This window comes from Ochotona princeps, chromosome 4, assembly GCF_030435755.1.
Source record: "Ochotona princeps isolate mOchPri1 chromosome 4, mOchPri1.hap1, whole genome shotgun sequence".
Lineage (NCBI taxonomy): Eukaryota > Metazoa > Chordata > Mammalia > Lagomorpha > Ochotonidae > Ochotona > Ochotona princeps.
Window position 1 is genome coordinate 24,837,300 of NC_080835.1, and position 140,139 is coordinate 24,977,438.

Below are 140,139 nucleotides of genomic sequence, written 5' to 3' on the forward strand. Positions count from 1 at the left end.
CTAGACAACTGTCATCAGTTCCTAACTTCCAGGTCCTCAAGTACCCTGTGGTCCTGCCTACCTCGGGGCCTGGACCATCCCCTTACTCAGATCACTTCCTACCTTCCACATGTCACCCCTTCTCAGCTGGTGCTTGTTATTTGGGAGGCTTCAATGGCATCTCTCAGAGAGGGTTTCTCTTTCTACTCTGCCCCAAATAGGTCTCCCTTTCTTTGTCCTACCTCATTGCCCTTGTTTGCTTCCTGCACTACATGAACTATACCTCTTCAATACAGTTTTCATCAATTCTCCTGTTTGTATGCACGTCTTTCACTGGAATGTAAGCATGCTGGGGACTGGCTCATCATCGCATCCTCCTGGATCCAAACTCAATGCACTCAACAAGCATTCACTGTTGGTTGCATTCTTGTTCACAAGCACTAGGGGAAGGAGCAATGGCTTCCCAACAGAGTTGACCTTTGGCTTGGCCTCTTTTAGGGAGTCTTCTTTTTCACATTTTGTTCAAGCCTTTGTTGTGACACTTCGTTACAGTAAAGTGTGCTAAATGCTGTCTTTTCTGTCTGCTCACTATCCTGGCAACTCTGTGGATCAGCACTACATTAATTTCTTTGTGCACCCACTTTTTATCAGTATCAACATGAATAGTAGTGTAATTGCACTGCCTGCCTAGGGACAGAGACAGGTAAGGGTAGAGAGAAGGACAGAGGGAACAAGTTTAGGGGATAACAGAACCATGATTGAGAGCACATGACCTTTGGCTTGTTGGGACATGGTCATCTTTGCAAGATTCTGGTGGGCAGTTGAACATCCCTGCTCACCAGTCTCTAGCCTTCATGTTAATAGGGTTCAGGTGGATTGCAAGAATCATTAGCTTAGCCAAGAATGTATTTTCACTAGTCAACAGTGCCCTTGCCATAATATTATGAACTCCTGTATCTACAGCTCTCTTAAATGACAACCAAGTTTCCTTAGATGAATGACTTTGAGCCCATTCTCCATCTTTCCCTAAGACTGCCTGCCTTTCTTACTGTCATGTATGTCTGTACCTTTTCTCTGCTTACTGTAAAGAAGAACCAGCAGAAGTTATGAGGAAGTCAATTGTCAGATACAAAGTAGGGACTTCTCACACCAAAAATCACTTTAAAGTTGCAGGAGTGACCAAACTATGGGGCTTGACAACTCAACTCCTAAAAACTGACTTGGAGAAACAAAGTAGCTAGAAGCTGAAACCATTGCTGCTAAATTATGCTTCTAACTAAGTAACACTTAACTTTTTCCTGTAGTTTCCCCATCTCTGGTTTCCTGTGGATCTAGAAGTAATGTCTTACAGCCTGTGTGTGTGTGTGTGTGTGTGTGTGTGAGAGAGAGAGAGAGAGAGAGAGAGAGAGAGAAAGAGAGAAAGTGTGATTGTGTGTGTTTCTGTAAATAAAATAAAAATGTTAGCTATTGTGTATTTACTGGACTAGAATGTTTTTTTTTCTGGAGTTTTGTACATGCAGAAAAGGATGTAGTATTTGCTGGGACTTGCTAGGATGTGAGAACAGAAACGTAAACCCGACATCTTTGCTGACTCCTTCACAGTGCGAATTCTGTGACTGGATGAATGGCCAGTAGGGGAGACTCGCTTGTTGAGCCTTATGGGAAACTCTTTAGCTGATGCCACCCTCATCATCCTCATAGTGAAGGCTAAGTTCCTCCTTCATTCAGCGCCAGGGTACTCAAATACCGTGCTTGAAGTGGAAGGAGAATAAAAGGGTAGATGCTACATTTTCTATTCTAGTTGCTGAAATGAAGCAGACACAGAATTTGTTGCTCCTGTACTTTCTCCCTGTCCCCCTCCATCCTTCTCTCCTTCTTCCTCCCCTCCCTCTCCCTTCCCTCCTCCTCCTCCCCTTCCCCTCCCTCTTCTTCTTCCATCTCTTCTCTCCTCTCTGTCTCCTTCAAGACTCTCAGCGGTTTTCAAGCCAGGTCAGCAACAGATCTCAACACAATATTCACAATGACTGTTCCAACCGCAGAAAGAACTCAGCAGTTTGTCCAGCAGGGGGTGCAGTGGAGCCACACGTGGCCAGAGGCTGGGCCTTGGGGATTTTCCTGCTGATCTCAAGCAAAAGTCAGAGGGCAGCCCGCCTTTCGCAGGCCGGCACGGGCTGTTGCCAGGTTTTAACCCGGAGAGCCCTACCACTTAGATTATTTACAAAGTGACCCGCGGTTGTTAAATCAGGCAGGGACTAGAGTTCTCAGAAAGCCACTGCTATCCCAGGACACCCGGGCTGAAGTAGGGAGAGAGTTGACAGAGGTCGCTATTTACTGCCCTGGCCCTGACGCCTCTTCCTCCTCCTCCTGGTCTCTCCTTGGGTGTCATCAGCGGGGTTCGGACAAGGTTCGCTGGTGCTGGAGCTCGGGTATGTCCAACCTGGTGTGGTCTGGGTTCTTTTCAAATTTTTCTCAGGTGCAGGTGGGAGGGAAGGGTAACCAGGGGATACAAATGTGGCTTTTTAAAAAGAATGAGAAAGGAACAGGAGGGATTGAAAAGAGCGTGTTGAAAAAGTTGGAAAGGTCCCAGAATAAACAGCACAAGAATAGAACGTGGAAACAGAGAGATTCCTCTTCTCAAATATATGTAACAGACACCCCAGTGGTCTAGCTTATGTTTCAACCCTACTGGTTGCACAATTTAAAGAGGCATGAAAACCCCACGTTGTTAAAAGACACAGCGCCTTAGACGTGGAGTAGAGGAGTCGGGACTGAGCCATGTGTCCATATGTCTACCCAAAGAGAACTTTCCTCTGAGCCTTCAAGCCCAGCTGCTGAGTGAGCCAGTGGGAGGAAGAGATCCTTCTCTTTCTTTGAACACAAGGAGAGAACAGTGCTGCCCATTTGTACTGCAGTTCCAGTTAGGGAGCATTTTAAGTGCAACTCAGATCACAGATCACAGGGTGTGTTTTAGCATTAAGATTATCTTATAAGCACAAGAAGACAGGGAAGCAAGGCTGGCTCCATAGGCATGGGACTTGCCATCGCCATCTCGAGCTTAAAGATGTATTATTTATTTTGAGACAATTAGAGAGAGAGTGAGAGAGAGAGAGAGAGAGAGAGAGAGAGAGAGAGAACTCTTCCATCTGCTGCTTCACTCCCCGGCTGGCCACAATGGCTAGCATTGGGCCAGCCAAAGTCAGAAGCTTCTTCTGGTTCTCCCCCATGGCAGGGAGACCCAGATACTTAGATACTGCATTGCGGGAACCTGGGTGCTTGCTTTCTTAGGCCATGAATGAGGAGCCACATTGAAAGTGGAGCAGCTGCAACATGAACTAGTACCCATATGGGATGACAGTGTTGCCGATAGTAGCTTAACCGGCTATGCCACAATGCTGGTTCCTGTCACCATTTTCCAGTTCTCACTGGGACCTACACATCGTGTGGCCTATCCTCCAAGGAAGCCAAATATGTGTATGAAATGGTGACCATAAACATGACAAAAATGATTGGTGACTTTGAGAATATCTTCCCTCTTACAATGTGCTTAATTTTGCCCATAATAAGATACTGAGAGCTGGTGCTGCACAGTAGTTAGAAGGATATGTGTTTTTCCAAAGGTTTATTTATTTTATTTTATTTATATAGATGTATTTATTTTATTAGGGAGACAGAGAAAGAGAGAGAGAGAGAGAGTTCTTCCATCTGCTGGTTCACTCTCCAAATGGCTACAATGACTAGAGCTGGGCTGGTCCAAATCTGGGAGCTGAGAACTCCTTCCAAGTGTCTTATATGGGTTCAGGGGCCCAAAGCTTTCGACCCTCTTCCGTTGCTTTCCTAGGCACATTAGCAGTGAGCTGGATTGGACGTGGAGCAGCTGAGACTTGAATTAGCATCCATATGGAATGCCAGCACCACAGGTAGAGGTTTAACTCACTACTCCATAGCACTAGCCCCTTAGAAAGATGTGTTTTTGCTAGGAGACACCCAAGCATAAATTTCTGTCCATCACTCACTAGTAGAAATTAAAAAGTCTGTCAGAGACTCAGTTTTCTTATCTGTTGAATAGGGACAACATCACCCTCCTGACTGTTTTGGAAAGGATTAAGGGAACCAGTTCAAGTGCCCGGTATGGTGCCTGGTACCTAGAACATGCTCTCAAATGGCAGCCGCCATTCCTAAGTGCCAGTGCTGGGTTACTGTAAGACTGCTGAGCTTACATGGATTATCCATCAGTCCTCTGTTGCAAATCAGGTGCTAACACGCAGTGCACATCCGCAGGCATGTTTGCTAATTCTTCCTACCAGAGCTGCAGATGCTGAGATAGGAGGCCCTCCTTCCTTTGATCATGTGAGTAGTCTATTTGTACTCCGAAGGTTTGTTTGAAGATTTTCCTCTTATGTGTGCCTAACCCTTGAACTGTTTTGACTCACAAAACTTCCGATACTAAATGGCTTCTGTGTCTTCCAGCACCAGCTGGTATCCTGCAGATCAGCTCAACTCTGATGCCATCTACCTGGAGTTAGCTTTCAGTCCCACAAAAGGACTGACCCCTACAAGTGCTTCAGATACTTGTTGTTTCGGCTACTTCTGACTGGCAGGTTATTGATTTAAGAAGTCCCCATAACTCCCTCCTCATGTTGAGTGTTCATCCAAACACTGATCAGAACAGCTCTCAGAACTCAAGGAAGCACCTTTTTTTTTTTTTTAAGATTTATTTATCTTTGTGGGAAAGTCAGATATGCATAGATGAGGAGAGACAGAGAGGAAGATCTTCCGTCCCATGATTTACTACTCCCCAAGTAGAGCCCGGAGCTTCTTCCGGTCTCCCATGCAGGTGCAGGATCCCATGGCCTTGGGCCGTCCTTGACTGCTTTCCCAGCCTGCAAGCAGGGAGCTGGATGGGAAGCGGGGCCGCCGGGACTGGAACCTGAGCCCATGTGGGATCCTGGTGATTTAGCCCTCTAACCATGGCTTGGTTTTTCTGATGACCAGCCCCCCAATTTGAAAGCAATCTGGGGTGCCCCAACTACTGGCCATCTCATTAACATGCAAAAGACTCTTATGTTCAGTGTAGTGATGTTCTTGTTACTGCAATGGGGAGCCAAGGATTTTAGGAGCCACGTGCCAGCAAGAGTGTGAGACAGATACCAGTTATTTAGTGATAGTTTATGTGTTTAACTTATTTGAAATAAAGGAGGGAGTAGGGAAGAGAGCGGGGAGTTGGGGTGATATCTCCCATGTTCGGATTCATTCTTTAAATGCTCACAGAGTTGGGAGCTGGGGAGTGAGTCTGGGTTTCCTGTGTGGGTGGCAGCGACTCCACCACTTGAGCCATCACCAGCTTGCTTCCCAGGGTATGTGTGCTAGAAGGATTCCTGGATTCCAGAACAGAGCCAGCACTCAAACCCAGACACTGTAGTGTGGGATGTCCCAAGTGCTATCTTAATCACTACATCAAATATTTGTCCTTCCAATATGTATTTTTTCTATTAAATTACAATCTTATAATATCAGGTTCTTCCCAAGAAAGGTGTTCCCTGTACCCACTCATTCATTGATTTATTCACCTTTCACTCAGAAATGGTCTGCAGAAGACATGTTCAGATCAAGGTCACGCAACATCAGCAACAGCACAGCCTGGAGAGCTGGAGGGGGAAGGGCTGGATTTCTGTTATTTCCCTTAACGCTGAGGGCTTAGTTTCCTCTTTGTGAAGAGACTCCATCAACCCCAACCACTAGTGGTCAGGATTTCCAGAACTTTTGCCCATCTTCAAGTGATATTTAATTAATGATATTATTGCATATGGCCAAGATGAGTTTGCGCACCTGAGAAACATGTGACAGAATATTGCAGCTACAACGTGAGTGTGAATGTGGATCAAATCGAGCCTGAGAATGGTGTGAAAAAAAAAATGTTTGTCTCACCTAAACATGGGATAAGGAATACTGTGCAGCTAGGTACCAAGCAGTGTGTATAAGCTCACTTTTCTGGGGTATAGAGCAGTCAGAGACTCCAGTTTTGTTGTCATGGGTGTGTTAATATTAACTCTGTTACGTTTTTATGGGACTCCTGAGTTTTCATGGATGCATCTATGTGGTATGTGGTGGAGGAAGCTACATTAAGTCACCATTCTCTAACAGTGGATAGTTCATTCATAGCCAGCTTACTTTATATACAAGCCATGCTAATGGGATACAAACCACATTTTTAAAAAAGTTGAAACACTTGTTATTTCACTGCAGAGTCATAAATATCTTTGTTGTTGGCATATTGCATTACAGATGCATATGTGCATATCAACACATTAAAAAAATAAAAGTGGGAGCATAACCCACAGATTGTCCTGTACCCTACTTTCTTCACTTGGGAATGTGAGTGCACAACCCAAAATCAGCCAAGTGGTAAAAACAGATAGGGCCAGGGAAGGCGAACAAGGGAGGTTCATGGCCTCTCTGGATCTGCTCCCCTGCCCCCAGTACCTTAATTCTTTTTTTAGTTTTTTTTTTCTTTAAAGTTTATTTATTGAATAATAAAAAAATCTTTAAAGTTTATTTATTGTTATTGGAAAGACAGATATACAGAGAGGAGAGACAGAGAGAAAGACCTTCCACCCACTGGTTCACTCCCCAAGTGGCACAATGGTCGGAGCTGAGCCGATCGAAGCCAGGAGCCCAGAGCTTCTTCCAGTCTCCCTCGTGGGTGCAGAGTCCTAAGGCTTTGGCTCATCCTCTCCTGGCTTTCCCAGGCCACAAGCAGGGAGCTGGAAGGGAAGTGGAGGAGCCAGGACATGAATCTTTACCCATATGGGATCCCGGCTTGTGCAAGGTGAGGACTTTAGCTACTAGATTACTGCGCTGGGCCCAGTACCTTAATTGTTTCACTAACCTGGATCTCCTCAAATTCTATCTTTTAGAGATTTCTGTGGCAATTTTATCATAAGCGTATATCAATAAGTGACTCTCTAAACTTGTTTCCAGTATGTGGGCATACTGTGGGTTTTAAAGCCAATATGCTATTGGACATTGATCTTGTCTCTAGTTTTTTAATAATGTAAACATCTTGTGTGTACACCATTGCCACACTATCTCATCATCTCCTCTGCGTATATTAGAAGTGAAATCACCACATCAAATGATGCATGCACCTGCCATTTGAACACACTGCCCAATCAGTATCAAAGGTCAGGAGAACCCTGTACAGTGTTACTCTTTTAAGTCCACTTTTCAGGAGCGTTGATTAACCACAGCTGTGGTCTAGGATGGCCCAGGGGTTACTCTTGAATTCCTTGTTATATGACAAACATCTGAGTCAAACTTTGGCTAGGTAATATCTTTCTTTGTGTGTGCTGTTATTCAAGTATGTTTATTATTTACCATGATACATTTTTGTAGGTGCAGCACTTCTTCTGTGCTTGTCAAATTTTGCTTTATGGTTATGTTTTCTGCTTCTCACAGGATCTCTGGGATTCCACATCAGTGTACTGAAATGGTCACATGCTTTGGTCCTGTGGCTTATACACAAATGCTAGCGCATGTATAGAGCGTGCTTTGATTTCTCTATCTGTAATTGCACAGGCTTCACATACACACAGATGCTCCCTCCCTGCAGGGGATATGTTCTAAGACTGCGTCTCCCACCCAGTGGAGGACTGGCACTGCAGATCATACCAAACCCTGTACATGCACACGTTTTCTGTTCACGTCTTCCACCTACAAGTTCAATGCATTTTTGAGGGTCGCTGAGCCCTTGCCATGCAATGTGGTTGTAACTTATATACTTTGAGGTGGATAACAAAATTAGCGCAAAATCCTTTCTTCTAGTTCACAGTCTCTTGGATAGGAAGGCTCATTCTTATCATGTAACAACCTCAGCAGGTAGCTTTTAGGTATTTTTTTCTTCTGATTGAGAACTCTAACATTTTCACTCAAAGCAAATCCTTTCTAGTCTGTTTGTTAGCCTATTCAAGTTGTTAGCATCTCTACTTTTGGGCTGCTGAGCCTATTCCAAAGTAATAAAAGGAGTTATTGAATGCAAATAGTATGATGCCAGGACAGTTTATCTGGCGACTGAGATGGCTGCTCAGTGCCTCCTGGGCAAGAGGTGTGTGAAGCATGGTACTCCTGCTAAGAGGAATGTTCATGTCCCGGGGAGGAGGGAGCTGAATGGTATGAGATTTTATCATACTCTTCAGCAAAGTGCACATCTTAAAACTTATGAATTACTTTTGAATTTTTTCTTTTAATAGTTTTGGATCATGGTTTCTATAATGGTGACCCAGAAAATACAGATTTTTCAATAAGGGATGACTTCTGTATTGCTATGGATTTGTTTGACAACTGCAGTGTTCTGTAAGAAGGTGCCTTGTTGACTTTGTTCAGGGTCAATTTCTTCCTTTTTGCCCCACCTTTTAAAATTATTATTATTGGAAAGTCAGATATACAGAGAGGAGGAGAGACAGAGAGAAAGATCTTCCATCCGCTGATTCACTCCCCAAGCGGCTGCGACTGCCAAAGCTGAGCTAGTCTGAAGCCAGGAGCCTGGAGCTTTTTCCAGGGTTCCAAGGTTTTACGCTGTTCTCTCCTGCTTTCCGAGGCTACAAGCAGGGAGCTGGATGGGAAGCAGGGCTGCCAGGATTAGAACTGGTGTCTATATGGGATCCCGGTGCGTGTAAGGCAAGGACTTTCGCCATCACACCAAGGCCCTGCCTTTTTGTTGCAGATGGGAAGAGCTAAATATTTCTTCTGCTTAGAATCAGGATGGATTACCTGGTAGCTTATGCACACCTGGAAATGCCCCTCTGCAGTGCAGACTCTTTATCTGCCGGGTTTGCTTCTTTCTTGATCACCATTTGATTTCAAGTCCTTCTCCCCAGACACCTGTCTCCCTTTTTTTACGGTCATCTAGATTTTATACCTAAGTGGTGGTGACATCTGCATGACCGTGGGATAGAGAGCACTGGGGAGATCTAGAGAAATCAGACAGAGGTAAGCATCCTGTTTAGCTTGACTGTGTGGGTTAGTGAAAGGAAAGGTGTCTGGAGCACACAATTAAAAGCACTTGTTTTGGTTTCCCACGTGGCTCAGGAGGTGGTTGCATGGGGCACAGTGTCTTTTAAGGACCAACTCATGGGTTTAGGGATAAATGGGGATTAAACTGGAAGAGCAGCAACACAAAGGAACAGAGAGAGGAAAGAGGAGCTGTAGGCACACAAGGGAGGGCCTGTGCCTCCAGGCTGCAACAGACTTTAAGCCAGACATTCTGCTCATGGAAGAAACTTGGAGGCTGATGCAACTGAAATGCCTCAAAGGACGGGATTGCAGGCAGGTGACACAGGGTGTGGTCTTTTCTTCCCATTCGGGAGGCTGCTGAATAGATGCTGCTGAAATTCACAGTGCCCGTGGACTAAGTAAGTGTAGAGGCTAATCCTTCAGCTGCTTAGAGTAAGTCTTTGCCTTTATTTAGCACCCTTAAGATTAGCTAACTCACATCACCTCTGGCACAGTTGGCCGGTGACACTAGTTTCTATTACTGGATCAATGGTGAGCATCAAATCTGTTTGGTTAGACTTTTCTTAACTCAGTGCAGGATTAATTGCTGTAGACTTGATATCCCTCAAAATGGATGCTTCCTGTGGGTAGCACCTCAAGTCTGGGCTCCATTTCTCTGGCTAAACTCAGAGCACATGTTTGTTCCATCCCTTTGCAAAGTGAGAATGGCCAGTGTGTGTGAAATTCACAAATTCAAGTTTTAACAAGCATAAATTTTACGATTATTTGGCTGTCTGTGCTCAGGACACTGAGGCAGTAAAAGGAATCTAGGCTCTTCAAAACCACATTGTGGGGGATGCGGATGCTGTGGACCCCTTTCAGTGGCCAGAGACTCCTGTATTAGCTGTGGTGAGAGCGGAGAACAGGCTGAAGTGGATTTTCCATGTGGTAGCTTAGGCATCCGAGGAATCTCTTCAAATAGTACTTGAATCAGCTCAAGCTGTAGTAAAACGTGGTACCACTCATTCATTTCATGAAGTCTCACAGGGTGGCCAGGCCCTGGAGACATTAGAGACAGAGCTCTGGGAGCTCTTCTGCTACCTTCCAGCCTGGCCTCACATCCTCACTGCAGCAAGAAGAAACAGGGAGATGTTTGCATGTGGAATCAGCTACTTCCTGGACAGGTGACTTGTCCTTTCAGGCTTCGGGTTCTTCATCTCTTCCTACTATAACATACGGGTAATAACAGGTGCTTTGGAGGATGGGAATGGTGGTCTTCTGTCATTTGTCGAGTACTAGAATGAGTCAGGGCTCGAAAAATGGGGCAACTTATTTACTAATTTGAGAGGGAGGGAGGAAGAATAGATGATAGCTAGCTAGCTAGATAATACATAGATAGATGATAGATAGATAGATGCCTATAATGGGTAATACTGGGCCAACCCAAAGCCAGGATCTGGGAATTCAATCCATGTATACCACATAGGTGGCAGGAACCATTTGAGTTCCTCGGTCCATTGCCACTGCCTCTTTTGTCTACCTAAGCTGAAAGCTGGAGTCAGGAACAAGATCTTGGAATTTAACTGATGCGCTGTGGTGTGGGACATGGCCATTTTACCCACTAGGCAAGCTTGCTACCTGATCCCAGTTGGCTGTTTTAAAAGATACTACCGCATGAGCACAATGTGCTAATGTCCTTCTGGAATACCTAAAGTTGCACTTTTCAGAAGTAGAGATTTTCAAAATACATCAGTGCTACATTTATCCACCCTCTCTAACCCTATACCGCCATCACTTCCTCCCACCAAGCACACACATGCACTTAACTGTTGCTGAGTCATCCAGAAAGGGAAGTCCTGAGGCTGCCCAGCCTGAAGAGATGCTGAGAGGGATCCTTCCTTCTGGCTTATATAAGGTGCTCCCCTTATTGGGCTGAAGGTAGGACATCTGAGCTGTCTTTAGACAGCCAAAGGGTGGGGCTTGGGAACCCCAGATCTCTCAGGTGTTTGGTCTGGAAGGAAGAAGTGTGAATGTTGACAAGGATCGGATTGCTGCCGGTGCATGCTGGGATTCCCGGGTCCGCATGGGGTTCCCAGCGGGGGGCCTCTTCCCTGAAACAACAAAGCGGCTTCCTCCACCTGTTCCTGTGATCTGCACAGCGCTGGACACAGGGGGGCGCTGCAGCTCCACTTTAGGCCAGAGATGGCTTGATGTGCTCCCAGAGACCCAAAGATCACTATTTTCTTTAAAAAAACAAAAACAAAAAACCTTTTCCATGATACAGTTTTGTAGGTATAGAAATTCCCCCTTTGCTTGCCCTGTGTTCTTCCCTTTTCCCCTCCTACCAATTCTCCCATATTATTGCAGTACTTTAGTAATAGTTACAAGTTTAACATTCTGCTATTTAAGTGTGTTGTGGCTTTGTAGGTATAGATAAAGGTAGAAAATCAAGTATCATATTGTCAAGGTGTATTTAATTTTTTCATGGGGAGCACTTCTTTTATTTGAGAGGTTTTTGTTTTGTCCTTGCAAAAGTTCATGTGCTCTGGCTTCCCGTGTGGGAATCAGAGGAAGGTGGGCATTTTACTTCACGAACAAAACAAAACAAAACAAAACAAAACAACACAAAACAATAGCCATGCAAAAATGTGTATGTCTTCTTTAGCCAGGAAACAGAAAATTAGGCAAATGGTATTTTTTTTATTTTACAAATTTTTAAAATTAGATACAAATGAAAAAAATCTGTACACCCCATGTGATATTATCTCTCTCTCTCTCTCTCTCTCTCTCTCTCTCACACACACACACACACACACACACAGACACACACACACAGGCCTGGATGCTTGTGAGTGGTTTTTATTTACCAAGTTAACATATCACTCTGAAAACCATTTTGCTATTTGTTTTTCCATTTAACAATAGCCCGGGTCAATTTTTTTTTCTCTTTCCTTCATCTATTTTTCTTCAAAGTGACTGTGTATTTGCACTGTTGAATAGAGATTTGTTTCTCTCTCTTTGTATAATATTTTTAGTTCATTTTTATTTGTTTGAATGATAGAATGGTTGAGACAAACAGAAATATTCTGTCTGCTGTTTCACTCCCTGAAGGCCCATGACAGCCTGGGTTGAGCCAGGCTGAAGCTGAAGCTGGGAACTAAATCCAGTCCTCCCACGTCAGTGGTGGGAAAGCAACGACTGTTGTGAACTACAGTAATTCATATTATATTGCAAAGGCAGTCACAGAGAACGTGGAAATGAGTGGACATTGCTGTGTTCCAGTCGAGTTTTTGCATTGTCTATATCTACAATGTCCTGATACACTTACAAAGCAGAATGTTGGAATTGTGACTGTAGCCGAAGGCCTTGATTATTGTAACAATATGGGGGAAAATGGTGAGGGGACAATGGGAAGGGAGAAAAGAGGGAAAGGGGAAAATTTCGGTACCTACAAAACTGTATCATGAAAAAATAAGTTAAAATAAAAAGATAAAAATACTCCTTATTTATAAAAACAGATGGCAGGCTAGACATCACCCATGAGCTGTGGTTGGCTGACTTTCTTCAAGATTAATGCTAACAGAAACAGAATGGGGACCATCTATATAGTGTTATGCTTGTACCAAGAAGGGAAAGAAAAACAAGAGGGAGTTTTAAGAATGTATTTTATTTACCTGCATATGTCCAAACGATTACTGCTTCAACATGTCATCAGTATGGAAAGTCAACTAATGAGGCATATGACTTTGCTACACTTTGGTAGGATTTTCACAATCTGCTGTGCATTTTGAAATTCATGACACACCCCATTAGGCTTGACTGCCAGGCTTGACTGCCTGGGCCAGCACTTCTATAGCAAGTGTTTCTAAAACCACAAGCCATAATCATTTAGTGGAAGGAGAAACAGGTTTAGAATAAGATAATCAAGCTTCAAAAATGAAACGCAGGAGAACAATGCATAGAGAAAGGAGACGGGCTTTTTCCTGCAGTTGTATATGTCCACATGTGTTTGCCTGTATGTTTATGTGGTTGTATACACATGTCCTTGTATGTGCTCTGCACATACGTGTGCTGGCAGGTGTGTGTGTGTACTGGGTCCCGATGAAAAACAGAAGGTAAGTAGTTCTTTCTGTAAACTGCAGCTAAGCAAGTTGAAAATCCACTGCTTTACATGCTAAAGTCAAGCAGAGCTTTGCTTTTCCCTGAAAGTCTAAAACCAGTCGAACCAGTCTCAAAATGTCATACTGCCCATGTGAAAACGCTAGCCCAAATTCCCGCCTATAATCCCCATTATCTCCGTACTTCATTTTACTGGCTCTTAGTTTATAGGCAGCACACTGAGGCCTGGAGGGGTGAAATGTTCTGTGGCAGTATGGTGTGGGGGGACACTGAGGGGCTGCCTGGGGCCCCACTGCTGCACAGCTCCTGTCCTCCCTTGCTTGGGCCCCTGTGTGAGCAATTCAGTCTGTTCACCCAAAGTTTTATATGTCACAGTTATTTTTGCTTTGAGTATATAAGTTACAGACTTATAAGGGATTGCTTTAATGCATTTCACATTTGAGAGAGAGAGAGAGAGAGAGAGCACTCATCCACTGATTGACCTCCCTCATCCCCGCAATGACTAGGGCAGGGACAGGCTGAAGCCAGGAGCTGATCACTTAATTCAGGTCTCCCACCTGGTGCCTGGGCTCAACCACTGAAGCCGTCATGTGCTGCCGCCTGGGTGTGTGTCAGCAGGAGGCTGACATTGGAATCCAGGAACTCTGATGTGGGACGTGAGCAGCCCGAGTGTTATCTTAACCTCTACCCCAGTGAAAGTTATTTAAGGGCTGTTAAATTCTGGATAGATCCAGCAGCTAACTCAATTCTGTTCCCTTCCTTTCCCACAAGGTTAGTACGTAGAAAGAACACAGTTTTTGGATTGAGGCAAACTTGAGTACTGATCTTACTTCGACTTTAAGATGTTGAGGCTTAGTCCATGTTCACTAAGACTCAACTTTCCTCATCTGTAAAGTGGGCTGATAATGCTTACCTCCCAAGGTTGTCTAGTTGCAAGAAGAAAGTGTGTGAAAAATACTGTCAAATGTGAACAGGTTTTATAGCATCACTGAGTCTGGAAATGATGTATTTCTCTCCACTTCCTCTTCCTTCCAGAAGGGTGCAGCATGAGGCCAGCACAGGCGCTTTGGCTCTGTGGTTGGTGTGGACTGGCGATGAAGGGCGTTCAGGCTGGTTTTCAGACACCTTTTCTCTACTCTGTCTTATCTCTCACTCACCCAAGAGTGGTTTCTCTCAGGACATTCATAAAGAAACATCAGGCACTTTTTAAAAGAAAAAAAGAGTAGGCATGTCAGGTTGTTACCATGGCAACCAAACACTCCCCTGTCCTTTATCCAGAAGTGAATTATTGATGAACTGTGTCCAAGACCAGTCCACAGATACGGCAGATATTTTCAAGCGGAGAGGGATGTGGCTTTTACAGCAAACAGGGTCACCATGTGGAGAGAGTTGGGGGTGCTCTTGCCACCTCAGCCAGGGTGGGGAAGATCTGAAAAAGGCAACCATTCACGCAAGCTCCTTTTCCCTGACCAAAGACCCTGTTTCCTTAGGCTTTGGGGGATGCACAGAAGACTGGGAGCCCCTCTGAGTCACTTTTGCAGAAGGAAGATGCTGAAACTGGCATTTTCATCCCCCCTCCAGACCCATTCCTGGTTAGCTAATGCTGTTGCACAGACCAAGGCATCTGGCTCCAGCAACTGCTTGACCAGGCACAAGTTCAAATGCCATCACCACCGGAAAACATGGAAGGTCACTGGAAGACAGGACAGTCGGAAACTGCACCTTTGCAGCTTACTGACTTGTATGTTCTTGCCCATCAGTTTTATTTAAAAATGGGAAGCATGGCAGGTTCATGGAGAAGTTTCTCAGATAAGGTCAGCTGCAAGCGATTTGCTTAACCTTTGAAGTCCCAGTTTCCACAAATGTAAAATAGGGTTAATGCTAGTTCTTGGTTTGTTGAGGATAAATGCATAAGAAACATAAGCTGACTGATTGGCACATGCTGTTAGCTTTGTGATATTAACATCACCAATCCCTAAACCATGGAGGAGGGGTCTTCAAAATGTTTATGAAAAATGGAATTAAAAGTTAAGCTATTTTAGTGTGAAAAGGTTTTGAAATTCAGATACTTGAAGGGACCTTCTTAAGAAATTTATGGGAAAACGCATATTCTGAATAATCTATGAGTAAGTTTTCAATTTTCTCTACCAGAGTTATTTAATTCTATTTCCACGAAATTTTGAATTTTGTCTTATCTGTACTTCCTTTCATTGAATCTTTTGAGCCTGATACAGTCTTTAAAATACAATGATTAAGAGCTAATGCTTTCTGCTCATTTTCAAAAGTACAATGGGTTTTCTTTGGCTTTGTTCTACAAGAAGTTACTGGACATTGTTGTCTGAGTCACAGTATTGACATCTTCTCTTCACTCTTATTCTTCAGTGTGGAGTTTTGGTCTACAGTATCATCCCTGAGTTTTGTTGTAATAGTATCTAAACGTATCTACCTCTGAAGGTGTTTGGAAAATAACTGTGTGTTAAAAGGTACTGTTTTTTTTGTTGGGCACAAAGAGTGGAAGCTCAAGATGAGTCTAAAAACTTAGGTACTCCTTTGAATCTACAACCCTTGTGATGGGAAAGAAATACAGCATGGAAATAATTAGAGTGCTGCAAAATCAAATCAATTAAATTCACTCATTAAATTAGTCTTTAATTTTTATTGAAGTCTGGTTTTCCTCCTTGCTTCCTGTTCTCTGTTTAAATTGTTTAAATTCTGATAAGACAAATAGTACACAGAACTCCCACAAGGTATATGGTAGGAATAAAATAAAAAAATCATGTATAACCTTGATTCAAAGATGCTAAGTGTAATTCTGGAATCAGAGAAAGAAATCTAAGCTCTGTGTGTCTTTGAAGGAACGCTTACCTTGGGAAATTTGCCGGTGGGAGGACAGATGGCTGATGTGCTCATTGTGGGCCTGGTGTTCTGATCAGTGAGTTGGGAAGATGTTCTTGGGGTGTACTTTACTGATGCCCATGTCCCTCTGCAGGGCCTTCTGCCTGGGGAGAATGGGAGGCGAGGACTGCAAAGTAAGTGGGCTTTAGAACAAGACAAATGACCTGTGTGGCCTTGATGAAACTGCCTGTCCTCATTGAGCTTCTGTTTGCTCTTTGGGAAAAAGGGAGATACTGTTTTCCTTCAGGGTTATGAGGAGGATGAACTGAGAAACTGTCTGGATGTGCTTGTCGTAGATTCTCAACTGTTATCTCCTCTATGTTACTGATAGGTGTCTGTTGCCCTAGTGAATCAACAAGAATTGAGGTCAGGGGTGGCTTGAACTGAGAGATTTTTATTTTAATGAATTTCTAAGTTGTGACATAGAAGTGAGGAGAAAACTTTTCGATTTTGGACATGCTCACCTCTCTCATTGGTTTAATCTGAGACCTCAAGAAATTGTGTTTTCCAGATATAACCTTGAGGTTCATCATGTGATTGTATTTTTATCAACATGCTTGGTTAGTTTTATAAGTCACATGTTGCTGGGAAACTTGAACAAGTGTCTCTTTGTCAGTGAGACAAAACAGATGGTTCCTCACTGTGGACACAGTTGGGAAGGGAACATAATGCCACATGGGAACTCTGCAATTGTTGGCTTCTTGGCCTTGGCACGTCAACATAAACTCTTCAGGTTTTAGAGGGGCTGATGATTAGGTTTTTACAATCATTAAACCTTTCAGAATCTATGGTTCAAAGCCTCTGTGCAAATGTCCGGTAGAATAAACAGTTAAACGGCCAAAGCTCTGTGATGATGCTGCTTTCTCCTATAGAAGGTGGACTGTGATGAATGTGCCACACTGACAAGCAGTAGGGTAACTTGGCAAGAGAATAAACCCTAACGATGGTCAGTGCTTTTTTTAAAAGATGTATTCATTTGCTTGAAGGACAGAATTACAGAGAGTGAGAGAGAGAGAGAGAGAGAGAGAGAGAGAGAGAAAATCTTCCTGGCTGGCTCACTTTCCCAAAAGGCCACAAACGCCAGGCTTAAGAATGGAGCCAGGAGCTGCTTATGTGCCTCCCATGTGGATACAGGAGCCTAAGTACTTGGGCTGTTTTCTCTCTTTCCCAGGAGTGTTACTAGGGAACTGGATCAGAATTGGAGCAGCCAGTATTTGAACTGGTACCCATATGGGATTCCAGCATTGCTCATGGTGGCTTAACCCACTAAGCTGCAGAGATGGCCCTTGAATCAGTATTCTTCCATCCACAAGGCTTACAACTTGAAGTGTCTGAGACTCCTTTAGGATTCTTGGATCCAATGTGTACCTGTCATATTGAATTATGGCCATGTGCTGTGCAGATGGCCTCTAAATGAGTCTTCTTTTTGCAAGGAGGAAGGTCTTACTCACTTATCTGTACATTACTTTTCTAGAATCATGGGATTTGAAAGATGAGATCAGAGCCCAAATGACCTGAGAACAAGCCGCAAGGATGGAAATAGTCATCTTTGATTTTGCACGTGTGATATGAGGTCATCCAAAGTTTGCCAAGTGAATGTTCTTATGCATTTTCAGTTAAAATATTTGTGGCACCATAGTAACATTTAAAAGCAATCATTTCCAGTGCTAACCATCTTAGTTGATTAATCACCCAGCTACAGGTCCTAATTTTCTCATACTTGGATTCCACGAGATAGCTGAACTTAGTAATGTCATACACTCCTCAGTTATTTGCACTAGTGGACAATATTTGCCTTTTACGCAACCAGAAGTGTCCCAACTAAACCAGAGGAGGAGATCGGACCCTCACCATGCTTTGTTGTATTGTAGCAATATGGTTTCTCAACTATCCCTTTCATCCTGGTAATCACAGAGCTTCAAACACACTGGCAGAACACCTGCCAACCCCTCAGAACTAGAAGTCACAGGGACCATGTTTGGAGGGAGAACTTATACCACACAGGTGCTGAGTCAGACAGTGTCATGTGGCCTCTCCAGTGATCAGCATTGTCTTCCACAGTGCACTGGGTTCCAGTTAGCATTGATCAGCATCTATTGCAAGTCAGAGCCATTGATGATTTTTGAAAATACAGAAGGCAGGGTGCCTACTCCTGAGTGGTCTATGTCATATTTTTAGCAACAATTTATACAGAATTGGTTCCTTATTTTTTAAAAAAATATTTATTTGAAAAGCAAAGTTGATGGAGAGAGAGAGAATGAATGAATGAATGAATGAATGAATCTTGCATCAACAGTTTCATTCCCAGATGACTTCAATAGCTAGGGCTGTGCCAGATTAAAACCTGGAGCCTGGAGACTCATCCAGGTCTCTCACAAGGGTATGGAGTCCCAGGCACTTGGGCCATCATTCAGTGCTATCCCAGACGCATTGGCAGGGAGCAATATCAGAAGTGGAATAATCGGTACATGAATCAGCACCGATATGAGTTGGTGATGCTCTAGGCAGTGGCTTAATTCTCTGTGTCACTGTGCTAGCCTTGGAACTTATTCTGTATCAGGCACTGTTTTAAATACTTCATGTATGCTTGCCCATGTGATCTTCATGAGATAGATGCTAATATCATGGTCCCCTTTATCTGAGTGGGGTATATTCCAAGATCCCCACAGTGAATGCATGAAACCATGGGTAGTAATGAGCCTTCTATACAAATATATTTTTTAGTATGTATTTTTGGTAAAAGTTAATTGCGAATAGAAACACACTAATAGATGTACAAAATGTAAGAGTATAGGAACATGACAATACACCAAAATAAAATAAATAAATAGCTGCTTTTGTGTCTTGGAACCTTTAGTAAGTCAAGTCAGGGCTTACTTACACTGTATCACCAGAACAGTTATGCTGTTAACCTAAAGGACTAATGGCCATGTAGTTGATACAGTGGCTGCTCCCCAAATTCTCAGCATTCATGGGGGCGGCAGTCTTGGAATATCTCTCCTGTAGATTGAGAGGTACATCTGTCCTAGCACCCACATCATGAGGTTAGGAAGGTCACACAAGCTGACATGCATGGAGCATTTGAAACAATGCTAGTCAGAGGGATGATTCATGGCCTGATGTGATAACGAGAAATTTCATTACACTCCTATGAGCTGTCTATTTCTGGAAGTTACCATTGGATATTTTTGGACTGTGGTTGACCATGAATAACTCTAAAACTTCAGGAAGTAAAAGCAAAGGGAAGGGGTGAACTACTGTGCAATAGTCCCTGCTTTTTAGACAGTGAGACTGGAACCTGGAGCAGCTGGTAACAGCCCAGTTGTATGACAAATGGGCAGCAGGGCAGGCTGCCCTCCCAAGCAGTGGGTTCCAGAGTTGGGGTGCCCTCCCTGACATAATCACTTCCTGTTTCCCCTTTCCTTTCCAAACTCTGTAACATCTTTATCTCCTCAAACCTCATGGCATTTTCTTAGGCTTCTTTGTTTCATAACAACCATTCTAAAAAGACTGCACCTCAAAGTAAAATACACAATGACAGCAGCACAGCTTTCAACCAAATAAGACACAAAGTGACAAAACCACAACAAAACATCCACAATATCACTACTGTTGTCAATTTATTTATACCTTTTTAATCTGTGTGCATGCTGCTTGTGTCAAATTACAAATAGTGTTTGGAAGACTTACTTTTGCACTTGGGATTATGTCAGATTTTTTCCCAGTAAATTTTCCCATGACATAGCTAAAATTTTAAAAATTCCTTTTAATTTTAATCGCTTAAAAGGCAGGGAAGAAGGCAGGGAAGGAGGGAGAGAGTGAGAAAGCAAGAGAGAAAGAGAAAGAAAAAGAGAGAGAGAAACTCTTCCATCCACTGCTTCACTTCCAAAATGGCTGCAATAGATAGGGCTGGACCAAGTAGGATTCCTGAACCTCTATCTGGGTTTCCCATGTAGGTGGCAGAAGCCCAAGCACTTTAGTCATTATTTATTACTTCCCAGGATGCATTATCAGAAAGATGAATGTGAAATAGAGTAGGCAGGACTCAAATGATATTCCATTATGGAATGCAGGCATCCCAAGTAGTAGCTTGCCTCACTCTGCTACAATGCCTACCCCTTGACGTTATTTATAATGATTCAAATTGTTTGTTTGCCCCTAAAAGTTTCACTCAATTTGTGTGGTTTTAGGTCTTAGCAATACCATACATTGTCCTGTGAAGACCTTATGATTGGATATTCAGGTTACTTTTAACATGCAACTGTTAGAAGCAATACTGTCACGAACTTCATATACAGACTTTTCGCTCTATGTCTGGTCATTTTCTTGGGTGCTGTAGGCTTTTAGCTTTTGTGGTGTCCAGGTGGAGAAAGCAGATCGTTTAAGTCTCCTTCACTCTAGGAGAGCCTTAAGTGTCCAAAGAATGATGTAACTTATTCATCCTCAGCATTTAGGGGGAGTGATAAAACTTATTTATTTATTTGAAAAAGAAACAAACTGTGAGAAAGAGGCAGACAGAGAAAATGAGAAATCTCTCATCCCCTAGTTGATTCAACAGATGCCCAAACAGCCAGGATTAGGCCAGTCTAAACCCAGCTTTCCCTGGTCCTGGGTAAAACAGGGATCCAGTACTTGAGTCATCTCCTGATGCTTCTCATGTGCACATCCGCAAAGAGCTAGAGTCAATAATTGAACTGTGAAGCTGGTTCCAAGGCTCAGTAGGCTAATCCTCCACCTGTGGCATCCCCTATGAGTGTTGGTTCACATCCTGGCTACTTCGCTTCCTATCCAGTTCCATGCTTACGGCCTGGGTGAGCGGCAGATGATTGCTCAGATCCTTGAGCCCTTGCATCCACTCGGGAGACCTGGGAGAAGCTTCTGGCTCCCATCTTGGGATCAGCCCATCTCTGGACATTACAGCCATTTGAGGATGAAGCAGTAGATAAAAGATCTACTCCTTCTCTCTCTGTAACTCTGCCTTTCCAATAAAATGAAAGTATTTTTTTTTAAAGAAATAGTGGAGCTGCAGTTCTAACTCACACAGTTTCATATGGGATGCAAGCATCTCAAGAGACATCTTGACTGCTATGCCCAACACCCACACCAGACAAAACTCATGATTTGACCTTTTGGAAATATTGGCTTAAATTTTCTATCAAAAAATGGAGGCCAGACCTAGCTGAAGAAAGATTTGAGTTTTCTGGCTGGCCTTCTGTTCCATATTAAAGAGTCATCCTATGGGATGATGGAGAATCAAAAGCAAGAGGCAGGAAGACACAAAATAGGTTGAACAAGGATTTCATGGCGGTGGAAATGTTGAGAAGTTAACAAAGGCAAGAGGGAAAGTACAGTGTGAGGTAATGACCAGGGTGATTCCACTGGGCAGTGGGCGAGCCCCTGGGGAGAACGTTGCCCAATGACTTTAACACAGTTTGCAGGCAGGAGGGGCTGAGTCTGACTCTCTTCCTAGTTGCCATGTCTCTTGCACAAGGTGTTCAATCTTTCTGAACTTCAGTATCTCCATCTGTCAAATGGGTATATTATAATACCTGCTTCATAAAGTTGTTAGGAGAATTTAACCAAATCAAGTCAACAGAAATGTTCCTCTTAGTTGTTGTTGCAATTTTATGATCATTTTCTTCATCACTAACTTCACTCAGTGGAACTGTGATACAACATCAGTACTGCGTATTGTTGCAGAAAACGAAAATCATTAGAAAGCTTCGTTTTTTTGAGGGAAGGCATCCAATTAAAAGGTGCAAGGGGTATAATAGTACATTTAATTTTTCTGAAATATAGAGTGGGATCGGCTAGAGTGTCCTGTTCTCTGAGGCCGATGCAGGCTGTTTGGGAGCCTTTGCTAATACAGCTGGTTCCCTCTGACCCAGCAGGGTGGCCCTGTGAGGACCGCCTTATATAAGGCTTGCAATTTTCCTGTCCCTGTGGTCACTTTAAAAATTGACATGTAGAGATAGCTATGTACCAGGATTTTGAGGGGTATTCTTAGTGGAACTCCAACCCAAGGCAGCAACAGTGGGGCTTTGTTGGCTGTGATAACTGGAATGGCTGAACTTGTGCAGGCTTCCCATACAGTGGGAGCCAAGGCTAAAATGCATTCATTAACGTCGTTTATCACCCATCTCTTGCCTGGGCTTTCCTCTGGGTTATTTTAATTTTGAATGACGAGGGCATCTGGCAGCACAAGCCTTGCAGCACTCCTATGGACAAAGGTTCCTACAATGACAAGTGAGCCTTTTCTGCTGATTTCAGAAAGCAGCTCAAGGAAGAACTTCATTGGCTGAGCTCTAGCTCTGCCCCACTCCTGTTCTGGCTTCTATAGGGAACAGATGTTCTGATTGGCCAGGTCTGGATCATTGTGTCTACTTATGCATAGCAGATGGAGAAGGGTGACTCCTCCCACTGCCCATCCTCCTTTCCATAAAGATTCTAGTACAACAAAGAGCAGTGCAAAGAAGGCAGGCTGGAAAGAAGAGAGCAGGGGTGGTTGCCATAAGCTCAGCATAACTAGATAATTCACACCTGCACTCTGTAATCCTTCAGCCCAGCTTAGTTTCTTCGGGTGTTTTTCCTTCTGTTTTGTCTGCCCACAGCTCCAGGCAGGCAAAATTTTTTTTTAAGTCCAAGTATTGTTTTCTCACACCTGACTCTTCAGCGGTTGCACTGAATTCTGCCTCTTTAAGTTCAGTGTGTCATTAGCAGCATAACAGCTACTTGGTGCCACTTAACTGCTCCCTATAGATACCTAGGTATCTAAAAATACCTGGAGGCACTCTGCACAAGGAGGGAGGCAGTGTGCAGGCAGGGACCAGCACATCCTCCTCAGACCTGCCCTACCTGGTTACTGTAGAGAGAGCCATCGGTGCAGTCAGCTCCCTGAAGCCTCAGTGGAGGAAGAAAAGAAATGGGCTATTGATGGAACAGAACTGACTAGGAAAAAGACAGAGAAACAAATGGCCAACTCATGAGCTCTGTGTTGTTGCTCGCCATAGAACTGATCAAATTGTATCAAGAGATCAGACCAGTCCAGGCAGCAGCACAGATTATCTGGGATTTAAAATAAAACTGCTTAACAGGTCACCCAGGATAACTGTCATGCATGTGCCCATGAAGAGGCCCAAGGACCACATTCAGGGAAGGTTAGAACTCACAGGGCCAGGTCACAGCCCCTCCTGTTTTGCAAGGCAAAGCAAAACCGAAGGCCATCTCACGAAGTCTTAGGTGGAGTTCAACCATGAGGGAAGGGAACTGCGGTCATTGATTTCAGAGAAGTGTCCAATTTTTTTTTGTGGGACTGAGGAATTGAGGGTATTGGTCCCACGTGCTTTGGGTGCACAGTGTGGGCACCTGCCCAATGTTGGTTGTCTGATCCAACCAGCGAGTTTCTGAATTTTCTAAAGTCTGGCCAAGGGATTAAATGTTCCAATCAGATGGGTTATGAAAATATGTGAGTCATAGCAGATCTGACCTTTCAAAGGTTGCCTGGAAGAATCAGATCTTCTTCATGAGATAATTAACCTGACCAGTGTAAGCAGGCAAGGAAGGTCTTCTGGTGTTGAAGGTTAAAAGGAATTTGTTTGATGTTGCCAGTTTTGATCATGGAAAGGACAAGAGAGGCCATGGCTTACTACAGTGTATGTCTGGACTTTGTGGAACATTCATTTGAGCTGTTGGAAATTGCCATGTGATTAATAGATTACCCAGAAGACATTCTCACAGCAACGTTTCAATCAGCTGCTTTATGGCTGGATCCTGGGATTTAAATTAAAAAGTTAAGTCTTGAATAATGAACTGGAGTGACAGCTGGCCAGACTATGGCAGGATCCTGGGACTTAAAATAAAAAGTTAAGTTTTAAAGAAATAGGAGTTAAATGTACTTAGTAGTGTTTCCACTCATATGGGGGGTAGGGAGTGGGGAAGCATGTGTACCCTGGACAAAAGTTTCCCGTTGGAAAATTCCTTCAAGTGTTTGTCTCCCCTCGTGAACAAAGGCACTGGCATCATCTCAAGCTTCAAATAAAGGCTTCGATGCATTGCAACTGCTAGGCGGTCACTCTTATAAAATGTCAGAGATAGCCTTGCATTGTGTGGGTAGGATTTTGTGTTGGTCTCAAAAGAAAAGTTCCCTAGCCAGTTTACTTTATTTTATTTTTTTGTTTAGATTGTGATTTTTTTATTATTGATTACATTGCATTATGTGACACAGTTTTATAGGCACTGGGATTCCCTCCCCACCCCTCCCCTAATCACCCCCCATGGTGGATTCCTCCACCTTGTTGCATTACTACAGTTCAAATTCCCTTGCCAGTTTAAATTGCACTGCCTAAATGTTCAAAGAACTGGGTCTAACTTTGTGAATTAGGGAAGCCTAATACCAGTGATATTAGTAGTAGCAGCAGCAACAATATCCGGCGTTCACAGCACATCCTACATGCTACTGTTCTGTGGGTCACGAATTTTAATGCCTTTAACATACAAACCAAAGGTTAACAGGTTAAGCCCTTTCCAAGTGGGCCAGATGATTAATAACTTTAACTGTCTCCTTACAGACCTGCCTTCAGTTTAATTAATGAGTTATGGGTTATGTATTTGGAGACAATGTTGTCTGTCACATGGTTATTGACTCATGAATAGTGACTTAGAGGCCTAGTACGATTCATCAGTCCAGTTGAGAGACTTAGTTATTGTTGAAGATCCATTTGTACTCTCTCTTTGTACTTCTGCGTCAGAAAGTTTTTTAAAGTTTTGCTAGATGGCAGCTGGTTTCCATGAATAATAATAAAAAAAAGAAGGCTGTGCACTTTTAAAGTTGTCCATGTAGACACAAATCGCTGACATGGGTGGACAAGGTAAGCTCATCGAGAGATAAATATTTTAACAAATCGGAGTTGTGGCAGCTGTAAGCTGTCTGCTCAGCAGCAGTGAGCTGCTGTGTAACTGCTCTCCTCCCATGAGGCAGGGTCCCTGGCTGTCCTGTGCACCATAAACCAAACAGCATTCCAGAAAAGTCTGTGCTCAATGTCTCCCTTTGCATAAACCTCAGTCTGGTTTTTTTGGATCTGGGAGTTCTGCCTTTTCCTAAATCCATATTTAATTTTTTCCTTTTCAGAATTTGGAATTCTGCTGCAAAGGAGCTTTGGGGATGGGAGGCAGTGGTGTTGCTGATTGTATTTCCAAGTGTAAAACTTAGATTAGATTTATGGGAGCTTGGAGCTTGTCTGGTGCAATGTGACTAAAGGAACTCCCAAATTAATTTACCATGCCTATTCTACTTGCTGTGTGTTTGTATTTTTAGTTAGTAGTGGTTGTGGATTAAATAGACTGTGGATTTTTATTTCTTTCTTTAATAAAAATTTGTTTTTTGTTATTTGATGATACAGTTCCATAGGCTGTGGGATTTCCCTTCTCCTCGAAATCTGTGCGTGCCCCCCCCAACTGATTTCCTCCGTATCACAATAGAACAGTCCTTTACAGTCACATGTGCACCATTTCATCCATTAAAAGTGTATCCTAACATTGTAGGCATGGACAATGGCAGAGGGTTCAGCATCCCATCATCAAGCTACATCTAACTGTTCACTGGGAGTCCATCCCTGACTTGGAGGTAGAGATGTACACTGCATTGTATCTTCACATCGGTATGTGATTGTCTCTACTACAGTTACTATACATCCCTGTAAATGAAAAGTCATAAAGTAAAGTCAATAACAGAGAGAATAGAAAATTTACAACATGAAGTTAAGTAACATGCTACTGAATGATCAATGTGTTGCTGAAGAAATTAGAAAGAAAACCCAAGACCTTCCTGAAGCAAATGATGCTATTGCGTGACCTATAAGTCTGGGAGGAAATTAATAAGAAAAACAAGCATTTTTAAATGAATGAAAGTAAAAACAAAGAATATCAAACCCCCTGAGATTTAGTAAAAGCAGTATTGAAAGGGATATTGAACTTGTATTTGCATGAAGGTTGCCTTGTATCAGAGAGAACATGTGATATTTGTCCTTTCAGTAAGCATAATGTTCTGTAGCTGGGATCATTTGGTTGCAAATGGTAGAATCTCGTTCTTTTGAATGGCTGAGTAGTATTCCATGGAATAGATGTACCACGGTTTCTTTATCCACCCCTGCTTGGATGGACATCTGGGTTGTTTCCATGTCTTTGCTATTGTAGATTGTGCTACTGTAAAGATAGGATTACAAATCCCTTCTTCATATACAAACTTCATTTCCTTTGGATACATTCCCAGAAGTGAGATAGGCTGGGTTATATGGCAGGTCAATTTTCAGTTCTCTTAGCATTCTCCATGCTGGCTTCCACAGTGTACTAGCCTGCACTCTCACCCACAGTAAAGGAGGGTACCTTTCTCCCTACCTCCATAACAGCAGAAATTCCAAATTCCTTTACCATGCCGATTTCACTTGCCATGTGCCTGTATTTTTAGTTAGTAGTGGGTGTGGATTAAATGGACTGTGGTTTTGTATTTCTTAAAAAAAAAAGGAGGCCTACAAGGAAATGAATGAAAGAGGTGTATGTAGTTTTAAAAATAAGTGAAAGGGCCCAGTGCGGTAACCTAGTGACTAAAGTTCTTACCTTGTACACGCCAGGATCCCATATGGGTATCAGTTTGTATCCTGGTGGTCTCACTTCCTATCTAGCTCCCTGCTTGTGGCCTGGGAAAGCATTTGAGGAAGGTATAAAACCTTGGGACCCTGAACCCGCGTGGGAGACCCGGAAGAAGCTCTGGGCTCACGGCTTCGGATTGGCTCAGCTCCAGCCACTGCGGCCGTTTGGGGAGTGAATCAATGGGAGCTCTTCTTCTCTGTCTCTCTTCCTCTGTATATTTGCCTTTCCAATAAAAAAAAGTGAAAACATGTGACTATTGGAAATAGGTGACTTAAGCAAAAACAAAGCAAAAAAAATATTCAGAACAGAAGCAAACGAGAACCTATAAATTATTCTGTTTGTTGTTTGTTTTGCAACTGATTTTGACAAATATGAGAGGCAATATCAGTGGGATAATGGCCTGGTAGCATGGTTATGGCCAGTCGGACCTGTTCATGAGATTGGCTCCTCAGTGGCTCTTGGGGGAGGTTTATCAGCTGAAACCTCCTTAATGTTCTTTTTGAACCTTGTGGGTCCTCCTTCGGAACAAAATGAACAACGAAAGCAGAGATGTTGGCTGACAGCAATATGTGGGCTGGAATTCTGGCACCACTCCCTTATATGTGTGGTGCTGGACAAGTGCTTAGCCATCCTAAGCCTCAGAGGCCTCGGACTCGGTCACTCCCCTTCTGTATGGTCTGATAGAACATGGATGTAGAATGGCTACAATATAGTGTTTGCACTGTGGCCTTCATCTTGTTCACTCTGTATGTCTCTCTTTTATTCTCTCATTTAAGGACAACCCAGGGCATGATTCTGCCAAGAGCCTTCCCATATTGGTTGACACAAGAAAGTTGAAAAAAAAAAAATACCCTTGTCTCTGGAGACATAGAGTTTCCTAGCTGTATCCCAGTTCTACTTGCCAACTTTGGGTAGTTACTTAACCTCTCTGATCATCAATTTCCTAACATGTATAATAGGAATAATAGTAATAGCAATACTAACACCCTTTTCTCCTGAGGCTGTGGTTTTTCATGAACTGGTTGAGGCGGAGTATCCTGCTCTTGTGCTGGCACATAGAAACGGAGCCTAGTGGTGCTGTTTGGCCCACATGCCTCCAGCCCTGGGCACTCTGGCCCTCATGCAGACACTGGGTCTCTATGGCTTGCCCCTTGCCCAGTGTGTGTGCAGTACCTGCTGCATTTGCAGAAGCTCACTGCTATCTACAGTTGCTATCTCAACCTCTGAGGGCTCCTGGACCTTGCCAGCATTAGCCATCCATGTGTAGGATTGAGGATATCTGTTGAAGAGCCATGCTGAAGATCTGAGTCAGAGAGGAAAGCATGAGAACAGTGACACCTCACAGCAGGTGTAACCATTCTACTCCTCTCAAAGTAATCTAGGCTTCTAAACGAAAGCATTGCCAGCTCTTTTTAAAAAGTTGTTATGCATGATTTAAAATAGATTCAGCCTTAAGTCAAGATGAGCAGTTATTCTCATATACAAGAGAATTCATTACAATTTGATTATAATTTCAAAAATGAACAATCGTAAGTTTTAAAACTGATAATTGACAGTAGTCGATCATTTTGTCATTTGTAATTTTTGTTGTTTCTGTGCTTAATTTTTATATTTGGGATAATTTTAGACTTCCAAAATAATCACGAAAGTAATTTGGAGGATTCTCATGTTTTCCTTAACCGGATTCCAGTTACATCTTTGATAACCATAGACCATTGACCAAATACACTACACAGTTAACCTTGCTACTGGTACTGCTAACTTAGAATTTGGATTTCAGTGGTTTTCTGAGATTCTAGGATTGAATCCTAAGTCACATGTTGCATTTGTTTGTCTCGGCTCCATAATCTCTTCCAGTAAGTGAGAATGACTCATTCTTACCATGTCTTCATGGCCTTGACACTGTCCAAAGGACTGATCAGCTATTTTTCACAGTGCCACTCAGTTGGGGATTGTATATTTTCTCCATGTCTAGCTGTTTAGTTGACTGCACTACATACACTTTACTGCTCAAGCCAAGGACTCAATGGCAACTGGACTTCTTAGGCCTGACTGAAAATCACAGATACTGAAGGGTAAAAACATGTGCTGTGCAGTCACATGGCCTGGGTTCCATTCCTTGGTCTGTGGCTTATCTGCTGTGTGACCTTGTAAATGTTTCTTGACCTTGTTGTGTCCCCATCTACTGCATGAGAGTAATAGCTAACCCAAATCCTCAGAGTTGTGGTTAAGATTTACTGACTTCAGGAAGCGTATACCTCACACATAGGGATCACTCGGTGGGTCTCAGCCATTAATTAGCACCACGATGTCCATGTAGTAGCTACCCTTTCCCCAGCGCAGGCCCAGACCAGTCAGATGCTGTGTGTCAGCTCTGTGAGTCTGCTGTGTCTCTGGGTAGAGTGATGGTTTGCTTGCAAAGCATTTGGATATTTGTACCTGGTTCTCTGATGCCTGCCATCTGTGGGTGCTGGCACCTCATGGATATTCCATCTCAAGGGCCTCCTGGCTCTGCCCAGCCTATTAGCTGTAACCTACTCTGCCAGCAGCTTTGAGATCTGTCCAGGGTCCATCTTGAAAATTATTTAAATCTGCCACTTGAAAACTACTTACATCTCTGTGCTTTTATTTAACAGTTAGTTGAACCAAGATGACTGAAACTTGTGAACTAAGATGACTAAAACCTCTCTGTGAGGCACCACTTCAAAAGCTACATCTATTATCTGACTTAATCCTCATTACAACCACATGACATAATTACTAATATGATCCCATCTTACAGATGAGGAAAGTGAGACATAGAGCATTGAAGTAACTTGCCCATGATCACGCAACTTGAGAAATGGGGGAGGCAGTTGGCTCTGGCTTTAAGGGCCCACATTCTAATGTGCTACAAGGATAGGTTAATAAGATAATCTAGTCAGAGCACTCAGCAAAGTGCCTGACCTGGGATTCATACTTTAAACTGTAGCTGCTATTAATCCCTGTGATCTGATTTCTGCTTCCCCTGGCTCCCGGTGTGTTTGGTGTTGGGATGCTGTTTGTCGTGCTTCTCTGTTATTGATCTGGGACTGCATCACAGGCAGTGGCTCCTTGGCCAGTTCTTAGACAAGTTTTCCCCTCTTGTGCCTCATTAGTCCAGCTTCCCACACCCGTCGGGCAGGGTTGCCCATCGTCCCACGCCTTGGCAGCTCTGCCTGTCATTCTCCACTCAGTCAAGCTAAACTCACTCTGGGATCTTCACTCAGTTTCCATTTCATTTCACCTCAACCTATGCTTCTGCCTCTCTGGCTCTTTGTTTTAGCCTCCTTCTCCCAGCCACAGCCTGGCCTGAGCCCCTGAGACTTGTCACGTGGCACAATGAGGCATGCAGCCTTGTGATTGGAGTCCCTTTGGGATTTGCCAAACTCATGTGGGTCAGGGGGTGGGGCACACTGCATGCTGGGCACAGCAACAGTTGGCTGAGGGCCTCGGGGACTGAAAGGAGGGGTTCACAGAAGGGACTTGTAAAAGAGGGTGGGCATGGGCAGCCAAAGTTTCAGACACAACATCTTGCTCCCAGGTCACCAGATGCCCTTTTCTGTGACTGGTGTCCCTCTGGGCTCAGTCAAGTTACTACTTCTGAGAGGAGGCCTTCCTGATGCCCACATATGGCTGAGGTCCTGCTATAATTGTCCCTGGTGCTTCTGAAGTCTGTAGCCTGGATTGTACACAGGCTGCATCTCTGACCGTGCTGTGTAGAGTGGGTTGGGGCCAGATGCAGCAGACAGATGGCCTGGGCCAAACTGTTTTATATCTAACAAGCTTTGGGGAGTTACTAAACTCCTTGTGGCCTTGGTGTGTCCATCTGCATAGTGGAGTGACTTAAGAATATCAGCCTTAGAAGTTGTTTCAAGGATTAAATGAGTTAATACAAGTGAAGCACTTCAAATAGTTCCCAGGACACTGTATATACTCCAAAGGCTATTGCTCATTGTAGCACTTCTCAGAGCCCTGAAACATCTAACTCAAATCTGTGGTGGATCCTGAGCTAGGTCCTCGCAGGTTTCTTTTTTATCTAATTTTATATATGTTTGAAAGGCAGAATCTGAGAAGGAGGGAGGAAGCAAGAGAGAGAGAGAGAGAGTGAGAGAATATCTATCCACTGATTCTCTAAGGGGCTACAATGATCAGGTTCACTCCCCAAATTGCAGCCATGGCCAAGATTGGGCCCGGCTGGAGCCAGGAGCTGGGAACTCCTTCCAGGCTCCCATATGCATGGCAAGAGCAGAATTTGGGCCATCTTCTGTTTCTGTGCCAGGTACATTGACAGGGAGCTGGATTGAAAGAGGAGCAACTGGGACTAGAACCCAAGCTCATATGGATGTCAGCATTCCTTCAGCGGCTTAACCTACTTCACTATGGCACTGTTATCTTTGCCTGGCTTTTGAAAAGTCTACAATAAGCATTCGTGACTTTGAAAAGAACTATGTCAAATAAATTATATGATGCATGTGCTTAGAAGATACTGAAAGAAGGGGAAAAGTTCATCGCAGAGAGTTTTTGTTTAAAGATTTATGTTTTTAAATAGCAGAGTTAGGAAGAGAGAGCAGCATCTTCCACCCCTTAATGGACTCCCCAGATGTCTGCAATGTCCTGAAATCAGTCATGTCAAAGCCAGGAGCCTGAAATTCCATCCAGGTCTCCCACATGGATGGTGGGGGTTAACATACTTGGACTGTCTTTGGCTGCTTTCCCAGGTGCATTTTCAAGAAGCTGGAAGGAAAGGAGAGCATCTGGGACTTGAACTGGTACTCCCATAGGGGATGCTGGTATCACAGAGAGTGACTTAACCTACTGTGTCATGACACAGCTCTTTTCAGAGTTTTAATGTGGACTCCAGAGCCATGGAAGCAGCAGCTGTTGTACTCAGACACTGGATTAAAAATCCCAAGGAAACAGCAGCCTGCAGTTATAATCTAAATGGCATGAGCTATGCAGAATGAGGAGTGTATGTGCATGTGTGTGAGTGCATCTTACTTTGGCCAAAGACTGAGTGGTGCATAAAGAGAAGAGGTTGGTTTCAGCACGATAGTCTAATGGCTAAAGTCCTTGCCTTGAATGTGCCAGGATCCCATATGGGCACTGGATCGTGTCCTGGCAGCCCCTCTTCCCATCCAGCTCCCTGCTTGTGGCCTGGGAAAGCAGGAGAGGATGGCCCAAAGCCTTGGGACCCTGCACCCATGTGGGAGACCCATAGGAGGCTCCTGGCTCCAGGCTCCTGGCCTTAGATTGGTGCAGCTCCAGCTGTTGCAGCTGCTTGGGGCGTGAATCAGCGGATGGAAGATCTTCCTCTCTTTGTCTTTCCTCCTCTCTGTATATCTGACTTTCCAATAAAAATAAACAGATTGAGAGAGAGAGGTTTACATGACTCAGGGTTCTGAAGACTGCGAAGTCCAGGGCCTGGTGCCACATCTGATGGGGATTCTCTGTGGAATTGAGGTGGTGCAGGAGGGACTGAGAGGCCTAGCTCTGGTCCCTCTTCTCCTTCAGAGAGAACATTCTGCCTGGACTAGAAGTGAAAGATGTGACTCATGTTGGAGTCCCAGTGGTGCAAGACCAGGTGAAGTTCCCAAGATGCAGCAGGCAAAGGGACTTAAAGGGTGTAGGGTTGGAATGCAGATGACTGAGTCAGCTCACTCCGTGGAGAGGCCGGGGTTGCTATCCTCTGGGACTATGATACCCTGATATGGCCTGCAAAGTGGAGCTCAGGAGGCGGCCAATGAAAATGCAGAATGAGCACACAACATCCTGTCATGGAAATGTGAGCTCTGTCACAGTGCTGGAAGTGAGTGTACCATGCTCTCAGTGAAGTTGGGGGTCTCCTATGTAGGGCAATGCTTTCACAAGCATCCACAATGTCATTTTCAGAAATAAAAGGACATATGTTTCTACCCGACATATTCCCCTGGTGCTTCCCATGGACACCCACCCTGCAGCCTTGGGTATCTGTAACCATGGTGCTCAACTTGCTGGGCTGCTGGCCAAAACTCCTAAGAGATTCTAGAGAATGCCTATCCAGTCCTTACCTTCAGAATTAAGTGGCAGACCCAGGCCATGCATCATCCTGTGGCTGCTGTCAGACCCCAGGTCTCTCAGTGCAGGCTTAGGACTTGGCCAGAGACCCCCTGGTCATGGCCGTGTTGGGTGCAAAGCACCTCCTTGTTCCCCCTGTTGAGGACACTTGGACATTTCCTTTCTTCCCAAGACCTAACATCTTTTTCTCTCCAGCCTTCAGCATGGGTTTCCTTTTGTCCTCCACTTGGGCTGCTGGGCAGCCTCAAAGCTTCTAAGGGGGCACCTGAGCCTTGGACTGAGGCCAGCCTCACAGTGGAGCCCTACAGACCAGCAGGTTCATGGAGACTTAGAGCTTGGAATTCACATTGCTGAAAGAGCATCTCATCTCCTCTCCCCCATCTTTGAATCCCAGGTCAGAAGATGTCTCCGCCAACCCAAGTTCTGTAACTTAAACCTCGAGACTTGCCAGACTCTGGTAAAGGAGCAGGGAAGAAAACTTCCTTCCAGGTGTGCCATTTCTGCTGCCCACTCACTGCCCACTGTAGAGCACATTGATGTTTGAAGACCAGAGAGGAAGGTGGGCAGGCGGGAAGGCAGTAAACGTGCGTATTTCTCACCCAGACTTGGGCTTTCCTGTCATTTTCAAAGTGTTCTCTCAGGTGGGGATGTGAAGTAGAGCAAAATTAAAAAGGTGAGAAATTTACAAATGAAATTGTGAGCACAAAAAGTGTCAAGAGGATCATTCTGCACATCATGAGCTATGTGGCAGGGCTCTTCATGGAATGATGGGGCCTCAAGGGGTAGTAGGTGGAGCACCTACCCTCATATGCTTGCCTCTCTAAAACATTAAGTTCCAGGGCTGGTGGGCACATGTCGGGGACCAAAGCATGGCAGGCCACAGCATAAGCCTGAATTTGTCAGAGTAATTGCCTGTGGCCATGCCCCAGCATCTTGTGTACTTAATATTCTTTTGAGAGGGAGAGACAGGGAGGAGAGAGAGAGAGATTTTCCATTATAAATGTTGGGCCAGTCCAAAAATGAGAACTAGGAGTTTTCTACAGGTCTCCCACATGGGTGCAGGAGCTCAAGGACTTGAGGCAGCCTCCTATGCTTCCCCAGCTCATAATCAAGGATCTGGATAGGAAGTGCATCAGCTGGGACTTGAACCAGCATCCATATGGGATGCCAGTGCCCAAGGCAGAGGCTTAGTCTGATACACCACTGCCCTGGCACTAGCAATACAAATGCTTCTTACACTAATTTTCATATCCACCTCCTATTTTTGACAAGTGAAACTGGTTTTTCATAGATAGGTGTAATGTAAAATTTCCTCTTAGAATTTCCAGAATCAGTCAGAGGTGGATTTCGCTATGGCAGAAGTAACCGTAGCTGAGTGGGAGTGTGTCCAGCATGAGAAGTGCCATGAAGCAGGTTCTAGCAGTTGCAACACACATGGCTACCCCTACATAAATGTCAAGGACAGAGGAAAGGGAGAGGACAGTTCTCTTCCTGCCTCTGCAGAGTGGAGAAAAGAAACGAGTTGCTTGTGAGCTGGGAGAGGTAGCCTTTCCTTGTGGTGTGGAGTTAGTATGTTCTGGAGGTTCATGGATCAGTCAGGGTGCTGAGAAAATAAAGCTTGTTTTATTGTACATTGAACCTTAGGGGCTGAGTGCAGGGGATGGACTTCAGGTCAAGGCCAGGTCCTATGTAAGAAGTAGAAGGCTCCACATAAGGAGGAGATTTTCTCAAAGTCAACAGACAGGGAGTAATGTGACCAATACTGTAGCCTCTTTCTGGGGCAATTTCCTTGTTTTTGGTCTTTCCCACAATAATCTGTAGGCTTGAAGTAGACCATAGTCAAATCCATACAGCACAAGTCTCAGCCTTCTGGTCTCCAGGTTCAATATTCCCAACCAGTGCCATTAACCACACATTTCAAGGACACTCCACAAAGGAAAGAGTAAGTCATTATCCCTGGACTCAAGGAGCTGACAGGATTGTTAAGGAATCTTGGGTTTAGGACAGTATCATTTGGGAGATAAGGAGCCCAAGTCCTCTAGATAAGAGTTGGTAAGGAGTACCCTAGGAGTGTGAAGTCCCCCTTCTGAGTAGCCTACCCTGCCCTCAGGGTAAGCTGCAGTAACAACCTAACAACCACCTTAGGCTTCAGTGGCTCCCAACAATAGTCTTATCTTGCCTCTGTTGCTTGCTGGTTGCAGAAAGATGGCAGCTCTTCTCCATGTTTCCTTTCCCTGGAACCCAGGCTGAAGAAGCAGCTCCTGTCTGGGTCAGGCCTCTCTTTAGCAGAGGAAAGAAGAAGGAAGAACCATGGGAAGGTTCATAATACTTGCACGAGATAGTGCTATGCGTTGTCTCTGGGCTGGGCTGGATTGGGTCTCAAAGGGCAAATTACAAGACAACATTGGTGGCTGCATAGTGTAGTTGGGCTGTGTGGGAAAGCCCAGTGGGAAAGTGAACCAGTGAGGCATGGCAGGAGAATGGGCTTGCAGAGAGCATGTTATCAAGCTGGTTGCCACCATCAGGCAGCTTCAGTTTATTTTTGATTTTTTAGAAAAGAATTAATGTAAAGATGTATTTATTTATTTGAAAGTTACAGAGAGAAAGGAAGAGACACAGAGGAGAGAGATCTTTCATCGGCTGATTCACTTCTCAAGTTACTGCAATTACAGGGATTGGCACGCTGAAGGCAAGAGCTTGGAGCTTCTGGGTTTCCCTTGTGGCTGTATAGGACCCAAGAACTCTGGCCATCTTCCATTTCTTTCCAAGGCACATTGGCAAGCAGCTGAATTAGAAGTGGAGCAGCTGGGACTAGAACTGGTGGTATTGCAATATATAATCCAAGTGTTCTAAGCAGCAGCTTAACTTGCCTCACCACTGCACCAGTCACAGAATATCATCTCATCTCCTAGTGGGAAATTCTGTAACCTAGGGCAAATTCCTGGCCTCCTCAATAATCACTGGAGTTGCTGTAATCATATAGCTACACCTGCCAGTCCTTGGTTGAGGACCATTCTTTTTTTTTTTTTTTTTTAAAGATTTATTTATTTTGTTACAAAGTCAGATATACAGAGGAGGAGAGACAGAGAGGAAGATCTTCCATCCGTTGATTCACTCCCCAAGTGAGCCACAACGGGCCGGTGCGCGCCAATCCAAAGCTGAGAAGCAGGAACCTCCTCTGGGTCTCCCATGTGGGTGCAGTGTCCCAATGCATTGGGCCATCCTCAACTGCTTTCCCAGGCCACAAGCAGGGAGCTGGATGGGAAGTGGAGCAGCCGGGATTAGAACCGGCACCCAGATGAGATCCCGGGGCTTTCAAGGCGAGGACTTCAGCCGCTAGGCCACGCCGCCGGGCCTGAGGACCATTCTTGAGGGTTTTAATTCCTTAGCACTTCTAGCCTGCCTACAGAGAGCAGCCTTGCAGCTTCTTAGGAAGACCTCAAAGAGCAAATTGAAAGCTGGTGGGAGCACCTTAGAAAGGTCGTGTGGTTGCTTGTGGCTGGGTCACCAAGCACTTTCAGGACATGTCACGGGCTGAGGCAAGTTCCATGGTAAAGTATTTCTTCAGGGACAGGGACTTGTGATCCTCCCACGGAAGTACAGCACGCTTGACAACCAAAACAGTTTGTCCCAGGCCTTGGGCCCTCATGTGTGAAGTGCACACACTCTTTAGCTGACAGTGATGCTTGACCAAGGATTGCCATGTGAACCAGGGTGCCTTGCTGGATAGTGCTTTGCTGTGGAGGCGTTATAAACCTGTGCACTGTAGGATGTTTGGTAGCATCATTACTTCTATACACCAGATACTCACAGTTTCCCTTCTTGTGCCCTACTTGTGACCATGAAGAATACTATGACATTACCAAATGTCTCCTGGGGGACAAAAATGCCCGTGTAATGAACGACTGATATAGACCATGTATGCCTTGCTAATTCTTAAGAAACTTGAATAAATTGTAGGTGGAGTCAATCACAGTCTATTGAAAGATAGATATATGAACTATCTTAGTAAGTGATCTTACACGGCAACACTTTATAATATGTATGTAAGGGAAAGAGAAATAGTGCAGAAGAGGGGGCCTCAGTTTTGCCGACAGGTGGGACTGGTCAGAGAAGGCTGGCAGCTACAGGAGGTTTGGAAAAACGAAGAAGCATTCTTGAGATAAATAGTGCGTATGTGGAAGTTAGTTGTAATCTTTGGTGAATTAAGTTGAAAATGCTGATGCTGATTGTTGAGTGACTATGTAGTTGATCATGTGTAAGGAACAATGCCACAGGCTTTGGAGGCACTTACAGGTGTTGCCCAGATCACATGGAGACAGCCCAGCCCCGGGGGCAGCAAAGATGTTCTTGCCCTATTTGTTCAGACAAAGGAAAAAACCAGGCAGGTTAATCCCTGGCCTCCACAGTATCATTTCCTGAGGATATGGCTGATCCACATTGATGTTTGTCCCATGGTGTTGGACAAAGAAAACAGGATATGGTTTCTTGGTTTAGCATCTCTGTGTTCTCTTGCTTCACCTGTTAGGAATCACAATGCTTTCTCTCTTGCCATCTTTACAGTCTTACTCTAAACAGACAACGTGATTATATGGCATTGGTTGTACGTTCAAATGGACCTAAAATTCTAGCCTTTCTCTGCCACCCACTGGGGGGGGGGGACTTTCTTGACTGCCATGTTCTTTTCTGTAAAGTGGGTATAATAATCACTTCATGAGGTTATGTTGAGATCTGAATCATGAGAAGTCTGCAAGTCCACTCCCTGGACATGTCACCCACAGAGAATATTATGAAATAGTTTAGGGTGCATTAATAAATGGCAGCTTACACTGAGTGCATATGATGTTCAAGGCACCATCGTAAGGGTTCGTGTGTAATAATCCATGACCACAACAAATATTGGGATTATTCCAGTTTACATGTGAGGAAACTGAGGCACACACGTGCCCAATCACTTGAGTGATGTGAACGATAAGTGTCATTCCCAGTCCAGTGGAGTGGTTAAGGTAGCCACTTTGCTGGATTGTTCTGTATTTAGCCTTTGTCCATAACTCTGAAAAACGAATTAGAGATTTATGTTTACGTAATTATTAGAGCCAGTGTAGCTGCTGTTGAGTAAATTAACTTTTCTCTCCGTTGATTCAAGGTCCTTCCTACATTTGTAGAATATTAACAAGTGGATGTGTAAGCAGAGATGCATTTTTAACCACCATTGTGCATCTGCTTGGACTAACAATGAATTACCCAAAACTGACCTCTTTCAGAAGTATGTGTGTGCAACACAAAGAGAAACTTTCAGTTACTTAGCACTTAGCTCTTCCCTCAGTCCCAGCCCTACCCACTCCAGGCTATTGAAATAAAAACTGAGAGCTGTTGGCAGCCCACTCAGCACCACCTCCAGAAGGTGGGCAATGTGTCTCTGCTCCCTTGGTAGTGGGGACACATATGGTATTCTGAGTGTCAGTAAGTCTTCAGTGAATGTTAGCTAGGGTCAGTATCCTGAAGGGAGAAGTGTCACAGAAAAAGGACAACAGATTCTGCAAAGAGAACTTGAATGTAGCCCAGCTGCTGAGATAGAAACCGGAAGATCCACTTTGTTGTGCATTTGAGGTACATCCCCATGGCAACTCTAAAGGGAAAAATTGCTCAAAGTGTATTAAAGGCTCATAAAGGCAAAGGTTATTTTGCCAAAGAAATATTTATGGCGTGATTAAATAAATGGTTATGATAATAATAGTTACCATGTGTTGCATGCACTGTCCCAGGCACATTCACGTGTACTTGCTTTTATTTTTACAATAATCCTACTAGTGTCTATGATTGTTATTATTATTATTACCATCATCTCTTTTATGATGAGGCATTGTTGGTTCAATTGCTAGGTAACTTGTCCAAGGTCATACAGCTCATGAGCAGTAGGAGGAGGATGGAAAGCTCACGTGTGGTTCAAAGGGATGTCTATGGCAACTACAGTGTACCTCATTTTGGCATTTTTATCTGTGGCTGTGATTAGGAGCCAACTATGAGACACATGCATTTTTCTGGAGCAATTTCTCTGTCCTCTGAGAATGGGCAATGGGCCAGATGTTTTCCTGTTCCCTGTCCCCTCTGACATGTATCCCACTTGAGTGGAAATTCACCAGACCTGGGAAAGGAACAGTAGTAATTCTGGTCCAAGCAGAAGAAAGGAACATCAAAGGGCAAAAATGATCCTGAAGAGGTCCTTAACTCCTGTAATTACACAATTTCTAAGCAAACACTTAGTAACCTTGGGCTCCTGAGCCAAATGGCAGCAGTGAATAGGACTGTTTGTGACTTCTTTGACATCAAAACACTAGCTATGTAAACTTTGAAACATCTGATGGGTTTTCATCCCTGGTTTAGGGGGACTGTGATGGAAGGCAGCTCATTCCAATACTGAGTGGCTGGTGTGTTCCTGAAGCCGAGAGAATGGTCAGGTCAGAAATCTTGGGTGGGATAAGGGTGGGTTACAAGGGATGATAAGGATGGAGGAATCATTTTGCATTCCTGGACAACTGAAGCAATGACAAGGAGGAAATGGCTGTATTGGATTATTAGGGGACACTCAGGAGAGCCTATGTTGATGTTTGGCAAAGAAGATGGCTTTTCCCAGGGGCTGAATTAATGTGAGCTACTTCCCTGAACTAGAACTCCCTTAGAAACACAGAGACTCAGAGAAAGAAGGGTTAGATGTTGGGAGGTAAGATCTGTTTCTCAGAAAGAACAATCTGCTTCTGAAGTGTCAGGGTGGTGCACAGAACATGCAGGTGCCCACATCCCAGTGCCTGACATGAGGCAGGTCTGTGATACTTCTCCATGGATAGACATTGAATGAACCATTTTTGTATTTCTCCACATGGAACTTCCCCCTGTAAGTGACTGCTAAATTACTTGTTAACAAGATGTTTGGCAGTGAGTTGGAAGAGCCATATCTTTTTACTAAAATCTTCATCTCTGATTGCATCTTGAAGAACCCATGTTTTCAGGAAGATGATCCAATAATAATAAATCAGGTAGATGAAAAGCTAATAAAAGCAACAGCTAAGGAAACCAAAAGGAATGTCAAAAGGATGGAAAAGCTGGATTTGAGCGAGGACTTTCTATAGCTGCTTGGCATTGCAAATCATACTAAGCTATGGAAAATCTAGTCATTTTCAGCTTTTATAAGTAGAAGTGAGTATTCAGTTGAGATTTGACATGCCTCTTCTTTTTTTTTTAATTTATTTATTTTTATTACAAAGTCAGACATGCAGAGAGGAGGAGAGACAGAGAGGAAGATCTTCCGTCTGATTATTCACTCCCCAAGTGAGCCGCAACGGGCCGGTGCTGTACCGATCCGAAGCCAGGAGCCAGGAGCTTCCTCCAGGTCTCCCATGAGGGTGCAGGGTCCCAAAGGCACTGGGCCATTCTTGACTGCTCTCCCAGGCCACAAGCAGGGAGCTGGATGGGAAGTGGAGCTGCTGGGATTACAACCAGTGCCCATATAGGATCCCGGCGCGTTCAAGGTGAGGACTTCAGCCGCTAGGCCACGCCGCCCGGCCCATGACATGCCTGTTCTTACTGTTTAAAATAAATTCCTCAGAGTTCAGATGTCTATAATTTCATTTTAAAAGTCCATTAATGTGATTGTAAGTGGTCTGAATGCTTGAAAGTAGAGAATTATTAAAATATAGAATATATATTTTTTTACATTTTGTTATTATCATTTTATGATACAATTCCATAGGCTCCTGGCATTTCCCTTATCCCCTCCCCAATTCCCTCCCCTCCAACCTAGTTCCTCTATATCATTACTAACATATAGTTCTTCATACACAGTCATATGTCCATCATTGCAGGCATGGACAATGGCAGAGAGTCCAGCATCCTAAAATATAGAATGTATTAAGGGAGGTCATCTGCAATGCTTCACCAGTGTTTGTCAGTGTTGAAACTTGGCTGGATCTCCCTGTAGTCATGGCAGACAACAATATGTGTTTAAGATCACGTTATGTACCTTCTGTCTTGCAGCCATCTGTTGTGCGGGCTCTTTCACACCCAATGTTAAGGACACAGATGAGTTTGCCTTATGGGCACATGGAGAACAAATTATATCTTTTCTTTAAGATTAATTTTATTTTGATCGGAAAGCCAGATATGCAGAGAGGAGGAGAGACAGAGAAGATCTTCCATCCAATGATTCACTGCCCAAGTGGTCGTAGTAGCTAGAGCTGTGCAAATCCAAAACCAGGAGCAAGGAGTTTCTTCCGGTCTCTCATGCAGATACAGGGTCCCAAGGCTTTGGGCCATCCTCAACTGCTTTCCCAGGCCACAAGCAGGGAGCGGGATGGGAAGTGGGGCCACTGGGAAATGATCCGGCATCCTTATGGGATCCCAGCAAGTTCAAGGTGAAGACTTTAGCTGCTAGGCTACTAGGCAAGGCCCATAAAATTATATCTTTCAATAGCTCTGTTAAACTGTGCTGTTACTGTGGGGGTCACACTGCGAGCATTTTTTCAAAATGCAGTGACTGAATTGGGCTCTTCCAGGTTTATTTTGTAAACAGTGCTACAAATGAGATCTCTGTGCTACATTTTTATTTGTGAGATTTTTCAATACACCAGGCCTATGCCTAGAAACAGATTTATCATACCTGCTCATCACTTCCAGAAAGACTAAATCCAGTTACTACTGCCACCCATTAGGTCAGTTGCACTTAAAGCAACACTTCTCTCTGAAATAAGTAAGGAATGCTGTCTTGTCAGGGATCCAAAATGAAGTTAAATTAGTTTTAAATCTACTTGTAAAAACTCTTACCTCTTTGTAACAAGATATCATTTTTACAGTAATAATTGACAAATTTAGTGAGTGAAAAATTAATTACTGCCTGAGTAAGCAATATTTATAAAATACATATAGAGTGTGCTATTAGAAAACTAGTTTCCACATTTTATGTAGTAAAATTAGCATAGTGATTTTATGTTTGGGAAACATTTTGAAAGGAAAAAAGTGGCTTCAATACTCTCATTTTACTTATTTTTCATCTCCTTTATAAGTTGTTTGAAATTTTGCATCTCTCAATGTCTTTCACCTACTTGTTCTAAATTTTTCAAGTCTGAGCAACAAGAGAAAAATGGTATTCTAGACACTTTAAAATAATTGAATTTGAATGGCTGTGAGGGGTTCTTGACTTTTTGTGGCCCTGGAACCCAGGTCCTTGACCAAAGGTAGCTGCTGTACATTGCATCTCCCGTCTGCCCACAGCCTGACACAATGCATTCTGCTTCGTGTCCTGGGATCTTGAGCATTGACAGTTTTAGCCAGTGTAATAATAGCAGACATAATCTGGGCAGAAAAGCACAAGAACATTAACATATTTTTTCCAGCTACACCATTCTATGACCTAGGGATTCTGTGGGGTGGGAGATGTCAGTGATCTTATATTTTAAATCTGATAGAAATAAGCAGAATGTTTCTATAATGTCTCTCTTAAAAATCAACTAGTGATATTGTATTAGTTGATTATAGGTTGGTAAGGATACATCTGGAAAACAGATCTTGGTATCCCCAATCCAGGTGTGTTTGATGGTGTCCCATTCATTCAGGAACTCTCTAAGTGTCAATAAATTCAAGGCTGTAGAATCTGTAGAATCATTTCGATTGGCTATCTCAGAGCATATTCAGAACAACCAGCCAACTCTTGTGAACCTTTGTCCACACAACTGAATGTCAGTTATTTTATTTAAAGAGGAAAATTCCAGCTCTGTGGTGGGCAGTGTAGTTATCCACTTTCTATTTACTTTACATATGAGAAAAGATAGGCTTTCGATGACCCAGTTTGTACAAGGAGACAGTCAACTAAGAGGTCAAGTGTGGATCTGGAACTGTCCTCAATCATTCCAAGGCCAGTGTATGGTGGACCTGAGGTGATCAGCTGGTCAGCAGGCAGGACCTGTGAATGCTTCTCTCCCAGTGAGTCTCTGTACACCCTCACGTTCTAATCATCTGGAATGATGACCATGTTAATTATATTAATAATGAATGAACACAGAAAAAGAGTCTTAGGGTTGGCTAGAAAACCAGGAGGAAGGTGTTAAGGGTCAGGAGGAAAGAGGAACATTGGGGTCCATGCTGCTTACCTGTGGATCCTAAATCCTCTGACCCTGAGGGTTTTTTTTTCCTCCCTCTTTTGAATGTACAGTCTGTCCTTTAAGCCTTTTTGCCATCAGGCTGAAGAATAACAGCTTGGCCAAACGAGCCTAGTGCAAGGGAGACATTCTTTGGAATCTGATTGTTTTATCCTTGGAAACCACACAAATACGACCTTGTTCTTCATCATTATTTGTTCTCATTTCTATGTAAACCTGTTTTAAACTGCCGGTTTTCTCTCATTTTAATTTGCTGTCAACAATGTTGTTCGCAGAGGAGGGGGAAGGCATTATGGTAAGATATGATCTGTATCAGAAATGTGAAAATATGGGGAAAATGTGAATCTCAGAACTGAGGAAAATCAGTGAAATGACTGCTACTGGGCCCTGAGGACAGGTACGGAGTCAAGCATCCCTTGCTGCTGCCCCTGCTAGCAGTGCTTCCTCCCTTTGTGGCTAACAAACTTGTTGAGATATTACAGAACTGCTTCTAAGTGACAGTGGGTAGGCTGTGACAAGGGAGAAGAAACACCTGTAGGAGTGAGTGACAATCCTGAGACACCAAGTTTTCCTTTTGATTCCAGGATCTCCTCTGTCCCACTCTGGTGAGATCTCCTGTCCAGTGTGCCGCCAATGGAACACCACTGTCATCCAGTAACAGAATGGTGTTTTGTTCCCCTAACTGCAAAGTAGTTGGAGCCAAGGGTTTCTGAAGACCTTTCTATGTGTGACATTGTTCGCAGCTAGAGTTATGGGATTTTAAAGAATATTTATAACAATCAGTAATATCATTCTAATACCTGACATTTGTTTAAAAATCTCTTCAAGTCTGAAACGTACGTGAATTTCACCCTAAATGTTATAGTCACTTGTTTTTGGTATTCACTAAGCATCCTTTCAAGTCATGCTTTGGTTTGTTATTGAAGCAAGAGTAAGGAGGAGTTACTAGGAGAAGGAGATCAAAAGGCACAAAAGATCATAAATACCTAGGCATTGGTTAACATGCAGTAGGTTAGATACCAACCTGGTCCAGTGATGGTGGAGATGATGAGAGCTTCTGTTCTTCTGAAGGTCTAACTCATGTCTCTCTTTGTGTGGGCAACATTTGCCAAGGATTGGTGAGAAGAAATTTGGATCATCTGAGGTACAACTCATTTTCCTCTAGGCTCCATATTAAAGAACCAAATTTATTTTTTAAATGTACTGAAACTCGTAGTGTGTTGAAACACCACTCTTAATGGGTGATTTAGAAGTGAAGAAGGAAGGTCTAATTTTTTTTTTATGGGAGGGAATAAGAAGGAGATGATTCATCATAAAGACCAGTAGGGGAGTTAGACTTGTCCAGTTATTCTGGAAAGCTTCTTTGAGGAGGTGTGCTTGAGTCAAAGTAGGCAGGATGAGCGGGGGTCTGTTGGTGAAAAGCCAAAGGGATGCCATCGCTCCTGGACATGTGCCTGAAGGGCTGGGATGGGACAAGGGAAGAAGGAAGCCAGCATAGCCCTGCCTTCCCCTGTTACAACCATCTTCAGCAGTTGAAGTTCCTCCTGGATTCAGCCCAGACACAGCCCAGACAGCACAGCCTGTCCCAGGGCGTTTGCACCAGGCAAGATCTGAATGTGATGCTGGCTTCAGAGGAAGATACATTTTCTGATTCCCCATGGAGCCCTAAGACTCAGTCAATAGATTATCTGTCTTAACTTTTTAGGAAATAATAACTTGGATCACTCATCTAACTTTTTTTTTTAGTTCAGTAACTTGTTTCCTCAATGCACACTTGATCTGGGGCCTGGCCCAAAGCTCTAAACAATCCCAAATCCAAGAAATAAAATGGATACAAATTATTGAAAGCAAAGATGGAAAAATAGGAACAGACTGTGTCCATGGTGGAATTTGCTTATCAGTTATAGAACTCATTCACCTTGGACCTAGATTTAGCCTCAGAATCCTTCTCAACACATTGCTGCAGGAACTCACTGTAACTGAATTGGATTTTGTCCATGACATTAAATTTACTTGTTAATCCATCTTGGTTTTCAAAGCGGCCCAAAGACCACCAATAGATGGAATTGGTGTGTGGAGTGGGTGTTTGGCCTAATGGTTAAGATGGCCACACCCCATAGCAGGACACCCATGTTCAACATCAGGCTCCTGACTCTAGCTTTCTCTGAACGGCTGTTGTGCTCATTTGAAGAGTGAATCAACAGATGGGAGTTCCCTGTCTCTGTCATATGACTGCCTCTCATTATGTCTGTCTACTCTCAAATGAATAGACAAAATGCAGTGTAAAATCTGAAAAAAAGCATTAAAGGGAAAAAAGCAGTCAGTGTGAGTGAGAGCACCTGTCCAGGGCAAACTAAGAGACCCCTTGATCAGGAGTGTCCAGAAGGCATGCTGCAAGCCTTGACCCTCATCCTTCTTGAGGTCACTTCTCTCCCATCTCCCCTCAGTGTTTGGAAGCAAGTCACTCCCAAGTCTGTCTTCAGAAACATCTTTCTCCAATTCTGAACTCCTTCTATGGACCTTGAAACGTTTGCCACCTGGCCAGACATCCTCCCAGCTGCTTGCCTGCTCCTTGCCTGCAGCCCTGCCATAGAGAGCATGTGGTCTCTGTCCACTCCAGGTGTGAGTTCCCAGGCTCAGCTCGTGTCAGACCTGTCCCTGCCCTCCAGCTCCTGGATCTGCTTTGCCCAGTGTTCTAATGCAGCCCAAAGGTCTCAGTCCCACCTTTGCTCCATGGAGCCAGTTGTTCTTGATCATTGTAATTTCAGGAGAGAGCAGATGCAGCAGTCCCAGATTTGTATTTGTATTGCTTTCAGCTGTGGTTTCTGGGCACCTTCTGTTAGCCCAGTGCATGCAGGATGAACCTGCCCTGATAGAGCCTGGAATCTGGCCACATCTTGTGTTCTAAGTCATTCTTCTTTCCGTTCCAAGTCTCTGCCAATAGATCAAATGCCTTGTAGTGCAGGGCAGGTTCGGAGCTGCTTGTCCCCACAGTGCTGCACCTTTCTTGATGCTCTACACATTTCCACACTGGCTAGCTGCTAATTCTGTTGTGTATGTGGTCCCTGGGGAACTTGGAGGACAGGCAGCAGGAAGAATAGCCAGGGAGGCGAAGGTTAGAGACACCCCTCCTCTATACAGGAGCTCAGAGCAGCAGGAGCTGGGATGGAAATGGATGTCACAAACTGAAAGGGGTTGTACTGAGAACTTGATTCTGGTTTTGAATTCCAACTCTTTGCTTAAATAACTGTGAGACTTTGGGCAAGTTACTTGATTTCTCAATACCTTGAAGTTCTCCTCTACAAAATGGACCTGAAAGTAATATCAACCCTACAGAGCAATTGTGAAGTTCAAATACTTGTAAAACATTTAAACCAATGTTTGGTCATGCATTAGCTATTATTTAGCACTTGATGGCCATGGGATTGGCTGGTGATTTTCACTTTTATTTTTGTGTATTTCTTTACACAAAATACATCTTATTTATGTAATCTGGAAAATATAACATTTGTTCTCTTGTTTTCAAGACGCAAGAGAAGAGTCTGGTGGGCAAGAGGATTGTCAAGGATTCTGCCAGCCTGTGTCCCAAGGTGTCATTTGCTGCACTTGGTGTGTGTGTGTGGAGGCAACATTCAGTCCCTCTCTCTTCTGTCTGTATTTGTCTCTGATTCCCACCACTAAGTGGAGTGCTCTTGCACATCTGAATGGTGTCACGATTGACAGCTAGCTGGTCTTGAAGCAGAGACTAGTCGTTGAATCCTCATGCAGTACCTAGAGAGGATTCAGTCATCATATGGAGCAGTAGCTGGCGAGCCAGGTCTGGTTTCCTGAGGACTTCACAGAGGTTCTAAGGGCTGGATAGTCTTTGCAGAGCCAAAGGAAAGAGTAGAGGGGGCAGAGTTGAGTTATGCAAAAGCAGGAGGAAGACCCACATGCTTTATGAAGTGTTTTATGGTGAAGCTGTAATTGGAACCCTGGCAGTTAGCAAGAGTTATTAGGTGTGATGGGTTTAACATTGAGAGTCCTATGGCAGTGTGTGTGGTGCTGGCAGGAGGAATAGGCTAAGCGCCATGGACAGGGTCACTTGGAGGTAGTATGCTGCTTAGCTTGGCTGATTTACTGAACTGAAAATGAGTGTTATAAAGTTTTGACTCTCAGGGCATTCGAAACTTGACTTTAGAGACGAACTTAAAACGTAGTTCTGCTCCTTGCTGCCTGTTGGAAACAGGGCTGAATGGTCTGATTGTCTCATTGCCTTCTGGAGACTAAAAATGCTGTAGGTCACTTCTAACTCAGAGGACCTGAAATCTGACCTGGTCAGCATGCTCTGGACTCTCCAGCAGCCCTTCCCATTATTGACCGGGACAGTGAGGGCTCCAGAGACTGTAGGCTTTTACTCTGGGTTAAAGTCTCAAGGTGTGGTTGCAGGAAGGATCTCCCATTCTTTTGGAAATCCAGAGCTGACAGATTGCCCAAAACCATTTGACCTTGTTTTTGTCTTTTTAAAAAGACCCCCATGAGGAACTGTAGCTAGGGTCCAGCCTCTTGGAACCTCAGTGAAATGGCAGAAGCAATGAATGGTTAGAGTAGAACCAACGGTCTTAACCACATCGATGCAGGTATTCTGAGTCCTGAGCTTGTCAGGGCAGCGGCCAATGCATGCGTTTTGGAGGTAGATCCCTCAGTGGCCTCAGGTATGCCTTGATGTTTGCCTGTAGACAGAATAGTGGGGAGGGTCTTCCCGCAGGTCCCAGCATTTACCAAGCCTCTTTCTCAGAATATCTTCCTCCATGATCCTCCACGATCCATTTTTATATCCATCGTCACTTATTCAATGCCACTTTCTTTTTACCATAAATTGAGTTTGTATTTACTTATTATTTTCTGTCTTTGAAATAACCATGGAGGGGTTGGAAGAGAAAGATCCCCTCGTTTACACTGCAAATTGCTACAGTGGCCCAGGGTATCCTACCTAGGGGACTGAAAGAATGAATGGGATTGAGATCAGGAAAAGAGATCCTACATTTCCCCGTAATTTTAGAGGAGACAATGACAGCACACTGGAAATAAATATGCTGTGATTCATGGAGAAAAGATGCCATTGTCTCCTGAGGGTACAAGGTTCATTCCCTCGCAGAGAAACAAACCCTGGTCTGTCTGGACAGACTCTTCTTTGAGCCTCCAGCATAGGGCTTGAAACCCTGGGAGACAAAAGGTTATCTTTTGTCAATACCTGCACCAGGTAAATTTGGAGGTCAATCAATCACAGACTTCTTTTGTAAATGCTAGCTTATTGGAGTCGTCCTGGGGCAGGTGTTTGCTGATTGAGACACTTGTGTCACACATTGGAGCATCTGTCTTTGATTTCTGGCTTTGACTCTTGGTTCCACTTTGCTGCTGATGCAAACCATGGGAAGCAGCAGTGATGGTTGAGATGCCTGAGTTTTGCCGCCTAGGTGGGAGACCTAGGTTGAGTTCAGTGTTCCTGGTTTGTTTCCCAGCCTAGTCCTGGCCATGATGAGCACTGGGTGGGGGCACTCTGTCTCTGCTTTTTAAATAAAATTAGAAAAAGGATAATGATTATTTTTAATGTATTCTCTCCATTTTACATGTTTTAGATGCAGTAAAACATATAAAACTCTCAAGTTTTACACAGCAAGACACACGAGCGTAGCACTATAAAAACCTTAAGAATGTATAAAAGACTCTCTTCACATGTCTACCTTAAAAACCTCATTTCATTCCCAGATACAACTTCTGCAAGCAATTTTTTGTTTCTCTTTCCAGAATTTCTTTTATGTGTCATAAATGTGTTTGTGTGCATACAATTTTCAACAAAGGTTTAAGGAATCTTGGATATTTTCTTTCAGTTCATGTAGCCATACATATTTTTTTCATTGAGTGTCTGGTCTCTTGTTGGATCAAACTGTCAAGATTTCCATCAGCCATCCCTTATGGGCAGACATGAAAAATTCTCTTGGTTATCAATGTATATTACACAATTTCAGTTTTCATGAAAACTACCAAATTCATCCCAGCCCCAGTGAAAGTATGTCAAAATTCCATGTCCTTGCTAATCAGAGAAGGTTTGGTCAATTTCATGTGCAAAAATTGTGTTTGCAGTTGCTCTGGGTTATAATGTGATGGAGAATCTTTTCACATATTGCCTGTGACACTCCCTGCTTCAGTGGGGTTCTGTTGTGCTTTCACACACTTCCCTTAGTGTGGAAATATCGCCCCTTCGTACTAGTATGCTGCTAGTAATTTCCCTTGTAGCTATTGTTAATTAATAAATATTTTGTACTTGTAGGTCAAGTGGCCTGATCCAGTCTTAAGTCCCCCAGTTTCCTCCTCTGTCTCTGGCCCCAGAAGCCCCTGACCTCTCCAGAAGCAACTCATAGCAAGATTAATAGCCAGTGCACCTTGCGTGGCCTTTGAGACTGTGTTCTACTAGCCCAGCTTCTGCTCAGAGACTTTGGCCTCCTGAAGCAGCATTTCAAAAATACTTGCACAATCTCCTCCTCTACTCTCCATCAGATGCATTTTAGATAATGGTTTGGATCTGGGACATTCATAGTAGCATGATACTTGTTTGCTTCTTGAAAAGGTTCCTGCTTTGTAGCTACCACAGGATTAGACTTGCATAATTTCCTCTTGACCTTGGCCTCCACACAGCAATCCCAGAGGGCACACACGGGACTACAATGACCCTTATGTAACTCATTACGTAAGAGACCAGAGTTACTCGGTTTCTCTGATGTATTCAATGGAGTTTTCTAGGAAGTCCTAGAGCTCTTTTTGCTGGAGATTAGGTTTTTTCCCCTGTATTTATTTTTGTTATTATTTTAAATTATTTTCCATGATATAGTTTTGTAGATATAAAGATCCCTCCCTCTACCTCCCATCCTGTCTCCCCAAACTCCTCACACACACTCTTTGCCCCACTATTGCTACAATAGTATGGTCTTTCTTTTCTGGAGTTTCTTATTTTTTGCCTATGCTTTGGTGTGTCTCATCCAAGAAGTCATCACCTATATTAATGTCTTGTAGTGTTCCCCTGGCATTTTCTTCTAGCGATTTCATAGTCACAAGTCTTAAACTTAGGTTGAAAACCTTATCCACTGACTGTAGCAAAGCAGCTAGAGAGCCCAGGTCATTCCAAAGACTGAAAGTGTCCTAGAGGCCAAGTAATGCCTTTTCTTTGCTCTCTAAGCCAGGGATGCCCCATTCTGTCCTTGACTGTGCTGAGGACTGGCCCTTTGGACTCCTTCGGTAAATCCCTTCTACGTACCCTCTGGTTGGCACTGAATGGAGACATTCTCAAGAGGAATGGGTTTTTGTAACCTGTATGTCTGTCATGAGTTAGGGCCATGACTTCCCTCTTTGCTCAGGGTGCTGTCACATGAGCAGAAAGCCCACATCAATGTGAACGTTTGTGATGGCCAAATATTTCAACTCAAAGGGAAAAAACTTCACTAGAAAGCCCCAGGGAATAGAGTTCAAGTATTACATTATGAAACCAGTGAGAGAAGCTTGGACCCTAAAAGGAGTATCTCATTAAATACATATTTTTTGTAATTTTCTCTGATCTTTAAATAGGTTGCAAAAGTACTAAATGCACAGGACAAAGTATTCAGACAGGACTGAAGGATATGCAAAGAATCATTCTCTCACTTTGAAATATCCTTTACTCAGTTCTTCCTAGAGGCCACACTATCTCTCTTTCTCTGTGGATTTTTCCAATAAAATAAATACATCTTAAAAACAATTAGTGTCTTATGATCCTTCCAGAGACATAAGAGGACTTCAAAACGTTCAAAGAAAATGGGATTAAAATGTATATTTTGATGCAACACCTACTGAAATTCATGCATAATTTTTAGTAATGCACATTTTCTATGAATTTTGAAGACCACTTGTTTGTTTGGTTCTCAAATTCTTTGTATCAAAATAAAACGATTTGAAAATTCACTTTGCTACGAATGTTTTGAAGTACCATGATTAGTAGTAATCTTTTGTGTATAAAACAAGTTTGGGTCTTCTGTCTAACCTATCTTCTTCCTTATCTGATAACCCATCCATTCATCTAATTTATGCTTAGCTATTTTTGTGGTTGAAAGTCATTCAAAATCGCCTGAATTCATCCTGTTGTCTTGAGATCTATACTGATGACAGGGTATTTTGAGGACCTGTGATGGCTAATTGAGATCCAGATCTCACAGAAAGCCCTCCAACTGATGAATGTTCATGCTTGAACCATACACTAACCAAAGATTTCTCTGAGAAATTTTGCTCTCATACACTTTCGCTACACTTCTCCTCCTGGGGTCTCCTTTTCATCAGAGAAAACGCTAAGGGAATATCCTAAGAGATAGATGGTTCCAATTAGGTATGATTGCATGGAATCCATGCTTCAGCAAAGCCTGCACATGCAACAGAAGGGTCTCCACCCACAATACTGCTCTCAACATTGAGACTGCCCCTAAGTACATGTGTTGTTTACTGGACAACCAGATATCCTAACTGAGGTTTCTTCCTAGCATACTTTCTCATGGTTAAATGGACATTATGTAGGCATGCCCATGCGGTTGCTACCTAAACTACTACATGAGAAGCCAATGCTGTACTGTACTTCATCATGGGATAAACACAAGTCAAAAACAAGATACTCCCCAAAGATCTGCCCTCTAGAGAGCATTGTTATGGTTTGGAAGATTGTCTCTTAAAGACGGGAACATAGCTTGTAGTTTTGCTTTTGGCCAGGTTTCCCACAGAGCTATAGATACCGGCCACTTCATTGTGTAGCAGCACTATAGACCCTGGTTCTAGCCTCTTCCGCCCTTCCACTATGTGACTTTGGGCAGGTAAGTCTTAGTAGAGAAAATAATTATGTTTATTTCAAATCATTTTTTAATTGCAAGATATGAAAGCCTAGCTTAATGTGACCTTAGTAAACAAGATTTTAGCTGCAGAGTTTACAGGTAGCTTCAGGCATAGCTGGATCCAGAAGCTAAAATCTGGACCCTTTTTCTCTGTGTGTCTTTTGGTTTCTACACAAGTAAGTAGTTCTGAACTTGTGTTCTATCAGTTCAGAAGTCTGAGCGGAAACCTGGTTGTTCCCACTATTTCCAGCACAAGTCTTAGGACTGAATCTCTGCTTGGCCTGCTTGCCTGCCCGTGAGTCAGAGATAGAATAGGCAGAGTGTCAGTTCCATCCAAATCACAGAGACTGAACTAAAGAAGCAACACACCCCAAAGGGAAAATCTGAAGGCAAACAGTAAACATACTCTAAGTTGGCAAAAGGAACAGGCTTTCAAGTTAAGGTCTAAATGAAGGGGGTTGTAAAGATCTTTCTGTAAAGAGCCAAGTAATAAATAGTTCAGTGTTTCTGTGGCAACTACTCAACTCTTCTAAGACTAAGTCTGCAACAGGCTTGGCTATAATTCTAGTAAAATTTTATAAAAATAGTCACTAGTCTGGATGTGGCCCCAAATTGTAATTTGTTAGCCCTTCATCTATGCAAAGCATGGAATTTTCTTCCCTCACGTATTCTAGAGACCTCAACATTTAGATCTGGCAGGTACAAAGCAGTCTATGTTGCTGTTACTTATTATATTAATAATAGCAATGATAATAACACTGAAGATAATCCTAATGGCCTTAATTGAATAGTGAGATTGATGAATTATTGATGATAGGTAAGTAATGTGTCCTAGAAATATTTCTATGCTGTTAGTGGGGTGTCTACTTCACACTTTCAGAGCTAGAAGGCACTATATAGTAGTCCAGCTCAAATATCTCATTTTATAAATGAATCTTGGGCTCCAATAAGAAACCTCATGTGCACAAGTTCACACAGAAAACTAAGGGACAGTTTTGGAGTGTGCGGCTGAAATAACTGTCTTGAAAGACTCACCTTAAGGGAATGTGATAAACCCAGCACACTTGAGTACAGATTTACAAATAGGTAAATAATTCTTGATACTTAAATTCAAACTGGGTAGTATAGTGACAGTATTGGTAAGATGTTTGCCATGTTCTTGAACCAGTTGTAAGATCTAGTTTGGGATCAGCAGCTGCTACATGATTCATGAGAACTCCCTGCTGTTGAGATGACTCAGATATCTGTTTTAAACAAAGATTACCAAACACCTCTCACTGTATGTGAAAACAATGAGTAAAATGAATACTTATCATTCCCTTTCTGAATACTCTCTTTGTCACTGTTTCTACTAGATTAGCATGTTGGCAGCCACCCAAGCAGCTTACTCTTCAGTGTGTCTGCATGTTAGAAAGAGAATTCCCCTGACAACCCTCCATCCTCTAACAACGTGGAAAGAAACGCCTTTGGGCACTTTTTCCCACATTCAACGTAGATTCACTCACAAGATTCCTCTGGAAAAACCTTCCCCGGTTTCTAGTTAACTGGCAATTCAGGACATAGATATTTTAGAACCACAACTACTCAGTTTTTTTTTCTGCAATTTATTTCCAACTGTCATCTCCAAGACTCATTTACATTAATAAACCCAAAGAAAGATTTTCAAGAATCTGAGACAAGCAGCTGAATCTTTTGGTCCCAATTACTAGAGATCTTAATTAACCAAAAGGAAAGCTTGGGATGTGATTTTTTGTTCTGCTAAGCCAATGTCAGTGACCTTTTTGGGTAAGTGGTCAAGTTGTAAATAGTTTGGGCTTTGTGGGCTGCATGGTGTCCCATGATGTGCCATCTTCTGCTGTGAGCACAGAAATAGGCGTATCTCTGATTCTGCTGCATTGTAGGTGATTTGGGGTATATTTCTTTACTTAGTCTCTGTCTATGGGATAGTACTCCTCTCTGCACCACAACCCTCAACCTACATTGTTGTAAGGATCAAAGGAGATTATTTACCCTCCACCCCACCCCATTGCTATGTGTTGTAAATGATAGTACAATTAGCACTGCTAGTGATAACTTGGACCATTGGATGAAGATAACTCTTCAAAAACATACAGTTAACACGTTGCCCTATCTAATCAATTACAGATATATCTAGGTAGACAGAATCAAGAAACCTTTTTACAACATTTTCCTTAGGGAAAATCTGGGAAGACTGAATTGGGTTCTGTTTTGCTTTGTTGCTGGGATCCTGGTAATAACTTTCTCAAAAGGAGCCTCACATTGGTCAGAAGAAAATTTCACAGTAGATGTGGCTGGACATTTCCTCCAGCTGCAGAGTTCAGCTAAATGCGTTCTGGAGTTGCGATCATCAGCTCAGTCTGAGAAGCAGAGATGAGGAGCAATTACAGACCAGCCGAGAACTGAGACGTCAGCTAACTTCTTCTCAGTGACTGCACTGCATGGTCCTTGATTGCCTAACTACTGTTATGATTGAAGATTGAAAGGATTTAGCCTGAAAGCACCTATATACTCGATACCCTTAGAGGAATATAACTTTCCATGAGTAGGGTTATAGCATTTGTGAAGAATTAGCAGCTACGAAATTGAGCTCATTTGCGTTGGTGAGATTTCAAAAGAAATCTGGCAAAACAAGACAACTTGACCATGTGCGCACGTGTGCATGGGTACACACACACACACACTACTTGGGGGCAGTTGAAGGTTGTATCTGATTCAGTAACTGAAGGGACATCCTAAGTGGTTATCAGCATCTTGAAGTCCTGTAGCCATCATGGTGTAGTGAAGAGGAATGGGGCTTGGATGACCAGGGTGTGACTCCCAACTCCACCCTTTACTAGCTTGACAACAGCAAGCTACTCAGGCTGGTTTCCCCATTTGTGAAATGTCACCTCTCACAGTGTACAAAATGTCTCTTTCAGAGTTGCCGTAAAAGGCTTCTGTTCAGCCAAACTCCACAGGCTGTGAAGTGCAACTTGTTTAGTCTGCACACCCCACCCACCCACCACTGTAGACCTGTAGAGAAAAGGCTTGAAGCTATGTCTCAGCATTTTGACTGCTGATAATAAGGAATCCTGCAGGGCAGACAATGAACCCTTCTGCCCCTCCATAAGGTTGTTGGTAATCTTCATGTGCTGCCTCTGTCTGCGCTCAGCAAGGTGAGATCACAAAGCAGCTGCTATTTCCCTCCATAATTGTCCCTCCGGTATCTGCATTTGAAGTTGTAAATTATGTGACATCTTTAGTTATCACAGCATGATTCATTCTGTTAATTCAGTCCATACACCCTTTGCAGCCTGATGAATTAATATCCGTTTCTTGTTTGGGGAGTTTCATTTAAGCATCCAGGAACATCTCTCACCTATACCATGATGGGATTAAATGGAGCAGGGCCTGCTAACTTAACAGGAGGCAGACAGACATGTACATAGCATCAGCAAAGAGTTTATTTTCTTCAGAACATTTCTTTCAGAAAGTGAGCAGTGGAAAACTAATGACAAATGGGCATTGACAATGGCCCAGTACCAATGATACGAGAGGGACTAGTGGAGATTGTGACAAAATGGAAAAGCCGTGACTACTTACACGATAATCACTTCTCAGTTCTAGTTGACTCTTACCACACTGGAATCTAAATTCCAAGCTAGCTATATATTTTTTAGCACTTAGGACAAATGAAAAACTTGGATTTTGATGTGAAATCAGCCAGAGATTGAATATTGTTAAATAATTAAAATTTGAAAGATATTATCCTCAAGTTTCTAAACTTGAGGATGATAATTGGTTAAGGAAAAAAGTTGAGAGGGAAAAGTGCTGGTGTAAACTGACATCCCCCCAACTGTATATAGTGTGCACTAGTGTATTCTCCAAGTGAAAAAAGTTGCTATCGTATTCAAGTTTTATCATGTTCTGTACTAGAAACTAAGGCAGGAGTGTGGACACACACTTTCAGTTCCTTTCAATAACAAGGGGGAAAACAAGAGTATTGATATTTAGTTAAGAAAAAAAAGCTTTCTGGAGTATATTTCCATAAATTAAAAGTTTTTAGAATTAATTTATAGCTCCTAATCATCAACATTGTTAGTCACTGCTCATTAAGCTTAGAAATAGATAAATAAATGGATATTACAAATGGATAAAAGGAATACTTACCTGTAACGAGAGAATGGATTTTTCTTTCTCTGGTTTGGTATTTCAAGATCAGGAAAAAAAAATATTTTCTTATCAACTGAGAAAGACACTGGCTGGGAGACTGAGTGATAAACTTGTGTTAGGGTGGAGCATGAGCCCCTTCCAGGGAGAGTACTTGAGAAACTACAGTGATTGTAGCTACCTGACAAGCTATCAGGCTGTGTGTAGCTTGATGGATTAGAGAAGCTGTGCTAAGTAAGGAGAAGGAAGAAAGACATTCTGGGACTATGAGGAGGAAGATAAAATTCTTAAAGGAAATTTTATTGCCTTTCTCTTTTTTCTTATAAAGTACTAAAAGCATTTCTTATTTATGGATTCCTCAGCTGGATCTACCCTCAAGCAAGGGATGATGGGCTCAGGGTGTGGACTTGGGACAGACAGGGTAAATGTGGATAGAAGAGATAAGATTACTCTGCAAAAATCCTGCTATTTCCATGTTAATGCAAAACCCTCTGACATATTTGAGCCTGGTGATCTCATTTCAAAGAATGCTGTAGATTTTAATCCAATCGAATATACTGTATTTTGCCCCAGTATTTAGTTCAATTTACCACTTATTTCTGAATGCCAGTTTGGTGCCTGGCATTATGCATGGCCTTATAAAAAGTATTTATTGTAAGAGGACATGATCCTTGCTTTGACATAATAATTTAGGGACCAACCAGATAAGTCAGAGACCCTGAAGGGATGCTTAGTAATGGGATTTAAGAATTTACAAATTGAGCAAGAATAAATCTTCCTCCCAAGGTACTTGGGTTGAAGAATTTTCACTTAACAGTTTCTCAGAAACAGTTGGTGTTGATGACCTAATGGCTACCTGGCATATCATTGCTATTTCCAGGGTGTTGAGATGTGATGTTGTTGGAATGACTTCAGGAAGTGCATTCATATTGAGGTCATGATTATTTGTACCAGAAATATTTGTTGCTTGTGGAAAGGTCACAAAAAGTTAATTGGTGCTTTTGGTGGACTTGTCTCCTTAGAAATTTCATTCATGTTTTCCTCAGGCTTTGCTTAGGCTGATACACAAAGTCATTTCAATGGGAGGAACCTTTACCCAGTATCATTCTCTGCCAGAGCTTCCACCCAAATCCTTTAGACTTGCGTCCCCTGTGCACTGTTCAATCGCTCAGCAATTTTTTCTATGACGCATCTGATGTCCCCTGTCTTGGGGTAGATATAGGATTCTTCCTCACTTAGTATAGTGCGAAACGCATTTAGACATTAAGGAAACAATGTGAATGTGGTTAAATTGCAATGTAAGAGTTAGAGGCACGAAAAGTAGATTGAAAGCTCAGAAAAGGGTTATTCAAAGTGGCAACATGGAGAAGACAATTAAGATTTCATGTGATTCTAACATGAAAAGTGATTTAACCCCCCAAACCTTGTGAATTGCACCTATCTATTAAAAATGTGGGCAAGGAATGGATCATGAAAAAGGAGATATTCTGTTGCTGGATCATGCCATGCCAACGTAGAAGCAAAGAACACTGTGCCACCATGTCTCAAAAATCTACGAGTGTGAGAAATGCACATCCTTCTCTCAGAAAAGAATTCTGGGTTTCCCCTTCGTGGTGATGGTGTGAATGGTCTGGCTTCATTCATCACCTAAGCAATTAGCATAGCAACTAGTTAGTAAGTAATTGGGTTGTTGATAAACAGACCTGCTGGTAGAATCAGCAGGGTCTGGACAAGGAATTGATTGCTGAATGACCACAAATTCAGTGAATCTTCAGAAAGCGACGAAAGTAAGAAAAGGCACCAACCTCATAAGAGACCCTAAAATTTTCTCTGGCAAGGAAAGCCACTTAGAGATGTCACATCGCCTAGTGTTTAAATCAGGCTATTTTAAGGAGAAGCAGATTTTTGCTTTAGTCTATGCTTCTCTGGGACCTCCCTTGAAGCAGGAGGAAGTAAGGCAGAGTGAAAGCCAAGGACATCAAAGAACATACTATGGACAACACTGAGCATATAATTGGTACCACATCTGTCTGCCAATGGTGCTGCCATAAAGTACCCCAAATCCAAAGACTTATAACAAATTTATTATCCTGTGCTTCTGGAGGGCAGAAATCCAGCATGGATTACACTAGGCTGAAGTTCAAGTGTCAGCACAGCTGTTTTCTTTCTGGAAGCTCTAAGGGAGGATTGGTTTCCTTGCCTTTGCCACCTTCCTTGTCTCTGTCTGTCTTTATAGCTGGTAATGTTGAGCTAAGTCTTTCTTATGTTGTCATCTCTTTTTTTCTTTCCACTTAGGACAACCCTGTTATTATACTGGCTCCTCCTGGATAATCAAGATCCTTGCTTTATCACAAGTTCATCTGGTCATAATTTTCAATCCCCTTTGCTATGAAACCTGACATAGTCAGAGGGACTCAGGATTAGGAGATGGACACTCATGAGGAGAGGGACCATTATTCTATCAACTAACTGGTACATTATATAAAGATAATAAATGGCCTGTAGTCATTGTCAATATTCCCCAGTAAATTCTTTCTCAAGTATGAAGTTATCAACTGCTCTTCCGTTTTTCAAATGTGGGACTCAAATTTCAGCTGTAGAAGATTATGATGTGTTGGAGGATGAGGGCTGGAAACCCTGCTCTTGGCTGGCTCTAAGGGCTAGGGATATGGCTAGTCCTCGCCAGGATGGTTGTGTGAGGTCAGAGTCACAAAGTCAGTGGTTTGAAGTGTTCTAATCAGGATGGAGAACTTGAGGAAGAAACAAAAATACTGCACAGAGAGGAAGGTTGTCTTCCTATGCTGAGGAGGCATGTGGACCTAAAAAGGGTAAGGTTTCTTTTACTATTAGCTGGGATTAAGAGCATGAATTTTTTCAGGTAAACATGGGTTCCAACCTCAGCTCAGCCACTCATCAATGCTAACAGGGTGAATGCCCTGTCCAATCTGACCTTCAGTATTTTCATCTATAAAGTAAGAATGATAGTAGTATCCACTGTGAGAGAGTGTTGTGAAGAGTCAATGGTAATGCATGAAAAGCATCCAGTATGTGGTCTGATAGTAACTTTTATGGTTAGGTAGCACACAGTGTAGAAAAATAATCAGTGAGCAAAAGTTATAGGAAGACATGAGGGCTCACCAATAGGGAAGTTGTCCAAGTGGTAGAGTGGTTAGATGCATGAGGCCTGAAGTTCCTTCACTCTATCTGTTCAGGCATTGCCTAGACATTGGCATATGAATTGGCTGCTATGAATTTGCCTGACTGTTTTCTTAAATGTACAGAATTTGGAATGGGCATTTGGCTTAATATCACCACTTGGGCACTTACCTGAATCCCCTACAGAAGAGTCTGGGTTCAAGTTCTGCCTTTGGTTCTGATTTCCTACTAACACACATCCTGGAAGGCAATGGGTGATGGTTCAAGAAGTTGGGTTTCTGCTACTCAAGTGGAAGACCAACATAGAGTTTCCAGCTCCCACATTCAGCCCAGTCCAGTACCAGTAATTTGGACATTTGGAAAGTGAACCAGTAGATGGAAGAGCTCTCTCCTCTTTCCACACCTATTTTTGTAATAAATAAAACTAACAAAACACCAAGAAATTTAGACCTATCCAGATATGCCAAATTGGGACAAAACAAAAAAATTAAAGTAATTGCATATTTGTAGCAAAAATATGTGGAATGTGTATGGAGTTCCAATACATGCTTGCTAGCATATCAGCACAGCCTCCCCCACTGTCGGTAAGCCTCACCCAGAGCACTCCATTTATCACATATGAAAAACTTAGATTGATACTTCATTGTCATTCAGTGTACATTGCTTCCATGAGGGTGTCCCCTGATGTTGAATATTCTGTGAGTTTGGGAAGATTTATAATGGCATGCATTCACCATTATAGTATCCTTCAGAATAGTTTTCCCTGTCCATAAAATTTCTCTGAGTTCTTGCATTCATCTCAGTAGTGCTTGGACTGCTGATCTTGCTTTGGTCTCCATAGTTTTCACTTTTCCAGATAGCATGTCATATGGTTAGAATTATAATCTGTGAGCTTTCAGATTGGCTTCCTCCACCTAGTATTACACATTTCTTTTTTTCCAAATATTATGTCCTTTTGTCCCTGTTTGTGGTTTTAGTTAAGGCCCATGCTGAGGAGTTTCCCAGCAAATGCTGGTTTGGGGGGAGGGGGTTGAGGATGCCCCTCACATGGTGGTATCAACACATGGAGTGCTTTATCCACAAGTTTCTGGCTTAAATTTCAGTCCTCTGTTGGGGCACAAAGGGATCAATTTCTCAAGGCAAAACTGAGGGTCACTGGGAGCCAGAAATGGCTACCTATGGATGATTTTGAAGGCCTTTGGGAAAACTTTGAGAAAAAACTAGAGATTACACCTCATAAACGTCCTGAGAAATCTTGTCATTTGCATGATCAGGGTGGTGATTTACTTTCCTGCTTGGGATTGATGCTACTTTGCAAGGCTGGCTGTTAGTCCGGTAAGGAGGTGAGGGAATGCTGGGTGGTTACTCTGCTCAAGGAGAAGAGAGAATACCGGACAAGGAAAGCAGTTGAAAGATTAGCCCAAAGTGCTGAAAAAGACTCACTGTGTACATTGCTCCAGTTCCTGCCTGCTGCCTGAAGATACTGTAGTACTGCTTAAGCCACTGTTTAGAATCCCACCCTGGCCACTATGGAAGACTGACTGAAGAGGCTCAGCTTTGTTGGAAGCTTTGGGGGTCAGAGGATGTCTCAGGGTTCATGGTGTATCTGCAGCCCTGCTAACCGAGAGTGGCCCTCATGGCTAGGATGCCAACACTTCTCAGAACAGGATCTTGCCCTCAAGTGGAAGGACCACATTGTGGCGAGTCCAGACTGACAGATGTTCATGCTTGCCAGAGACCTTTCCGGAATGACAGCATCTTTCTTGTGGCCTTGGTTTGGTTTATGGTTCCAACTTTCCTTTGAGAGCACTGGGTATACTGTGGCCTCTATGCCTTGGGCATAAGAGCTGGACCAGAGCCACTAGCAGAAAAAGGCTACTTGACTATATAGTTCAGCCTGCTCCTTCCTGCCATCTAGCACCACGTTCCCTGATTGTTGTCGAATGGGACTTCCATACTTGCCATTTCTGATCTCTTTCTTGTTTCTCTGAATCAGCTTTGGTAGGCTTACAGGCCACTACTCCTCAAAATTAAGTGTAGTAAAAAACCTAAGACTAGAACATGTTTTATGGCTTCTCATTCACTCATTAATTCAACATACAGTAATTGAGCAGCTACTATATGGCAAGAATGATGGTAGTTGTGAGGGAGAGAGTCCAATAAGCCAGTTTTGCTCTCAAAGAGGCTTTTTTTTTGTATCCTTGTAAAGAAAGCATACAGGTGGAACAATGCCTCTGGATCATGGGTGCTGTGGTAACCTCTAGAGGCGGCCTCTAAGAAGTGAACTTGGCACTCAACAGAGGCTTCTTGAGGAAAGTCATGTTTGAGTTTTGAAGATGAAATGGAAGTTGATCTGAAAAGGCTAGATTGGAACGTGAGGAGGGGAGGCATTTTTCTGTGGGTTAAATTATCATTTTAGTGTAGAAATGAGGTTAGGTTCCCTGTTGGTTGAGATCAGGAGCACATGTCCACTAAGTCTCCCAAGTTTGTTGGAGCTATGTGAAGTTTTCAAATGTATTTTCATTTTGTTCCATTAGCCAGAGTGGATAGCGATGATTTCAGAACTTTCTTGCCTTTGGGGACTGGGCTGGCTGCTGTGCTCCTGGGCTGTGGTATAATCTTTATTTTTAGAAGCAGTTCCCAATCTGGGATGATCAAAACTCTGGCTCAGTCTCGCACCAGGTCCTGGAGGCCCTTTTTCCTTGGTGCCTCATTTCAGTATGGGGTGGTGACTCTTTCTGAAAATGGATTAATCTTTTATATCAAGCCTGATTTAAGTCCCTACAAAGGGAAGAATGCCAGAAACACAGAATTTTTATACTGAAGGTCATATTTATAATGCCCTGTGGGAAATTCTACCATATAAAGGTTGACAGCAGTGAGGACATCCCAGGTTCCCACCCACTCTATCCCTCTGAGGCTTTTTCTTCATAAAAATCATGATACCAAAGAGACTTATTGCCAAAGAGACTTGTCAAAAGTCAACCATAAGTAAGCTGGCTTAATGGCCATTTCCCACCACTTAATGCACTTAAGACCAAAAAGGAAATGAAAACTAAGAATTTACTAAGTATCAGATTTTTTAAGTGTTTTCACAAATATCATCATCTCTCTGAAACTTTTTAATTATCCGGTGAGTGGATACTATTGTCTAGCAGATTAAATGTCTGATCTAAGCCACAACTGAAAAGGGAGATTTTTAACCAAAAGCTGATAGCCATGTAATTACATGATTCTATCAGGACTCTTGACTTCCGGTCTTAACAAGACGCACTAATTCCACCATGATTTAGGGTAGCTGTGCAGTGTGCTTGGATGTTCAGGAAGAAGCTACACAAGACATACATTGCTTTTGAAAACTAGAGTAGCTCACTGGCAGAAACATCTCCGAAGGAAGTATTGAGATCTAGCAAATAGGCCTAGGAGCCAAAAATGAACAGAACGAACTAAAGGAGACTTTTGAAGCTGTGACTTGGAGATCACCAATCATTTGTAGGATCTGTGAGTACAAGTTATCCATCAGGGAGATTCATCTGTCATTGAGCCTTGCTTGTAGGATGTAGCCAAACTGGAGATACCTGCAGGCCGTAGGAAATGCAAGCCTGTCTTGGGGTTCCAGATGCTTTTGCAAGCAAAGGTGACTTTCTTTAGGGAGCAGGGTGGGATCTTGGACATGGACTACCCTAGCTGTAGGCATTGCCTTATGATGCTTGGTGCTGAGAATTGGCAACACTAGTATTCCTTGTTCGAGAATGCTTATTCAAACACACCAATTGCCTTAGTGTGAAGCTCTTTTGAACAAGAACTAGTTTTGTTCTTGAATGTCTAGTGTAGTATCTCCCTTTCAGATATTATCTGAAGGTCTTTGTTTCCACTCTGGTTCCTTAGGTCCTAAAGCCTGAGTGTTAGACTGTGGCAGTAGAGGTGTTGATGGGTAATGCCCCATTACAGACTTCACATCAACTTGGTGAAACACACCAGTTGTTTTTAGCTTCTCTGAGGGGATGTTGTGTTTCCACTTCACTGAGTTGAGGAAGGAAGGAATGGAATTGGTACCAGATGAGGTGACGCTGGAGTGTGCAGCAGGAAATCAGATTCCAACAGCACATCTAATGAATCTGTTATTTGAGGTTTTTGGCAGATCAAGAGGAATTGAATGCTAATGAATAGCAGGTTCTGAGAATAGTTTAAAACTTAGCATCAGTTTCAACATGTCCCCTTTGAGACGCAGAGGGTGAGGCACATGATAAGCTACGTTTGTGTCTCAATAAAGGACTCACATGGCTTTGTGAGAAAGAACTGGGCTGAAATTGCAATTTTAACAGCTGTTTAAATAATTCAATGGAGAGAATGACTGAAGGAAATTACAGGCTCATTGTTGAGTTTTTAATTATTCCAACAGCTGCATCACATGGCCTGACTTTGATGGCCTACTGAGGCCATTGAGAAGTCTGGTTGAATCACTTTACTGAAGTTTCCAATGTTAAGGAATTTTGGTGCTAAGACTTCCATGCAGAATGCACTCTGGTAGAAGGGTGAGTAATGCTGGAGAACAGTTTATTTCTTGGTTTGTTGTATACAAGCCCCATATGGTTTTTTGAATTCTTAATTGCTTGGTACCATCTTCACAACCACAGGATGCAGGAGGTGATATGGATAGAGTATGAACCTCTGGAATGACTTACTGTGTTTATCCAGTGGACTCACCCAGACCTGATCTTGCCCTTTCTTCTTTTTGCCATAGAAGCAAATCCTCAGGTTATTTTGACCTCTGGTCTTCTGTGGTGTCCAGCTCACCTCTCCTGGGGACCATTTTTCCAGGATAATCATTGAATTTCTAACATCTTCACAATGTAATGGAGGCCCAGAATTACTTATTTGACTGAAATGGAATGTATACCCTTGCTAAAAATTGTGTGCACATCAAGGGCTACATGTATGATGGAACCCTTAGGTTCTAGGACACACAGATTTTCAGATTGTGTATAGTTCACTTCTGAGATGGCTTTACAGTCCATGGAAATTGTGTATTATGAAAAAAGTATACACTGATTTCAATTTTTTGCACCAAATAACATGGAGTTTTTAATTCAATTTTGCACCAACTTTTTGAGTACCTTCATATATGCTAAATTGTGTACATATTGTATAATTAGGTTAAGGAGACTCATTTTCTCTAGGTTTGGGTTCAAAGTAGCCTGTTATCACAAAAGCTTTTCCTGGCTACCTGACGTAAAAATCACACTACCTCCTCACATACTACTCTCTATCTCCTAACCCCCCTTCCTAGATGGAAATGTTTATCCACTTATTTATTGTTCCACTAAAACATGTATTCCATGAGTGAAAAGGCTCTGTTTGTTGTTGTTGTTGTTGTTGATGGCAATAGCATGGATTCCTGAAACAATGTGGGATGGGTAATATGTGTCCTGTGCAAATTGGTAGAGCAAATGCAAGAATGCTAAGATGGTTAACAGGCTTGCCACAGCTCAGAGCTGCCAGCTTGTCTGTAGGAGAAAGCAGGAATGCCCTTTAACGCTGCTTGTTGATTTTTGTTTCCTTTTGCAAATGTTTATCAAGTATTCCATTCTAGGCGTTTTTAAGATCACAATCCTGTTCTCCCAGGATACATAGGTAGGAGAATAAAGGACGCATTTAAATTAAATCAAGCCTTAAAGGTCCATGGCAACTATCAGTCCCTCCTGGGAGCCCTTTTTGAGCCTTCCTTCCCCCTCCTTGAACAAGGGTTAGACATTCCTCTTAGGTTTTCCTATAGTGCATAATGCAGCGCTTCACCCTGGCCCAGGAAAACAGCCAACAACACAGTATGTAGTACACGTTCTTGTATTATAGACATTGCTGAATATAGTGTCTGATACACAGTATTCCATAAATGTGAGTTATCTCTGCTATGCTGTTATTGTTTACTACAACAACAATTAGCATTTAAATAACCATTAGGAAGAGAGAGAAGGAGAGATAGGGAGGGAGGGAGGGATGGAAGGGGGGGAGAAATTCTTTATCTGTTGGTTCATTCCCCAGATGATCATTGTGTTATTCCAAATCAAGTACTCTACCAGGTCTTCCATGTGGGTGGCAGGGACCAAGAATTCAGGCTATTCTCATTCTTTTCTTCCAGGAGCATTAGCTAGAAGTCAGACTGGAAGCAGTGCAGTCAGAGCTCAAACTAATACTCCAGTATGGAATGTCGGCGTATTAACGTGCTGTGCCACAGTGCCAGCCACTGTGTTGTCACGTTAAACAACTGTCTTTCTTCCAAAGGAACATGAGGTTAAAAGTAGTTCTCCATTCTATACACTGCATGCTATTCTGTGACACTATATACTCACTGTATGTTCTCCCATAAAATCTGATCCACAGCATTTCAGATTTCTCTTGTGTACTGGGAGATGCAGTGATAAGTTAGATGATTAGAGAATTTTTGCAAAGAGGTCTTGGGCAAATCCCTGCCTCACCAGCTGCAGGATGAAGCTATGATTTGCTTTAAAAATGATCTCTTTTGTGCATATGTCAGGAAGTCCAAAAGAGCTTGGAGTGTCTACTTAATTCCAAGAGGGCAAGTCACAGGAATTTTCTCAATAAATACTTGTGGGTTCATGACATTTTGAAGCTGTGGCCACATTTTGATGTGGCTGTTTTGACTCAAGGTTCTGGGGACATTTTAGCATGTCCTAAAAACATGAAGCAATGTTTTAAAGCTAACAATTTCATGAAACAGAACTCCAGTGACATCTCAGGGCTGAGTGTATGCGTTACCCCAATTTTTGTGTGTTTTCACTTTGACATGACTGCTTTGACGCTTGAAGTTTTCATTCCTTCTTATGGAAGTTGACAGAACACTTGCTTTAAATCCCTGTTAGTCTCACTTGGATACCAACCAGGAGCCCGATTCTCATTTCAACAGCAGGAGGTTTGCAAATGGAGTAGACAGAAAGATGAACAGCTTCAAGGGGATGCCTAACCAAGGGGAATACATCATCAGTTCAGAACACGTAGTACTTCCTTGATTTGCTGGCTCTTTCCTGAGTTAGAGCTTTAGATGATTATGTGAGCTGACAAAATGTTTGAAAACAGAGAAAGATCTCAGTGCACACGTAGAAACGTGGTCTAGTTAATAAGATCATTCTGATCATTTTTCTCCTGCTGTGCTGGTAAGAGAAGCTTTCTGTCTGTTCCATTTGGCAAAGGGAGGAAGTGGTACCTGTTGCTCACTGATCAGGAAGGCTCCTACAGCAGGCTGTGAGCAGTCATGCCCTATTTTCTTTTTCAGATGATCTGAGTTATCATTAGTGCACACATATGCTGGAAAATCAGATTGTCTCAAACATTAATCAGATGAGGAGAAATTTAGACCATTAAGAAAGAGAGAGTTGAAGAAAATAAAAAGTGTGTATGCATTTTTGGCTGACATTTTTTTCCCCAGAATATTCTATTAAGTCTTGCAACATTATTCCCAATTTTAAAACATTTTGAGAGCTGGTACATTTAAGCAGCCTGCCATTAAATAGTAAATAGCCGTATTTGGGTCCAAGGTCTTAACTCAAAAATTGGAAGGAGCTGGGGCAGTAGGCTAATCTCTTGTCGGCATCCCATATGGATGCTAGTTTGTGTCCTGGCTGCTCCACATCCAGTCCAGATTATGGCCTGACAAAGCAGCAGAGACTGACCCAGGGCCCCCGGCCCCTGCATCCACTTGGGACACCTGGAGGAAACTCCTGCCTCGTATCTTCAAACTGGTTCAGCTCTGGCTGTTACCATCATATAGGGAGTGAATTAGCAGATGGAAGACCTCTCTTTGTATCTCTTCTTATCTCTATGTAAAATCTGCCTTTCAAATGAAAAAAAAATCTTTAAAAATGGAAACTGAATTCATGATGTCTTGTTTCAATGGTGATATGACTAGGTAGATCCCCTGACTGAGATATTATCTTTGTTATGAACTTGATGAACATTGTTTTTCTTCTTGCCGTTTCCTGCATAAGAGGCTGCGTGGGTGCCAGTCGCCATGATGGCATGCATTTGTGTAATTTTTGTGAGGAAAGGCTCAGGTTCTTGTTCTACACATCACACAGCCAGCAGGTGATGGGGTCAGTATTTGAAGCTATTTTTGTCTCTTTTTCATTGCTATAAGAAAAACACTTAAAGCAGAAGCTGAGAGGTTATTTATTTTTTTTAATTATTATTATTTTTTAATTATATTGTTGACAATCTTTACATGAGAGGTTATTTATTTTTTAACACAGCTCATGGCACGAACATCTGCTCAACTCTAGTGAGCTCCCCTTGGTCACATTGCGACATGTTAAGTAACACCATGGTAGGGACATGTATGAGACTGAGGTAGGGACACGTCAAGGCAGGAAGCCAAGGCACATGGTGGGGGGCGGTGGGCAGCCTTGTTCTTTTATGCAAACATCTTAGGAGAACTAACTAGGGTTCTGTGAGAACTACATTAGTCTTTGCTGAGTGTAGCATGCTCAGTGACCTGGTGATGTTCTTCTGGGTCCCACTTCTTAGAAGTCCCACCATCTCTTAACATCAACACACTGGGGACTGAGGTTCCAACCTATGACCCTCTTGGTGACAATCCACTACCATACCAAAGCAGAAGCCAAAGCTCTCTGGCTCTACAGCTCACTTTGTTCCCATTATAACCAGTGATTCCAAACCGCAGGTGTACAGGCTAGTGGTGGTTCCCTCTTGGTGTTGAGCATGTTTATATGAGCATAACACCTCTGGGTCTTAGAAAGCACAGTTATTTGTCAGACAGTTGTTTGTCTTTCTGGATGCTCAAGGCTTTTTTCTTTTGCTTTATTAAAGGGTGGTGATTGTAAATGATAGCTACAGAAAGTTGGCCTGCCTCTATCAGCCATAAGCTTTGGCAAGGCACTTTATCATCCTGGAAATAACAAAGCTGGTAAATGAATAAGCTGCCCACTACCCGATCTAGAGCTCCACCGGGCCGACTGCAGGATAGCTTGAGTTGACCTGGTGTTTATCTGGAAATGGGCTGAGATGTGTCACTGGGAAAGGGGATCTCAATGCTTTGACTCATCCCTTGACACGTGGCTGGATGAGCATCTGGGCATTTTAGCAGGGTTCTGATAGTGCAAATTCTTTAAAACATAATTGATTGAATGCTTTTTTTGCACTGCATAAGCAATCTTTTCTATAAGAGGCAAAATTGGGATAATCAACATTTGTGACTTTCCCCAGTCTAGAATGGAGAAGGACTGAACCTGGAGGTATGTTCATTTTGGTACAATATAGGCTGTGACTCTTAAAAAAAGCCTTCCTGCTGTTGTTACAAGAATGAAAGAGCTCAGGTTTGGTTGGCGACCAGACACATTTGGAATGGAAACTCAGTTTCCTTTGATCTTGCAACCCTGGGCAAGTATCAGTCTCCTTTTTGTGAAAAGAAATTAAGATTCCGAGGAATCCTTCAGGAATTACTGTGGGGACAATTCTTGGGAAATTCCTGCTGTAGTCAATGGTATTTCTTTCTGTTTAAATTGATTAGCTTATTTTAGCATTCCATGATGAATTCTATAGGCTCCAGGATTTCTGTTCCCCCAACACACACACACACACACACACACACACACACACTTACCCCGTGTCATTGTAATAGTATAGTCCTTCACAGTCGTAAGTGCATCATTCTGCTGTTTAAGTGTACCCTGACATTATAGGCATGGACATTGTCAAAGAGTACAGCATCCTATTGTCAAGATGCATTCAACAGTTTTATTTGGAGTCTATGATTTGGAAGTAGAGATGCACACTGCATTGTATCCTCATATCTGCATGTGATAGTCTCTACTACACAGTTACTATACATTCCTATAAATGAAAAGCCATTAAACAAAGTCAACAGAGAGAAAATTAGAAAATTTACAACATAAAGTTAAGTAACATGCTACTGAATGATCAAGGTGTTGCTGAAGACATTAAAAAAAAAAAAAAAATCAAAGACCTCAATGGAGGAACCTTAGTGTGGTTTTCGTTCGTATTTCCGTGACAGCTAGGGAACCTGAGCATTTTTTCATATGTCTATTAGCCATTTGAATTGGTTGTTTTAAAAAATGTCTGTTCATTTCCTTTGCCCATTTTTTTTTTCACAGGGTTGTTTGCTTTGCTGTCACTGACTTTCTGAAGCTCTTTGTAAATCCTGGATATCAGTCCTCTATCAGTTGATGTTGTGTGCAAAGATTTTTTTCCCATTCCTCTGGTTCCTTCTTCACTTTGTTGATCATCTCCTTCGCTGTACAGAAGCTTTTCAGTTGATGTGGTCCCATCTGTTTATTTTGGCTTTAAAACTGCCTGCGCACTTTGATATTCCTTCCTTTCTTTATGTGGAGAATCCAAGATAATAAGGATCCAATGTGTCCTACTGTCATGAACTGCAGAGTCACTCTTGTTTTTATTGTCCTGCTAATGTTTCCAACTCCAGCTGTGTCCAGCAGAGCTCCCAACCCTTAAGCCCCTGAAGCTATTTAGGGAAGGTGCCCAAGGTCTGTAATCACTGTCTCTGCTTCTGTTCTAGTGCCAACAATATGCCCAAGCAGGTGGAAGTGCGAATGCATGACAGCCACCTCAGCTCAGAGGAGCCCAAGCCCCGGAATCTGGGCCTGCGCTTGTGCGACAAGCTGGGAAAGAATCTCCTGCTCACACTGACGGTGTTTGGTAGGTGTCTGACATGCCCCTGTCTGGGACTATCCTGGCTCTGTTGGGGAGTGGCCTCCTCAGCAGGTATTTCCCCCGGAAAAGGAGCCACATCTGCCTAAGGCTCCTTTTGCCCAGGCACCGCTGCCTCCAGGATATCTTCTCACTGGTTCCAAGGCTATTTGGTCATTGAATTCTAGTGGTTCTCAAAGTTCAGGCTGCCTATAAATGTCTTGTGAGCGAAGGAGGAAGGGACTTGATTTACTCCAGCACCAGATCATGAGTCTTCCTCCCCTGCTTCAGATCTAATCAAGCTGTGGTTGACCTTTTGGGTGTATTATTGATGGAATCTCACTTTTAGGTTTTGCACCGGAACGTACTGAAAATGGGGCAAGTCACTGATTCTTACAAGACAACCACACCATTTCCTTTCTCCATCCCTCCTCATTCTTCAACTCTCTCTAGACTACAGTGAATGATTCATCCTCTGCCATCCACTCACACTAACTGTTCTGTGATTTCTTTTTGAGCCTATTGCCTTGGATACTAGTGGACCAGAATCAGAACAGGCGCTTAACACAGCTCTATTTCATTAATTGTCAGAAATGCCAAATATAGCAGTGTTTTGCAATAATTATCTTCCTTGAGGCAAAACTCATTCCTCATAAGGCTTAAAGTTGGGCAATGTAGTTTCGACCTATAATGAAAAAATGACTAGACTTTTGAGCTTATTCCTCTATTCAGCCTCTTGGAGATAACACTGTAGCCCATATACCTAGGAGTGCCCTATTTGGTTTACAGCCAGCTGGTGGTACTGCATCCTGACTTGTGGTTTCTGCAGGGATCATTTATCTTGGCCACTGTTGGCAGAGATCTGAACATTCTTTATGGGATTTTTAAGTGTATAAAGTGAAATATGCCTGCCAGCCTCTCTGCTAAATTAATTCCTCCAAAATGATATATATTTTAGAGCCTTTCCTGTATCAGTCTTCCAAAAATTGTGTAAAAAGACGTAGACATCAAGAACAAATCGTAAGGGTGAGACAGGAGGAAATTACTGGACGCCACAGAAAACAGGTGGAATAAAAAGGGACATGCATTAATTTAGTCCATCCAATGTTCCTTTTATCTCATCTCCAGTTGAAATGGGAAGACATAGATTACATACCATGCTATGGGGCCAAGACTTGGCTGACAGAACGAGTAGTAACTGGCACTATGGATTATTTCGACTAACAATTTCTGACTCCAGGTCAACAATATTCCCAGAGATGTTGAAGTTAAGTGATGCATGCTTCCCATGATGCTTGAGAAGGTCTCTCTGGCTCCGTTAAGATGCTTTTCAGAATAGTTGAAGCTATGAAAGGTTCTCTTGCTATTATTGATTATCTTCTGCTGTATTTTTGTTCACCTGTTGTTTATTATCTAGTAATGCGAATCACAGTACAGATCAATGCCCCTGAATGAAGGCCCTAGAGCTGTTCATCTGACTTTGGCAAAAAAATAAGTTCTGATTTTCCCATCCATGCAGGTGTCATTCTGGGGGCAGTCTGTGGAGGGCTGCTTCGCCTGGCCTCTCCCCTCCATCCTGATGTGGTGATGTTAATAGCCTTCCCAGGGGATATCCTCATGAGGATGCTGAAGATGCTCATTCTCCCTCTCATCACCTCCAGCTTAATCACAGGTGAGATTACATCCCTATGCCTGGCCAGAGTGTCTGCATGTTGGATTGACGGTGATGCTTGTTTGCTGAGTAAATAAATGTGATTTTCTGTGTCATTTCATTGGAGAACCATGGCTTTTTGTCTCTAAAATGAGGATAGTTAGATTAGGTATTTAACCCAGCTATTAAGATATCTATGACCTGCATACAAGTACTAGAGTTGGATTCCTAGCTCCAGCTTTCTGACAAAGAAGACCCTGGAAGGCAGCAGTAATGGTTTAAATAATTGAGTTCCAGACACCCTATGGGAGACTTGGACTGAATTCTCAGCTCCTAACTTCAGCCCTCACCCATCATCTGCTGTTCTAGGCATCTGAGGCACAGAACAGAAACTGGGAACTAAGTGCTAGGATACGAAGCTGGGCTTTGGTCCATATTTAGGTGCCAGGGACTTAAGTAATCTTAAGAAGTTGATCCTCTGCAGTGTGCACCACATGGAGGAAATGAGGATCCAGTAGCTCTGGAACACCACAGGATTCTACAACCTTTTTGTAGTTGACACGTGAATGCAGTAATAGAAAGCTCTGGGACTTACTTTACTTCTGGAATTAAGTTCTTTTTAAAGTTCTAGCATTTAGGAGCTTATCAGGGTCTTATTCAGCCTTAGACTGAGTGAGTCCATGCTTTTCACATTAAATGCTCCTTGCCAAGCCAAAGAGGACCTTCTCTGTGCCTATTTAGCAGCTGGTACATTGGCTGATCCAGTGTGGAAACATGTATCCACAGGCTGGAATTAGACCTTAGGTTGTAAGGAGAGGTAGATTATATGTAGATGAGCTAAATTCAGAATCCAACCCCTCAGAAGATAAGAGTGATCTTGAAAGTGATTTGGTCTCTGCCTAACACAAGCAGGAACTGAAACCAGGAAGTGGACACATTGAAGAAATAACTTGAAAAGAAAACCCAGTGGAGGCTGGAGTTTTTTGTGACTGGTTTGGGATTTTCTTTAACCTCTCAAAGTGTAGATGAAGCACTGGCCACTGGGAGAGAGCCTTCTACACATGCTTTACACATGTGTTTTCTAATGCCACACAAGGCGGTGCAATGTGACTCCGCTTTTATGCTTTTCCTGGGAGTAAGTGGGCAGTTATGCTCCATCACTATCTTGCCTCAGTTTCTGTGACTAATTGTGCATTCAAAGGACTTTGAGAATGTGACACTGATCTGGAAGGGACTTAAAATGTAAGTAAATTGGTAAAAGCACAGCAGATCTCAGCACCACCACTTCATAAAAGACAGGATATCTTAAGACCAAAAAAGTGAAAACAGGGGCCAGCATTGTGGCAGAGTGAGCTAAGCTGCCACCTGCAATGCAAACATACCTTATCAGAGCACCAGCCTGAGTCCCAGCTACTCCGTGTCCAATCCAGCTCCACTTTAATGTGCCTGAGAAGGCAGTAGAAGGCAGTAGAAGGTGGTCCAACATCTTGGATAGCTGCCACTCATGTGGGAATGGAGCTGCAGACTCTTAGTTCCAGCCTGACCCAGCCCCAGCCATCGTTGCCATTTAGGGAGTCAGCAAAAGGAAGCTCTCTCTTCCTCTCTCTCCCCCTTTCAAACAAATCATCAATGAAAAGAACTTAAATTTAGAAGAAATGTGAGAACATACTGAAATTGATTTAAACTCACTATTGAAAAGTGTTTAAAAAAAAAAGGCGGCATTATCTGTGAATTCTGAGCTGGGTGATCCTCAACTCTTCCTAGTTGTCTATAACCTCTAAAATGTCCTTGGAAAATAGAATTGTAGACTGTAAGACTGATAAGATATTCATTTGTAGGAGATTTAATTAGCCATGAATGCACTTAAAAAACAAAAAGCCAAGTGTTATAAATTGTATAGAGATGGATGAGCAGTAAAAAACGATTATAATGAATTCTTTTGGTTCTTTTTGACCCAGGTTTATCAGGCCTGGATGCAAAAGCGAGTGGTCGATTAGGCACAAGAGCCATGGTGTACTACATGTCCACGACCATCATCGCTGCAGTACTGGGGGTCATCCTGGTCTTGGCTATTCACCCTGGCAATCCCAAACTCAAGAAGCAGCTGGGCCCTGGGAAGAAGAACGATGAAGTTTCCAGCCTGGATGCCTTCCTAGACCTTATTCGAAATCTCTTCCCTGAAAATCTTGTCCAAGCCTGTTTTCAACAGGTAATCCCAAGTTCTAATGCTATCTCTTTCCCAATCTTCTAAAGCATAGAGCAATACTTTGGAGACTGTTTCATCACACCAATGCTGGGTAGCAATTTTCTTAATATTTAATTATGTCTGGCTCAGTGGTTGTGTAATGTGGTCTTGGGCAGGATGTTGAGATTAGAATCACTTGGCTTTCTTTCTCTTAGTTAACTTACTACATGGCTTGCTTGTCTGTTTCTCTCTTTTGTTCGTTTATCACTTCCTTTTCTTTTTGTTTCTGAGTTGTCCATGTATGCATTTTTATCAACCTTGCCCACAATCCTCTGAGCTTATTCAGTGGTTCTCAATTTTGGCATTTGACATAAAGGTTAAGGTACTGGTTAAGACACCTACATCCCATTATGACATAGCAGATTAAGCTGCTGCTTTTGATGATGGAATTTCACATCAGAGTGTCAGTTTAACTTCCAGATGTTCTGTTCAAATCCAGCTCCCTACCCATGTGTCTGGGAAAACAGCCCTGATCATCAACATGAAAAACTTAGATGGAGCTCCAACCTCCTGGCTATTTGGAGAGTGAACCAACAGGAGGAAGGATCCCTCCCTCTCTCTTTTTTATTTTTTTAAGATTTTTGTTATTATTGGAAAGCCGGATATACACAGAGGAGGAGAGACAGAGAGGAAGATCTTCCATCCGATGTTTCACTCCCCAAGTGAGCCGCAACGGGCCGGTGCGGGCCGGTGTGCGCAGATCCGATGCCGGGAACCTGGAACCTCTTCCGGGTCTCCCACACGAGTGCAGGGTCCCAAAGCTTTTTGGGCCGTACTCGACTGCTTTCCCAGGCCACAAGCAGGGAGCTGGATGGGAAGTGGAGCTGCCGGGATTAGAACTGGCGCCCATATGGGATCCCGGGGCTTTCAAGGCGAGGACTTTAGCCGCCAGGCCACGCCACCGGGCCCCCTCCCTCTCTCTTTTTCCCACTAGTCTCTCTGCTTCTCCTTTTCTGTTACTCTGACTTTGAAATCAGTTTTTAAAATAATTTGTTAAAATAAATAACCACACCCCTACAGTGGAGACCCTGGATTCAATTCTGAGCTTTGGCTCCCCACCAGTGCAGATCCTGCGAGGCAGTGGTGATGTCTCAGCTGACTGCAATGGTCCCTGTTGTACACATGGGAGACCCAAACTGAGTACCAAGTTTCAGGCTTCAGCCTGGCCCAATCCCAGCTGTTGTATGTTCCGCACAGCTGAGCCAGTAACGTGGACATGGCTAAGGTCTGGGGATGAAGCACAGACATGGAGACCAGTGATGGTGGAAGTCTCTCTCAAGTCTCTCCCCGAAGCCTCTTTATTACTCCTTATATATTCTTTCCCCCAAGCCCTTTAACAGAACTAGGATGCCAATGAGTCTGATTAGACCAGGTGCTTTTAGCCGCAAGCCCATTTCCTGAGTGCTCAGCTTAACGAGTGCTAATCAACTCCTTAGCCCACAACAGTTGTATGCATTTGGAAAATGTACTAGAGAATGGGAGATCCTTGTCAGCCTATTTCTCTCTTCCTCTCTCTTTCTGTGTGTGTGTGTGTACGTTCATGCCTCTGCTTCTCAATTTTGAAAAAAAATTAAATGCCATTTTTACAAGGAATGAAAAGTGTGTCAGGTGAAGGATCTGTTAATTAAACTTAGATTGTTACATCTTGTAGATACATATTGAAACATCTCTTTGTATTCCACTAACATGGATTATTATGACATAAATTAAAACTTTAGAAATGTGAAGTGCTCTTCTGATGGCATATAGACCATAGACCTATATTGAAGGTTCTTGGGCAGGTGGAGTGAGATGGGGAATGAATTAAAATAGACTGGGCTGGAGGTGTTCCTTGCAATCTCCTCCATGTAATGTGCCTACTCTATAGCCAACCTGCATAGTATTGGGCCTTTGCTTCCCTTGGAGCTGATAGACACAAATGGATGCTAAGTCTGTTCTTAACTTTTAGAAAGCACTCTCCGGAGCTGAAGCTCCGGGAAATGAAGTAAAAGATGATGAAGTAGGGACACATCTCCTGCCTGTACCCAGTCACGAAAGGAGACACCCTTCTTCGTCTGAAAGCAGCACTAGGAAGCAGGCAGGGATTAAGGATCATTAGGGGTTATTGTTCTGGCCTTAGAGCAATATGTAGTATTGACCATGCTCTTGATTTCTGGGCATTCTTTACCTACAACTGCCTATTGCAAAAAGCATCATCTGCTACCCTGGGGTAGAGGGTGAGTCATTTCTTGCCCCATTCCTGACCTGATCCCACCCATTCTCTGGAGAAATTCATATAAGGGTTAGTTTCACATGCTCAGCCCCAGGTCAGATATAAACTTCCTTCCAGGCTAGGGAAACCTTAACAATAATGGTAGAGAATAGAATAATTTAGTTCAGGGTGACAGTGGATTTTAGATTCCTTAAACCTGACTGGAAAACTTTGAAGATGATTTGGGAAGTGAAAACTATTCTAATAGAGTGGCATGGCATTGCCAGGGAGAAGGGGTCATGAATGGTTTCTTTTGTGTACATGAAGCACAGTTGACAGTGGTATAAAATCACCTCTCCTAAGAAAAGGGGGTTTTCTGACTGGAATTAGATAGAGATGCCCTGAGCACAGAGTGAAGACTGCCTTAACCAAAGTGCAGCATCTGCCTTGTCCAAGTGAGGTGCGGAGTCATTGAGAGCAGAGAGGTCTCCTTCATACTGTTTGGGGCTGGCTTGAAACTCAGGCTGAGGATTCCATGAGAGGAGCTACCTGGAAGGTGCAGCCTGACAACATTAAATCAAACCCAGACATGCAGACCATGTGGATCGCTTTCTTACAGGGAGTACAGTGATCTGTGTATCAGATACTTCAAATACTTTTTTGAGAAAATGATATTAAAACAAAAGGTGACTTGAGTGCAAAAGTTTGGAAATCCGCAATAGCTTTGTTTTTCGTTAAACTGTGTTTTTCATGAACTTACTCGAATACTCTCATGTAGTTACCTGGGTGACACTTGTGAGGAGGATTATCTGTCGAACCCTTTGCCCTGCACAAAAATACTATAGGCAATGATAAAGATAAGGTTTGTCCCCCATGCAGCTTATGTACTTTCCAGGGGAGTGAGACCAAAACAAGTATTGGGTAAACATATAGCTAAAGTTACAGGAATCAACTCACCTACAGATTGTAGGTAGCTAAGAAGAAGGGAAGGGAGGTGAGTCAGAAGGCACCTGCAGGTTGCAGTCAGCACCCAGATTGTCCGGTGGTCCAATCTAAACAGGCTTTGATGAAGCACTCAAGCAGAACTGAGACTTGCTCCTATCACTTCAGTTTCAACGAAAGCTAATGGCCCGTGGTAATTGGAAGCTGAGTTTTGGTGTCAAACATGACTCCTTTTGAATCATGTTTCAGCACTACCAATGTTTTCTTCAGTAAGTTGGTTAACCCTGTGAACCTTGGTAGGTTACTGCAGCTGTAAAAGGTTATAGATATGAAATCTTCAGCACCTAGTCTCCTACCTGACCCTGGCCCATTTATTTAGGTCCACAACCACTACTTTGTTTAACCCAAGTTCTGTCTTTGCGTTCTCAGGATAGGTCAGCAGTTGGTTTTGATCCTCTCTCTTTGCCTGGATGATTCTGTTGCTGATGAAAAACCTCTATTCCCATCACTACTGTGTCCTGTCTTCCTATCAGTGTTTCCCAGACCACAGGTGACAATGAACAGCCTGTTCTTGCTGCAGACATCCAGCTCTGGACTTCCTCTCTTCCTGCACAAATACACATGGCCAGAACACATGGCACCTGTCTCATTTGAGAGAATGCTGACTTCCTTCTCTGCCCTTTAGGTTCATGTATCAGTGATGTTTATTATTGGGCCCAGCTACAGTAGGATCAGGTCCACATAGCTGGAGTCCCAGTTTTGCCAATAAAGCTATGGTGTCTGACAAATCCCTTGATTTGAATCCTCTTCCACATTTATTCAGGGTTTTGCAGGCACTGACATTCTAGGATTATGCCTAAGTTCTGTTGTAATGCTCTTGGAGGTGGATTCTCACAGCACTTTGCAGGCAGGGTGCCTGGCACTTTTTAAAAATAGGGCCGTGGTGATGGATGTCGAGGAATGTGTGATGGGAGTCATCCACACAAAGATGTGCAGAGACCATTAAGTGAGGCTTGCTCAGCATCCCTGCCCAGAAGGAACATCTTGCATTGGGATCTGAAACATTAGCAAATTCTCCTTCTGTGATGATAAGTGCAAGCTGGCACAGCTGATACCCTCATTGAGATGCCCAGCGGAGTCAAATAGGATCTCAAAATTAACCTGTGATGACTCTGTTTGGCATGGACCAGGGCACAAGAAAATGTTTGGATAATTGTTTGTTGATCTGATGCCTATCAAAGTCATGTCCTTCCTGTCCTGGAGCAGACCTAATGCCCATCACAGGGATCTGGGAAGATCACCTAATGACTGTCACTTCTATGTAGCACATTCAATTTAGATGTCTGATATTGCCCCCTGAACTGTAATCATGCAGGTGAAAGAAAATACCACCTATTTCCCAAGTCTAAGCCTGAGTTCCTTTGCTGGACTGTGCTCCATGTAGTATATTGACAAATTAACTTAATACATGTCATTTTGTAATTATGACAATTGTATCCCACTGTGTGTGCAGTAGATCATTTTGTTAAGCATAAACCTATAAATAGTTTCCCAATTTTTATAATTTGTTTGTGGCATTTCTGAATTATTTTTTACCATACTGGGAACCTTGATAGATGAGTGATCTGGTTTTTGTTGACTTTTTAGATAACCCTTTATCTTCACGCCTTTTTCTTTTCACTGCATTAGATTCAGACAGTGACAAAGAAGGTCCTGGCGACTCCTCCATCAGATGAAGGGGCCAACATAACCAACTCGGTCATCTCCCTGTTGAATGAGACTGTGACAGAGGCACCTGAAGAAACCAAGATGGTTATCAAGAAAGGCCTGGAGTTCAAGGACGGGATGAACGTCTTAGGTAGATTCACTGCTCCACCTCCTTGGGGAAGCTTTGCTGCCCTGACAATGGCTAGCCTTTCCTGTGTATCTTCTGCCACTTCATCTCAGCCCCTCCACCTGCCTCATACCTCTCAGAACGTGATGATGCTGTTGTCCTCTAGGTGGAGCAGGAGGCCTCTTTGGGGAGTTTATGAGGCTCGTTGGGACTGAAGCTGAGCTGATGAAGGAGTGGGCTGAAGAGAGGCCTGGAGGGCACATGGTGACTAGAGGCTAAGTATGTGAAAAGAGGAGGAGCTGATGATGTTTGTTGCGCACAGTCCCTAACCCAGTGTGGCATTTATGAGTCACTTTCTCTAACTCAACATTTACTTAAGTGACTCATCCAATTCTTCCACTTTTAAGCGCTTTTATTTTTATTTTATTATTATTCTTTATATTTTGAGCTGCCTCTGTGTCCCAGGACTATGGCAGACAAAGCAGCCATCCTGCACAGCTCTCACATTTTGGAAACAAAAGCAGAGCTGTCCATGTTGTAAAGTGTTGGTGCTGGAACCAGAGGACGTTACAGATTATTTTTGTTTGACTTGTGTGATTTCAGTGGACTTTTCTGCCAAAGCCTGCTGCCTTCCTGGGGGGTTGTTTGGCTTTGTGGTTGGACGGATGTAGGTTTGGGTCCTTTTGAATGCTTACTGATTATCTGGCCAGGGGTAAGTGGTTCCACTTCCCTGAGTTTCACTTGTACAACAGAAATGGGCTTGGCTTCTGCTTTGCAGATTGTTGTAAGGATTGAAAGAGATTATGTATAGCAAATACAGTATGAGAACAACACAGAACAAGCCCTGTGCTTTAGTGAATTAGTTATGATCATGATAAAAACAGGTGGAGAATTGAGGAGATTAAAAATAAAACATGCTCATTGGGTCCCATCATATGAGGAGCTCCCCACTCATCCACTAATGGGAGATTCATTGTTGCCATAGCCACTAACTGCCATTAAATGGTATCCCCAACACAAGGAAGGGACATTTGTCCCTGTGTTAGGAGAAATGGGGAACTTGAACTTCCAAGCAGATTTCGAAGGATTCTTGTGAGAGCTTTTAGAATTACATGATCTCAGGTGTCCTCCCCTTGTTTCCTTGATTGAGTTGCCAGATAAAACACAGGATATCTAGTCAAACTTAAAGTTAAATGATAATTAATTTTAATGTAAATATGATGGTACTTCAAATAGATCATGGGTAAATGCAGTTAAAGGGTATGTGTACTTTGATTCAGTTTTACACAAACACATTCTTGAAGACCATGCACAAGTTTTTAACTATATAGAAATATATGTGTATATATATATGTACAATCAAGCACTGATATATAAACACACACATATATAAGTTTTGTAAATTATCTTTGTTTCTCAGATATTGTATGGGACATACTCATAATTAAAAAAAAAAAAACACCAACTGACTGAAATTCCTGTTTGTTTTAAATTGGAACCCTCCTTCTAACCCACCCAGAATGAAAGAGAGAAGGAGGCAGAGGGAGCGGAATTGCCAGTCTGAGAAGTAGAAGTGGATCTTTCTGTTTGGCCTGGGAGGAAGCAGGTTGGGTCTGTGAGAGAAGATAAACTGACTAGGTTGCCAGGCAGTGGAAGATCAATAAACACTGTTAACAATCAGTGAGAGCTGAAAGAAGGAAACAGAAAAAGGAGAGTTCCTCTAAGAAGAGGTTTTACAAATATCAGCATTCACCTCCAAGCAGCTGTTTGTCCCAGTGCTCCGATACTCATAACATTTTCCAGTCTTACCCAACCCCCCACATCCTGGTCCTATCTGGCAGGTCATAACTAAAGACGCAACTCCCCTTTGTGAGAGTGCCTCCTCTGCTTTCTGCATGTTCCGGAGGCAACTGAAGGCCATGCATAGCAGGGTCAAGGCCTTGCAGTGAATCATTACAAGACTTTCCTGGTTGTTTCCAGTGTCTTGGTGGATTCTGGGAAGTCACATGGCCTTTGTATGGGGAGTTTCAACACAGCCCCAGTGACCAAGTCTAAAAGGGCTTTGTTCAAATGAATACCTGCCCCTTCCCTTCCATTCCTGTGAATGATTTCAATTAGGCAATGTTTACAAAGAAAAATGACAAGTTGAGTATAGGTTTGCATCCAAGTGCAGATTAAGACTCTGGAAAGCCAAAGGGAAGTTAGACTGCTGAAAAATTCCCATTTTTAACAATCATGGCTGAAATAAGGTTCTTTCCATCTTCTTCCAAGGGTAGAGATGGTGATTTTCTTGGTTGTTGCTGCTGCTGTTTTTCCTCTCTTTCTGTTCTTTGACTTTGGAAAGTCCCAAGGATTAGGCACTTCAAGGAAGAAGATACTACCCTGTTTTTGGCCTTCCATTTCTTTAAGGGCAAGTTTCCCCCCAGAAGGCATGTACAGCTAATTCTGGGTGCTACCCTAATGGAAATGGGTAAAAACAGTTCCAACTGCTTGTTTAACAATCTTTGTCCTGTCCAGTTTCTACTGGTCCTTAGGACAGATTTTATTCCAATGCTTTGGTACTTGTGACACTTTGCATATTTTCTCTTAACATTTTTAATGGAATTAACCAAGCAGTGCTAGCTGTTCTCAGCCAGAGTGTTCATAGGTTGATTCTTTTCCATTTTATTTCTAGCTAATATCTCTTGAACAGGTTTGAGCGAAGGAACTGAAATTGATTTTGTTATTGTAGTGCCAGCCCACTTTGTCTTGGATCTAATTTTTACTAAATCCTTATCTCTCCTGGGCCAGTAACTCACTTGCAAAGTCATCTATCTATTTTTCTGGCTAAAAGCTACAATGGGAGGGAATAAATACCAGGTGTTAACAATGTTGAGCACAAGTGCTGGATTCTTCTTGCTGAAGATAGAATGGGTCCAGCAAAGAACAGTTATGCTAGCTATGGTATGCAGAAGTTATTTATTTAAGTGAAATTGGAAAGGATCAAGTTAGGAGTTCATGCAGAAAAAATTCTCTCCTAAGAGAATAATTAAATCATAATGGCATAATTTAACCTGTTACAGGTCAAGATTTCAGATATAACTGGACAGAAGAAGAAATTGAGCATGATAAGGAGTGACTAGAAATTAGGCCAAACTGAGATAAGATGGACGTGGGGAAGAAGAAAGAGGGAGAGGGAAAGGAAAGTGGCTCTTCAGAGTTAGAGAAAAGTTCAGGTAATCAAGCAAAGTTTTTAGGGTATGTTGATCAAGTTCCAAGACTGGTAATCTTGGTATAAGGGCCAGGGAGCACATGGTGATTGGAAATCAGAGATTCCAGTGGCCTCCAGGAAATATAGGAGGTATATCTGGCTGCATAGTGTGCCCCAGTATCTGCATGCTGAGGCTGAGGGAGTAGAGTGAGAAGAAATATGGAAATGAGAAAGCAATAATCTTATCCCAAGAAAAAAGCTAGGCTTAATCCTTGGAGAAGCTAAGTACATGGCAGTTCCCAGGACCTCAAACACAGGGATTGAGACAAAAACCAACAAGGAAATAAGACCCAAGGCTGAGTATTGAATTTGGCCCAATCTGATGCTGACATCAACAGGGTGGGGACTGAGCTCCTGTAAGTGTTTCTGCCTGGGGTTAGGATTACCCAAAGGAGGCTAGTGTGGGACTGAATTTAGATAAAAGTTAGGATGTAAAATGAAAAATAATGAATGCCAAGGAGATAGGAATTAGTATAATCTGACTGTGAAATCTGTTCTGTCTTTACGACCCTCTTGAAAAAATCATTACATTAGAAAGAAAGCATTGTATGAAAAAAATTACAATGAATTTATAGGATACATTTAAACAAACTGGATAAATTGAAGTCTTCCAAATTGTTTTGGATTTTTTTTTTTACTGTTTTTTTTGCTTGATTTCTCAACATTTTTTTCCTCCTCTTATGTTAGGTATGTAGGGATAGATAATTCTGCATTTAGGATTTTCTGATGAAATATGCCAGCCTTGTATTAATTTGGATTGACACCAAAATAATCTAGACATATCTCTAGGGGACACTAATCCCTAATTGGTTGCTGCTGCTCCAAAATTTGCATGATAATCTCCAAGTCCCTACAAGTCTTTCCTTGTTAATCTCAATAATAATGGGCCATGTTTGTGCATGATTTCTCATGGTTTCCCAAGTGAGGGGGCAGAGAAGAGAGAAGTTTTTAATTTGTGTGAAAATGAGTTTATTTTCTTCAAGATAATAGTACTGTTTAACTTATTTGCATGGAAAAACATTAAGCAAAGTCATAACTACCCAGGGAGAGGAGATAGAAACAGAATGGTCATTTAATGCCTACTTCCTAGGGTAACTGGTTGTGAGAATACAGATCCATACATTGGGAGTAGTAAAGACTGAAGGAGAAGAATCATAATTTGTCCTTCTGTGTAATGTGATTCACCCTACAGGTCTGATAGGGTTTTTCATTGCTTTTGGTATTGCCATGGGGAAGATGGGCGAGCAGGCGAAGCTGATGGTGGATTTCTTCAACATTTTGAATGAGATCGTCATGAAGTTAGTGATCATGATCATGTGGTAAGTAGGCTCATTCTACTTTATTTTAGTAGGGGATGGAGAAAGATTTTGAGTCTCCAAAAGCTAAAGGAGCACCCCTTTACCCCAAAGCAGCATGGACTAATCAAACAGCTGTCCATAGAGATGATCAGAAAGGGGTGGAAATCTCTGTCCCTAAGGCAAGAGTCAACAAATTATGATCCTTGGGGTAAATTTGATCCATTCCCTGTTCTTTGTGGGCTACAAATTGAGAATGGCCTCCATGTTTTTATACAATCGTTTTACTCACACTACATACTGCATACTGGGCAAGGCAGTTCTGGAGGGTGGCAGTCTGAGATAAGCATGCCAGCATGGCTGGGCAATGCTGAGGGCTCTCTGCCAGACTGCATATGCATGAATTGTCCATGTATCCTCACCTGGTAGAGAGAGAGTAGGGGAGCTTCCTGGGGTTTCTTTAATAAAAACATTGCATTTATTCTAGCTGCTATAACAAAATTTCTTGGACTGAGTAATTTGTAAACAATAGAAATTTCTTATTCACAGCTCTGGAGAATGGACAACCCAAGATCAAGGAGTTAGGGTATTTGGTGTCTAGTAAGTGCCTGTTCCTCAGAAGTGATCCCTTTATCTTGAGGGAGCACAGGTGAGCTCCTTCAAACCTTTCTTATAAGGACAATAATCCCTTTCGTGGTGCTTACCTACCAGATGACCAGTTCCCAGTACCACTACCTCAGGGATTAAATTTCAGCCTAGGAATTTGAGGGGGAGGTAAAATAGTCACACAGGAGCAAGAAACAATTCTATTCTGGAAGCTTTACCCCATTACCTAATACCTTTGCAGTGGGGGTTAGAATTTTAATATGGGAATGTTGGTAGGACATAAATTCTCAGTCCATTGAAATGACTGGCAACCAACACCACCACAGCAAAAAAAAAAAAAAAAAAAAAAAAAAAAAATCAGGGGCTGGCATTTGGTGTAGTGATGAAGAGGCTGTTTGGTATGCCCATACTCATATTGAAGTCCTGAGTTCTTCTCCTGGCTCCTACTGCTATTTCCACATGCCCACTAATGAATATCATGAGAAGAAGCAGGTACACAAGTAGTTATGGATTCCTGGATTGAGTTTCTGGCTCATGGCTTCAGCAGTGGCCCAGCCCCAGCTGTTGTAGGCATTTGGGAAGTGAAACAGGAGATAGATCTCTCTCTCATTCTCTCTCTCTCTCTCTCTCTCTGATTCTCAAATTAATAAAAATCTATATGTTTTAAAAACATCAGTAACAGAAAGCTACTCCATGACTCAAGAGAGTAATATAAATTTCTCACTGAAGTCCCCATTAATAAAGGTGTTGAGGAAGAGCTCTCTGTATTTGTTTATGTACTGCCAATACCTGCTTTCTTGTATAATGGCAAATTTTGGTAGTCTCTGAAAGAGTACAGGCCAAAATATCTGAAATATTTAGCATCTGGCTTTTCACATATAAAATTTGCTTGTCCTTGTACTGGAACTACAAGGAGATGCGTTTGGAAAACCTATCAATAATAGTGAGGCTGGGATATAAGACATTCAAAGTTAGAATATATCAGAGATGCTAAGGTGGACATGATCCAGCAAGCATGGAGGAACTGCTGCTTTATTACTTTGATGTCCACAAGCAATGACTTATATCTTGATTCATATGAAAGAGTAGGATTGTCAGCCATGCCAGCAACAAAGAAATTCTAGAAGACTTCATAGAACTTTAAGTGCTCTTAGGACTCTTGTCTTACTCATATGGAAAGATGAGCCCATCATGGTCCACAGCCACTACACTTCAGTTCCTTTAACACCACCATTGTCATGAAAATGAATCTGTCACTTTTTATTCTTGTTTCACCTGCCATGATCCGTGGTAGGTATTTCAGACCTATTGAATGCAATCCCAACAAGTGCAAAGATGAAGTGTTATTCCTATTTTATAGAAAGATTATTTGTGTAGACTGCCAGGGAAAGGAAGAGCCAAAGTTCATATTCATTTCAAAAGCCTGTGTGGGTTTTTTTTTTAACTTGTTTGAATGCGTTAATCCATGTTCATGTGTATTCATCCTCAATGGCTCTGAAATGCACAGTAGCCTATGGCATGCATGTCCAGTACTTCATCAGGGAAGCTGTGCCACTCCTGTCCTTGGAAACTTCTAGTGTCCTGCATCTATCAGACAGGATGCTTTTCACATGCATTTGTTTCATTTAGCACTAGGATGGTCCTGTATGCATGCCTAGAAAAAAATCACACCATTCAGACCAACCATACTGGTGTTCTGTTTTCCAGCAGAATTATGGGGTGTATATTCCCAATCTCAACACGTTCCTCCTTCCCCACTTTCCTGCTCAGACTACTTTGGTATCTTCCCGCTCGCTATAGATACCTTCCATTGAAACTCCAACTTCTTTTTCACTGCTACATATTGCTTCTCTTCCTTCTTCACAGGACAAAAACATGATTTTCATTTACTCTTATCTTCCTAGAACCACATGTAGGGATGTCATTGTGGCCGATTCTTAATAAAGCTCCAGGAATGACGGAATAGCTAAAGGCTCCAAAGTTTCCAATCAAGATGTTTCTCATGATTTCATGAACTATATTTAATGGACCCGACTTGTTGACATCATTGCTTTGCTGCACATTCATAATGCAGAAAGTATGTTAGTAAGATGATTTTTTTTTAAGAATTATTGAAATGCTCTTCAACTTCCCAGGTCAATGCTGTATTTCTGAGTACTTCCTTTGAGTGAACATTGAACACAACATTATGATGCTGTAAAAAGCATTCAAGTCCTTCAGACTTACCGGAGTGCATTGAGTACTTAACACACACTAACACCTGATGCAGAAAAGGATTAAACATAAGGGTCTACCCTTGTTTCCTAGAATTCTTAACAGAGTGAACATCCCTGCTCTAAATACACTGCTTATGTTCTGCTGAAAAAGGTTAGTGGTTTGGCCAAGCCAACAGAATTCATCCTTGATCATTTCAAAGGAATGAGTCCTTGTAGGAAAAAGAATCTTCTAGGAAATCTGGTAGGTTGGTAGGGATGGGCAGCAGTATGGATTACAAAATTTCCCATTTGTGGCAATGACCACTCCTAAGACCTAGCATCATATCCTAGGAAATGAAGAACTGCTGTGAGACAGGAATGAGATCTATGGAATGATTCTGAACCACTGGTGGTGACCTCACCCAGTCAGAAGGGAGTCACGGAACATGAGATGCCAACTCCACACATTCCTTTCAGCTTTTAGCCACCTCGCCAGCACTAGCAGCTGATAACAGGTGTGAGAAGATTAAGCAGTCAGCCACTCTGACCCCTGAAAGCTCAATTAATTGGGATATTTTTAATTTTCTCCATGTAGTAGTAAGAATAGTAATAATATCAAGATATAACATCATGAATATAATTACTGTTAAATTATAGTTTTTGTGATATTGTTAGAATTATTAGAATGTTACATCAAAGTATTATTTCAATGACTATGCATGTATTAAATTTATTATTTGGCAAATAATTTTTAGTATTGAAACATAACCAAGACTAACCAGATTCCTACAGTGTGCTTAACATTATTTCAATTCCTTTGCACATATTAGGTAACATTATTATTTCTTACAGGAGTACCTAGTGAAAATAGATACTTTTGTTAGTTCATTTTCCATATGACAAGGCTGAAGTACAGAAGCTGACTTCTTAGTACTACATAGAAAAAGCCCCTAACCCAATTTCTGTCTGATGTCAGATTGCATTGAATTCAGCATCTTTCTAATACAATTTATACAAAGCCTGATCTCGCAATCTGTAAAGTGAGATGACTACAAAAGCCATATCATGGGGGTTACTATCAATGTGCTTTATATTAACTAGTGTTACAGCCATTTTGTCATTATCATTATTGACATCAATTCAATCCGTATCTGTTGCATCTCCATGTTCATGGCTTAAGAAACCTGAAAATCTCTTAGTTTTCACATAACTTTCCATATCCTCATTTTTTGCTAAGTTATTCAAAATGATTTTCTTCAAAATCTGAAAAACCTAGATAGCATAACTTCCCATAGTCTATCCCATAAAAACCTAAACTAAGAGGTAAATGTTTCTTTAGCTTCCCAATTCTCCCTCCAGCTAATTGTCCATCCCTAATGTTAAAGAAAAAAGTAAGCAATGACACTTGCTCAAACATGACAAGAATAGTTTTTCCTTTCAGTGACACATATGTCATACAGTAGTATTGTTTTCTTCAGGAAGGTTTTTGTTTTTTATTTCTTCAGGGACACATTGGTCATTCAGTAGCATGCTATTTTTCTTCATGCTGTTGCAAATTTTCTATTTTATCTCTAATTTTACTTGTTTTTTCTCTCTTGCTCTTCTTTGCTAGTCTGAATAAGAGTTTGTTCTACTCATCTTAAATAAATGGCTCTTTTTTGTTCCAAACTGTAGTTTTTAAATGTTAATTCCATTTATTCTTTTTTGTGATTTTTAGCATGTCTTGAAATCTATCCATTTTTTCTTTTTGAATAGCTCCTTGAGGTGCATTATTAGATCATTTATCTGAGGGATTTCAAGGTTTTGTAAGCACCTGATGTTATGAATTTCCCTTTCAATACTGTTTTTGCTACATCTCTTGGATTTTGATATTTTTGTTTTTATTTTCATTTCTTCAAAAACATTTTTCCTTTTTGTTAATCTTGCAAGGCATTTATATTGTGAATACGTTCTTCATGTAATTTTGATGTTTCTGAACCAGTATTTCCAGGAACAAAACTCTCATTAGCAACTGAAAAAATACATCTACTCCTTGGCTAACCTATGTAATCCCCCACCTTATCTTTGGTCTATTAACCTAATAATCAATTAATTTGGGACGTTCAGATTCAGAACAGATGGCACACCAAAAACAGGCTGGGGATGGCCTGGCAGAGGTTATTGGGAGTTGCTCTGACTAGGTTGTAGCACCAGCTAATATGCGTGAAGATGGCTTATGGAAGGCAGGGCTGGGCTAGTCTGCAGCAACTGTGAGTTCACATGAGAGATGGGGCTGCAGACAGAACTAACCAGTCAGCTGTGTCTACTGGTATGTGCATTTGTTGGTGCAGTGACCCTGCACTGCTGCTATACCCAAGTCAAGTTTGAAGTTACCCCAAAAGATATTTCTTGGGGCTCTCCCTAACTAGACTGTTAAACTCAAATCCTGGTCACAGGGAAAGTCACAGATATGATCCAGCTTTGGAGTACATAAATCAGGATTGGGCCTCCTCAGTTGTTGATGCTTGTGCAGTGGACAGCATAGCCAGATGCACACAGAGAACAATAACAGCCACCTCATCTAGTCCAGCAGAAGATGCTAAGTGCCTGGTCAGAAGATGAAAAACAGAACAGGTTGGATCACTCCCTTGGCCAAGCTTTGCAGCATGTTCCTGGGTCTGTGGGTGTGTTAAAGTGGACTTGGTCATCCAATAGACCTTGGAAAGATTTTCTTAACCCTGATGCAATGAAGCTATTGATGTCTCAGAACTATTAAAACCACTCCAGGAACACTCCCAGAGCACCGTTCTCCACATGGAGGTCTCTACCATGACATCAAATGACCATTCACCATCCCCCAGTGCTAAAGTAGTTTGACAGCAAGAAACAACCCCTTTGTTTCTCCTTCTATCCCCAACCTCCTCTCCCACCCTACCCCCTGGAGACATAGGAGAAAAGAAAAACTGAAACAATTGTTCTACCCACCTTCCTCCATGCCTGATCCTCCCCACCCTAACTGGAGGCCCATGTGGTGTACATCCCTCTCAACTACATAAACAATATTGAGAAATAAAATTTTAGAAATCTATAATCTGACCGTGTAGGTCCCCATGAATCAGGGAATCTCCATTTACGGTAGACTGACAGATGGGTAATTGTGATGCAAGTAAGTTTTGATTCGCAGAAATCCTGATTAAGCTCTAGTTAGGTTCAATGCTGTAGATTAGCCTATGCTTGTGGAGGGGTGAGCATCTCATGAGGGGCATATGAATGGGACCCTTAGTGCATTAAGACTGATCTTCAAGGTGAGTAGAAGCTTGTCAGACAATTAGATTTCAACACGTCAGTCCCAGAATGAAGTCAGTGGGCTTGAAACTAGTGCAGAGAGCTGAGAACATGCTGCCTCTGAGCAGTTCCCTCCCCTGGATCTATCAACCATGGCCTTCTAATTTAGAAACGAGTCCACCAATTCCTGGGCATCATCTAGCTTTGGAACTTTCAACGGAGCTCTCAGCCTCCAGATGTGCTTTGGTGTGTGGCTTTGATTATGACCTCGGACCCTGAGCATTTGTCTTCTTTTTCCATGGAATGCCATCTTTTTAAAAAAGAAACTCATTGATGTGGAAACCCAGAAACTCAGAAGTCTCAAATTAGATGGAAATTCAAGTTACATGTTTTAAAAAGAGGAACAGGAAATATGACTATAAAGGACATCATAGAATGATAGCTCTTTCTTAACTAATGCTCACACTAGTCCTGGGAGTGGTTGTGATAACCAGGGTTCTTGCTGACCATGCTTAGTAACCCAAACACTCCACCTACTTCCTTTGACTAACATTCTGCATTTGCAATGGAAATTCAAGCATTTTTCCAGCTAGCAGAGTGTTCAGGACTAAACCTAAACTGACTTCTCTTGAATCCATTTGGCTCTGTCACAAAGACTTTCTCCAGAGAGTCTCTGTAGTTAGTTCTCCTTGGCAAAGAATTGTGAAAACACTTTCTTTGATTCTCCAAATTGCTTGCCCTATAAAAGAGTAGAACTTGAATGATAACCAAAAATGATCTGTGTTTATGTTTTGGACAGCTTGGGAGTGATTGGGACTTGGGAAAGAACTGATCTCGTGGCTTATGAAGATAAATGGTTCTTGGTTTTATAGAAAGATGTGTGATGTTCAGTTATTTACAATCTCAGAAACAAAGTATTAGTCCCTGAGACTGCTCTGCTGGGTTAAGGGGTGGTATAAGCTGGGCACCAGGAGAACACAGTGGGAAAGCAAGGGTTGAATGGCATGATAGGTTTGTCGCAGACTTCCAAATGTCTAGAGAAGCAGCCGTCAGACATGGCCAGCCCACACACAAGGGAAAGGAGCAGTGGATGTTCAGGCCAGCGGCTCACCAGGGAAGTGAGTAACTATGCGGGTATATTAACTCGGTAGTGTCTGTGACAAATCGATTCTTTCAAGATAAGGTTTGCCATTAAAAAAATCTGGCACTGAGGAGCATGTGAAATATTTTGCAAAACCTCAGTATCTCAGAGTTGACTCATTAAGTCTTGATGATGTGAGAACATATGCGACAATAGGACCCCTGAGGGATTTCTTCTGTTGGGAGTCAGCGAGAAAGGCACTAATAGAAATGGGCATATGCCGGAGTCCAGCTCCAGCCGAGAGTTCGGAGCTCGGGAAGGGTGCGTGAGATAGGCGTAGAAAGAAGAGAGAAAGAAAGGAGAGACGGACCACTAGGATTCCTTGATGATTGTGGACATTGCGAGAAAGCTGTCCGCTTTATTTATGCAGAAGCAGTACAAGGTTTTCTTTTAGGGGCATTTTGACATAGCTTCAGGGGGCACAATTTACAACTTCCTGAGAAATGATTGAGGATGGATCCCACATTCCTTGCTTATCTTGGTTTGCCAGTCTTCATCCGCTCTCCTCAGGTCTGGGCTCTAACCTTGGCGCCACCTGTGACAACCAGGCCCCTACCTTGAATTATGTATGGGTTAGTAAGTCTGGGGTCTTGGTCTATGGGGATTACGGGCCATTGGTACTAAAGGCCATTAGGTCAGCAAGCTCACACAGTTTGTTAACTGAACAAGTAAAGCAAGAGTTATAACGGCGGAAAGAATTGTAATTAGCAATGAGCCAAGTTTACTCCATTTAAGTTTCAATTCTACAATGGACAAGTAAGTGTTTCCAAAGACAATTCTACAAATTGTTTCACCTTAAGACAGGGCATTATCCATTCCAACATTGCAGCCAAGAATTTCTCGTAGGCAACACATCTTATTCAGTAATACACTCTTGCTACAATTCTTATTCTACAACTTAACCATCACTTAATGTGAGGAATACATCAAAAGAGAAAAAAACAAAGATCTGAGACAAAAGGTTTCAAACATTAAGTTCCTCTACAGCTGCAGGTTCTACAACCTCATAAGTGATCAAACAATAATCAAAAGTATATCTTTATGAAGTTAGTGAAATCAGCCTATATTTCCTCTAGTTAGAAATTATGAAAGCAGCTAAAGCAACTACATTTTCTATGTTCTAAAGAGTTGCAAGGACAGGCTAACCCTTAAGGTCACAGTAACTATATTTTTTGCTTTAGCAGGATAGCCTTTAGGGTCCCAGTAACACGATAGCCTTTAGGGTCCCAGTAGCTATATTTTTTGTCATGGCAGTTTTAACCCATACTCCCATCATTTCCATTAGTTTGTAAAATTCTTATCAAGCCATTTCCCAGGAAGCATGCTAAATGTTCAGGCCAGATTTTATGGCAATGGGTAGGTACACAATAAGGTGTCTGGAAACAGCATGGGCTTGATTGTACTCCTGTGTGCAGTTAAAGGCCCACTCACCAGGACATTATCAGTAACAACTCTTAAGCTCATGTTGGTTGTAAAAGCCATCTCACAGGGGCAGACAATGCCTCAATACAAAATTCTTAGTGGGGTGGTTGAGTGCCCATGCGAAAGGGAGTGAAAACTGCGTCAAGGTGGTCAGAGATGAATCCGCTAGGCCCTGCCAAGTAGCTGGAAGCTCCCTGGGCCCTGCCATGCAAGGAGCTGTTCTCTTCACACCTTTGTGTCATTCACACCTACTGCACGGACCCTGGCAGGCATACATGCATGTTCAAAAATTTCATCCTCACAGTTAGAGGTAGCCTCTCTGGACCTTGATGCTCATGTTTGTAGGATGGGAATACTATGATCTGAATGTGGTCTAGTAGCTTAGTTGCCAGTGTGTCAATGTGAGGTGTGGGTGAGACCTCTAAGTGGTGGGGCCTGGTGAGAGGTGATTGGATTATTGAGTGGGAGCACTGCCCCAGAAGAAGTAACACTGATTTTGGAGAGTTAACATCTATGAGAAGGGGTGGCAAGCCTACCTTTTTTTTGACTTCCAGTCTGGCCATGTCATCCTTCTCACACATGTTCCCACTATGACACTGTTGGCCGTGAGGTCCTCACTAGAGGCTAAGTCAGTAAGGCCACTTGATCTTGAATTTTTAGGCTCTGAAACTTTGATCTCATTTCATTGCAAATTACCCATCCCCAAGTGTTTCATTAGAGCAACAGGGGAGACCAGTTCAGAGGATAAGTCATTAACCAAAGTCATACAGCTGCTAAGTGGCAGGACTAAATGGAGCTGCCTGGGTAACTCTGTTCCCTCCTCACCCCATGGTGTTCTTTGTTTGTTTTGGTTTGGTTTGGTTTCTGTTTTTTTACTTTAATCTAGGAAATGACTTGTCCAGGCAATTGAAAAAAAAAAGGCAAGCATAAAGACTGAAAACAAAAACCAGAAAACAAAAATCAAAGTTCACCTCAGATGTCCTACCTCTTTGATTCCCTACTCTCTCTGGAGAATGCGAGCTTCATTTTCCCCACAATCTTTCTTGAAAAGATGTTCCTAGCTCTTAATCAGATGTCAATCCTCTTATTTTCTTTTCAGTTAGAAACCATCACAAACTGAACAAATCCATGTCCAGGCTGGATAATTTAGAACAGGGTATTGCCAAACATGGCAAGAATACACTGAAGATAGAAAACAATTAGTTTCCCTCCAAAATAAAGACAAAAATAGTTTCCAAGCTCTCATACAGTAACAATAAGATAGAGATATGAAGCACATTTGTTTAGGGTGGACCAGTGTCTGGTGGTTGCCTGCTGATCTCCTGAGCTGAGATTGCTCACCTAAGGGATGTGGTTTGGTGTGGTGGGGGAACCCCTCTGCTGTGGAATTTCAGGGACCTTAAGTCATTCTTTTACTTCCTTTTTTTTTGTGGTCTTGACTTCGGTATTTAATGTTTCTGAACCTCTGTTTCCTTGTTTGTGAAACAGAAATAATGATCTCTTAGATTTTAGGGTTGTGGTAAAACTGAAGGGAGGCAATTAATGTGTAGCTCTTGCCCATAGTGCTTGAAACACAATGGGATAGTAACTAGCGTTAATGTTAGACTAAGTCTGCAAAGAAATACTTTCGAACCTAAAGGTAATAAAACACATGTTTCCCAGTGGACTTCTCGCTGGTTTTCTTGCTTTGGCCTCTTTCCCTTTCTCTTTCTACGCCCACCCTCCCTCACTCCCACTCACTCTCATTATTGTTCTCTCTTCTGACTTCCCTTTTAAGATATTCTCAATCTTTACATGTGAAGACAACAAACATTTACACCTCCACATTTCTAGATTCCCTAGCAATTTAAAAGTTATGTACAGATTTCTAAAATTTCTGGGAAGCAGCTACAGATCTTACAAGTCTAACAAGATTTACGGAAACACATTTGTGTCACCTTTTTTTTTTTTAATATTTACTTAATGGAAAGGCAGAAGCACAGTGAGAAATCACTATTTGCTGTTTTACTCTCTTAAATGCCTTCATAACTAGAGTTTGGCCAGTTTGAATCCAGGAGCCAGAAATTCCATCTGGGTCTTCCACACGATTGAGAGAAGTCCACACCCTTGGGCCATCTTCTGCTGTCTTCCCAGGTGCATTACAAGGAAACTGGATCAGAAGTGGAGCAGCTGCTACTTGAGTCAACACTTTGATATAAGATGCCAGTATCAAAGCAGCAACTTAACGCACTGTGCTACAATGTTGGCCTCTCAAATTCTAATTTGTAGGTTATTCAGATGATGGTGATGGTCAAACCGGTTTCTGTATCACTAAAACTCACATTAACAATGTTTGCGTTTGAGCTTCAATCAGAGCAGGTACCACCAGATGTGTGAAACACATTTCTGTTAAGGCAGTTCGTCCTCAGGGGGGAAAAGTACAGTATCTATTGACTCTCAAGGCCCTTTCTCAGTAAAACTCTGGAAAGCATTTTCCGCATGGTATGTAGGAGGGCCCGAGTTTAAATCTTGAGCCCCATCATAATCTCTTCAACACTGTTTTGTTTTGTTTTTTTGTGTTTTTCAGGTACTCTCCCCTGGGTATCGCGTGCCTAATTTGTGGGAAGATCATTGCAATAAAGGACTTAGAAGTGGTTGCTAGGCAACTGGGGATGTACATGATAACAGTGATTGTGGGCCTCATCATCCATGGTGGCATCTTCCTCCCTTTGATTTACTTTGTAGTGACCAGGAAAAACCCTTTCTCTTTTTTTGCTGGCATTTTCCAAGCGTGGATCACTGCCCTGGGTACTGCTTCCAGGTAGAGAACATAAGAAACCACCTTCTCCTTTCTTCCCTCCCTCCCGTTTTGCCGCTTACTATTTCTCAAACCTTCACACTGCAAACTTTGAGGAAAACGTTTTTCACATTTTATTAAAAATCTTGAAAAGGTAAAATGCTTTAAAAGTCTGGATCTTTCTAGGAACTTTTGAGACTTCAGGTGAACCTTTTTTGCTGATAAAGAGACATACTGGAAATGAGATGTGTTTCAGATAAATGCATGCTATTAATTTGCAGATCTAATTTGCTAAAGATAGGATCATGTTAATTTAAATGGGTTCCACAGAATATTATTCAATTAACATTCCACCCCTGATTTGGAAAATTCTGTCATAAATATCGCTCTATCTAAATTTTGGAAAACAAGATTACAAATGTAGGAGAATCATCTGTTATCAAGTTAGTGGCTCCTTCAGTGAAGTTTTTCAAACAAACAGAAGGCAACCAAGCCTTGGCATGAGCCTGTTGACAACTGATCAGGAAAAACAAGAAGAATCTCAAGTATCTGACCTTATTATTAGCAACTTTGAAGATGATCATATGGTCTTTGAAGTTGCATCCAGAAAACCACATCACGATGCCAGCCTGTTCACACAGGAAAGCTTTGACATTCTCTCATCCAGCTTAGAAGGGTTGGGTCTTTGTAGGGTTTTGAGGCACAAGTGTAAAGCCCATCCCTATTTTCATGTCTTTCCAATCACTCTTGAAGATACATTCAATAGTCTGTAGACTCTTGGTGGCATTTTAGAGAAATGCCTGCTGGAATAAAAATATAATACATGGCAGTGATTTCAGAAGTGTCCTCATATTCCTATGATTGAGAATACCAGCTGCCAACTCATGACTCAGTTGCATCAGAAAGATCCCAGGGGATGGAAGGAACATCGGTGAGAGGAATAAAGGGGCAACTAACTTCTGAAAACAGCTGGGTCAGCAGCCAGGTTCCAAAAGAACCCCTGCTCATGACCAAAACTAGATTCCAGATCTTTCCCTGGGTTTATAAGATTTCCATAATAAGATATCCCCAAGCAGTGATTTCATCTTCCCTTCTAAGATCAAGAAGACACAACACAGTATTCTGCTCCGAAACCTCAAAGAATGCTCTAGCAAAATGACTATGTCTCCTTTAAGTTGTCAGGAGGAATTGGGGGAGATATAGGAATCCCCATTTTTTAAAGATTTATTTATTTTTATTTGAAAGGCAGATATACAGACAGAAGGAGAGGCATTAAGATCCTCCATCGCTGATTCACTCCCCAAGTGGCTGAAACAGTCAGCTGAGCTGATCTTAAGCTATGACCTGGAGCCAGGTCTCCCACATGGATGCAGGGTCCAAGTCTTTGGGCCATCCTTTATTGCTTTATCAGGTCACAAGCAAGCAGCTGGATGGGAATCAAGGTAGCTGGGATTAGAACCTGTGCCCCTATGGGATCCCAGCATGTGCAAGGCAAAGACTTTAGCCACTAGGCTACTGAGCCGGGCCCAGGAATCCTCAGTTTTTTAGTTCCTTTGTTTCTTAGGCCCTGAAATCTGTATTTGGTTGAGCATCTTTTTAGCTGATGATCTTTTTCTACTGTTTCAGGAGTTTAGAAATATGTAGTATGTGTGTCTAGCCTAGTTGTACCTCAAAACTAATCAGTAAAAAATAGCAATTGTGACTGGAATTGGAAGTACAAGAGAGAAAACACCTGCAAAGGCTATCTGCATCAGAAGTTTTCTGACTCAGTGTACTAAGGTTTTCTCAGAATGATGGACCACAAAACACTGCCCTAGCTGTTTGAGGGTTCTGCATTTCTTTCTGCAGAGCATAGATTTTGAAGCAGCTCTACCCAACCTCCCATGCACTGCTATCTGCATGGGAATAATACTCTGGCTTCCAGAAACCTTTGTCCTTGCAGATCCCCTATTTTTGAAGGCAGGAGTATGTCAGGAATTCTCATCATGTGGTCTTTAATCACTATTCCACACCTGCAAGGAGTAAGAGTGAAGTTATGCCATTTTGTGTCTGCTTATTACTGAGAACATGCTCATATTCTCATGCTCATGTTTGGGTGATGACCTCATACCCTGAAGGAAGGCTGTTTCTGAGGCTTTCCAGGGAGTCGCTAAAAATGTGTTTCATGCTGCAGGATGGGTGCTTGGGATGGTTGTTCAGCATCTCCAACATCAGCAGGGCCATCCCTAGGTACTGGACTCCATCCATGCAATCAAATGTTATAAACAGCATTTTTAGCATGAAATTCTAGGTCATTTAGACATTGTTCATTTCATTTCACTGTTACCAGGTGATTCTTTTTTAGCACAATTGTTCTTACAGCCCAATTAACATGGACAATCAGATATACTACAATATTTAACCTAAGGTGGAAAAAGCAGCCAAAAGAAAAAAAGAAACTTGAAACTCTGAATGCAAGTCAAAGCTCGCAGCCAACAAAAATATTCTGTTGCCTATTAGCATCTTAATAAAACTGATTTTTTTTTTAATTTGGCTCCAGAGTCTACTTTTTTGTATGTCACATTGGTTTATGGGAACAAAAGAACAAAACCTGCATTAACATTTCTGCTTGTGCTTTGTCCTACTTCTCTAAAGTGGACATAACTCTCTCTCTCTCTGTGTCGTTTAGTGCTGGAACATTGCCTGTCACCTTTCGTTGCCTGGAAGAAAATCTTGGGATTGACAAGCGTGTCACCAGATTTGTCCTCCCTGTTGGAGCAACCATTAACATGGATGGTACAGCCCTTTATGAAGCAGTAGCTGCCATCTTCATTGCCCAAATGAATGGGGTTGTCCTAGATGGAGGTCAGATTGTGACTGTAAGGTGAGTCAAATAGAGAGGGAAACCCCAAAATAACCTCCCTACACTGCTCCAGTTTGCACTCTGAGTGGAAGCCACTGGAATTTCAGTTCTCTGGGTAGAAGGATGATGAAGAAAATTGCAGAAGAGGAACTATTGGCAAGTTTCAGAGGAAAAAAAAAAAAAGAAAGACTGTGGCAGGAAAACAAAGGGCCTTCGGCTTCTATGGTACATGTCAATGAACTTCAAAAATCAGGTGCTGTTTGATGTTTGGCAATCCTGTGATGTCAGTTGAATGATTATTTCTAAGTTCACTTAATAAATGAGGAAAGGCAGGATCTAAGAAGCACGGTAGTTTGTCTAAAGCTCTACCATCGGTAAAAAGCTGGTAGGGCTGTGACTGGGATTGACATCAGCTGATACTGAATCTAGTTTTTCTTTTATTGTAACATGTTCCCTTCAATATTCCAGAGGGCAATAGCAGAAATGATGACATGTTGGAACAAAGAGAAGCCTCAATATAGCATATTTCATTAGAAATAAATACTGTATGTTTTTATTTTTATAAAACCTTTTTTTCACCACGTGAAGTCATTATTTTTAAAAGGTCACAAAATATGCTGTCAGAAGACGTCATTAAAAACACTGCTTTTCTGTAAACTGAAACATTAGACCTGCCAGTCCAGACAATTTTATGGCTTCTTGTTTAGAGTCATTGAAAACAGCAATCCCCAAACCACTCAAGGTTGTATGTTCGTTATGGCATATATAAAAGTCTTTACAATCATTAATTTGATCACTCTCGCTACAAATACAAACTTCAGCTAAGCCTGAAGATAATATCTGGCTTTAATTAAGTAAGAAAAATGAAACAAAACAGTGAACCATCTCTATGGGTTTCTTTATTCATGTGATCTCCCTACTACCAATATCTCAATTTCTTATGAGTAAGGTATGCAAAATCATAGTTAGGGACCTTGAATTGGTAACTCATGGGCTAAAGACAGTGTGGAGTCCTGCTTTGTTTGCCTTTCAATATAGTACAAAAAAACACAAATAGAATTTTTTTTGTCTTGTCTTGTAGGGCAAGTGTCATTCAGTCCACCACAGTATCCTCTGTGCCCTATTATTTGTACCTGGCCTGATTTGTGTGCCACCACTGGCTCTTTAAAATGACTTAGACTTTAGAACCTGTGAGGTGACAGACCCTTTGCATACATTGGACTTGAACATGCTGGAAAGTCCTGAAGAGAAGAGATGGAGACATTGTCACCATTTTGCAAAGGAGGAACATGAGGTCGTGGGATTCACCTGACACACCTGGGCTGTGGATCACATGGGTATGGGTGTTAGTAGCACAAGTCGGATCTCTGCTACTTAGCCAACTTGTTCAACTATGTCATCCCCACTTTCTGGTTTTGACCCAAAGAAAGATGTTAGAGTCATATGATTCTCTCTCTCCTCCTCCGCTGGGCAATGTCTTTTGGGTCCAAGTTAAGGTGCTAGTCTTTCCTCTATAAAACTTCGAACCCAGTCAACACTATTAATCATTACAGTAGGGATTTGGGCAATAATATGGTATAGGGTTGACTCACAGCATTCAGCAGTTCATTCACCAGGAGGACGTTAGCGGTCCAGAGTCATTTCAGCAGATTCCTGACTAGGTTTATTCATGTCTGATTTCTCATCATGATGAAAATCTTAGAATGTGCAAATTTGCTGACTGATGGCTGTTTGTAGTGAAGCTGGAAATGTTCACTGGTCATGTCCTTTGTGTGTGTGTGTATGTTTTACAGTGGATTCTGCAATGGAATGACCACATCAGAGATTTTTTTTTTGGATTGGTCTAGCTTTGAGGTCTTTTGCCAGATCAAGAACATGTTTCTTGACATACAGACTGCTCATGTCTCTTTACAATCATTTCCAAAATTATATGCATCCAAGCTCAGTTCAGCAACCAAGTCAGCAAGCAAAGCTTAACATGCTTTACCATCTATATGCACAGGAATGAGGAAAAAATAATTAATGGTAGTCACATTTTTTGAATCAGAATTACCATCTGAAACTTTTCTTTTTCATCTGCTAACTTGTTGAATGGTGTCATCCAATGCAAATAAGGAAACTGAGATCCAGCACACACTGTCTTTCAGAGGGAGGTCCAAAATGAGGTTTCCAGATGCTGCTGGAGGTTTCCATTTACTCAGCATCTTAACTTGCGATCTAAGAAACAGCCCTAGAAAGCAACTGTTGGGGTCTGTGTTTTACAGATTGGAAAGTTAGGAGAAAGGTTAAGTAATTCGCACCAGCTCACACTGTTTCCAAGTGGTAAAATACGATTTGAAACTGCGCCACCTAACACTGAGGTCTGTGCTTTCAGACATCATATCTATGCCTGCAATGTACTGTACTCTCAGGTGGTTATTTCCTTAACTGAATTTTATGCCACCCTATGATGTATGTACTGTAGGAGAACCTGAGTTTTCTCATCTGTACAATACAGACTGTTACCACATTTTCTAGGGTGTTTGGGGACTTAGTTGTGCTTAGTTCACAGTCACTTGTCAGTAAATATTAACTGTTAGTATTGTTGTGTTTCTTGGTGGTCAATAAAACACAACACCTAGAATATTAAAAGTGTGGCAGTGACATTGTGGACACCATGACCTTACTGACAATGGAAAACATGTTTCACGCCAAAGTATCAGGCCCCCTGGGTCATGTCCTTAAAGATATATGACATAGGGAGCCAACATTCCTTGCTTTTAAAAACAAAGAGGAAAAGGTTCTTTTCTATGTAAAAATGATTTCTGGCCCCTCAGTTCTTGGTTTTGGTAGCAACTATGTTTCCCACCAGGTTCACACGCTAACCTGGGAAATTAGTGATTGAAAATGGACCAGTAAGATATTGAGATTATACTTGGATTATTCAAATTTATCTACAGAATTTGTTTTCTATTAAGAATGACGCTATTGAGAATTTTCACTGGACAGAGGATAAGGTTGTCAACACGCATTTAAATGTCTCCTGTCAAATTCAACCAAATCCTTATTTGTAGCTATGACAGGAGCTGCCTCTGGGAGTGCACATAGCTCACTGCCTAAAGTACTTCATGATGTGCTTCCAAGTAAATTCTTCATCCTTTACTTTTCTTGCATACCAGAAAGTAGTCACCAAGGATTCCCAACGTATCTGTTAGTTCATAGATTTCAGTATAGGGTTGAAGCAGGGACACTAACATTCAAAATAGCACTGAAATCAAGTAAATGACTGTCCAACCATCACTTAATTCTTTCCTTTAAAAAAGAAAAAGAGAAAATGTTAATTGTTTATTTGAAACGCATTGTGACAAGGGAGAGAAATCCTTCATTTTCTGATTCATTGGCCAAATGGCTGCAATCCTCAGAGCTGAATCAGGATGAAGCCTGGAACCAGAAACTCCATCTTGATCTTTCATAATTTGTCAGAGACTCAAGCGCTTGAGTCATCATTTGCTACTTCCCCGGTGCATCAGCAAGAAACTAGACGGAAAACAGAGCAGCCAGGACTCAAGTCAAACACTATAATATGGCATGTGAGCATCCCAAGTGGAGGCTTAATTTGCTACACCACAACAATCTTCATCCCAGCAAACAATTTTCAAGTTCTCTCACCTTTTCAATGAAGTTTCCTCTTGGGAAAATAGGGTATTACCAAATAGCCTTATTCTTGCTGTGAGTTTTTGCTTCTATGTTGTGTGTATAATGTCTTGCACAACCTCTAGGCACCAGCCTAGAGTGCAAGCCAGACCAAAGGAGGCACAGCAGAAGAAGTGAGAGCATAAAGAGGAAATCACTGTCCAAGATCTGTTGCAGGGTTTAGAATGCCACAGATACGCCTTCCATGGGAGGCGAGAGAATTGCTGGAGTAGAGGAGCAAAGGGAGAATCTATTTCAAACCAAACCTTTCCAGGGTTTGGTCAAAAACAGCCAAAAGCTAACCAGATAACATGGCTTTAGAGCAAAAGGACATGTTGGAGTGACCCACGGCAGAAGCAGACTGTACTAGAAACATACAATGAAAGCCAAGATCATTGAAACTTGGGAAGTTCCCTTTCAATGTATGTCTTAGAGAAAAGGCTGAAAATTCCCATTTTTCAGCTCTTGGGGCTTTAGGGTAGTTTTCATTGCCTATCCCAGCCCAGACTAACAACATACACCTGCCAGGGGAGGAATGGTGGGTTACAGTACATTTGGACTTTTAAAAAAAAAATTTACTAGCTCTTGAAAGCCTCTGATCAGTCCATGAGAGAGAGACCATTCTTAGCTCATTTTGTGCAGCTGAAACTCAAGGCAAAAGAGTGGGTGAGTTGGCCAAAGTCATGGCATTCACAAGTGGCAGAGCTGGTATTTGAACCCAAGTCATTCAACTCCAGAAGCTGAGGTGATAGTCTCCACAAACTACACTTGCTGTGACCCAGATGGATTCAAGGCAGGTGTATTTCTCTACCCCCTACACCAGCTCTTCATGAGTGGGGCCAGTAGGTTTTGTAATCACAGCCAGAGGAAGTACTCACCAATGATAGCCCTAGGATGAAGAAGAGGAAAGCAGCTCAAAGCACATACTCTTTGGGGCCTTTGCTTCCTCCCATGTAAAATGAAGGAGATTCAGTTTTTCCCCATGTGTGTTCAGTCACACTTGGAAAGCCTGTTCGTCAGATTGGAACCTAAGTGTCTATTCGAGAAACTCTAGAATTCTATAATGTAAAGAAGGCAGCCCTTCTTTTCTTCTCAGCACCTACCAATGCCAAGTTGAAAATCTGTTTGCAGAAGCATCCGTCCATGTAAGACTATCAACTTATATAAATGGCATCCTGAAAAGAAGGGAAAGGTATTTTTATCTGCTGGATTGCAGAGATTTTCTGTCATCTGGATACAGTGGCTTGAGCCCTAAATTAACTCTTTTCCGGTGACTAACTCCAAAATGCTGCTGAGTGTCCTTCTGGAGTTGGCTTGGGAATAAAAGGAGACATTTCAGAAAGAAAGTCTCCTTTATTTCATTATCACTTCTTGGCATCTTGTTTCTGCATAATGTATTTTCCAGCCCACGGTGAGATATCCAGACATTTAAGGTTTAGTGGCATTTTGAATATGTTGATTTGTTTCACCTGTGTCTGCTTAGTTGAGTCTAGATATTTACTATTATGATATTGGCAATGGCTTTTCCCTTCCATTCCCGCCCCTTTCCTCTTCCCAGACTACTGCCACATAGTACAGATGTCTCTGGGGCTCACTGCAACAGAGAGGCATAGGCAGATGAATTCAATTGTGTTCCTTTGGAGATTGAGGGTGATTTGTTTTTCTTCTTTAATATTTCCTTGCCTGTTTTGAGAGTCACCTCATCTTATTTCAGTCCTGTGATACATGGGCCAACTGGATATCATGATGGAATCAGGCTCCTATCCATAAATGTAATGTCATCTACCAGAGTGAACAGACCCCAATAGATCCTAGTTTCTGGGTTTCCATCCTTCAGATTTGCTTATTCCTTGGCAAGGGAAGGAGAATGCCTTTCTGGCTGTAAGTTGCCCAGGATGGTTTTGGCAAGAAACTTCCCCCCTTCCTTGACCTGGCCTTCTCTTTTCTCCCAGCCTCACAGCTACCCTGGCAAGTGTTGGTGCAGCCAGTATCCCCAGTGCTGGCTTGGTCACCATGCTCCTGATTTTGACTGCTGTGGGCCTGCCAACAGAAGATATCAGCCTGCTGGTGGCTGTGGACTGGCTGCTGTAAGTACCTGCAGATGGGTTTCTTGTGGACTTTGAACATTGCCTTCCCAGGGTCACAGGGGTGCAGGGTTGCAGCCAATTTTGTAGCAATGCCCATAGCAAACTTTCCTACCTTACTGCCTTCCTTTCCTCCAACAATCACTGAGCGCCTTCTGGAAATCCAGGAAGTAAAATATGGAGTCTTTGGAAGCTTCACAACCTAGTGAAGGAATCAGCTAGATTATAATATCAGGTTAAATGTTTGATGATAATTAACCAACTGGAGGTGTTGGAAGAGAATCTCAGAAAAGTATATTGAACAAATTAAACAAGATACAAAGAAGTATGAACTCTGGTAATCCCATTTGTATGAAACTCTAGGAAAAGGTAATATAATATATAGCAATGGAAAGAAATTTATGGTTGCCTGGGAAAAGAGGTGGAGACAGAGAGTTTAAACAGGAAAGAGCATAAGGAAACTTTAAGGTGAGACAGAAATGCCTAATGTGTTCATTTGCCAAAAGCTGTCACACCATGCCTTTAGAATGGGTATGTTCTGTTGTCCATACATTACACTTCAATAGGTTATATAAAAATTAGAACACAAAAGGGTAGTAGTAATGAGAGGCTTTCATCCTAGCCTTGGCTGGGAGGGCAGATTAAGGGATATCAGGAAAAAATGAAAATGGTTGCAGAATTTCAGTATCAACCACATTCCTGCTACTACATTCAGTATCTTACATATTCTTTTTATAGCATGACTGGATGTTCAATGGCTTTCTCTCATTTTTAGGTAAATAAATAGATTTAGGGTGGCCAAGTGACTTACAACTGAATGGAGATTCAACCATAGGTCTGCCTGATTGTGGAGCCCACCACATTGTTGTTCATGGCTGCATTCAAAAGGCTGTGACAATTGAACCGAATCATAACTGAATGCTAGACATTACCCAAGTATTAGTAGATAGAGGAAACAGGGCCTACTGGTCAAGACCAGCCTGCACAAAGGCACTGTCTTTGTCTTTTCTGTTGCTGTGGCAGAATGCCTGAGGCTGAGTAATTTATGAAGAAGAGATTTATTCTGGCTTATCTGGAAGTCTAAGCGCATGATGCTGGCACATTAGTTTCTGGTGAGGGCTATGTGCTGTTCCATGCTTGGTAGGAAAACAAAAGGACCAGCAGGTGTATGAGGAAGGAAAGAAGGAATAAAGGAGCTGACTCACTTTATAACAACTGATTCTTGCAAGAGCTAATCCATTCTCACAAGAAGTAACCCAGTCTCATAGAAAGACATTAGTCCCACTTAAAGGCCCCACCTCCCAACACTGATATATTGACAACCAAATTTAGACATAGCTTTTGGTAGGGGCAAATCACATCCAGACTCTGTCAGGCTCTGAGACTACAAAGGATTCAGGGTCTGTGCTTGGCCTAGTGTCATTAGAGGCAGGGAGAGGTAAAAGGTGTAGCAAGATGGGCAGCCTCAATGATCATGCACTTAACTATGTCCAGCTAATTTCTCCAGTGAAAGACATTTTCCTAGTCTAGAGACTCACTACTCATTCACAAGGTGGGTATGTCACACCAGATAGTCTCTAACAAAAACGTTTACTTGGTTCTCTGTAAGGGCCCGTGTGGGCCTTGATGTTCTGTGAGGTGCATATTGATGCCTCCTATCCAGTCTCATAATGAAATGAAATGTCCCATGGTTGTCTGGGACAAGCTAGAAGGAAGTCAGTTTTCCCCATAAAATATACCTGTTGGTGCAGCCAGTGATGTTTTGTTAGAAACAAGAAGTGATTCTCAGACATGATCAATTTAATTCTGGAAGGCTGCAAGGATGCTCAAGAGTCTTATTCCAAACTGACTCTTTTATCAACAGGTGAATATTCTGGAAATGCCTCTAGTGTAAAGGGGAGGAGAAAACTAAGTTCATGTTGGTCTCTGCCACTGTCTCAAGTGGTGGTGGTGGTGGTGGTATTGCATCCTTCCCTGTTGTGTTAGCAATGAATTGGATTTAAGGTTTAGCCTTTCTATGACATTTATTCAACCAAGGTACTGAGATTTGATGGTAGTGTAGTGTGCAGAGGACTGGAAAAGAACAGGATGATTAGATATGTGGGGCAGGATTTGGATGGCAAGGAGTAACTGAAGATAATAGTAATGGTTTGAGATTGCAACACATAGTGGAAGCTCAATAAATACGTACAACCTCAATGACACCATTGTCAGGTGCTGATGTGGGTCTTTCCATACAAGAAGACAAGAAGCTATTCACATTCCTCATGCTTCACCTATGACTTCTCACTTACGTTCCCCTTGCCTCTTTGCTTCTGGGGCCTCTTGGACTCATGTTGTAACTCCTTGCCTGCTGCAACTATGTGGGTTGATATGTTCTTGGGGTTTGTTTCTGATATTCAAAATCCACCATTAAAGAGTCATATTTTAGAAAATTGGCTTTATAGACATTTCCTTCTTTATAATGCAAATGTGTGTATTCCTTTGAGTGGAGAAAATGTACTAATACTAGCATAAATGAAGAAAGGGTGCTGGTAAGTGGTAGATACTTCAATGTCTTTACACTTGTTTTCATTTGATCTTTAGAGTCTGTTGGTGTATTTTAACAGTTGAGGAGACCAGGAATCAGAAAGATCAAGTGTCTTGTCTGACACAGCAGCATTTGTCTGACTAGATCACAGTTCTTTAGCCTATCCCCATCACACCCTTCTGATTTCTATCAAGCAGTTCTAACAACGGGGAAAAGGGAGAGAGAGGTGCGGAATGAAGAGACTTGGGAGAGACAGGCACGTTAGGGTCACCATGTGCTTTCATCAGAATGTTTGTTTTCTACAAAGGTCATGTTGAAGTTTAATCCTAGTGTAACGTTATCATCGCCTGGGACCTGTAAGTAGTGGTAAGATCATAGGGACTCCATCCTTGTGAAGGGGAGGGGTGCCACTACAAAAGGGCAAGTCTCATCCTCCCTTTCACTTTTTTCGCCCTTCTGCCTGCTGCCATGTAATGGCACCACAAGAAGACCATTGCCAGACATTAGCACCATAGTATTTGATTCCTCAGATTCTGGAACTGTAGTGATATAAATTCCTACTCTGTATAAGCTACCATTCTCAAATATTTTGTTCTGGAAACACAAAGTAAGGCACCCTGGTTCAAGGTACTAACCAAGGAAAGTTTAGTTTGACCTGTTTTCTTCTCTCCCAGAATTAAAACAAAACAGATACTCTAAATGGGGACAAACAGGGTGCAATCAAGGTCTCAGTTACTCTTACAATTGAAACAGTAACTGCAGCCCCAGATGATCTGTCTTTCATTGTGGACCAAGGTCTTTGTGGCAAGCCTTGCTTCCAAGTCTATTGGATGAAAGTCACTTCATGAAACATTCAAGACCCTGCCTGCTTTTGACCTAAATGTTAGCAAATGAAATAAGAGGCTGGATCATCCCAAATCACCCCATGCAGGTGCTCACATGCTCACACTTGCACAGGAAAACAGCACCCTGACTTCAGGGCTGCAACGGGCCAGGAGGAAGGAGGCAGCTGAAATAACAGCAGAAAAGGATGATACGTTTTGATTAACTGCATTGATGCAACCATTAAAAAGAAAACTCTCCTAGACTGGCACTGGAAATAAGGGAGCAGGTGATGAGATTTTCTCTTGTATTGGGGCTCTAATCTCACATGGACGGAGGTCATGAGGTCAAGAGGAAGAGACTTATGGGTATAAACTCTGCACTTTTATGGAACTGTAGGCAAAGGTCTTGTTCTTTCAACCTCTGCTACATGACATATACTATAGCAATGACTTATCAGTTTCAGAGCAGGAGCTTAAACCCAATGCCTTTGAATGCCCTGGAGTAAGATTCTGGAAAATGTGCATCAGCATTCAGAGTCGGGAGGTGGAGCAGATCTGTTTTGAATTAGTAATAGGTCCACATTCTTTCTCACCAGTGTGAGTAGTTCTGGAAACATCCTCCTGGTCGTGGGTCCCATAGCTGTTGGGTGCTTGTTCTTGCGTGAGTGAGGAGGTGGAGGTTAAGTTGAGATCAGGGTGCAAGGGGAGGCCAGCTGTCCTTGAGAAAAGTAGTTTGAAAAGAAGGAGAAAAAGAAAAGGAAAACATTTTCCTCCTTAGGCAAGGTTTGTAAGCATTTACAACTAGCAATTTTTCAATTTAAAACCAAACAAAACCCACAATGACATTTAATGTGTCATGCTGTTTGCCAACTGCTGGAGGCAGGCCAGCCTCATTACTGCCTGCTAAGCCCTGGATGCTTTTCAATGGACAGGATTAGCTGCTCTCGAAATGTCATGGTGAAAGCCAAGACTGGAGTTCTAGAGCACTGGATGTGCAGGGCTGGCTAAAATCAGTACCTTCTCTGGAGTCCAAGAAGCTGGGGGACTCGGCAGATGTTGACGGGAGAACTCACTGACAACTCCTTCTCTGTCTGGAGGCAGGAAGGAGTGAAATCTGGGGGCAATGCCCAGGAGAGGTGAAATATAATATGGTCTGGCCACAGATGGGAGAGGGTGAGGCAAAATACAAGGAAATCTATGAGGTCCTGGGACCCACTTCTCACCTTCGTCTGTGCTGCGGAGATCTGATGTGAGCTTACGTTTGCTCATCGGAGGATGTAATAGCAGTTCAGAAGGAAGACCTGAAAGTGTTCCCTGTTTGCAGAAATGAATCTGAAGCTGCTCCTGTTAGCATCTCTCCCTGCAGTGAATGGAGTTTTAGTTCTCAAACTTGACCATGTTCCTACAGTTCTAAAGTTCTTGGCTAGAGGCCAAAATCCAGCGTTTCTACTGAAATTCCAAGTGATGTAAATGACGCATGCAGTCCAAGCTCCCACTCATTCCTAGACGCAGTAGATTAAAGGTAGGGAAGGAGAACAAGAGTCCCTGATTGTGGGTATGGGAGGACCTCTTCTTTCTTGAGGAACTTCTAGCAGTTTATGCAGCCATTCAACGAATTGAACTAAAAGGAGTAAGGTTGCTAATGGCAAACACTTAGTGAGTGTCCCGTAAGTTTTTGATGTTGTTCTAAGCACTTAATATGAACTGGTTTAAAAGTTGTAGCACATTTGGAGGCAGCTGTTAGTGTTATTGACACTATATAGTTGGGTTGGAGAAACTGTGGCTCAGAGAGGAACAATTTGTTTCAGTCTAGGGAATATTAAATGAATCTGAACACACCATCCAGATGGTCTTTGGGTGCACAGATTATCAGTACAGTGTATCTTACACATGTACAGACACATGTCTGTGACTTAACCTCCATCCCATGTCTGGGAGAAAATAAAACTAAACCCTACATCCACCATAAAAAGTCTAAGGGCCTAGTGTTTCCTTATATGATCTCACCTCTTTTCTTCATCTTGCATTATCTCCCGTCTGTGTCATTCCTTCCTGGGAGTATGACTTCTCCACTGAGCCCCTCTCTCCAGGCCAACGTGTCCCTAGCTCAAGGCAGTGTGATGGCAGATCAAGGAGGGGTGGTGGCGCTCAGCAGGATCATTTTTAAAAAATATATCACAAGAGAAATATATGTTTATGGCAAGGATAGAGGACTCAGGACAGGAACAAAATGAAAATTCTCTTCCTCCACCTTTTTTTTAAAAGGTTTATTTGTTTATTTTTATTGAAAAGTCAGATTTACAGAGAGAAGGAAAGACAGAGGGAGCTTTTCTGTCTGCTGGTTCACTCCCCAGGAAGCCACAACAGCAGAGCTACCAGGAAACCAGGAGCCGAAACCAGGAGCCAGGAGCTTCTTCTCAGTCTCCTATGCAGGGGCAGGGTCCCAAGGCTTTGGGCCATCGACTGCTTTCCTAGGCCAGAAGCAAGGAACTGGATTGCAAGTTCAATATCTGGGACAAAACCAGTGCCCATATGGGATCCCAGCACATGCCAGGCAAGGATTTTAGCCACTAGGCTATCACAACAGGCCCCTTCATCCATCTTTCAACCTCCACTATTCTTTCTCTAAAGTAATTCCTGCTTAAAAAATAATTTTTAAAAAAGGTAATCTCTGTCAATAATTTTTTTTACTTTGTGTAAATTCTAAGACCTTTTGAAAAGTAGAAGAGGCACATTATGAACCTCAACAAATGTCAGTAGAAGTTCAAATTGTAAAATAAAAAAACTGAAATTTAATATTTAGATACTAATTAAGGAGAAAAAACCACTTCTGTAGCTCTGATGCCTAGAGGTCTCCCCCTGCCCGGGTAATCTGCTCCCCAGTCTCTTCCTTGCCGCCTCTCCTTGCTTCCCATCTTCTTGGGTCTTCCAAAGATTTCTGTCTATCTCACTTTCATCTGCAAAGCAATTTGGGTTCTCTGTGTCTCCCTCCAGCTCCTCCTGGGTCATGCTCTGCAACTTCATTGTTCACCAGAAAAGCATTCAATATTTCATTTCAGATGGTTTTCTAAACAAAAATGTTCTCTCTATAGAGTTAAACTGTTTTCAACTCAAAGTAATTGTCCATTTTCATCCTGCCTCCCTCACACATCCACTTCTTCAGTACAGCGGACTCCGAAGTTCACACTTTCAACCAATGTTTAGGTGGGTCTTCCCTTCCCTAACCCCGTGTAGCTTTAGCTGTTGGATGCCACAACTGTGCCACCCTTCCTTATGCCTGGGGCCTCAGGTGAGTCCATCGCCACCCCTATACCACCAATGCAGTCTGTCAGCACCCAGCATACATAGAGGCAGGTACTGTGGCTTCTTTCAGTTGAGTCATGTGAAACTGCTAACAGCTGACCTTTTAAGATTATGAATACTGCCATTTTGTAGGATGCAAGGAACCGGCTGAATTATGGGCAGCCCAGCTCCTTCAGGTCTGTTTTTCTTTGAGAGCTGAGACCTTCAAGCAACCCAATATCTTCCTGTTAAGAGAATCAAGAACGAGAGATGGGACAGAGCTCTGGGTGGTGACTTTTCTTCTAGTGAATCAGATCCTGTAACTCTGGTCCCTGGTGATCCTAAAAGAAACAACTGTTCTCTGTAGAGAATCTATTCAGCAGGTTATTCTCTTTCCAACCCCTTCTTGCAAGCCTAATGCATAGCACTGGGACCCAAGGACTGCTATAAGCTCTCTCCAAAAAAAAAAAAAAAAAAAAAAAAGTCCTAAAAGCTTCTGAGGCCAACAAGAAAGGGTGGTGGTAAAAATGAAAGCATTTGTCTGTGAAGAAACTTCCCACATTTGAACCAAAAATTCCCATATCCTGCTTTGGGTCCGAGTTGGACTTTTCCAAAATTGGTAAGACATTCCCTGGGTGGCCTCAACCACGCTCTGCTGTGCACAACAGTCATGCCTGACTTCCTAGCTAGGCATTATGGGAGTTTTCCCAATGTGCTTTGTTGCAGAGATTCTTGGCATGGTTGGGCTATTGCAGTTTAATCCAAATTGAAACCTTGCTAAGCAGATTTGCTGTAACTTCCTGCCATCTCCTTAGAAGTCTCTCTTAAACTCACTGTTCCCTGCTTCTCTGGATCACGGACATGGGCTTCTTCCTTCCATCAGAGGACATGGGCTTCTTCTCCACATTGGCTCTGGTCTCTCTGACTTACCTGGGGACCCAACCCCAGGAAATAAGCACCTGTTATTTCCTTTCCTCTGTATCTTCAGTTTCTTCTTCTAACTCCTCTTTAGGATTTAAACGAATGAGTGTTCCACTTCTTAAAACAGATTTCTTTTTTTTCTGTCTCCGTCTGTCTACCATCCCCCTTCTTGCCTTCTCAGTCTTCCTGAATAAGTTGATTATACAGAATGTCTGTATTTCTTCAATTCATGTCTGTTTTTTCGCCCTGCAGTGAGCTGGCTTTTATCTCTGACTGTATAACTGCCCTTAGTGGGTTAATAGTATCTTATGTGTTGCTAAAATCAAGACATGTTTTTCTCCTTAGCCTCTGGACAACAATTGGCATTCTCCACCCTTATTTTTTAGAATAGTTAGCTTTACTCTCCTAGCTTCCTCTCACCTTTGCAGGCAACTCCTTGACCCATTCCTTACATGCCCTCCATGTTCTGGTCAACCCTCCTCTTCTCACTTCACATCGTTTTCAAGGGTAAACTAAACAGCCCTGTGGTGTCCATGGCAGACTCTATGTGATGATTCTCAATTTAACTTCTGCACCTCTAATTTGACTCCTGGCCATCAGTCCCTATTTCCAGCCATCTGTGGGATACCTCTCTGAAGTTTTTCGCATGTCTTGCATTCAGTATTACCAAATAAGCCATAGAACTTCCCATCCTTGTGTCTCCTACTTGAGTTGGCACTGTCTATTGTTTCACAAAATCAGAAATCTAAAAGAGGGGCCCACCTGTGGCATAGAGGGTTAAGTCCCTGCCCATGAGTCTAACATCCTATATGATCACCAGTTTGAATCCTGGCTGTTCCACTTCCAATCCTCCTCTCTGCTGATGTGCCTGGGGAAGCAGCAAAACATTACCTAAGTAATTGGATTGCTGAACCCATACGAGAGACAAAAACGGAGTTACTGGCTGCTTGCTTGGGCCTGGCCAAAACCACAGCACTTGTGGCCATTTGGAGAGTAAAACTTCAAATGCAATTCTCTTTCTCTCTCTCCTACCCTCCCTTCCTCCACCTGTATTTGTAAATGGAAAAAAAAAAATTAAAAACCTAGGAGAAATTCTTCACTTTTCTCTGTAATTCCTGCTAGGTAATTAGTCCTTCAGTCCTGTAATTCTGTCTCTGAAATCTCCCTCAAATCCATATTTGCACATACACAGCACATCCTCTTCAACTGGATTTTATTCCTACGGTCTTGTGCTTCTTCAGACCGTTCTTTAATGGACTAAGCATAATCTTTTTCTTCCTCATTATTTTTGATATTGTGACTGAACTTCTGAATTTGACCGATAAAACTATACATTCTGCCTATCATTTTTACATTCTGCCTATCATTACTCGCATGTCTATGATGATTTCTCTCAGTTTCCTATATTTTCCACTTCATGCATATTTTTTCTATTTACATCACTTTATGGACTGATACTTAGAGCCCAGCTCAATACACTTCTACTCAAAGCTTTTTCTGTGACCTGGATTTGATCAAATGTTCCACCTATACATTTTTTAGATCATTGATATCACTATACTGGAGGAAACAGAAAAAATGCATGGATCCTTGGGGTAAACCAAGGGTAGGAAGAGTCCTGTCTCATTCCTTTCAGCCTGGCTGCTTGGCAAGAGGCTTCTCATCCTCTTACTTCTTAGTTCTTAGCTTATGTGCTCACTAAAGAAATGTCCTGTGTTTCTTACTTTCATTTAACAATCACAACCACATGTGGGAGTTAGGATTTACCTTATTACCCATTATACGTGAAGGTCATGAGTGATTTGCTCAAATGAGATTAGAAGGACCAGGGTTAGGAACAAGAGTTTGATTCAGTTAATGATGCAGTCCTGCTTAATCGTGAATGGCAGTTTCTGGGAGTCTTCACCTGAACTGGGGGAGGATCATATTTCTTCAGGCTTCTTTGTAAAGAGCTAATCCCATTTATGAGGGCTTTATTGCCAAAACCAAATCACCTCTCTTAGCATCTCATCTCTAACCACTGTGACTCTGCGAATTAGGATTTCAGCATGGGAATTGGGGGCAACACAAACAATTGAATAGACCTTTGCAATAAGTCTCCTACATCACATAGATTATCAAGGGCTGAGCTGGATTCAAAATGAAACTGACAATAGGATGCTGGACTCTTTGCCATTGATTATACATACAATGTGAGAATACATTTAAATAGAAGAATGATGGACTTATGACTGTGAAGGACTATACTACTGTAATAATATAGGGGAAATTAGTGGGGGAGGGGACTTGGGAAAGAAGGGAGGTACAGAAATCTGAAAGCTTATGGAACTGTATTATAAAATAATATAAAAATAAATAAATTTAAAAATAGAATAAGGAAGACTGCACAAGAAAAGCTGATTTGGAGGGGGAAATGGTATATAATTGAAGCAGTTGAAGCTTATATTTTGTAGGAAATTTAAATGTTTAAGATCCAAAGCAATTTATAATTTTATGTGTTGTCAATGAATTATGCTATGCAGTTGTCACACACACACACACACACACACACACACACACACACAAGCAACTGTCTGGCTCCAAGGTGCTATGCAATACATAGTACACATTGGGTTCTAGAATGCTGGTGTCTGCCTTTCAATTTGTCTCTAGGACTTGACTTTATGGAACGCTGGGAAACACCTGAATCTCTCAAGGTCTAAACTTTTCATCCATCAAGTGTGGATAGCAATACCTCTTAAATAATTATGAAGAGGATTAAAGAAAAATTATATGATTAAAGTATATTCCATACATCAATACCAGCACCACCATTTTTACATGTGCCCCTCAGTTTGTAATAAACAACCACTTTCACGTTAAGGAATAAATGGATATTCAGACTATTATCTTGAAAACTATAACATTCTTTAAATTTTAACACTTGGCCAAGAGCGTTAGATCCATGACTCAAGATCCATGCCAGGATGGATTGAACATACAGGTTGGGTATTCCTATTTGATATGCTTGAGAATGACAGTGTTTCTGATTTTCTATATTTTCAAATTTTGGAATATTTGCGAATATACAAGTATAATAAGACACATTGGGGATAGGATCCAAGTCTAAATATAAAATTCATTTGTTTCACATACATCTTAATCTCACAGCATGACGATAATTTTACTTAGTATTTTTAATACATCTGCATTTTGAACACAACCCATTGTGTGAGTTCAAGTGTGAAATTTTCCACTGTGGTGTCATCAATGAACACGTTTTAGATTTTGGAGCATTTCTAATTTTACATTTTTAGAACAGCAGCTCCAATGATATAGTGGCCAAAAACAGATAAAAAAGTGTAGCTAATCTGTTGAAAATGTTGCTGTAGGAATTGTCTTGTAAGTAGGGTTAGTGTTTTCATGGGGATTTAATATCTAAACTAGGTATATTTGGATTTTATATCAAGGAACTGCTAAATACATGTTTGAATTAATTGGCTTGATAAAACTGGTTATGTTAAAAGTGCATATCACATGCCAACGGATCTTTTTAATTTCTTATAAAAGTCCATAACTGTGCTAAGCAGTTTATTTAAAAATTTAAAAATTTATTTATATCCTATTTTTATTTGAAAGCTAGAGAAAGTGGAGAAATGATGGGAAGAGATGGAGGGAGAGATGTTTCATTCCCTGGTTCATTCCCAAAATGTTTGCAACAACCTTCAAGAACCAGACTAAAGCCAGAAACCTGGGACTCAGCCTGGGACTCTCACAAAGGAGATAGAAACCCACATGCATGAGCTGCCACCCTGGATGCACATTATCAGGAAGCTGGATTTGAAATAGAGCAGCCAGGACTCAAACCAGGTTTTTTCTGACAGGAGATGTGGGTGTTCCAAGCAGTGACTTAACTGCTACATTAAATGCCCACCTACTTCATCTTATTTAATGTTCACAATAATCATTATCTGTTATACATTTTCCCACTGTTTCATTGAGGCATTGAAGTCCACAGATATTAAGTGGGAGCAGGGTATTCAATAGGGAGGAAGAAATCTAGCATGGAACTCCAGTCATGCTATCTCTGGATTGCATTCTTTCTCTTAACTGTGTTTGTGTATTCTGTCTTCTACCTTGAACTGGGCTTACTTAATCATCTACTTTAATCACCTGTTTTTGGGAATGGGCCCGAGACTGTCTTTTTTCACGTACAAACCTTGTCACCTTTAGGCAGTTCTCCAAAGAAAAAGAGGGACCGGAGATTTCTCAGGTGGAGATAAAAGAGTTAAAAGAGTTAAAAGAGTTAAAAGTCCAGTTGTGATAATTTCTTTCATGAGCAGCATATTCCAAGCTGAACTCAGGAGGTTTACTAGGGCAGTAGGTTTACTCCTTGCACACAGCTAGACCTATATGAGATGCAGATCAAACTCCTTGCATGGAGCCTCTTCATTATTCTTTAAGAAATAGGTGTGACAACAACAATTAGGATTGATTTTATGCCTCTGTTCTAAGAACCAAGCAAGATTCCCACTTTTGCTATTAACTGAATTGAGAAGTAAATTCTCTTGGACTAAGAATAGCTTCAAAAATTTTACCTAAACTCACTCCTTTTATTTTACATGTGTGTGTGTTTCCAGCATTTTTATCTTTAGTGTTTTGAATATTTAATAATCGTTGCCTGAAGGGCTTTTCATAATGATTTGTCTTTTTAAAATATATTTACTTATTTTTATTGGAAAAGCAGATTTACAGAGAGAAGGAGAGATGGAGGGAGAGATCTTCTGTCTATTAGCTACTCCCCAAATGGCCACAATGGCAGAAACTGAGCTGATCTGAGGTCAGAGTTTCTTCCAGGTCTCCAAAGTGAGTGCAGAAGTCTGAGGACTTTAGCCATCGTTCACTACTCTCACAGGTGCCTTAGCAGGGAGCTGGATGGGAAGTGGAGTAGCTGGGACATGAACAGCACCCATATGGGATGCCAGTACTGATAGGTGGATGGTTAGCCTTTAGAACCACTGCACCAGCCCCAATGATTGCTCTTTAACTTATGAATAAGAAGGCACAATTTATTCTTAATAAGTTAATTAGATATCCTGGTACTAATTTCTTAGAGGGAGCACTACCAGCCATCATTCCCCCCACCACAAAAAAAAACAACAACAACAAAAAACACAAACCTTGTAGCACAAGATTTGTGGAAGGATTTTTTTCTTCTTGGGTCTGAAAGTATTCTGGAAGATCTATTTTTTAAGTTAATAGGGCAAGATAAGATATTTTATATTTTCCAGGACATATGGTGACAACATGTATTGGCCAATGAGAATTTATGGCTGAGTTTCTTATGTGACAGCTGTGCCTGTGTATAGGGGAAAAGGTGGGGTTTATTTTCATCCTTATAAACAGATGAATTTTTTTCATGGCAAAGTTCACAGGTAGCTAATCTTTCTAGGAGAACAGAATAATCAGAGGTATAATGAAGTCTGTAAAGACACACAATTTGAATCAGGAGTGTCTAGGGATAGATAGCTAGGGATGTTTGGTACCTGGGTACTGATTTTGAGACTGGACACACTATTTCTTTTAATTCTTTCTTTTTTTCCTGTTCTCTTCTTTTGTTTTCTATTGCTTATTGTGTATTTTCCCTTCATAATCCTGCTAAGTATTACATCTATGTTATCTCATCTGATTTTCACCCAAATCTAGCATAGCTGTATGATTGAACAAGGAAATTGAAGTTCTTAAAGGTAAAGGGGTGTTTCCCAGGTCTAGCAGAGGGATGAGGTAGAGCCACAACACAGTCTTAGTCTCTGTGGTTGACCTCTCAACCACCATGTTATGCTGCTTCTAGGTAATATTTTTCTATTCTCTGTTCCCAGGGATAGGATGAGAACATCGGTGAATGTTGTGGGTGATTCTTTTGGGGCTGGGATTGTCTACCATCTCTCCAAGTCTGAGTTGGATTCCATCGACTCTCAACACCAAATGCATGAAGATATTGAAATGACCAAGACTCAGTCCATGTATGACGATATGAAGAACCACAGGGAAAGCAACTCTAATCAGTGTGTTTATGCTGCACACAACTCAGTCATAGTAGATGAATGCAAGGTACCTTTCCCCTTCCTGGATATAGAGACCTGCATTTAATAGTGCATGCCTGATCTCTTTTAAAAATGAAAAAGCACAAACACAAAAGCTTGCTTCCATTATTGTCACATTTATTATTTTTTTTTAAACTCACATAACCCAAGCTTCTGTGAGTCCCAGATCATCTAACTCTGTGTCTAACATTGTGGGAAGTCAACAGCTCCAACACTGAAAGAGCCAGTCAGACCGTTGTTTTAGCCTCATATAATGTGAAACAGCATTATGATTCCCCATCTATCCTTACGGCACTAAATGAATAGGTTTTCTTGAATATTTTTTGCTAAGAACTTGTGGTTTCTAGAATTTTCTTTGCTTTTGAATATTGAATTTCTTAATGAAACATCGATGGAAATACCCAGCATCATTTGATTTGAATAACATGAGCATTCCTTCTTGCTGCATATCATGTTTTGGAAAGAATGTACCCATATCACTCCATGCAGCTATGTTTCAATTATTTTTGTAGAAAGACTGAGTTTTGACTTGTAAATCATTTTGCTCCAAAAATGGGGAAATAACATAGTGAAGAGTAACTATGCTTTGGAACAATTATTCAGAAGATTTTTCGTTTTGAAAACACTATACCTCACATATGGCCTGGTCAGGCAACCTCTCCTGCAGCATGGATGTTCTGGGATCCCCTCCATGCAGCTGGGTGCTACGTCTTTCGGCTTGATAGGCTCTATATAGCTTTCATTGTAACTAATTTGACATTGTCAAAGTTGGCATCATGACCAGAGTGAAGCAAACTTGGAGAAACCCTGGCCAGGTGAGCAGAGCTAACATAGCAGGTGAGGATATTCTGAACCCAACACAGATCTCTGCTATCTTTGTGATTTCTATTGATAAGGCCACTTTTAACCATACATCCCTACTACGTTACTTCTGAAAGTCACTCTAAGTACTTGGAGGCCTCTGTCAGCCAACTGACAGGTATACAGAAGCAATTCTTCTTGTGTAACTGCAACATAACCCTAAATTGCTAGTGGACCAGCCACTGTCTTTTGCTTATCTTCTCTATAATAGGTGCATGTTTGAGTGAGCCAAAACTCTGATACAGGCTAGAGAGGGAACCTACTCATCAAGAGGCAATTGTAAAAAATACTTCATTGATTCACTGAAAACTATTGAAATATTCAGAAATTTAGACTGAATATTTGGAATTATTCCCATTAGAATGTTAACATTCTCGTGAAAGCGCTTTATGTTCATTACATTCAGCAAATGCTTATTGTGTTCCCTTTAAGGTTTATTTGCTATTGCAGTCTCTTTTTATGACACCCTCTCTTCTGATCCTTCACCAAGTGTTTATAGAGTGCTTATCATCTGCAAAGGCTTGAGTTAGGCATGAGAAGGCTGGAACAAGAATGTGCAATGTCTTAGCACAGAGGAAACTTGAACTAAAATTATTATCACATAAGAAAAAAGAGGGTGCAAGAAACTGAATTCCTCATGCATATATTTTTATTTAATACTTGTATGTAAGAAGAATTCTACCGTCAGTTGTTAACAGCTTATCCTTTTTTGGAACTTCTCAAGTGTCTTTGTAACACTGTATAACCCACATTGTGAAAACAAAAACAGCAAACAAAACAAAACAAAACAAAACAAAAAACCCCTAAAGGTTGGAAGTACAGAGATATTTCTGGATTTCAGATTTCTTAGCTTTAATTTTCCTAAAGGACATCAACATTTCAGAAGGAAGTTACTTCATTTTTTAAAGCAAATCATTTTAAACTCTAAAGGAAGATGTGTATGAATTCCCCCATTCTTAGAAAGTAAACCTAGGGTATGATAAGACTCTTCTCATTTACCAGCATGTAACCCAGCATCTAAAATAGTGTCTGCTATATTGTGGGTACTTAGTACGTGTTTGTTAAGTGTTTCCTTTTAGCATCTTCACCCCATGCTGTGTGAGCTTTTCATAGAGTCCAAACTACCCTCCCCTCTTTTGGGGACAGTACCATTGAGATACTGGTTCAGTCTCTCCTTTAGATTGACTGCCCAGCCAACCTGTTTAATTGGTTAATTGTCATTAAGATGATCTGTGATCAATCAGAGAGCTCATGAGGGTGACGAAAATGGTTATTGGTGTAGTAATATCTCAACCGTTTGCATTTTTAAGAAAGCAACTGGGATCAGCTCAATGAAGATAAGTTGGTCCTCTTCCCTGGGTGAGGCAAGGTGACTCTTCTCACTCTTGATCAGTTAATTGTGTTAACACTAGCATGGAAAGACGCATCCAGTATGGAGATCACATTTTTTTTTCTTTGAACTCCCTTCTGGTCATTTCTCTCTTTCTCGCAAAACCTGAGATGGGAGATCTCAATGCTTCCTCTCAATGCCCTTCTGTTTTTTCGCTTCTGTTATCTGGAATAGAGGAGTCGCATGGCTGGAGCAGTAGAAGCTGAGATGTCTGTAGCCCAGATACAAAAAGAAATTTTTAAAATGCTGCTGGCTTAGCTAATTTTGAAACAAACAAAAAAAAATCCCAGTATTTACAAAAACACATGGCCTCAAGTGATATTCCAATTTTCAACGGCACATCACGATTGATAATTTTTGGTTGCTATTGATCTGGTTCACACTGAGAGTCAGCGTGAAGAAGCAGATTTCTCTAGGGACAGTCTAGCATTTTCTTGATTGTTCATGGAAGGGGAAACAAATTTGCTTCAGCTCTGGTCAAAATTTTTAGCATTTTAGGATTATTATGTCACATTGGCCTCTCTATGTTCAACTTCTTGCCTAGTAAATGTAGTTGACATTACACAATAGCTTTATAATTGAAATCAAAGTAACTGCATGTGCAATAGTCACTGCTAATTGCATGGTCTTGCTAAAAATGTTTTGGGTTTTCTGGGAATTTTATTGTTATTTGCTTGGTTTGTGAAGATCCCTTGTGTTTCAAGCATGTTGTAGTCTCATGATGCATGAATTTCACTTCCATTTGGGTAAGAAGGTCAGATGTTTCTTTCAAACATTGCTGCGTTGTCATGTCTTCATATTCTAATGCTTCCATAAATCCAGTCTCTCCATTATGTGGAATATCAATCGTGGGTTTAAGTTTGCACATGACGTTGAGGACAGACACACAGAAGGTAAGCTAGGAAAACTACTTAGAAGTGGAGAGAAGAACTCCTTCCATGTAAAGGTTCAGTTCGTTTTGAGTCAGGAAGCATAATATGAAGAGTCTGGTAATTATATTTGATTATTAAATGTGTACATTGAAATGCTTAGATTTATATTATCACTGATCAAGCTTTGAATTCCTCTCCTTTCCTTTTGATTTTAATTTTTAAGGCCATGATAGTTTACATAGTAGAGCCAAATCATCACAATTTCTGACTTTTAAATTGGACATGTATGAAACTCACCTGGCCTCATTGTAACTGAACCTTTCATATGCATGAGTAGAACTAGCTGCCTAGTTCTGGGATTTTTCTCTGTAATTGTATGGAGTAGCACGTGACCCTCTGTTTTAAGAACTGTGTTATTGTGTGGTGGATTATGGATAGTTAGAAATCTGACAATCTGAAATATATAGATTTCATACATTGCAAATTATCTGCATATTCTGCCATATTCCCATGGCAAATCTGTTTTTATTTAATTTACAAGTTATCACTAAACATCAAGACAGGCTCAAAATCAATTTGGAAGGGATTCCATTTAAAGTTGCTTTTCCAGTCATGTAGCATTAACTCTGGATCCAGTGCTTCTCCATATAAACTGTGATTTTTTTCCTGGTTCATGGCCTGTAAGCTAGATGTTGATGATAATTATTTTCAGGTAACTCTGGCAGCCAACGGAAAGTCAGCTGACTGCAGTGTTGAGGAAGAGCCTTGGAAACATGAAAAATAAGGGTATGACTCTCAGCAAATTGTTGAATAAACTCCCCAGCATGTCATATGGTAAAAGGTGACGTAAACAAGCTTTGTTGAAAATGGAAAAAAAAATTACATCTATTTGTTGACTTAATCTGTTAGCTGAGGCTTAGAGGAGCTGTTGAGTCAGTGACGAAAGGCACGGTGCTGTGTCTTTGCCAAACAATGCTTCATAATCATCTAATTCTCTCACTTGTGTTATTGGTTGGATGGCTGCTGCTGCAGGAATCGTTTTCAATTGAAGACACTTTCTAGTTTAGCACAATTGTGGAGACTGTGTTCCTGAAGGACACAGCTGACACAGTGTGGCACATTCCGGGGACTCAGGATGATGAACAATTCACAGTGTGTTGTTCCTTCAAGTGTTCTTTCTGTCTTGCCATTTAATGCACAATCTATTTTGTTGGAAGCTTCTAGAAGTAATTCCCCTTAAATGTTTTGTAGAGTTTATCCATGTGTCGGTTAAACCCACGTATCTTTCTTAGAGAACTCTGCCAATTTCTTTTCTATGAGCTCTTTAATCCCAAGGTCTCAAAAAGAGTCTTAGGGGGGTTCCATACTATTAAAGGCTGTTGAATATGGGACCCTCTGCATTTTGACCTATCTTACCTAGTCTGTATGAACAATGGTTTAAATGTCAAAATGTGTCCCCAAATTCACTGTAAATTTGATAATACGTTAAGTAGGATTTTACCTAATATATATACATAGATATATGTATATATATACACACACTCATACAGACAGAAGTGGTAAGGGAGCATAATCAATACAGTTTTAAATAGATTTAAATATTAAAATTTGGTTAAATTTGGTTCACATTCACTTGGGCATAGTGAAGTCAAATGACATTCTCTAAACCATATTTTTCTTTGTTTCACCATAAGATTCTTGTGTAGGTGTCTAACCAAAAAATAATAATTTTCTTAACCCCTAAATTATTGCATCCACCTTCTCATCAACCTGGAAATCTTGAGTGCTTTACCCTCCTCACCCATTGAGCCTGCTTGCTTTGGCTATGCTTCTTAATTCCATCTCTTGATAAAAAAGTAATAACTAATGTCAGTTACAGAACTTAATCAGAAAAAGAGCCAGTCTTTCTCCTCAGTCTTGTCTGTGGAAAGGAATAGCAAACAACATGTGTGCAAAATGCTTTACAGGTGACATTCTTGGATCAGGGTCCAGGCTGCCTACAGCTATGAAGTAGGAACAAAAGATGGCTCTACAGGACTTTACAGATGGAATGTTTCTCACGGCCATTGAGTTTTGAATGGATAAATGAGATAATTGGCATAGCGCAGTGTCATACTTATGGTAGACAGCCAGGGAACCCTTAGTGACTGGTTATGCAAACTTGGTTTTTTAAAGTCTTGGCTAATATCTTCCTTTTGAATGCACCACAGTATTTGCTAAGGATACCGGATTTAAGTGTTGGATTGTCACTTGAAACATTGAGAAATAAAGCACAGCTGACTCTAAGCACTTTGTGGAGTCTTGGTCCACATATTGGACCAGGGTATGTCGTCTGAGGCTAGTAGAAGAATGTTGGGATATTCATAAACACCTATAGAATCCATGTTCTCTCTAAAGATAGATGTTGACAGACATCACTATTCTTTGTCAGCCTTTCCTTGTGTCTCTTCTCTCCCAAATCAGGTGCTTTTGAAATACACAATATATGAGATAACATTTTCTTTTGTCTCTTAAGCCCCGCCCCATCTGCTTTTTGATATAGATCTCTACTGAACAGTATTAAGCAGCTTTTTTAAAAAATTGTACTCGTCTTTGTTTTGTTTAGCTAGGCCATAAACAGGCGGCCAAGAACAGAGTAGTGGAAAATGCATCCCTCTAGCAGTTGTGAGTGAAGAAGACAATTCTTGGTCTTTGCCATGAAACTGTCTAGCATTATCTTTAAGTAGTGCTGAGAGCTTTTCCATGGTGAGTAAAAGGATCTAGTCATGACATCTCAGAGCTGGTCGCCTTTTGCTATGGAAGGCCAACTTGGCACCTGTGTACACTGACATATTTCTTAAAGTAATGGTCACAAAATTGTCTTCTAAGACCTGCCAAACTTTTCTGCTTTTGTTTTGTTTTCAGCTTTTACCTAGCTATCCTGCCAGCCTTTGAATATATGTAATAATAACAACAACAACGAAAAAGACATTGTGTTCACAAAGAACAAGATACGTAGTTCAGCAAGACAGGTTTTTTCTGGTTTCAGACTGTATGCAATAAGTCTTCTGAGAGTATACTTAGGAAATCAATAAATAATATTAAAAGTGAAAAATTTCTTAAATTCAGAGCCAATCCAAAAATCCAAGATGTTTGTGGAGCGGATGTATGATGATGTCCCATGGTTTGTTTAGGCCTCATTCACTCTTCCTATGCCATGCACATTAGAGAGTTCCTTGCTGTATATGTGCCATAAATAGACAATAAAATGGGTCTAGATCATAGCTCTAATAGTCTTTATCAAAACAATATCCACAGAGCCCATCAGTTCCACATAGAGATGTATCCTAATAGACCCAACATTGCTATGAATGCTTCAAATAGTCCGTGAATATTTGATGATGCATGAATCTTCTGTTTATGTACAAAAAGATCATGGCAGGTGCATACACTGCATCTGATAGAATCTGTAATTCCTATCTTTGACAACACCATTTTGTGAGAGGCCCATTCGCTTTTTCTAAGAACCAGAATCATTTCAGGAGAAAACTAAGTAGGTTTTAATCTTTTCGTGTCGTATTATTTTCCCTTGGTAAACTCAAGTGCTCTCATTATTTAACTACTTACTAAAATTCAATAAGTCCAATTCTGTCCTTGAGAAGAATGGCTTGCCTCTCAAGCTTCTGTTTTACCTTGGATCGTTGAGGCTACAGCTTCCATATTAAGAGGGCCAGAGAACTAAGGCAACCATTGAGATCCAAGAGATGAGATCCCAACCAAGTAGCCAACAGATTCAATTTTTTACTTCCTATAGAATAGAAACACAGTTCATACACACACTGCCCACAGAAGTCACTGTGCCCTATAATAGATAAATAGTGATTCTCCTCTCAAACCACTCTTCAGCCTGGATATTTTGAAATGCTTACAGAAAGGCTGCCAAGTGCATAGCTCCTGAATTTAGATTTGTGGAATCTGAGAAAAGTTAGTGAAAACTCAGTTCATGGGGAGATTCCTGGTAGATTATGCCAGGAGTCTCAATGATCAGCTGATGAGAGGATCTCGTTATCTCAACTTAGGCGTGGAAAAACACAGCATTTGTAAATGAGTGTGGTCAAAAGACTTTCAGAGTGCAGTAGTTGGAAAACTGACTGCTGTGTAGCCAAAAGGAAGCAACTGTTCTGTGTCTTTGAAAACACGTTTCCCTTTGCTCTCAACAGCAAATGTTATTTTATAATTTTTTTTACTTTGATCAGAATCAAGGTCTCTGCCCAAGCAATATTTTCCCATAATTAGAGTAATAAATCCAAGTAGCTGCACACATGCTCAGAGATCGTTCTCCCAAGTGCTTTAGGAAAAGAAGTCTCAGCAGTTGTTGCAACTTGTAACACATACACAGAAGGTACACCCCAGTAGGGTAGCTTCCCACTTGGCTGCTCTTTCATTCTCAGGGCCATCTAGTTGTCTTAGTTGCTCGCTTTACTTTACTTATTCTCCAACTGAACTCATTCCAACCCAAGAAGGAAGGACCTGATAGGATTTTCAGTTATTATCATAATGGCTCTTGGAATAAGGTTACAAGGGCTTAGAAGGCATAGGAAGATTAAATTAAAGCAAAGGGCCTGAAACAATTTTGAAGTGCGAGTTTTGTAAAATCTTGTTGTCAGAGATTAAGGGTCTCAGTATTCTTAGTAAATTCTGGCTGCACCCAGAAAGGTCATGGAACGCCAATGCAGGCAGGTGACACTAGAGACAAGCTGTTCCTTTGGGTGGGATGAGTTCAGAGCTACTCATGAAATACTCTCTAACAATTTTCCCCAAAAGAAAATTGTTCTTCTCCTTTTTTGAAAATCCTCTTCTCCTTTTTTGTCTACTTATTGGGACAGCTTAAGAGACAATTTAAGAAGACACAGTACAAGTTTGCACAAGGATTGGTTTTAGAATAGTTAACAGGGAATGTTCACAAAATAGGATCCAATCTCTCAACATAGCACAACTAATTCAGGCAGCGACACATTAATGATGAGAAACAATGGTTTAATAGAGAAAACTTCAGTTTTAGACTCCCTCTATTTTCAGCTGTCTGACTTAAGCGAGTCACTTTATATTCCAGCCTCATTTTCTCCTATAAAAGAAATGAAAAGTTAGAATAAATAAGTAAAATTCCCTTCCAGCTCTGCAAACCCATGGTATTGTGATTTCTGCTTTGCTTTCTTCCATTTTAAGAAGCTTGCTACTCTAAAATATGACTTGTTTGTATTTTAATCCAGACTGGTCCACCATAACACATAATCAATTTATATTTTTCAGTGGAGGTGGGGTAAAATTAAACTCAAGCCTCTTATTCATTTGATGTTTCACAACAATCTTGAAAGGTAGTCATGTAGTTCACGCTTGGTGTTTTAGAACACCAACAAACATCCTTGCATAAAAGTTCCCCTCACCTAAACTCACTGTCCTCCTGTTAGTGGGGAGTCAGCTCAGGGAAACATGCTGCCAGAATCACCGAGGGGACTGGATGATTCTACAGCCTCGTGCAAGCTCTTGCATCATTCCTGCTGTAGCAACAGAGCCCATTCCAAATACCCAAACCACATCATTTTCTCCAAACTATCCTAATTGCCAACCCAGTATGGGAATTTGGGAGTGTTTGGCAAATACACTTGAAAACCCTTATGAAATTCGGTGCAAGAGTTGCACAATCACAGCAACTACTTGTAAATACCTTCCCTCCTTTGCCTGTATGCAGACACACACAGCTGTTTCCACGACAGCTGGGCTACGTTCTTTTTCTGGAGGGATATACAGGGATAATTGATTAAATTTATTTTCAAATTTTCCTCTTGGTTTCCTTTTATCATAGGCATTGCATCACAAGTAGGGGAACTCTAAGGTATAATGGAGTTTTGCTGACTTCCATTGTCCTTGTCAGTGCCTGCCAAGTCTCTGGGGTGGATGGGGTATGGGTGCTTGGTCCACAAGGTGCATGTCACCAGCCACGACCTTTAAAGAACACCCTGTAGTTTCTGGCACAGCTACAATGAGCCATTGCTTGTAACTTTGCTCTGTTGAATCCTCTGCTAAATACAGAGTAGAGTTTGGCATATCTTATGTTGTAAGCACCTTTATTGTCACAGAACACTTCTACGCTTCAGATGTTGGAGAACAAGCTGTAAAACTAGGACTAAAAGGAATGGGTTGCTTTTTGTTTGTTTTTCCTGTTAGTACAGAAGACCTGATGCACGAGCAGCCAGTTAAACATAACTTCTTCACTGATCCATGTAAAAAACCTAAGGGAATGTGAAAGTAGCCCCTAAGTTCCTATTTCATTTCATTCACTCTACTTAATATACTGAATACTTTCTAAACAGATATTCCCTCCCGACCCCACCCCGCTGCTTCAAGCTTTGTTTCACTCTCTAACCTCTGGGCCAAATCTTCATTTTGATATTGCAGAAAATTATTCTAGTTTTGTGTGTGGCCCCATGGGACTGAGAATAAAACCCATGCCTGGGACAGACCTGGCTGCTTTGCAGAGTCAGCACTTGACCTAGAAAAGCAGGTAGCAGCAGGTCTGTGATTCCTCTCAAGACACTCCCAGCCCCTGAGTGAGGGTTGGAGCCCAACAAGCAACCCTAACCTGTGTCATCATCCATGGAGATGAAGACAATGAAGCTGTGCCCTGCTGCTGCTGGGGCTCTCCACTTTTTCTCATGACAGCTAGGTACGCTGCCTAGAAAGAGCCTTTTGTCTTTGGTAGGGGACAGATACGGGCACTTGCCACGCAATTGTTCCAGCAGTTGGTCCAGATTTCTCCCCAGGAAAAAAATTCTCTGAGATGCTGGATCAGAAAACTGGCTCTGTGAGAGCAAGATACTCCAGGAGTTACATTCCTTCTGGGAGATCATTGATGGTGTTCGGATTTTTCTATGAATCACTGTTAACTCCTTCCTTTCCTCCTTTCCCTGGAAAACCTCAGCTTTGCATTTCAATGTTGGACGATATGGATCAGATTATTGGGTCACTATAGAGATTTGTATATTTTTAAAAAGCCTACCTTTTGGGTGATTTTTGTATCTTGTTTTCTATTTGTTTTCTACAAACTGGGGAGAGAGCTGGTAAACTGTGAATCTAAATTTGACCTTGGTGCCAGCAGATACAGTTTTGACTTCCTGGTAAGATACTATGGACAGTATCTTGCCCTCTGATCAGTATTCCACCTCAAATCCACAAATTACTCCAATACAATATGACATTATTTTAAAAAAACACTTAAGATTATTTGCTATTATTTATGAAAAGCATGATAAAATGTATGTATAGTCCTGGGTGTTATATGTTTCATATTAATTTAGTCTTTATACTGTTATAGGTTTTTATCTATAGTTCAGAAATCATCAAAACCTCAGTGTACACTGAATTCATCTATTTAATATCAGTAATTTTGCAGACAGATATTTTCTTATGGTATTTTCTATATAGCCACATGTATAGAATTGTAATTAATTAGAGCACAAAGAATTTCTACAACAATTTAAAACTATCATGGATTTCCTCAGCATATTACCACATTTGAAAAACCCATCCCTGAGTAAATCAATCAGCAAAACGACCATGAAGAATAAGAAGTTGCTTGAATTGCTTCCAAGGTTAGGATATACCCTCAGCAATTGGTCTTCTGAACTCAAGGAATGGTGCTGATTTTTTATTTTTGACACCAGGCCTTGTTTTCCCAGCTGAGCATTCTAATTTTGCTTTTCTCCAAGATGATCAAAGACGAAATGATAAAGATGGAATCATTTACGTGTGAGAATCTCCGCTATGTTCCTAAATGTTTATGTGACTATGGCTTAGGAAAACTTTGAGTCACAAACACTGAAGATGGGTGCAAGGAAGAAATCAGAACCGATTTGTTGCAGTTAATTCTTGCCAAGCAAAATAGTAGTAAATATCACATTGTTATGTAAATTGAGTGCATATTTTTAAAGTGTTTTAAGTGCCAGCTGTGAAGCAGTGCTGTATCAGTGGGGGCTGGATAGTGGAGTTTAATATCACCTGGAACCTTCCCGAACGGTGAATCAGGAGCCACTGTGGAGACAAGATGTCTTTTCTGCGCCAAACACACCTTGTTATGGTGGTAGGGCTAATTTTTTATTGACCTAAAATGTAGTTGGTTACCTAGCAAGTGCACTACTGTTTCTTTGAACTTGCTTCTTATTGAGCAAACATAATAGGTATGCCCTCAACAGGCTAAGAGTGTATCTGTTTTCAAGTACAGCTAGCTGTCGAAGCATGAAGCTCTTGTGTATACACACTGCCACTTGGTTCACGCATGAAGAACAGTGCCTATGCACTTTGTGTAGCTATAATGTAGGTATTTGTAATTTCAGTGAAATGGTGTATAGATGCGTTTTAATTTAATTTAAATGTTATTTTGGCTATTCATATAAATGCAGTAGCTATGTTGACTGGTGTTTTAAAAACCCTTCTTTTCCTGAGTAGACACCTAGCAATGAATCATTTCTTCTCTTTCTTGATGTGATGTGGGAATAAATATGCGTGAAATACCTACCTATGAATCTTTGTAAAAATGATAGTCTGAAAGTCTGTATGTATCCAGGACCTTGTAAATACACAGTTCAGAGCAGGAGTGGGCTGGATGTGCATCCTGGTTCTTAGTGAAAGGTCTGCAGACATTTGTCTAATACACAGTGACTGCAACTATGGAGCTTTTGATCATCTAGGCTTAGGTAGGTTTAGATGAGCACATTGATTTACAGTCCTCCTTAGCTTGGTGGATTGGGCTCAAACAGATAGGTCAGCCTGCTCCTATGCACGTCAGCATCATGTCCTTACAGGGAACGGACAGACTCTCTGGTTGCCAAATACTCCTCATGATGCACATGAGTAAAAGGCTCTAGAATGACTTGTCCCCTTGGCTTCTTGAGTCAGAGCTTAGAGGCGGGGGGAAACAGCTGCTGCCTAACTGCTAGGCAGGGAAACCTCCCCAAAGCACAGTTTTGGCATTAGCCATACACTTGTCTGTAGAAAGGGAGACCTTTGGAAGCACAGGAAGAGTCAGGGGGCAAGTTTTGGAGCACAGATCCCACATATGTGAAGGGAGTGTGACCTCCACTACCTAGTATTGCTTGTATTTTGACCTGGTTGAAGATGAGACTGACCGATGCAATTGTACACTCGCCACCAAAATCATTAGATGTAACACTATGAGTCTATAGCTCCTGTGACTCCTTCCTCCACTCACTGACAGAGAAGAAATGTCCATGTGCTACAGGCAACACTAAGGGTCCCTCTCTTTGCTCAAGAGGAATGGAGCCTCTGATACCACAGGAAAAATATGCAAAGCACACTGATTTGAAATGGCTTCTTCAAATGAACAGAATAAGGGGATATGGCCAGCAGGCACATTTTTCCTTGAAAATGTGGTTTCTTCATTCATGCCACGTCCAGAGTGGAAAAATTACTGAAAGAAGGCAGGATATTGAATGTCAAGAATGGAAAGCAAAAATAATTGTTTTCTTCACATTCACAATCCTTTTGGTCAGAAGTCATGTAGCGTAGGGCACCTATAATAGACACTGTTGAAACTAATGAATGCACAAAAAATGATAAAACTGTCAACTAATGATGAGGTTCTTATGTATGGTACTAGGAAATGCCTGTTGGCAAAGCACATTTTGAGTAGGTGAGATCTTTGGTGTTTCCCTTTAGTTTTCTAATCATTCTTACAAAGTGGACCGATTTCTGTAACATTTCATGTATACAATAACTGGATAGTCTTTATATGCTGGAAATAACCTGTGAATCCAACATTTTACTAAGTGTTTTAACTTTTGTGTACATATATATCATCAATAAATGTGGGTTTCAATTTCTTGGCTATGGTCCATTCTTCAATGTAAATTTTAAACTGTTGTTGATTACATGGTAATGGTCTCCCATGTTCCTTTCTGGTGAAATTACAGATTAAAGGCGATAATATCCAAATGGATATTGTCTAGGAAGCCTATACATAGTAGCATCACATCTTATACTCTAAAGAGAATACACTGGACAGAAATAATGTATCATCAAGGAATCACATAATAGGAGCTGACCCCCAACTCTGAGAGGCATAAAACAATTACTTCTTATTTATGTGATAGAGCCGTCACCACATCCTGTGCGCCATACTTTCATTACTGGGGGAAGATGAGGAACACTCCATCTCCAAGTGTCTACAGGTGCCAATGCAGGTAAAAAGGGAAACAGCATGTGATGTGCTTCATTTCTGTTCATATGTCAATGACTAAAGCAAGACACATAAAAGAACAGGGAAGAGCAACATTATCAAGTGAACAGGAAGAAAACTGAAACTAATTGGTGAAGAGCTCTGATGATGAGTGCATGTGAAAACTCCTTTCATCATTCATACAGAACAGTCCACAAACATGAAAGTTCCACAATAAGTTCAACATAGCACATTTTTTCCTCTAGTGTTGGAAAAATTATTACTGAGAAGTAACTGGTGGACCCAGCACAATAGCCTAATGGTTAAATCCTCACCTTGCATATGCCAAAATCCCATATGGGCACTGGTTCATGTCCCAGTTACTTCACTTCCCATCCAGCTACCTGCTTGTGACATGGGAGGGCAGTGAAAGATGGCACAAGATCTCAGGACCCTGCACCCATGGGGGAGACCCAGAGGAAGTTCCTGGCTCCTGGCTTTGGATGGGCTCAGCTCTGGCCATTGAGGCTGCTTGTGGGGTGAACCAGCAGATGGGAGAGATTTCTCTCTGTGTCTCCTCTCTGTAGGTCTGCTTTTCAATACAAACAAATAAATCTTAAAAAAAAGAAGTATGTGACATTCACTACAGGTTTGTGTTGTGAAAATTAAAGGCATGATATCTCTTTCAAGTAAGAGGTGCTTACTGTATCCATAGTGAGAGTCCATTAAGTTTTTGTTGTTGTTGTTGTTTATTCCTACAAAAAAACCCAGAAAGAATAGAATAGAATATTGAAGGTAAGTGTAGTTGGCATTTTTGACACAGGAATTGTGATCCACTCTCAATCACTAAAGTTATGCAGGTGCAGCCAAATCACTTTGTAATCTTGAAGTCATACTAGCATGTATAAAATTAGGAGTTTCAGAGCTGCTGTTGCAGCACAGCACATTAAGCCACCATTTGTGGTGCCTGCACCCCATTTCCGAGCACCTGTTCAGGTCATGGTTGCTTTGTTTCTGATCCAGCTCTCTGCTAATGTGATTGAAAAAGCAGAAGTTGGGCCCGGTGGCGTGGCCTAGCAGCTAAAGTCCTTGCCTTGAATGCACCGGGATCCCATATGGGCGCCGGTTCTAATCCCGGCAGCTCCACTTCCCATCCAGCTCCCTGCTTGTGACCTGGGAAAGCAGTCGAGGACGACCCAAAGGTTTGGGACACTGCACCCGTGTGGGAGACCTGGAAGAGGTTCCTGGTTCCTGGCATTGGATCGGCGCGCACCAGCCCGTTGAGGCTCACTTGGGGAGTGAAACACCGGATGGAAGATCTTCCTCTCTGTCTCTCCTCCTCTCTGTATATCCGGCTTTCCAATAATAATAAATCTTTAAAAAAAAAAAAGAAAAGAAAAGAAAAGCAGAATTTGACCCAAGTACTTGGGCCCCTGTCATTGAAGTGTGAGATCTAAATGGAGTTCCAAGCTCCCAACTTTGGCCTGGACAAGCCCCAACCCTTGCCACCATTTGGGAAGTCAAACAACAGATGGGGCATATGTCATTCTCTCTGTCAAAATAAATAAATAAAATTATGACTTTGCATTATATCATGTCTCAGCTTTGAACTCTGAAATTTGACTTTCCTCATCATAGCTACAGATACACTTTTATTTCTTACTTCTAGTATCTGAATATAGTATCTCATATCAGTAACCTGTAACCTAAGTCATAATACTGCTTGACCCTTGAACCCTTGAATCCATACCCTGCCGAAGAATTAGAATTTTGCCAATCATTTCCTCCATCTCTGTGTTCATTACTTACGCAGTGATCATCCCCGCTGCTTTCTAAAAAGTAATTTCATCCTAGGCCCGAAGTGATAGCTCAGTAGCTAATTTTTCACCTTGTACATGTCACATCCCATATCGGCGCCAGTTTGTGTCCTGGCTGCTCCACTTCCTATCCAGCTCCCTGCTTGTGGCCTGGGAAAGCTGAAGAGGATGACTTGAAGCCTTGGGACCCTGCACCCACATGGGAGACCTGGAAGAAGCTCCTGGCCTTTGGTTGGCTCAGCTCTGGTCCTTGCAGCCACCTGGTTTTCTGACCAGCGAACAGAAGATCTTTCTTTCTGTATCTGCTTTCCTTGGTAAAATCTATCTTTGCAATACAAATAAATAAAATCTTTTTTTTCTTGAGAAAAGCAATTTCATCCTACACAACAAGCATGCTAAACCAGCTTTGCTTATTTTTGATTTTATAACAATAGGTCCACAACACACAAAGTCTTTTGAACATCAATATTTAATTTCTCTATATTTTCTAAGCAGCATGCATGTCCTCTGCTGTATTTTCCTCACGGTAAATATTTGCCTCATGTTCCATTGTTTTTCTGTGTTAAATAAAGCTGCTGTGAAGATTCTTGCCTGTGTCTTACATGTTCATAAAGCAGGAGGCTTTGATGCATGTCCTCTTTAAATATGTATGTGTGTGACTGAAAAGCTCCTATTCAATCCTCTACTCGTTTGTCCATGATTGCCTCTAAGCACTCACATGCGTTAGTCCCCAACCCCCGCCACCCAGCTCCTCTTGTAATCCACTCACTTCTGGCTGTGTTATGCAATTCATCTCTTCAGCAACAAACGCTGAGCAAGCAAAGACAAACTGCTTTTAGGAGAGGAGTCCAAGGTGAAAAGATGAGGCTTTCTTCCCACAGGTGAGATCTTTGAGCCAGATCTGATGCTGACTACAAAGAGCCCACTTAGTCTTTGATAGCTTCTTTGAGCAAGAGCATGTGACAAACCCAGCAGGCTCTTCCCATGTCAGCAAACTGCTTACTACAAAGTGAACTACCCATTGGCAGAGGAAGGTATTGGAATTCATAACAAATTCCTCTCCTGCCTCCCTCCCTCCCCAGAACTAACAGTAACCCCTCAGGTACACTCCTGTGTTAACCAATTCTAGCGGTTCCAACAACATACCATTGACTGAATGTTTCATAAACCATAAGAACTTATTTCTAACAGTTCTGGAGCTGGGAAGTTTGAGATGGAGGTGGTAGCATGATGGAGCTCTCATGAGGGCTCTGTTCTGGGCTGAGGATTCTTTTGTCATTGTGTCCTCACACAGTAAGAGCCAGAACGATTTTGGAGGCCCTTTGCACAGAGCATTCATCTCATAGTTCTCTGCTATCATTACCCACCACCTTCTAAAGACCTCACTGCCTTACATCATCCCCTTGGGGGTTAAGATTTCAACTTCAATTTGGCAAGACACAAATGTGGTATCCATTGTACTTCCATAGCCCCACAATGGAGTATTGGTAGAGCCATAAAGGACAGTGTCTCAGAAAAAGACATTCAACCTGTGAGTGTCTCCTTCCAGGCCGAGCAATACAAACAGGAAGCCAAGGCTCTGTGCGTCAAAGATCTCAGGTGATGGTAGTCCAGACACTTCCAGGGAGCTTGCAGGAGTTGCTCTCCCCTAGTTGTAGCCTGTCATCCAAGACAGGAAGGTGCGGGTGGAGATACCCACACATATAATGTGGGCAGGGTAATAATAGAAGACTGGCAAAAATATTCATGTTTTTAACTTAGGGCTTTTTCTTCCTGATAGATTATTTTTGGGTATAGTTAATGCATCCTCCCACTGAGGCAGTGAAAGGACATATTTAGTAAACTAAGCCAGAGTCAGGTAAAGATTCTGGAGTGTTGATTAGCCTGGTTTTGTCTGTCCAGAAAGAGCATAAAAAGTACAAATCCAACAACTGACTTTTTTTGTATTCTCCAAATTCAAAAGCACTTTATCCTCACAGCAGATAAAGTGACTATCATTTTACTGTTCTTTCCTAACTTCACTGAGTTGAAAGGAATATGAGTAACCTCAAAAAAAATTTGTTTTTAGTCTGGAATAATCAGGCTTCAGGTTTCCAAGTATCGTCTGGAAAAGATTACTGATTTCCAGTTTTTTAGGTTTTTCTTTCTTTCTGTTTAAAAGCAAAGAGGCAACTTGCGTCATCTAAGCTACCTTTTTGCTGCATACCCAGGCAGTTTTGGTATTCTCCAATGGCTGCTGTCACTTCTCAGATGGTTTCCAGGCCTGGAGAGCCCACAGCTCAAGGAGGGAGGAGCCATGGAATTTTCCAGTTGCCTTCAACTGAGTGAAAAGTGCAGTTGAAACATAGTCTTCCTTTTCCGTTGGATCCCAATCTTCCCTCATATCTTGGCAAACAGGACAGAGATTATTGAAGATTAGGCTACAAGGACCACAGAAGGAGAAACTGAATCTACGCCTTTTTGGAGATGAGAAAGTTGAAACCACGTTTTAAGTGAATGAGAGGCAATTTAGGGGCAAACCAAGGTTAAATCCTGGTTCTGTCCCTTCCCTAGCCAACAGCCATTGGATTTTAACTTAGCCTTGGGTTTTTGCATCTCTGGAATGGAGCTAATCATGTCTATAACAGAGAGTATGTAATCAGAGAATATACATAAAGTATTCAGCACAGTATTTGGCCCACCTTGGAGGGTCAGTCAGTGATGGCATATCTATCCATCTGTTTGTCATCATCGTCATCATCACTATTGTCATCATTAATGATGTCAATTGCAACTTCTCAGTAAAAAGACTGAAAGAAGCCATAGCCCTCTCTCTCAGTTTGGCATTTTTCCCAATTGTGTTCAAAGAAACCACTAAGTCACTTACAGCCCAGGCTACCTTCCCCAGAAGCTGAGTTCTGTTGATTGGCTATGGCTTCTCCTGACCCAGCCTGAGATAATTTCTTTTTTACTCTGGGGAAACTTCCTGGACCTTGTGACGTCATGCTATTTGGCATTTCAAATGCTTCCTATTGCTTGCCAAGGTCCAGATATGAGGCACGGAGCAAAGGCGCTGTGTTTCCTCTGGGAAGGAAAGTGTCAGACTGGCTAGCACAGCCCTCACTGGAATGGGAACCTGAGTTAGCTCTACCAATGGGAAACAGGACATCCGGAAATGAAGCAATTCTCTTTGCCACTAGAGAAGTCCCTTGAGGGAGTCTCCAGCTCAGTTTCATGTGCTCTAGTAGTTAAATGTCATGAGAAAGGCCATTCTATGGAATGTGTGTAGCCTAGCAGGGCCCTCTGGAACTTTTGACTGTGTCCATTCCTGGCAATTTCCCTTCTCAAAACCCCCACTTTCCATTGCCCTATCTTCAATCACAGTATTCACATTCCCCCTACAGTTCCAAGAGCAGAACCTAGGAGAAATGTTTGGGAGCTCTTAGGTTGGGCGAGTACATCATTTGCTGTGTTAGAATCATCTTGGAATGGTGGCCCTCTACAGTTTCCAGCAGCTCAGGGCATCACCACAACCTTAACAGCTTGGTATTTGTTGTTAATAGTAAAATGTTAATGATTGCATCAATCATTGTATTAACAATTCAGTTCTTAATCGTTTAAATGGAAATCTCTGGAATCAGAACCTGTGTCATGATTCAGGGTCATAGGACTTTTTTGAAGGAACGTTTTTCAATAAGGCCTGAAAGGACACAATGAAAGCATGATGAAAAAGAAAGAGTTGAACAAAAAGGTCACATCTAGAAACGTCTAAATTGAGTTTCTTCCCTGAGAAGAGAAGCTTCTTGAACACCATGTCAGTCATGGTCCATGGGCTACTCTGGGAAGCAGGAACAGGACCTCCAGATTGAGGCAGTTCCCATCAGCACAGAGCCATTTTCTGGAAAAGAGGGAGCTATGAGTTGTTTTTTGCTGCCAATACAACAGTCAGAAAATGAGAAAGTGAACCAGGGAAGGGAATTGGGGTGGAGAAACAACATCTACTCCAACTTCCATTTCTCACATACTTGCACATGGTAGACATTTTGTGTGTGACATCATTTTGTTGTCACAACAACTCTGCAATGTGTTGGTATTCTCCCAGTTTTACAGATAAGGAAACTGAAATTCAAAAATGGGAAACTTACACACCTAAAAAGAAGCTGGCCTGGAGAATTCTCCTGGCTAGAAGCCAGGAGCTTCTTCCTGGTCTCCCGTATGGGTATAGGGTCCTAAAGCTTTGGCCATTTTCCATTGCTTTTCTAGGCCACAAGCAGGGAGCTGGGTGGAAAGTAGGGTATCCAGGACAAGAAATAGTGCCCAAATGGAATACTGGCACTTGCATGCAGAGGATTGGCCAATTGAGCCATCATGTGGGTCCATCTAGATATGCAGCCATTGTTGAATCCTTATCCCAACTCAATGGCATAGGTACCTTTATTAAGTCTATCCAGGGAGAAGTTGAGATGCAATAAATACAGCAAGGTACCGTGAGACATATGTCTCCTAAATTAGTAGTCACCACAAAGGAAAATGTTTCCCATTTTCTGTTCCTTTTTCTTGGATAGCCGGAAATTTGGAGGCAAAATAAGATAGAATCAGTACAACTTCCCTGCATAGACTCTGCCTCTGGACACACGTACCATGTCACTACTGCTCTAACTCCCTCTTCGTTTCTTTCTTGTTAGTGTATTATTTGCTGAAAACCCGAAGATTTGCACAAGCGGGCCCTTTACGTTCCTCACGCACTGTCTCTGCCCTCTTTGTGCCACAAGGACTCTGCCGGACCCACACTGTAGGTTAGAGCCTCCTATAACAGCAAAGCCAGGAACTCTTCTGCCATTTACTTCCTGTTTTCCAAAGTCTGTTGAAACTATTTTCTGCTAAAATCCCTTCTTACTTGCATTGCTTGGCCTATACACTTTAGATAGATAACCATCAATTGCACGATGTTTAGAAAGGAAAATATATAAAGGAGTATGTATAACCAATCTGCTAACTCCAATTCCAAGTCTCAGACGTGACGTCTCCATTCCCGTCCATTAGCTCTGGGCGGGAATTTGGCTGTCTGCAGTACCTCCCTCTCACTAGAAGCAAGCCACGTACACCCCAATCTGCTAATTAGGTCCACTTTGACATCTTGGGGACATTCTGCCAACTGTTCATCAACTGCCTGGAGAACATAGTCCCAACTTTGTTGTCAGCGATGACTTGGGTAAGAAGTACTGTAATCCTGTACAAATACCTGGGGAAAATCCTGTGCAGCTAATGAATTAGGTTCCTCTCTGTGATGCAGCCTGTGTCTTGTGAGCATGCACATGTGTGCATTCATTTAACACACACGGTTGAGCAGCCAAGAGTTAGGTTCTCCTCTAGCTACAGGACACATTATGGGAATAATCAAGCTCACCATGAAGGTTATAGAATAAGCTAATAATTGTTAAAAAGTCACATGTTATAATAATAGCAAGGAGGACCAGGACTAGAGGAGGACCAGGTTTCCTCTCCCCCAAGCCACACAAGCTCCTGTTTGTGTGTGCGGTGTTTCCTCCTGGAGTGGGCAGTGTGAGATGCAGCTTTCCCTATAAATACTCTTTGCCTCCTTTTGTTCCTATCATTTCTTTCGCCAATCCCATCTATCTCCAGTGTATCCACAACCCTCCCTTTTGTCTCATCTATAATCCATTCTACTTAGCATTCTGTAATGGGTATCAATGGCGTTCCTCCTCCTTCAAGGCACAGATGCTCTGGGGGTCACGGGGAGTTTCTGATTCCCTGTGGGTTTCTCAAGGCAGGGTATTTTGTGAGAACAGAAAGGGTGAGAAATTGTCACTCTGGTTCCAACCGGAGCTCCTCCTGGGTTGCCTAAAGCCTGGCATCTCTTACCCACCCCAGGACTGGTTTCTTTCTGAAACTCCTTGTTCTGACCTATGCACCAAATACCATTTTTCCCGCCCCCCTTTCAACAGAATTAACACCTTGCACTTACTAGGCTAACAGAAACTCTCCTCTCACATTGTCCTTGAAGAGCAGACATCTTCCTTTTGTTTGACAATAGAGAATATATTGTCGGAATCACATTCCCCCGAACCTTGCAGGTAGGGAGGAATCAGTGTATCAAGTCACAGCGATGCTGTTTGGTAACCAGCTTAGAGAACACGTTTCTGAATACAAAACAATTTCAGTGCACCATTTCCAGGAATAAATAATTTCCTGTCCCCTCCCTGCCAAAAAACCGGGTTTCATTGTCTAGTTGCCTTTATGTAGAATGGAGTAAGATTGCTATTTTGTATTTTAATGTGACATTCTCTCAAATGAACAGTAACAGTCAATAAGTCCATCTCTTGTTTAAGCAGTCCTAACCAAAACAAACAAACAAAAATCTAAATGAAATTGAGAGGCAAATGTTGACACAGTATCGTTCTTTTCCTCAAACATCAAATAGCAAAGTAATTTTGATTGCATTTAAAAGTGGCAATTATAAACTATTTGAGAGTTTGTGGTCATTTTGATACTTGTCTAACAGTCCTTCCATGCTAGCATCACTGCTCTGTTGAAAGGATCTATGGATCCAGACAGAAGCCATAGGTATAGGAATTAAGAGAGCAAGACCTGAACCTAGAGTGACAACCTAGTGGCTAAAGTCCTCACTTTGCACACCCAGAATCCCATACAATCGCCAGTTTGTATCCCAGCTGCTCCACTTCCCTTCTAGCTCCCTGCTTGTGACTTGGAAAAGCAATCAAGAATAGTCCAAAGCCTGGGGACCCTGCACCCTTGCGCGAGACCTGGAAGAAGCTCCTGGCTCCTGGCTTCAGATAAGCTCAGCTCACTTGGGGAGTGAACCAGCAGATGGAAGGTCTTTCCCTCTGTCTCTTCTTTTCTCTGTAAATCTGACTTTCTGATAAAAATAAACAAATGTGTGTGTGTGTGTGTGTGTGTGTGTAAGAGAGAGAGAGAGAGAGAGAGAGAGAGAGAGAGAGAGAGAGCTAGCGCCCCGGATCTGCAGCCAGGTTTGTGTTTGGGCTTCCCCACGTGAGATAAGATGGAGTGAAGATAAGATGATTCTTCATCCTACAAGGCTTTTGTGAGTCCCCTGTTTCAGTTTTCTTCTTGTAGTGTGTGCTTATACTGTACTTCATGCTAGGCACCATTCTGACACTGTTCAGATAGTAACATGCTTGATGCTGGTAAGTTCATAAACTGCATTCTATTATCTATTTACAGAAAAGTTAAAGAACGTAACTGATTTAAGAAATATAGAATGTGGAAGACAGCACTTGGTAGACGGTAATTGAGAGATGACAAGGTATCAATCAATCAATACCCTCTTACATGTCACTCTGTAATAACAGGTGCTTGTCTGTGTGCCTTAGACAAGGAAACGTAGCAAAGAATATAGCACATCATCCATCATACAAGAAGCACTCAGTAAATTATGAGATTACAAATTCTTCATATTGCCTTCTCACCATGATTTGTGAACGCTTTTCAAAACACTGCATTAGTTAAGAAGAAAATGTGAACCATAACTTGGGCCCTGTTTTTTTTTCCACCCAGGCACCCATCACTGCATTGTCCACTGTATCTTCAGCGCAATAATACCCACCTTCATCCTTTTCTGAGAATTCAAGAACTAAGGCAGTGGAACTTCAAGGTAGTGCAAGTAGATGTTCCCAGGTGTCCACCAGGGGGCGGATTATCCACAGGTCAGAGAAGGCAAAAAAAAAAAAAAAAAAACTTGGGGGGGAAAAACTCTGAAAAAAGACAGGAACTTAGATGAGAAAATTCCTGTTAATCACTTTTCATTTCCAATGGAACATATAGAACGCATGTTAGTTTTTACACACCTTTCTAAATCTTGTCTTAGGATAAAGTGATCAAAGTTTCTGGCCTATTGAGAGAGGACCCAGAATGATGCTAACCAATAGATGCCATCATTGTCAGTAACTCTCTCACCTGGGTCAGACTTTGTGCTTCTGACCTGCAGTGCCCCAAGAAGTGGTAAAAATGTCTTCAGAAGGTGGAAGAGAAGAGAGGCCAGCTGTAGCCAATCCACTGTGGTCTAGAATACTCCGTCAACCCCACTGCAAATGACAAGAGAGAAGCCATGTTACCTGAGACTCCTTGGGGGTATCATTTCACATCTGTCATGCTTTCTAAGTGTGCTGTAAGCAAAGGAAATCCTTAATAGCTACTGCTTTTATTT

At 41.9% G+C, this 140,139-nt stretch overlaps 1 protein-coding gene across 1 annotated transcript; it reads left to right on the top strand.

Annotated features, from left to right (window-relative positions):
• Nucleotides 1–69,623: 69,623 nt before the first annotated feature.
• Nucleotides 69,624–120,711, top strand: SLC1A2 (solute carrier family 1 member 2). Its single transcript, XM_004585406.4, has 10 exons — nt 69,624–69,763; nt 71,274–71,426; nt 73,364–73,614; nt 78,473–78,641; nt 83,060–83,186; nt 94,357–94,590; nt 97,235–97,429; nt 103,033–103,167; nt 116,580–116,811; nt 120,640–120,711. Exons 1-10 carry the CDS (start codon nt 69,634–69,636, stop codon nt 120,709–120,711), a joined length of 1,698 nt encoding a protein of 565 aa, XP_004585463.2. The 5' UTR covers nt 69,624–69,633.
• The last annotated feature ends 19,428 nt before the right edge of the window (nt 120,712–140,139 follow it).

Coding starts and splice junctions, on each gene's coding strand:
- SLC1A2 (XM_004585406.4), top strand. CDS start 69,634: ATGCCCAAGCAGGTGGAAGTGCGAATGCATGACAGCCACCTCAGCTCA. Junction 71,427..73,363: donor CACCTCCAGCTTAATCACAG/GTGAGATTACAT, acceptor TTTTTGACCCAG/GTTTATCAGGCCTGGATGCA. Junction 78,642..83,059: donor GGACGGGATGAACGTCTTAG/GTAGATTCACTG, acceptor TTCACCCTACAG/GTCTGATAGGGTTTTTCATT.